The 128434-nt window shown below is 58.6% G+C and overlaps 4 protein-coding genes across 12 annotated transcripts; 2 read left to right on the top strand and 2 right to left on the bottom strand.

The window, feature by feature from the left end:
• Positions 1-7519: 7519 nt before the first annotated feature.
• On the bottom strand, positions 7520-86678 carry KCNT1 (potassium sodium-activated channel subfamily T member 1). 6 transcript variants are annotated; one of them, XM_061434019.1, is made up of 32 exons: positions 86462-86678; positions 74535-74693; positions 46886-46965; positions 46260-46359; positions 41154-41210; positions 39763-39811; positions 39615-39674; positions 39327-39401; positions 39176-39259; positions 38480-38574; positions 37305-37479; positions 27173-27343; positions 26679-26815; positions 25696-25759; positions 25477-25585; positions 24960-25068; positions 24044-24193; positions 23544-23782; positions 23067-23301; positions 21748-21853; positions 19608-19780; positions 19166-19237; positions 18925-19059; positions 18715-18826; positions 15249-15350; positions 14797-14880; positions 14443-14568; positions 14161-14181; positions 13123-13471; positions 11701-11763; positions 8608-8692; positions 7520-8474 (listed from the first exon to the last, which is right to left on the bottom strand). In XM_061434019.1, exons 1-32 carry the CDS (start codon positions 86572-86574, stop codon positions 8354-8356), a joined length of 3810 nt encoding a protein of 1269 aa, XP_061290003.1. In that variant the 5' UTR covers positions 86575-86678; the 3' UTR covers positions 7520-8353. The 6 variants fall into 6 exon arrangements, with proteins under 6 accessions (XP_061290003.1, XP_061290006.1, XP_061290005.1 ...); XM_061434022.1 differs by lacking the exons at positions 74535-74693; positions 86462-86678 and adding exons at positions 50004-50073; positions 50498-50559; XM_061434021.1 differs by lacking the exon at positions 86462-86678 and having other exon boundaries at positions 74535-74844.
• Positions 86679-90265: 3587 nt separating this feature from the next.
• Positions 90266-94701, top strand: SOHLH1 (spermatogenesis and oogenesis specific basic helix-loop-helix 1). Its single transcript, XM_061434012.1, has 8 exons — positions 90266-90425; positions 90777-90914; positions 91337-91484; positions 91943-92061; positions 92152-92249; positions 92947-93133; positions 93566-93636; positions 94232-94701. The coding sequence occupies exons 1-8, from the start codon at positions 90367-90369 to the stop codon at positions 94450-94452; spliced, it is 1041 nt and encodes a 346-aa protein (XP_061289996.1). The 5' UTR covers positions 90266-90366; the 3' UTR covers positions 94453-94701.
• A 10435-nt stretch (positions 94702-105136) lies between these two features.
• Positions 105137-109369, bottom strand: LCN9 (lipocalin 9). Of its 2 annotated transcripts, XM_061434011.1 has the most exons (7): positions 108071-109369; positions 107800-107936; positions 107441-107514; positions 107083-107193; positions 106788-106889; positions 106607-106648; positions 105140-106374 (listed from the first exon to the last, which is right to left on the bottom strand). In XM_061434011.1, exons 1-6 carry the CDS (start codon positions 108164-108166, stop codon positions 106629-106631), a joined length of 540 nt encoding a protein of 179 aa, XP_061289995.1. In that variant the 5' UTR covers positions 108167-109369; the 3' UTR covers positions 105140-106374; positions 106607-106628. The 2 variants fall into 2 exon arrangements, with proteins under 2 accessions (XP_061289994.1, XP_061289995.1); XM_061434010.1 differs by having other exon boundaries at positions 105137-106648.
• Positions 109370-109909: 540 nt separating this feature from the next.
• On the top strand, positions 109910-118414 carry GLT6D1 (glycosyltransferase 6 domain containing 1). 3 transcript variants are annotated; one of them, XM_061434004.1, is made up of 5 exons: positions 109910-110035; positions 111102-111181; positions 115662-115709; positions 116423-116560; positions 117234-118414. In XM_061434004.1, the coding sequence occupies exons 2-5, from the start codon at positions 111108-111110 to the stop codon at positions 117898-117900; spliced, it is 927 nt and encodes a 308-aa protein (XP_061289988.1). In that variant the 5' UTR covers positions 109910-110035; positions 111102-111107; the 3' UTR covers positions 117901-118414. The 3 variants fall into 3 exon arrangements, with proteins under 3 accessions (XP_061289988.1, XP_061289989.1, XP_061289990.1); XM_061434005.1 differs by having other exon boundaries at positions 110024-110105; XM_061434006.1 differs by lacking the exon at positions 109910-110035 and adding an exon at positions 110116-110259.
• Positions 118415-128434: the final 10020 nt, after the last annotated feature.

The following is a 128434-nucleotide window of genomic DNA, read 5'->3' as shown; positions in this document are numbered from 1 at the left end:
CCCTGGGTGCTCAGCTGGGCCAGCGCTCAGGACGTGGGGCCGGATGTGCCCCTTGGGCCCCCTGCACGTCGCCTCGAGGGTCAGGCATGTTCCCAAGGCGAGGATTTTCACGTCTCCGCTGTGGCGGTGAAGTCGCTGCCTCTGTCCCGGGACTGGGTCACGCCCTGCAGACCTTCTGCCCTCCGGGCAGCTGCGTGTTTGTCTTGCTTTCACTGCGGAGGGCCGGGCATCCCTTTCTTGCCCTGCAGAATTCCAGCCCACCACCTGTCCACCCGAGTGAGGAAGTTCAAGTGAGTCCTTGGCTGTGACCTGGGATCCCCACAGCCCAGGTGAAACGGGTGAGCCGCTTACTTTATCAATAAATGTGCAGGGGCGTTAATGTGTCTGTACACATGCTTGCACACGCCAGAGGAAGGCTGTCTTCCCGTGTGTCCTCTGACTTTGCATGTCACCGCAGAGCCATGTCTGATTGGGCTGTTTGGGTCCAAACTCTGTTCTCTGCTCTGGCACATAGAAAAGTAGCATAATTCCAAATTTACATCCGTGTTACACGTTTTCTTTTTTTGGTGGTGTCTTTTATTTGTTATTTTTGGCTGCACAGCTTGAGGGATCCTAGTTCCCCAACCAGGGATTGAATCCGAGCCCCTGGCAGGGGAAGCACAGAGTCCCAGCCCCCGGACCGCCAGGGAAGTCCCTAGGTTGTACATCTGTTCCTTAAAACTGTAGGTGTTACTTGGTGGGGGAAAAGTTACCTGAAATAAAGTCTCCTGTTAAGGTGAACTCGGATAACCTTTCGTAATTGATGCCGACCTACTTGGTGAAAGGCAGGTTGGCTTCTGAGAAGCGGGTGTGGGCGGCCTTGAAGCAGCTCTTCTCCCAGTTGGTGGCCTTAGTTTCTGGCGGAGGGGCGGATGGGCTGGGCTGCCGCGTCAGGGTCACGGCCAAGTCCAGCATGGGTGGGGGGCAGAGCGCCTCGTGGTGGCATCTCGCCAGGCCGGGTCTCAGGTCGGGGCTGTCCCAGGCCGCATCACACGGGCCTGGCGTTGCCAGCAGAGTCGTGCGGCTCTGTCTCTCTTTCGGGGTCTCCGTGGCAAGGCCTGAGCTGTGGATCCCATTGAGGTCTTGGGGTGTGAGGTCTCAGGGGCGGAACTTGCCCTGGGAAGAAGCTTGGCTCCTGGCTCCCTCCCCGCTTCCTGTGCTCAGCCAGCAGAGGGATCTGTGTGTTCTCTCTTCTTTAGAAAGAGCAAGTTACCGTTTTCCAAGTTACTTCCTAAATAGCGAGGAAAAGCCACTTTGGCAGGAATGAATGATAAAGTGTAGCATACCATGCAGTCTGATCTCCACGTCCTCACTCCCAGATGTAACTTGTGAGAGGTGGTTTCAGGGGAGCCCTTCTTGGCCGTGAGAGCTTGGGGTTGCTCCTTGTACAGGGAAATAGCAGCAGCACAGAACTCGACTCTCCCCTGAAAGTGAAGTCTAGACTGGTGGTGTCACGAAGCTTGGAAGCTCACACACTTGGAAGCTCACGTCTGGGTCTGTGTTTTCATCTGGTGAGTGGGAACTCCAAGTACCTTCACCGTGGGTCTCAGCTGCATTCAGCCAGGCTGCATGCTGCCTGGGGTTGGGGCTGCTGAGACGTACTGTCGGGCACTTATCTGTACGCATGTTCCGCATCTACAGCTTGAAACGCTCTGTGATGTGCCTGGTTAAATTGACAAGCGTGCCGCTGCAGGGACCGAGCTTTGAAATGGGGACTCGCGTGCCCCAGACACCGCCTGTTCTTGGCTCATCCCGGTCGGGGGCCTGTGGTGGAAGCTTGTGAGCATCCGGGAGGCGTCAGCAGCAGTGCCAGGCAGGCTGAAGCATCAGGGCTCTTTTTCCCTCAATTCTCAACTTTTTTTCTTATATTGTGCATTTTTCCTTTCAGCTGACAGTTCATTTCTTTTTTAATCTATTTAAAAAATTTTTAATTACAGGATAATTATTTTACAATGTTGTGATGATTTCTGCCAGACATCAACGTGAACCAGCCATACCTTCCTTTTTGGTTTTTTCATACATCCCTTTTTATTTTATTTCGCTCTGGCTATGTGGAGTGTGGGATCCCAGCTCCCCGGCCAGGGATCAAACTCCCCTGCAAGGGAAGAGTGGAGTCCTAACCACTAGACCACCAGGGAAGTCCCAGCACTTGAATTTAAAGGGTTTTTTTTCAACCATTTGTCTCCAGTTGAACTGATAAATCTCTCTAGTCTCTTATTTTGTAAGAAACGATTTTTTTTTTGCCTTTTTTTATTCCAGGTGTTAAATTTTCATTGTGTGCAGTACAGTCTTTGTTCTTTTTTTTTTTCTTAATTGAAGTAGAACATACCTACAGAAAAGTAACGAATTGCATGCACAGAACTTGATATAAAGTTTGAGTGTTTATTCTTATTTTAAAATGAGTGGTCCTCAGCACTTGCCACTAAAGTCATCCCTAAAGGTTTTGCTTCTCCATTACATTGTTGTCTGGTCCAGTTTTATTAGTAGGAGTTGGTCAGCTGAAGCATGAGACGATGGAAGGGCAGAACAGCTGTTTGCGGGTGGAAAGTACATCCTTATTTCCGTGTCTTTCTTCACACTGCTGTTCAGCTTGTGGGTGCTGAGATGCCTCTTCCAGGGGGTGGTCGGTGCACCGGTGGGGCATTCCCCCTGGGGCGGGTTCCACAAGTTTCCAGCATTAGGCGTCACTGGCCTCAGAGCTTAGGGCAGCTCCGCTGCTTAGGGAGAGTGTGTGCCAGGCGTCCCCTGGGCGCCCTGTCCTGGAGCCTCTAGACCGCTGACTAGAAGGACCCACGCTCACTGGTCTAAGGCGTCCGGAAGTTTAAGACACACCACTGTTCTGTGCCGCCAAGAGAAGCCCTGCCGTGTAGACTGTGTCACGTCGTCGCCTGGGAGACACCCTGGTCTCAGGCTCAGGTGTGTCCGGGGGAGGAGGCTCGGGCTGGGGTCCATGCAAGGACACCTGTAGACTGATGAATAAAACTAGATTTCTCTGCATCAAAACCTGACCAGAGGCCCAGGAGCATAAGATTACGGTCCAGTTCCTGCTGCCGAGCATAATGTGTACAAACACTGGGATAAAAAGTCAAGGGGAGCCCAGATGAAGACATCATGCTCGACAGCATCTAAACAGGAATAAACGTTCATCGTGAGAGAATGTATCCGCGTGATTCACGTGGAGAGCCGAAGAGGAAAACCAGGGGTAGAAACAAGTTGATCACACTCAGCATGTATTATTCAGGATGAAAGTGCTACAGTTAGAATTCTCATACTCTGATAATACTCAGCAGGGATTTCCAGCAGACCCCTCCTTAACAGTGAAGCTCTGGAAGTGTCCCCCGTTAGGTCAGGGTGGAGCCCAGGTCGCCGGAGGCCAGAGTCCGTAGCCAAGGTTCTCCCGGATATCTGAGTTGTCATAATAAGGCATCGGGATTAAAGGCAGGAAAAGAAACGCCCTAAAGGTCTTTATTAGCTGAGAGGTGAAGGCCCTCCTAGAAAAGCGGAGGACAGGTGGCGAGCGTTGGCACCACCAGCATGCAAGCCAGAGCGTTGCCATACCAGCAGGTGCGTCACGCAAAGGCGGTCACGGGAAGTTGGTCACTTAGAGTGTCCCCAGAGGTGTGACAGCCAGAGGTTCAGTCTCCAGCTGAGTAGATGGACCGCCACCACAGGCAAAGTCCCCAGAGGCCTTTCTAGGGGGCCTCAGCTGCTGATTCAGGGCTGGGCACTGGGGACCCAAGACCAGGAGCCCTGAACACGGTGCCTGCTGTCACCCTCTCTCCTGGGCTCGGACGGACTTCAAGGCCCCGGCAGGTGAGCAGGCCCACGGGCGCCCCAGGGGGAATGCCCCACCGGGCATCCTCCAGGCCAGAACACTGGAGTGGGTAGCCGTTCTCTTCTCCAGGGGATCTTCCCAACCCAGGAATTGGACTGGGGTCTCCTGCATTGCAGGTGACTGCTAAGTCGCTTCAGTCATGTCCGACTCTGTGCGACCCCACAGACGGCAGCCCACCAGGCTCTGCCGTCCCTGGGATTCTCCAGGCAAGAGCACTGGAGTGGGTTGCCATCTCCTTCTCCAACACGTGAAAAGTGAAAAGTGAAAGTGAAGTCGCTCAGTCATTCCTGACTCTTAGCGACCCCATGGACTGCAGCCTACCAGGCTCCTCCGTCCATGGGATTTTCCAGGCAAGAGTACTGGAGTGGGGTGCCATTGCCTTCTCCAAGATTCTTTACCAACTGAGCTATCAGGGACAAACCTAGACAGCATATCAAAAAGCAGAGACATCACTTTTCCTGACAAAGGTCCATCTAGTCAAAGCTATGGTTTTTCCTGTAGTCATGTATGGATGTGAGAGTTGGACCATAAAGAAGGCTGAGTGCTGAAGAATTAATGCTTTTGAGTTGTGCTGCAGAAGACTCTTGAGAGTCCCTTGGACTACAAGGAGATCCAACCAGTCCATCCTAAAGGAAATCAACCCTGAATATTCATTGGAAGGACTGATGCTGAAGCTCCAATACTTTGGCCACCTGATGCAAAGAGCCTACTCACTGGAAAAGACCCTGATGCAGGGAAAGGGAGCAAGAGAAGGGGTCGACAGAGGATGAGATGGTTGGATGGCATCACCGACTCAATGGACATGAGTTTGAGCGAGCTCCTGGAGACAGTGCAGGACAGGGAGGCCTGGCGTGCTGCGGTCCGTGGGGTCGAAAACGGAACAACCGCGTGGCAATGAAAGCCGGAACCCTAACCCCTAGGCCCCCAGGGAACTCCCTGGCTTTTTGTGTTTTTGACTGTTACTCTTGGTATTTGGAATATAACCCCTGCTCTTGGTGATTTTAATTGCTGTTTTCCTGGGTAGAGATGAATGCAGCACCTTTCCATGTCCTTGTTGGTCATCTTGTTTTTCTTCTGTGAAATGTCCTTCAAGTGTTCTGCTTCTTTCCCCTTAAAAGATATATTCTGTGTATTAGTTATCTTATGCCTCCAGAGCTTCTGCACTCGCTTGATGGAGCTGTGATGAGCAGAGGTTCTAGACTTCTTTGGCTCCCTGTCCATCGCAGCCCCTCTTGCTGAGGACCCAGGCTTAGCACCAGCTCTTTGGGGAGGCCCTGGGGAGGGTTCCCCTGGGAAGACCCCCAACCCACCCTGTGCAGCAGGATAGCTGGGAACCAGCCACAGGGGTTGCCTCAGCACCAAGGGGGCCGATGGGCTCCCCGTGACCCCTCCATCCAGACTCCTGGAGCTGTTGGGCTGGAGAGGGGCTATGGATGCTGAGAGCGAGTCTGCAGTCCCTGCCTGGCATCCCGGGGGCTGTGGCCTGGGTCCCTGGGACAGTTGGGGCAGCAGGAAGGCTCTCTGGGTGAGCTGTTCTCCCCTGCAGAGCCCTGGAGAGACCCTGGAGATAATGGGGGTCCCAGCCAGAGAAGGGATCTGCGGGGGCTGGGTGGTCTCCTGGAGGTGCCCAGGGCTGGAATGGAGGTCCACTGTGAACCCATGTGGTCATCTAGAACTTGGGAGGCTGGAGTTGGAGCAGTCCTGGGTAAAGATTTTTACTTACTTTCTCTGGGCATCCCTGAGTCCTCTGAGACCACCCTGCTTGGCACTCAAGCTTCCACGGACTTCACCGGGCCTGAACGTGGCCCTGGTCAGCTGGCTGCCCTGGAGAACTCCTCCCCTGGAGGCCCCAACCAAGCCTCTCAAGCCCCAGGGGGGCAAGGCTGGCAGTAGGGCAGTGGGCTGAGGTCCCGGACGGCATGCCTGTGTGCCCCTAGCCCAGCCAGCACACCTGTCTGGCACCGGGGACACAGCCCTGCCCAAGATACGGGAAGCCATAGCTCACCAATCTCACAAGAAAATGCTGCGATTCCTGAGACGCCCACCCAACAGGGGGCTCAGCTGCCAAGGATCCTGACCTGAACTTGAGCCCCCAGAGGGAGAGGCACCTTTGAGACTGTTGGTCTGGCCTGGGGTGAAGACGAGGTGCGAATGTCATGGGGGTGCCCGCTTTGTGGTCGTGTGGACTCTTGCCCGGCAGCCGAGCTCGTGTCCACGACGGGTGGGCCAGCGTCCTCCCGAGGCTGGGCCTCTGAGGGGCTGGGGGTGGGGTGGTCTCTGCCCTACTCCTGACTGTGCTGTGCACACCTTGTCCCTTTTTCTGCCCACTCTGCTTTTAATAAGCGCTTGATACGATTCCATCTCCTTTCATCTCCCAGCTACTGAACGCACTTCTTTCTGAGATTCTGGGTGGTTGCCCTGAGTCAGTTCACACCTGCTCCACGTCCATCCCTAAATGCTCAGCTCTGGGGGGAGGCGGACGGGCACCTCAGGGCCGGCGTTCCCAGGGCCACGTCACGTCACGAGCCACAACAGCCCGCTTGTCGCCGGTGTCATGGTCGTGACCAGCTTTCTACAGGAATTAAAAAAATCAGAGGTGTCTCTCTCATTTTATATGTCTGAAAACCTGTCAAAACATTGAGAAATGTCTTCTGCTTGCCGGGTCAGGATGCCTGGATCCAGTCTCAGGCCTTTGCTGAAGCCTCTGCATGTGGCAATGGGTGTGAGAGTGCATCTGGGTAGGAGCATGTCTGGCCCAGAGGAGACCCCATTCCTCACCGCCCATCCTTGCACCCACACTCAAGCAGACACCTCCAGAGATCCCAGTCGGATGCTGTCTTCCCAGTGGGGGACTGAGGGGCTGCAACCCCACCTGGATGGAGACCCTGCTCCAGAAGCCAAGAAGGTCCCCTCATTCTCCACTCCTGCAGGGGCCTCCTCCTCTCGGGGAGCTAGCACGTGGGTGCCAGGAGAGGTGGCGGGTGCGGAAGGGAACAGTCACTGGCAGGACCCTGGGAGCCACTGACACCTCGCTGGGACAGGCCCTGACCCCAGAGGCCACCCGAGCCCACATCAACAGCCTGTCACCCCGAGGGCCCCTGAGTTTCCCCTCCTCAATCAGACACCCTTCCTGATCCCCCACAGCCCACACTGTCCCAGCAGCTCCCCCCTCCCCAGGCGTGGAGACCCTCTCTAGGTGAGAGGGTCCCGGGCAGCCAGTGGGGGGTGAGCTGGACGTGCGGCCTTGACTGGAGAAGGGGAGGGTGGCCCTGAGTTACGTCGCTCCCTGGGGGCAGGCCACTCCAGCACCTGTCTGGCCTGGAGCCACACCCCCCTGGGGGCTGGGTTGGTCCTTTCCCTGCCAGACTCTTGGGGGTACTCTGTAAGAGCAAGAGCCCCCAGCTGAGAACCAACAGGGGTGTCTTTGTGCTGGGGAAGTGCACAGACCTGTCCCGGGGCTCGGCCCGGAACCCCTGCCTCCAGCTGACTTGCTTCCTGCTTTTAGGGAGGACCCGGGCCAGCCTCATTTCCTTGGGTTGGGGGCTTTCCTGTGGGGTCCCAGGGGTTGTTCCTAACCCTTGGGCGGCTGGGGCAGACCCAGGCCCAGAGCATGCAACCACGGAGAGAATGCCTCACGAGGGGACCTCCTGTCTGCAGAGTGCATCCATTTAATGGAAGTTTCCAGCACTGAGCGTGCAAACCTCTCAGCAAGTCACAAAGGAACCGAGGTAACGCCCAGAGTCCCTCCGTGATAAGAAGTCCCCGTCCTGGAGACATGGGCCGGCAGCAGCCCAGCGGCTGTGTTGTGCTTCAGATTTCTTGTTTAAAAGGGTGTCAGATGGTGCGGCTGCAAAAGTTCAGCATAAAAATACAGGAAAAGGCAGTCGTCCGAGTCTCTTCCACAAAGTCATGGGCCGCGGGATCCCCAGTGCGCAGCCGGGCCCCACCCTGACGCTTCTCCAGAGCCCATACTGCTGCAGGCAGGGGCTTGGCCAAGCTGAAAACCCTCCTGCTTTCCATTTCCTTCTCAAATGAGCGCACAGGGGACCCAGGTGAGAAGGGCGGCCCCCCCACCCTGTGGCTTGGCCAAGAGCCACAGGCTAGACTGGTCCACGGCTGAGGAAACATGGCAAGTTTGGGCTGCAGCATCCCTCTCCTATCATGGTGTGAGCCCCCGGCCCAAGCACCTGTCTGATCCACCCCAGCCTCACCCCGTGGTCCAGCCCGGCTCCTCTCCCTCTGCCGTGGCCAGATTCGGTCACGAGTTGCGGTGCGTTTGTGCAAAGGATCAGGGTTGTATAGATTCATAAAAACAGGTTAAAAAGTCTTCCCGCCAGCGTCTGGCGGTGCCCAGGGCAGCCCGAGCCTTCACCCAGCTAAGGTCCGCTCCCTCTTGACAGTCCCAGGAGCATCTCGGGGTTGGGCACCGGGCAGGGCCCCACGCACACGCATCATGGGCTTGCAGACTCTGCAAGGTGATCAGAGCTGTGTCTCGTCCCGAGTCTCAGGGTTGCAGGAGGCCAGCTTGTTGCTGCAGCTGCTCTTCCGGCTCTGGGAGCTGCTGGCCACGTGGGCCAAGGGGTCGGAGCGGATGAGATATCTGTGGGAAGGGTGGAGGGTGCTGGCCTCACGCTTTGCCCCGGAGGCCAGGCTGGACGCCCATGTGGGTGCGCAGTGCCAGTCCATGTGGTGAAGGGCAGGTGTCTACACTCGCCTGGGGATGCGGTACTTACACAATGTCGTTGGGCTCCAGCCGCGTGTCGGGCGGGGGGTTGATGAGCACATAGGAGAGGGTGTTCTGGTGGTCATTCATCTCGTCTGCGGAGGAGACAGGGCCCGGCGGGCGGTCACCCCTCAGCCCCTGCCCACCTCTGCTCCGCCGGGCCCCGAGGAGCTGGCAGCTCCAGTCAGCTGCAGAATCCTCCTGGCTGTGGGGCCGTCCCGCCCGAGCCCTGTCCTGGGGAACCCAGCCTGGCCGATCCTCCCTGATCCACGTGGGCCTCAGCCCAGCACTGCACCGGCAGGGAGCAGCCACCACCCCTGCCCGTCCCCGTAGCTTGTTGAGTCACCAGCATCTTAGGAAGTGGTGACCCTGAATGTGGAGCACACTTGTGCACACCTCCACGTGTGCACACACCAGCACACAACGACACACCTACACACACACCCAACCCAGGCTCATTCACCCCCCTCCCAGCACCCCTGCCCCATACAGGCCACCCCCAATCCCCTCCTCAGCTGTCAACCTTGGACTTGCCCTCTGTTTCCCAAAACCTGTCCGGCAGCATCAGCCCAGAGTCCGACCGGCTCACCCTGCCGGAGGTCCCCTCTGGCACGCACAGGGCCAGGCCACTGCCCACCACGGGTACAGCCAGCCCAGCGTCCGGCTCTCGGGGTGGCCCAAGGATGCGACCCACAGGGGTGTGAACTGGTTCTAGAGAAACCCTGGCCACCACATAGATGTCTCTTTGGCCAACTATGGGGTCGGGCTGGCCACTGTCCAGCAGTGACCCTGCGCTCAGTGAGTGGCAGGAGGTGGATGGCTCGTGGCCTCAGTTTACACATCTGGCGATGCCTAAAGGCACCTCCTGACCCAGGACTGGGCACTGGCGGGGGACAGCCCTGGTGCGGGGCTGGGTAGGGCCCTGGGTGACCTCTGCCCCAGCCCCTCCCGTCCCGGGAGGGCTCCCTGGCCATGGGGGTCAGGGACTCAGGGAAGGTGGGACAGCTGCTAGCGGGTCAGCAAGGGGTGCTGCGGCTGACTTCCCTGAACTGGTGAGCTCAGGGCCGAATCTGACTCTGGATTCGGAACCCCCCCATGGCAGCAGGTGGAGTCCGGCATGCTTCAGGGGACAGCTGGGGGTGGGGGTGCAGATCAAACGGGGGTCGGGGCTTACAGATATCACCTGCTCCAGGCTTGTGTCCCCACCCAGCAAGTGGATGGCCTGACCCCCACCCCTCCCACCGCACGGGGTCCCTGGCGGGCTTGGCTCATGGAGGCGGCGCATGTCCAGGGAGGGCAGCGGAGGTGCGGGCGGGAGCGGAGGTGCGGGCGGGAGCGGAGGCTTTGGTGCACCCTGTGCCCCTGAGCACAGCCAAGAACAAGGAAAACGGAGAGGCTGACAAGGGACGGGGTCGCCTGTCCATCTCACTCAGGGGCGGGGCCGCAGCGGGTGGGCGTGGCCCCTGCCTCACCGGCCCCTCCCCACCTGGCCTGGGCCCTGCCTCTGCCCGGGGTGGGCGGGCTATGGGCTGTCCCAGCCCCAGCTGGGCCCGGCTTTGTGTTTCTGGGGGTGCTGGGCTGAGAGGTGGCGGGGGGAGGCACGTGGGGTCCGGCTGTAACGCCCGGGGACTGGGTGACCCACGAGGCCCTGACCCCGACTTCCCAGAAGGGGCCACCTCATCGCGCCTGCTGTGGGGCCGGGGGCTGGCCCATGACCAAGGGGCCCCTCCATGGGGGCTCCTCCCTGGACCTGCAGACCAGTCTCTCGCCAGCCCCTGGGGGTCCACACCACTCCTCTGGAGGCCCTGCCCCAGAACTGTGAACTGGGGACAGCTGGACCACTCCCCCCAGGGGTGACTGTGTAGAAGGGGCTGTGTCTACATGTCACGGCTGGGGGCGTCTCCTCCCTCATCTGCACCCAGCTCGGGGAGGGGGCTTTGTGGTGGTGTCCCCCTGGAGGACCGCCCTGCAGCCCCCTGGGACCAGCCTCTCCTCTGGTTTTAGGTCCTGGCCCAGGCACCTCTCAACGTCCACACCCCAGGGGCAGGGGCTCAGCAAACACCATGCGGTGACCCTGTGGGTGCGGCCACCCCGCCTGCGAGCCTTGGCGAGAAGTAGGGGTGCAGCCGGCCACAGGGAGGTGGCGACCCAGCCCTCCCGCTCGGGGCAGCCCCAGGCTCGGACTCGCGCTGGCCTAGTGGGGAGTCTGCTGTGAACACGGTCGTGGGTGCAACTGAAGAAAAACGCAGGAACCCGGGGCGGGGGGTGGGGTGTGGTCAGGGCTCTGCCCCCTGGGCCGCCCCGCAGCTCCCCCACGGTGCACCCCAGAGCTTCTCAATCCTGAGTCTTGTTTGCCCCGGCTGTCCTCAGAAACTGGCCCATCTGAGCTAACACCCACCTGGGCTCAGGAGGCCTGCACAGCTCTGAGCCTGGGGAGCCCCCAGGTAAGGAAGGGGTCCCAGCAGTGAGGTCTGGGGCCTGGACTCTGCTCTGACCCCTGTTGGGGTCTGGGGGCTGCGGGGTGTCTTCTTGGAAGATACAGGGGCCCAAGCAGCACCTGAGCACCTGGATGAAAATGTGGTACATCAGGCTTTGTCTCAACTGAAGTGGTCCCCATCTCGTGAAGCCCCAGCTGGGGAGTGGAGGTCAACCGTCCACCTGGCTTGGGTGGCCCTCGAAGGCTCAGGGTGCTGCAGACCTCAAGGCCCCAGGCACCAGCTCAGGTCTCACTGTGCTCCACCATGCCGGGGGCGCGGGTACCCTGGCCTGGGGTGCTCCATGCCGGTGCTTCTTGAGAGCTGGGTGGGCTCCCAGGGGCCGGCCAGTGGCTGCCTGCGTGTCCAGAGTAGGGCTTACCTCAGACAACAAAGTGGGCAGAAGGGCTGGGGTGCAGGGGGCCGTGCTGAAGTCAGCAGTCAGTGGGGAGAAAGTTGGGTCCCTGCAGTGGGGTGGCCTGGGAGCTCGTGGGGCCCTGCCTGGAGGGACCCTCTCTCGTGTCTCGCCCTGTCTGCCTGCCTGGCCGGGGCGGGCGGCCACCGGGTGGACCATCAGGAAGGGTTGGCACGCCCCCTATGCCAGACTCCGGCCCCGGGAGCAGAATTACCTTGCAAATATCCCAGGTTTACCCGATTCATGACATCACTGGCTGTTAAATTTGCTACATCCTCTACGGAACACACAGGAAGAGGGACAGACAGAAACAGAGAGAGAGATTGAGGTCAGCGAGCAGCGCAGAGGAGGTGGCTGGCAGAGCAGGGGCGGGAGGTGCACGCAGGCCGCAGGCGGCCGTCTGTCCCAGAAACGAAGTTGGCTCTTTGTCTGCCAAGCTCTGGCGGGGAGGCCCGGGGGAGTCCCAAGGGGCAGGGGCCTGCTCTGGGGCTCAGCTGGGCTTGAGCGTCTGTCTGCCAGGGTGTTACATGGGGCCGTGAAACGGGACCCCCACTGGGAGCCTGAGCAGCCTGCACGCCACCCAGGATGGGGATGACAGCACACGCCCGGGGAAAGGGCGCAAAGTGGACAACGTACGCCGTGCGGCAGGGGTGTGGCCGGGAGGGGCTGGGCGGCTCTCCCAGAGGGCGATCTCCTTGGGCCTGGCATATAGCCAGACCCGAGAGACCCTTGGGCAGTTCTGGGTGAAGCCCAAAGCCGCTTGGTCCCACTTGGACGGGCTTGAGGGCCCCTGGCCCAGGAGGTGAGCAGCAGGTGGCGGGGTAGGGGAGTGGGTGCCCAGAAAAATATAGCCAGGCCCGAGGTGGGGTGTGGGGCAGAGTCCCCCAGAGACGGGGCCTAGCGGAGGTCAGAGCCTCCACCCAGCCTGGGGTGTGGATGAGGCCAGGCTGCAGTGGAGGGGCGGGGGGCTTGGGCCCCTTTCAGCCCCATCAACAGAGGCAGCATCTCTGGAGTGAGGGAGGGGCGGGCCAGTCTCCTCAGGCCCGGCCGGGGACCCCAGCTCCATTCACGGTCAGAGTCACAAACTTTTCCCCGAATCAAGCGACAGAGAAAATCTGCTGACGACAACAAACGCCCTGGCGACGGCGCCCTGAAGTCGCCGGAATGGGGTGGCCTTGCCCCAGGAGCAGTGGTAGAGTGTCCTGGTGCTGGGCCCCCTGACCTGCCCCGCTCCTATCCCACACAAGCTCCAGCTGCAGGGAGGGTTCGGGGAGGGGTGGCCAGGGCTCTGGGGTGTCCCCGCCACGCCCCTGTTCCTATCCTCAGAGGAACATGATGGGGTCCTGTGTTCCTGATCCCGGCAGGACCGGCCGGAGGTGGCCAATCTGCCCCCTGGCTGAGGCCGGTGCCTTTGGCTTTCATGGAGCCTGGCAAGGCTGTCCCCACCCACAGCCGCCTCCTCCAGGACGGCTGCCTACTGGCTCAGGCAATAGGCATCTTTTTTCCTACAGATGTGGAAACTGAGGCCCCAGAGCAGAGGGTGAATGAACCCTTCCTTGCCGGGCTTGGCGCTGGATCTAGGGGAGCCCCCCTCCCCACACGGGCCAGGAGAGCAGACAGACGCCCTGCCCCTTACCGTAGCCAGTGGTGGGCAGCCCCAGGTGCTTCATGCGGTTCTTGACCAGCTCTGAGAGCTCCTGCCTCTCGGAGCGCCGGTACAGGCTGAGCCGCTGTTGGCTGATCCACTCGGCTGCCGCATTCCCCGTGTGCCGGGAGCCCTTGCGGCTCAGCCTCCGCGCCCACGGGAGGCTCTTGCGCCGCAGGAGCGGGTGCTCGGCTGGGTCGCTGCCCACCGTGTGCCGGCCGTGGGTGCTGCCGCCGCTCGTGCCCACCCGTGCAACCCAGGGCCCCTTTGCCTCCCGAGTGTCCTCACAGTCCTCCACGCTCACCGAGACCTGGGACTGGCCGGGGAGGAGGGGTGAGGCCTGGGAGGGGAAGGGTGTCCCGGGACAGGGGCGGGGCGGGGGCAGGTACAGGGAAGGGGAACGGGAGCTGGGCAGAGGACTGGGGGGACCCACGGAGCAGCTAGGGTGATGGGGAGGACAGTCACAGTTCTGGGGGAACCCCAGGCCCTTCTTCTCTCAGGTGGAAGTCCCTTCCTCTCCCCAGACCCTGGCTCAGGCCCGTCCCTGACTTGCTGGTGAGAGGTGGGCCTCCCTCCACCTCTCTGGGGCAGCGTGTTCTGACTTTACCACGGTGGGGTAGGGGAGGGAACAGCCCTTCTAGGAGACTCAGTTTCCTCACCGCGGGGGCAGGAGAGAACAGGGGCAGCCCGATGGTGGGCTGGGACGTGCAGAGCCTTGCAAGGCTTGGTGGGTGACATGGGGCCTGGGGGGTGTGGAAGTGGGGACAGATGAGGGGAGGAAGGGGTACCTGCCAGGATGGGGGCTGTGCCCTGAGGGGCAGACAGCCTGGGGGTGGGGGGAGCCTGGGCTTCCCACCCCGGCCTCAGTTTCCCCATCTGCACGGGGGAGGAGAGTGATGCTAGGAGTCCTCTCTGAGCTGCACCTTGGCTGGTGCCACCTGGGGACTTGCTTCCTGACCACCCTTGCCCCCGCCAGGCCTGGGTGGGGCTGAGCTTAGGCACTCCAGTGGGCTTGAAGGGACCACTCACCTGGGCCCTGAGGTCGGGGGGCTGCAAAGGAAACCAGAGCCACCTGAGTACCTGGGGCTCCTCCTACCCTGACCACCAAGGCTGTCTGACCCCCCCGCCATCTCCCCCCCCCCCCGCCCCCCCGGCGGGCTCATAACTCGCGGGCAGGCTGCCTTGCACGGTCTGGCGGCGCACGGGCGCCCCTCGGTGCTCTCCCCTCCCCCAAAGCGCCCCAAGGAACCATGTGGGCCCCTGTGAACCTGACCCCAAAAGGGCCCAGATCTCCAGGCCCCTGCCCCGCACCTCGGTGGAGAAGACGTGGCACTGGGTCCTGTAGATGCCGATAGGGATCTCGGCGCTGGAGGAGCACAGCTTCTGGAAGAGGCGGCCGTAGGTGCGGATCCACAGGTCGTCCTCCGAGATCTTCATCTGCAACCCAGAGCCTGGGCTGGGCCGGCCTCAGCCCTCCCCGGCAGGGCGTGGCTGCCCAGCCCAGCCTGCCACAAGCCCCGCTCCTCCACCCGCCCAGGCCCGACCCACCCCGCCCCCCGACCCCATCCACCCCGCCCCCGGCCCCACCCCCGCGCCCACGCCCCTCCACCCCGCCCACGCCCCATCTGGCCCCGCCCGTCCCCCCTCTCCGGCCCAGGCACTTACCGCACAGAGGTAGCCGGAGCCCGGCGTGGTGTCCAAGCCCAGCAACAGCCTGGTGATGGGGATCATGTAGTCCTTCACGAAGGACTGGAGGAGAGGGGCCGCAGTGAGGCCGGCGTTGTGGGCAGTTCCACACCCCCTGGCGGGACATGCCCGCCGGGCACCCACAGTGTCCCCTGCACAGCGTGCCAGAAGATGGAGCTGGGCGGCCTTTCCTGGCCTTGGTAGCTCGCCTGGTCATGCGCCTTAGGCTAGAAGGGATCAGAAACCCAAAGGCTGCCAGGAATGACCCTAGGCTAGCACCCTCCTGGGAGGAAAGGATGGTGATGCTCAGGGGTGAACCCCTGTGGCTCCCGGTCAGGGACGGGGCCCAGAGCCACTCAGTCCCACTGGTCTCCTGGGGACCCAGGATGGACGTGGCTCAGGATCGGACGTCAGCCAGGCCCCAGGCTGACCTGATATAGCAGTGTGTCCAGCATGCTGATGCTGAAGACGCGGCCGGCGGCAAAGGGCAGGCGGAACATGAAGGCCAGGTTGGAGCCGTTCTCACGCTCCCTCTGCAAGACAGGGCGGCTCAGACGGGCTGGTGCCCGCGGCCACAGCCGCACGGGGCAGGCAGCCCAGGGCTTGCATGCACACGTGTGTGGGGTGAGTATATGAACACGGGCCAGCAGATGCCCCCACACAGAGGCCAAGCACCCGGCTCGTGTCCCCCAGACACAGGGGGCCGGAGCCAGGAATAAGGACTCATGGCTCTGCTGGCGAGAGCCAGGGGCCTGTGCTGGGGTTAATGCCCAGCCGCTGCCGCCCTGGGCCCTTCACTCTCATAGCAACTCGTCCTGGAGCTCATGTCCTGTGAGTGAGGTGGCGAGGACAGCAGGGCGTGCTTGTGAGCAGCGACACGTGTCACAGCTCCTGCCTCCCCTGTGAGCACAGCGACGCGAGGCCCCACCTGGATTCCTTAGACCCACAACTCAGAACCACACGGTTCTTCTCTCACGGTATCAGATTTTGTGAGTCCGATCGGATATGTGGGGCTGGAGTCACGTGTCACAGGGCTCCCGCCGGTGACCAATTCCCCCACCCCTGCCTGGCCAGGAGACTCCTTTCCTGCACCTTTCCCATTTTCTAGAAGCCAACCATGGCCCTGGGCCCTTCCTCCACTTCCAGGGCTGGCAGGCTGACCTCTGGCCTCCCTCTTGCAAGCGCCCTGGTGATGGCGTGGGGCCCTGGGGCGAACCAGGGCCTCCTCCATCTCAGCGTCCTTCACAGAATCGTGTTCCCCACTCCATGCTGGTTCTGGGACGCGAACTTTTTCGGCGCGTGTCTCCACCGCGTGAGGTTGGCCTACAACTGAGGGGTGCCTCTGAACCCAGAAAGTCATCCTTCCCTCTGGACCAGAACACGCTCCACACAGACAGAAGGTGGGACGCAGGAGCGCTCCCGGGGCCTTCTCCTGGGGCTGCTTCCTGCTGCGGCAGCTTCCTCCTGCAAACTCGGCTGGCGGCCAGCAGGGCAGACAAACACTGGGGCAGCGGGCCTCACCTCTGTCCCTCCCCAGCAGCAGGGAGCCCGAGGGTGTGCTGGCACGTGGGTGTCCAAGAGGGAAACAGTGTGTCAGTTCTGAGCGGCGTTTTGCTGTCCCGAAAGAACGAATCATGGACAAGCCCTGGAATCCAACCTGCGTGGCCTGCTGACTCCAGGCTGCACGCTCCCGCCACAGGCTATGAGGACAAGCGGGGAGACTCCCAAGATCATTAAAGCTGTCGGTTTCCCTTCACTAAGAACAGTGAATGGTTTGAGAAGCAAAGACCGAGGGCGGGTCCAGGGAGACTGTGGACGAAGGAGAGCTTGATGTTTCAGTGGCTTCATGCTGCCTGTTCTGTAGTGGCCACGGAGGGACTGGAGGCTGTAGCCCAAGCTCTGAGGTCACAGGTCACAGCGAGACATGGGAGCCCACGTGGACGAGCCCTTCTGAGAACCACGTGTCTGGAGGGAGCAGGACTGAACGGGCAGGCTGGGCCCTGGTCGACGTCACTGTCACAGGTGCCGCGGATATTGAAACGATGATGCCACCAGGAACCTGAGTCTGGGGACGGGGTGGGCAGTGGGGTGGGCAGTGGCCCAGCCTCTGGGAGACCTTCCTGAGAACCTCCAGGGAGATGCAGCCACTGCCCTCCACGCCTTCCTGAATCCCCCACCCCCACCCCCCGCCCTAGTGCCACTTCGATCTCCGGGAAGCACGTTGATCTGAATGCCAGAAGCGTTTCCGATGTTCCTGCAGTTTCCGCTCACGAAACAGGACTCCCCTCATCCAGATTGTATGTACAGCGTGATGCCACACTCCCACTCCGTCCTCTGTGGAATCTTCTGTGTGCATAGGTCGGGGGAGGCACCGGCTCTGGCCATCTCTCCAGAGGGGGTGGATCACGTGGCTCTGTGCCCCTCTGTCCTCAGCCCCCAGGCACTGCATGGGCCTGGCCCTGCCCAGGGTACCCATCGGCAGGGCCTTCAACCCTGGGCTGCAGCCTCCCCAGGTCACACGTGCTCACTTGCTAACTTCTCTCCCCATCACAAAACCAGAGCACGAGGTGGGGAGTGGGCCGCCCCTGCCCCTGCCCCTCCCTGGAGGTGATGCTGCAGGGGAAGGTGGAAGGTGTGGTCAACTGGTGATGCCTGCCACAGAGGGCAAAGTGGGGGTGGACTTGTGGTGTCTGCTGTGGAAGGCCAGTGTCTGCTGACGGATCTATTTCAAGCCCACTGGCTGAACAGGTGAGGGTGCCAGGCCCATAGGGAACTGGCGGCGAGTGAGGACCAGCGCCAGGATGTCAGCCCTGACCCCAGTTCCGTGCTGGTCATCCTGCCTGAACTGGGTCAGACTGGCCCAAGCACCTGGACACAGTCCTGGCCGGGGCCACTTCCGATGCCCACAGTCCCAGTTTGAGCAGACGGAGGATCAGCTCACGGGCTGGTAGGAAGTGGCTCTGAGTGGGCTCCAATGGGTTGTCGTGTGGGGTGCAGGCCAAGCCTCCTCCAGGGGCAGGACAGCCTGAGCTCCTCGGCTACTGACTGAGGCCTCTGGCTACCGACCCAGGGGCTCCAGGGCCACCATGGGCCTCCTGGCAAAACGTACTTCCATCGTCCACCTGGGTTCTGGGCAGGTGGAGCTCTCGCGCTGCCCCTCTGTCTGCTTTTGGGACCAGGCCTGGCCTGGTGTGCAGTCAGCCATGCAAATGCAAGCTGCCCCCCGACAAGGACCCCCGTCTGGGCTCACAGGGAATGGTCACTGCCCCCGACTTCATTAGCCGGGTCTCCTCGTAGCGGCCCACCTGTTTCCTGGTCTCACCTGGGGCCACCTGAGTGCGGCCCTGCCTTTCAGTGGAGGGCAGTGCTACACTGACCCAGACAGGGGCTGGGGAGGGCCTGGGGTCCACAAACATACCAGGGTGGCAACACTGGTCCGTGGCGGGTCCCCGTGCCCCCCGGGCCCCTGCTGACCTTGCCTATGAGCCACTGCATGACCTGAGGCAACCACTCCCCACTCTGGTCCCAGAGCCCTCGTCAGTACCAGGATGAACACGTCCCCGCGGGCGTTTGACAGAACGGACATGGCTCAGACGTGGGTGTGGTGTCAGGGCTGGTGTCACTGGGCTAGTAATTTCTGGTATAACTAGCAGCCTTGGCCAAGCACAAGGCCGGGATGGACCTTGCCGTAAGGGGACGGTGTCCCCTCCTGGCCGAGGACCCTAAAGTCTCTGGGCTGCACGCTCGAGAGCCTCACAATGGGACTAGAACCCCGCCGGAGGAGGGCAGGCACCCACACCCTCCAGGCCTGGTGCAGGCCCTCAGCTGGGCAGAGTCAGAAGGGGCACTTCATGTGGGGGTGGGAGGGGAAGGGGTGGTTCGCAAGGGGCTACTCACCTTCTCCAGTTTAGAGAGAGCCAGAGAGTAGCTGTCCTTGGCGCGAAACTGCATGAACCGCATGTTGGACGGGTGGGTGAGCTCGGTGGTGATGCTGAGACTGGGGAAGAGCCTGGGGCGGGCGGTCCTGGTCATGGACATGGGGAGGGGCTGGGGGTGGGGCCCCTGGCCACCGACGAGGGGAAGCTCAGGGTGACCCCGGCGCCTCACCGGAACATGGTCTGCACATTGACGATGGTCTTTGCGTCGGCCATGTAGTCCTCCTCAGCGCTCATGGTGCTCTCCTTGTCTGCCACCACCAGATTGTCCGCGTAGATGACGCCGCACCGCAGCAGGCTGTCCAGGCTGCGGGGACACGCCCGTGGGTGTAGCCGCCCCCTACTTGGCCCTGGACGCCCCGCCTGGGGGGAGGAGAGCGGGGCGGGGGTCCTCCTGCCGAGAGGCACCTTACTTGTCCACGGAGCCCTCCATGTAGTAGACCATGGGAAAGCAGCAGATGGCCTCCAGGAAGTGGTGGTCGGGCCTGTGGGCAGAGCAGGGCCTGCAGGCATCCACCTGGCTCCCCCACCCCCACACCAGTTCTGACCTGGGTGGAGCAGGGGCCCCAGGACCATGATGGCTTGGACCGGGGGGCCTTTAGAGGCCAACGGGGCCGCTCTTTATTGTCCCCAAGGGGAAACCAAGGCCCCAGGACAGCTGAGACTGGACCCTGAGCTCTGGGCTGGCAGGCCTCTGGGGGTAGAGGTGCTGGGGTGCACCCTGGGGGAGGTTCATGGTCATGGGGAGGATGATGGAGCAGCACCAGGGTGTGGGAAGGGGCAGGCGGGGTGGGGCCGCTCCCCTCACTCCCCACCAAAGGTGAGGGCACCCATGCCCTGCCCTCTGCCCCTCACTTGTTGTCCAGCAGCAGCACAATGGGGTTGAGCTCCCGGCGAGGCCGGTAGTAGGCGCGCAGTGGCACGATGAAGTTGTACAGCCCGTTGCCCGCCGTCTCCGCCGAGACGATGATCAGCTTGTTCTTGAAGCCATAGGCCTTGGCATCTTCGTAGCTGTTGTGCTTGCAGCCCTGGAAGGGGAGAACGCTGGAATCAACCATGGAGGGGGAGGGAGGTGCTCCAGGGAAGCCTGAGGCCAAATGGCACCTGGTGTCACCGGGGCTACAGGCCAGCCATCCACCATACCCCACAGAGCGAGCTGGGGCCCTGCGGGGGGGGGGAAGGGAGGTGTCTGTGAGCTTGTGGCCTTAGCAGATGCAGACACAGATGTGTCTGCATGGACACATTTGTATTTGTGCACATTTTGTCTTGTGTGTACACATCCTGCAGTGTGTGCATGTGTGTACACGTTTTGTATGTGTTGCACATTTCTTATGTGTATAACATTCTTTCGTGTGTGCACGCGTCTTATGTGTATACACGTTCTCTCGTGCGTATACACGTTTTTGAGTGTGCATGTTGTCATGTGTGTACACATTCTGTAGTGTGTGCATTTGTGTATGTTTTGTGTGTTCACACACACATTTTGTCACGTATACACACATTCCATAGTGTGTGCATGTGTGTACACATTTTGTATGTGTATGTACATTTCTTATGTGTATAACATTCTCTCGTGTGTACACACATATTATGTGCATACACATTCTCTCACGTGTATACACATTTTGTGTGTGCACGTTTTGTCATGTGTGTACACATTCTGTAGTGTGTGCACGTGTATACATGTTGTGTGTATACATACATTTGTCATGTGTATACACATCCCATAGTGTGTGCGCGTGTGTACACATCTTGTGTGCACATGTCCTGCCATGTGTGTAAATGCTCTGTAGCGTGTGCGTATGTATACATGTTTGTGTGTGCACGTTTTGTCACACGTGTACATTCTGTTGTGTGTGCATGTTTTGTGTGTGCACGTTTTGTCATGTGTGTATACATTCTTTCAAGTGGTGTGTACACTTTTTTTATGTGTGTGCACATTTTGTCATGTGTGTACACATTCTGTTGTGTGTGTGCCCACTTTCTAGCTCTTTGCAGAGAGGCTCAGATGCAGGGCAGCAGTGAGCACCCCAAATCCCCATCTTGTTTCTAAACGTGGTTTCCACTAACAGGAATCAGGTTTCTTGGAGCAGCAGCCAGTCCCAGGACTGGAGTAGGAACAAAAAGAGGGGGCAGGCACCATTAGTTCGGAAGCACAGACATCTTCACAGATTAGGAGACGCGTCGGAAAGACCTGGAGGCCCCATCAGCAAAACCAGGAAAGTCTGAGTGTCAAAACCAGCAGGATCCGCACAGAAAGCCGACGTGGCAGTAATGCACAGCGGGTTTACTGAGTGAAACGCTGAGTCCACACTGATGTGCACAAATGGCTAAGAAAGGGGAAGAACCTCCTCACGGGGAAAAGTGGACTCAAACATGGAAGGAACTGGAACCTGCATCCATCAACTACAGAGGAAACGCATCAGGGGGTCGGTGATGAGCAGCTTTTGTACCCGGTCCCCACGTGTCTCCCCACAGTGACGTCCTGACTGCAAAGGTGAAGCTATATTTCCTCCAGGGAGACCAGGTGTGGACCCGAACCACACGCTCTAAGGCAGCATCGCAGGGAGGCCTCCCAGAGGATGTGGCACCTCTGGGGGGACCAGCCCCTGCCCCGTGCAAAGGCTGAGTTGCCCCCCTTCAGGGACGCTCCACTGAATCGATGACTGCACTCCCCAAATACGGGAGAAACCCAGGGAAGGTGGGGGCGAGGAGCCTTGAGACGGAGGGAGGCAGGCATGACGGGCACGCAGAAGTGGGTCAGGACTGGCTCTGGCAAGAAGGGCAGCTGGACTGCGGGCTGAGGGTCTGACACACACATCCTGGTGCTGGTAAGTGGACTGTGGTCAGGAGAGGCACACCCTCGCCTCAGACACACATACGGATGCAGGAGGGAGGGAACCTGCCCCCCTCAGAGGAATAGACACCGGGGAGGGGGACTTGAGTCAGGGTGTCCTCAGGGTCCCTGCTGCCTCCCATCTTTGCTGTGACCCACCTTGTCCAGCCGCAGGCAGCAGAAGGGGGCTTTCACGGGCAGGAGATGGCACAGGGTTGGGGAGCTGCCGATGTAGGGTGAGTTAGGAGGGTAGCCCTTCACATACCTGGAGGGGTGGGAGAGACAGGAACCTCAGACATGTGCCCCGCACCCTGGGTGGCCACACGGGGGCACCAGGCCTCGCAGACCAGACTGGGCTGGGGCACTCAGAGCCTCACCACCGCCCCTCCAGCCCAGGAAGCCCCAGGACCCCTTTGTTCAACCCCTAGGCAGGAAGGAGGGCTGTGACCAGGACCTGTGTCTGTTCTCTCGAGATCGAAGGAGATTCCATGCAATGCACACACACACACACACACATGAGCTCACACAGGCCTGGGAGCCACAGAAGAGCCTTAAGGGGTTCCCCTACCCTGGAGTTCCCAGTGCCCCAACGCTGGGGCAGATGCTGGCCCTTGGTCCCTGTTCTACTGGTGGCCAGGCTGGGCTGGGTGCCCCACAGGCTGCCCCCCACCTTCCCGCTGGCCCCTCAGTGCCCAGTGCAGACATGTGGGGTGGTAGGCCACCAGGCCACCTGGAGAGGGGCTGGCCTTCTGCTCGGCCTCCAGTTGGCTTAAGGGAGGCGGCGTCAGAGGCCAGTCTGCCACCTGCTCCGAGTGTGCAGGAGCCCTGCAGAGCCCCCTAGATCTTGGACCCAGTTCCAGCAACCCATCTTTAAAGTGCGTTGACTCCACCCCAGGGACAGAGGCAGGAGCAGAGAGTGGCCACAGCACGATGACAGCCCAGCTGAGAGGGACAGGCCGTGCAGGCCTGTGACTGGCCATGGCCCTGGGGTCAGGTGCTGCCTATCTGTTTGGGACGAGGCCAAGTGGCTGAGACTCCAGGACACACTGGAGTCTTTTCCGTCTCATGATCTCAGAGGAAGATCTGGACTCAAACCCAGGGCAGCATGACAGCTCAGCATGGGCCAGCAGCCTCCGGACCTGGACGGCACCTCACCCAGGGCTCCGCAGACCGTGCTCAGAGTGCAGCCGCCTCGATCAAGTAGGCTGTGGTACTCAGGTCTGGCTGCCGGCCCAGACTGCGAGGCTGAGGAGGAGGAGGGGTGAGGGGGTACAGCACAGCCTTCCTGCCCAGGAGCTGGGTCCCCAGATTCCACTTGCCAAGCAAGGTCTCCGAAGAGGCTGTTTGGAAGCCTGGTTCAGAGCATGGGTCCAGGCCCAGTGCTGGCGGCCCCTCTTCCTGGGCACCAGGCACGCACATGCTGTGCCTCCCCTCTCCCTTGGAGCGCGCCTGTCCTCCCCCCGCCCCGAGACACTCACTCCACCACGGACAGCCCCTCATCCTCCGACGGCGTCATCTCGTCCTCTGACTGGTCACTCAGCAGGTCGCAGGGCAGCAGGGCTGAGCTGTCAGCCACCTCCAGCACTGGCGCGATGCTGGGCCGCCGGCTGCCTGAGCCGTTCTCCGTGGGGAGCGCCAGCTTGCTGCCCCCACTGCCCCCGCCACTCTGTGTGGGTCGGCACTCCGTATTCTGGAGGTCCATGGCCACTGTCCCTAGAACAGAGTGGCTGGACTTGGCTGGCAGCCCCGCCGGGACTGTCCTGGGGGTGGAGGCTCCCTCCCAGTGCTGACAGTGATGTCCCCACAGGAAGGCAGGGATGACCCCGCCGGACTGATGTGCAAACTGAGGCCCAGAGAGAGGGGGCTTGCCCAGGGTTACATGCAGGCCTGAGGACTGGGGTCTCCGGTGGGGCCCCTGCCCGCTTGCCCGGGTGGGAGCGGGTGCCCGGCCTCACCCATGGAGGCGATGATGCTGTGCACCGGCAGGCGGGATGAGCCCTCGTACAGCCCCTGCCCCGCGAAGCCCTTCCTCTTCTGCTTTTCCTCCTGCTTGAAGATGAAAGCCGAGTTCTCCTCCTTGGTGATGTTGATGTAGAAGCAGGTGTCAGAGGCCGCCAGGATGTGCCGTGGGCCCGGGTTCAGCAGGATGCTCTTGTTGTCCTCGCGCTTCAGGCCGATGAGGCACACGCCGTACCTGGGGGGACGGACGGACGGGGGTGGAGCCCAGAGCTGCCCCTCTCGGGCTCCTCGTGAGGGTCGGGACCCCGAAGACCCACCGAGGGTTGCCTCAGAGAGAGGTGCTGGGCGCAGGTCTCACGCTGAGTGGGCGTGGCGTCCGGCCCCGAGGCCCCGCCCACCCTCCCGACGGTGGGCGAGGTCCCGCCCACTTCTGCCTCCGAGTCCCCGCTCAGCGCTCCCTCCCTCCTTGGCCTGGACAGGGTGCAAGGGGCCGTACTTCTTGTGCGCGTGGAAGGCGGCGTAGGTGAAGCTCTTGCCCTCGTACTCGCGGAAGAACTTGCTGTCCCCCATCCGCACGTGGTAGACCTCGTTGCCCGAGCAGCGTCCGTACATGCGCTGCCACTGCTCTGGCGAGTCCTGGCCTTCCCTGGGGCGCGGGCAGGACGTCACCCCCACCGTTGCCCCGCCTGGCCTGGCCGCTTCCAGGCTTCCAGGGTGAGCGGAAGGCAACGTGACCCCTGACCCCGCCCCTCCCCGTCTGTGGGAGACTACACCCGGGTGTGGCCTGATGGATCCCTCCGCCAGTTTTAAAGAGCTGTGAACATAATGGTCCAGCTTTCAGGGGGGTCAAAAGGTTTCAGAGTCAAGACCGGCTTCTGTGGCCTGTGGGTCCTCCGACATCTCCTTGGTCCCTCCCTGAGGGCCGCCCAGGCCCCACAAGGAGCCAAGGCCACCCGTTGGGGTGTCTTGCTAGAGAGAAGATGGCACCCCTCCTCTGTCCCGGGCAGCCCCTCACCTCCCGCTCTACCTGGGACCCCAGCTCAGGTGCTGAACACCAACGCGCCTTCTCCCACAGGCCAAGCGTGTCCCCCAACCACCCCGCCTGCCCCTATCGCTGTTTCTAGACTCGGTGGCTCTCCTGAGCCCCCCACCCCCACTAGGCCCTCTGCTTCATGGAGGTCCCTGCCTGTGATTCCCTGCAGCCCCAAGGCCGCCCCCAGCTCCCAATCCTGGCAAGGCACCTACTGCTTCCCAGCTGGGTCCTCCCGGGTCGCCACCCACTCCCATCTCGGGCTCCTCACCCCCCCCCCGCCCCCATCACAGGCTCCTCAACACGTCCCCTGCCTCCAGTGTCTGCTCCTCTCCAGGGCAGCACGCTGCATGCCACGTGGTGGTCCCAGGGCAGAACTCACTGGCCGCGGGACGTGTGCACCAGCAGGGTGATGAGGGTGGACGTGGCTGGGCAGATGCAGTTGAGGGCTAGCATGGCATACTTGCACTCCTCCTCGCACACCACGTGCTCTGCGGGCAGGAAGGTCAGGGTCACTGAGCGCCTCTCACTGTCCCCCACAGTAGGCGCCCCCTCGTCTCCCTAGAAGGCTCCCTCCAGCGCCCCACTTTCCCGAGCCTGTTAATTCTCCTGGCTCTTCTGTGGTTGTTTCCCAGGCTTGGCGGAGAGCTCCAGGGCTGGGAGTGGGGGGAGGGAGCTGGCAACACCTTTTGCCCCCCAGGTGTCCAGCATAGATCTGTTCACCTTAGAGGTGCTCATCAGATGGTGTTCCTGCCCCTCCCCCGCCCTTGGCCCCTGCCCTCACTGACCCCCAGGCTCCCAGGTGCAGCACCTGCATGGGCTCTGCCTCAACCCCACCCCTACCCCCAGCATGCTCCCCTTGGACCACACGGGTGCCCCCCCCTCCTGGCCAAACGTACCTGCAAACTTGACATGAAACTTGTTCTCAGGCTTGAGGATCTGGACGTAGAGGGGGCAGTTCGGGGCAAAGTCCTTCACGGCCCAGGCACGCAGTATGGTCTGGTGGTCCTGAGCAGGGAGGCCACGGTCACTGCTGAGGGCAGCCAGCAGGCTGGGGGAGGGGCTCTGCCCCTCTGGCTGGCGGGCAGGCGGGGGGCCGGTGGCCGGGGGGCACTCACCGCAGCGGTGCGGTCCACCTCGTTCCGGCTGCTGAGAATAAAGCAGGCCTCCCCATTGTCCATCCTGCAAAGCACCAGGTCTGAGCACCACAGGACCGGCCTTCCCTGTCTGGGCCATCAGAACCCCGCCTCACTCTGACCAGCCCTGGACGGGCTGAGGATGGGCCCCTACACACTCAGGGTGGGGCTGAGGCATGGAAGGGGGTGCACTTCGTGGCAGAGATGCTGAACCCCGCCTGCTGTCCTGTCCCCTCCTGGGACAGGCTGCCAGAGGTCTGGGGATGGCCAGGTCTGCTCCCCTCATGCCCCGCCCCCAGCCCTTGGCTGCAGAAAGGCCGCCTGAGAGAGGGTCCACTTGCCCCAGGGCAGGGAGGCCTGGCGCCTCGCTCCCCATCACCCTGCACCCCCTGCTTGTCCCTGTGGGCCCTTGATTCCTGGGCTCAGGAGATGGGTGGATGGGGGCCCTGGCTACCCGGGCTCCTGCTGCCTTGGCCTCCATACAACCCACATTTTACCGTTTCACCACGAAGGTTACATCAGGCTCTGTAATAAAATGGTGACGAGTGGCGGGGGGATGGGAGGGCCCTCCAGGGGTGGGGGGGCCCCCTCCCGGGTGTCTCAGAATGTGCTGCAGCAGATTCTGGAAAGTTCTGTTCACAACTCAGTCTCCTTACCTCAAGTCACCCTGTCACCTCGTCTTTAGAAGAATATCCACCCACAGCCTCAGCTTCCCACCCAAGGCGCAGCAGTAGCAGCCCCCGCCTCGCCCCCAAACACAGCCAGGCAGGTGGGAGAGGAGCTGGTGGGCTTGCCCAGGAGGCTATGCGGGGGTCAGTGAGGGGCCCGTCTGGCTTGGGCGGGCAGCAGGCACAAAGCTGGAGCTGCCGCCCGGCTGATGGCCCCTCCCGGTTGGCGTAGTGCTCAGGGCCGCCGCTTAGGCTGGCCGGCGCAGGACCGCACCCTCCCCGCAACCGGGCGCTCACTTGGCCCGCATGAGGTCCTGATCCTTGAGCGCGGAGCCCTGGAGGTAGATGACCCGCTGGGACCACAGTGGGATCTGCAGGACCCTGCGAACCTGGATGTCCATCTCCGTGGGGCACAGGATGACGACGTAGTAGTCCTGCAGGTAGGGCACCGTCAGCCCCCTGGCAAGCTCGCGGGCGCCCTGCCCACCCTGCCTTCCTACTGTTTTCACCTCCGTATAGCCTCTCGGGACCCCCGGCCTTCTCTGTGACGGCAGGAAGGCAGGACGCCACAGACCCACCCCCTACAATGTGGGAGACCATCCAGACTCCACCCCACAAGCAGGGAAACAGAGGCCCAGAGAGCTCAGGGGGTTCTGGGTCCCGATGGGGCTGTGGGCGGGGCCTCACCGCAGCTGTGGGTGGGACCGTGGGCGGGGCCTTAGCGCAGCCGTGGGTGGGACCGTGGGCGGGGCCTCACCTGCAGTGGGGTGGGGCCATGCGCGGGGCCTCACCTGCAACCGTGGATGCGCGTAGAACTCGTTCAGAAAGTCCATGAGCAGGTCGATCTTGAGGGAGCTCACGCACAGGATCACATGCTTCTCCGTCTGGGCCCGGTGGCGGCTGTAGTTGCCCCCCGACTTCTGCCGCTCCATCCACAGGTAGACGAGTTCCTCAAACTGCAGGTAAAGCGTGTGAGCGCCAGGTGGCCTGGGGCTCCAGGAACTGCGACAGCACAGGGCAGGGCAAGAAGGCTGATAGCCAGCCCGTGCCGGGCATGAAGGTTGGCGACCAGAGGCAGGCCAGAGGAGGAAGGGCGAGAATGGAGCCCCGTCCTGACCATGTCTCGGAAGGCCTTGGATATTTGTGGCACAGGTAACCCAAGGGGCCAGGTGGGGGCACAGTGGATGGTCTGGCCCATGTGTGGGGTAGCAGATATGCGGCAGGTCCAGTTCCCGGCTCCAGATGGCCAACAACTGACTGTTAGTGGATGCTAAAGCACGTACTCTGGACATCCAGGTAACTACATGACCTTTGGGTCTCTGTCCACACCTGAAACACATTTGGAGAAACCTGGATGGGTCTTAGAGAATTCTCAGCCACAGAATTAGGGACCTAGACCGTGGTCCTGAGCCGAAGTCAAGGTTGTGGGTGATTCGAGGCAGCAGCCTGCATCTACCCTGGCCCACACCTCCTGATTATGAGCTTTGGGTGTTGGGAACCCTTTTTAAAAATAGGACAATGACAGAGACATAAAGGTGGGCAGGGTGAGGGGGATGCCAGGGCCCTGCAGAGCTGTCCGCGGTGCTGAACAGCCCAGGGCCTCCCTCTACAGTCTGATTCCATGTCTGTAGGTGACAGCCAGGTCCCATGAAAGTCTCTGACTGTTTTCATCCCAAGCACTGAGGTTGTTCATTTTTCTCACATGATTTAAAATCAGTGCCAGTGGCCACCTCCACTCATGCTCACCTGCTCTGGTTGATGTACTATATCTAGGTTAAGATCATTTCATTGAATTTATTGAGTATGTATTAGGTTCTAGTAACAAGACCCCGTGGCCTTGAAGCACAGAACTGGGTCCTGCTGGGAGGGGCCAGAGACCCCAGGGTGATCCCTGATACCTGTGCAGAGTCGGGGCTCTGATGGCAGACACTTGGGTTCCAGCCCTGAGAGAGTCATTTCCTAGGCAGGTTGATAGGGAGTCTAGGGGTCCCCAAGGAGAGAGGGGTCTGGAATTCTCAAGGAGGAAGAAAGGACAAACTTTTTTTTCTTTCTCCACATTCCTTAGGATTATATAACAATAATGTATCCTGCCTAAGGACAGTCTTTGGATTAAACCTTCTGTTATCTTAAAATGTAAATTATGGGAGTAGACCTGGTCTTTACAAGGATGTATCCTGCCTGAGGACAGTATTATCTTAAAATGTAAATTATGGGAGTAGGTCTGATGAGGTCTTTACAACCTCCAGACATTCTTTGGATTATATAACTTCATCGTTAACACTAGCAAGCGGGTATTCTTTCTGCCCCCTTCTGATGCCTATGTCAGAAGCTTTCTCTATCTCCTTTATACTTTAATAAAACTTTATTACACAAAAGCTCTGAGCGATGAAGCCTCGTCTCTGGCCCCGGATTGAATTCTTCTCCTCCGGGGGCCAAGAATCCCGGTGTCTTTGTGTGATTCAACAACAACCTTTCATCTTGGGGGCTCGTCCGGGATCCTTCAGGACAAGGTGAGGATGCTTGGAGCTTTAGTTCTTTGTTCTCTTAGCGAACACGTTTTCTGCTGTGCTTTACTAACTCTACGGTGTGCTTGTGTGAATGAATGGCATGCCCTGTGTGAAGCAAGTAAGGAGCCCTGCTCTGCGGTTCCACGGTGATCTCACACAGCTTATGGCAGAAACCTGTCGGGGTGTTATACCGACCTGCCAATGCCAAGAGGCACCCAATGTCTCCTTCTGGAACCGACCAGAAATGGGCAAAGCGTGTGGACGGAACCCTCCTTTCTCGGTCAAACTTTTCAGTCTCTTTGACCATTTAATAACTCCTTGGGAATTAGAAGTACTAACTTAATCTATCAGATCATAGACTTTCAAGGGACTTGTGATCTATACTGTTATTGTGTACTGCCGCTTAGGTCCCAAACTTGGATTGGTAGTCAAGAAAGCGCCTAGCCTCGCTAGGAATCGAAAGTTCGGAAGCTAGATGGAGCTCTAGCTCCCAGAACATCTCTGAGGTTAAAGGTTACTCAGATTGGGACTGCAATGGGTTTTTTTTTCTTTGGTAATGCCGGCTCTTAGTGGATCAGAGGAGGCTGTTATACTGGTGTGGTGATGCTTGGAAATAACACCTCAGTTTTATGTTCGCATTGGTCTTATTGTGGTCAGGAAATACTCAGGGTTCTGCACAGGCACTCAGGTGATGAATGTTTGCCCTAGTAGTCTTAGCTTGGGAGGCATTCCGGAAGGTTACTCTGATTCACCCCGGGTGACATCAGAGGCAAGCAAGGTTAAGGGTGAAGAGCTGGACGTCAAGTAGGGATGCTATCAAGTCTACCCCTGGTACATCCCCACCCCATCTCGGTGGTAGAACCGGGAGGGACGAGTACGGCGCCTGCGTCGGTAAGGGACAGACTAAGTCTGACCAGGAAGGAAAAGCTTTTGGTGTAACGTCTGTCCACACCCCCATCTAGAGCAGGGAGGGACGCCTCCGGTAAAAAAAAATGGCGCTGGTCGCTTTTTTTCTCTCTTACAGATGGGAGCTAACAATTCCAGCCTCACTCCTTTGAACTGTATCCTGAAAAACTGGGATAGATTTGATCCCCAGGGCTTAAAGAAGACACACCTGGTCTTCCTATGTGATACTGCATGGCCACGGTATCCATTGGAGGATGGCGAACGGTTGCCAGTTGGAGGGTTTCTTAAGTATAATACTGTTCTACAATTAGACCGGTTCTGTAAGGAACAAGGGAAATGGGTAGAAGTAGCATATGTGTTGCCCTTTTTCTCTCTGCGAAATATGCCAGACTTCTGTCCTAAGGGTATAGATTTGGGCGTGAAACCTTCAGCTCCCTCCTTTACATCTCCTGTCTCAGTATGACCTCAGACTACTCTGGTTTCAGTAGAAACTCAGACCATTGAAGTAAAAGATGAGATGGAGGACAGGAGACAAAGAGTAGAGGAAAAACAGGTTTCTCCAATCTATCCCTGGGATCATATGCACAGAGCAGCCAGAGAGACTGAGGAACAGCCACACAAGCTGTTGCCTCTTTATGAAACACCCACCGGGAGAAATAATCAGTCTGTGAGAGTTAATAAGCCTTTCTCTTATCAAGAAATACAAAGAATCAAGGAGGATCTGGGAGACTATTTAGAGGACCCAGAAAAATATATTAGACCCTTTAAAGGTGTTACTCTGCTTTATGACCTCACTTGGAAGGATGTGATGTATATCTTGGGACAAACGCTGACTCCTGAGTCAAAGACTCGAGTTTTGGGAAAAGCGGTTGCTTATGGAGATGAGTGGCTTGGTAATGAATCAGTAGGGAAGAGGGAGAACGAGATAGCGGCCCTCCCCACTGGGAATCAGGCGGTCCCAACTATAGAACCAGACTGGGACTACAACACAGCTAAAGGAAGATGGGATCAGAGTCATTTTGTTAGGTGTATTCTTGAGGGACTTAGGCAGGCGCGTTCTAAGCCTTTAAACTATGGCAAATTGGCAGACATAGAACAGGAGGAGAAGGAAGCTCCTGGTAAATTCCTAGATAGACTGAGAGAAGGCCTTCGCAGATTCACTGAGATTGATCCCGAAAGTGAAGAGGGAAAAGTGATCTTAAAGGATAGATTTCTCACTCGGTTGGCTCCAGATATCCGCCGTAAGCTATTAAAAAGGGCGTATGGACCAAATCAGTCTTTAGATACTCTGTTACAACTGGCTCAGACAGTCTATTATGGTAGGGAATATGAGGAAAAGAAAGAAAGGCAAAAAAAGACAAAGGAAAAGGCGGAAGCCTTCACCATGGCTATGAAAAACTTTCTTAAACAGCCTGAGAAAAATGCCCAGAGGGGCCCAGGTGAAAAGGGATGGGCTTGCTACTGCTGTGGAAAGGAGGGGCACCTCAAGCGGGATTGCCCTCAGACATCTAAGCCGCCCCCGGCTCCATGTCCGGTCTGCAAAGGACCACACTGGAAGAGAGACTGCCCCCAGAGGCGTAGGTCTCCAGGGTCAGACTCTCAAGACAATCAGGACTGAAGGTGCCCGGGGGTCCCCACAAAAGCTCCCGTCCTAATTACACCTGAGGAACCCCGGGTATTAATAATTGTGGGGGGCCAATCTGTCAATTTCCTTTTAGATACTGGGGCAACTTATTCTGTGCTTACTGAAGCCCCTGGCCCACTTTCTTCCCGATCCGCTTCCGTAATGGGATTGTCTGGACGAGCCTAAAGGTATTATTTCAGTTATTCTTTATCTTGCAACTGGGATTCTGTGCTGTTTTCACACGAGTTTCTGATTGTGCCAGAATCTCCCTCACCCCTTTTGGGGAGGGATATACTGAGCAAGGTCCATGCCTCTGTTTTCATGAATATGGAGCCCTCCCTTTCTCTCCCTTTAGTTGAACAAAATGTAAATCCTAGAGTATGGGCTGATGGAAAATCTGTGGGTCGAGCACAAAATGCTATTCCTGTAGTTGTTGAGCTCAAAGACCCACACGTATTTCCACATAAGAAGCAGTATCCACTGAAACCTGAAGTTAAGGAAAGGTTAAAACCCATCATCGAAAATTTAAAGGACCAGGGACTATTAATTCCCTGTAACAGTCCTTACAACACTCCTATTTTGGGTATAAAGAAATCGAATGGTAAATGGAGACTAGTTCAAGATTTACGAATAATAAATGAGGCTGTAGTTCCTTTACACCCCGTGGTGCCTAATCCTTATACTCTATTGTCTGAAATTCCTGAACGGGCCAAATATTTCTCAGTAATTGATTTAAAGGATGCTTTCTATTCAGTGCCTTTGGCGGAAGAAAGTCAATTTCTATTTGCCTTTGAAGACCCTACACAATCAGCTTCTCAGTTAACCTGGACAGTTTTGCCCCAGGAATTTCGTGACAGTCCTCACCTATTTGGACAGTTTGTCACGGGATCTGCAAAATTTTAATAGCTCTGAAGCCGTGGTGTTACAATATGTAGATGATATTTTGCTCTGTGCTGAGACAGAGGAAGCTTGTTCGCAAGCCTCAGAAGATTTCTTAAACTTTCTGGCAGGCTGTAGTTACAAGGCATCAAGAGAAAAGGCTCAGCTTTGTCAATAGTCGGTTAGATATCTGGGCCTAATCATATCAGAAGGGACTAGGGCCATAGGCCCTGAGAGAATTAAACCTATACTAAATCACCCACTTGGAGAAGGCAATGGCACCCCACTCCAGTACTCTTGCCTGGAAAATCCCATGGATGGAGGAGCCTGGTAGGCTGCAGTCCATGGGGTCGCTCAGGGTCGGACACGACTGAGCAACTTCACTTTCACTTTTCACGTTCATGCATTGGAGAAGGAAATGGCAACCAACTCCAGTGTTCTTGCCTGGAGAATCCCAGGGACAGCAGAGCCTGGTGGGCTGCTGTCTATGGGGTCACACAGAGTCGGACATGACTGAAGTGACTTAGCAGCAGCAGCAAATCACCCCCTACCTATGACTTTAAGACAATTGAGAGGATTTTTGGGAATTACAGGTTATTGTCGCATTTGGATTCCAGGTTACAGGGAACTTGCCCAGCCTTTGTATAAACTTATAGCTGAAACTCAGCAGGCCCAAACCGACAAACTGGTTTGGTCTCCAGAAACTCAAAAGGCTTTTAAGGTTCTTCAGACTGCTCTCCTGCAAGCTCTCCAGCTCTGAGCTTGCCCACAGGGTCAGAATTTAATTTGTTTGTCACTGAAAGAAAAGGTGTGGCATTGGGAGTTTTGACACAACCCCTAGGGCCTCACCAGCAACCTATTGCTTATCTAAGCAGAGAATTAGATGTAGTTTCACGTGGGTGGCCCCACTGCCTAAGAGTAATTGGAGCAGCAGCTTTATTAGCACCTGAAGCTTTAAAAATAATTAATGGATGAAACCTTACTGTACTGACTTCTCATGATGTGAGTGGAATCTTAAATTCTAAGGTTAATATTTGGATGACAGACAGTAGGCTTCTTAAGTATCAGTCATTGTTGTTAGAAGGACCAGAAACTAAGCTTAAAGTTTGTGGAAATTTAAATCCTGGCACTTTCCTTCCTGAGAAGGAAAATGAAAACACCTGATCACGATTGTTCTCAATTCCTAACTTTAAACTATGCAGCTCGGGAGGATCTAAAGGATACCCCATTTGACAATCGTGACATGGAAATATTTACAGATGGCAGTTCTTTTGTTCGGGATGGAAAGCGTAAAGCAGGTTACGTCATGGTGACTGCTGAACAGGTTTTGGAAGCAAAATCTCTCTCCCAGGGAACCAGTGCTCAGTTATCGGAGCTTGTGGCCCTGACCCGAGCTCTAGAGTTAAGCAAAGGGCAGCAGATGGGCCTGATAATCTATGTGAGTCTACTTCTGCTGACTCCAAAAATCCTGAGTCTGCCGTTGGATCCTCAAGACAATGTCTTCCTGTCCTGGGCTCACTCCTATGCTGCATTCCACAATCGGTCTAACTGCTGGGTCTGCGGAGCGCTCCCCTCTTCATCAGTGGAAGGCTTCCTGTGGTGGACATCCCCACTTCAAGAAAAAGACTTTCTCCAAGTCTGTGAATACCTTCGACAACAATCACATGCGATGCCCCTTCTTCATCTGATGACATCTACCAACCCTAAAATGGACTGGTGCAACACTTTGTACTCTAACTATGGACATAATGTGACTTTTAATTTTGATTATACATTGTCTCGGTTCAATGACTATTTTGCTACATATAAGGCAAATAGGTCTAGATCTAATGGTTTTTTACCTGACGTTTATCAAATATGGGATGAGGTTATATGGCTAACTCCTGAAAAAGGACGTTTAATATCTACTGCCTCTATATGCTGGGAACAAACAGAGCCATCCCCAAAAGTTAGCCAACAACTTAATTACAATGATTGGAAACAAGTGGGATATTTGTCTCAGGAAACATGCAATGTAATCATTCCCGTGTTTTCCAATCCCAGTTCAGGTTCTCCCTTTGTCTGGCCAGGCACGAATTGGGACTGGATATCTCAGTCGCGCTGGCTTGCTCCAAACGGGACTTATTGGATATGTGGCTCTTCCCTATGGGCATGGCTCCCCCTGGTTGGATAGGGAGATGCACCCTGGGTCTAGCCTTTACTCACGGCTTTATATTTTCAGAGCTTCCAGAAAAGCCTGCTAATTTACCCCACCTTAGAACTCGGTGGGCAAGGTCTGTATTTCATTGGTATGATTATTTGGCTGCAGCGTTTGTTCCCTCTTTGGGAACTACAGATGTTATGTTACGAGTGGATGCTTTGACTAATTTTACTCAACAGGCATTACAGGATTCTCAAAAGGCTATTTCAGCTCTTAATGCTGAACAAGCACAAATTAGAAAGGTGGTTTTACAAAACAGATTGGCTCTAGATATTCTGACAGCTGCACAAGGAGGAACTTGTGCCATTGTTCATACCCAATGCTGTACATATATACCTGATATGAGCACGAGTGTTACTCATTTTACTAACCACATGAACAAGATGTTTAGGGCCATGGACACTCCTGAAGCCTCAATTGCCTCACTTTGGGAGACATTAACTAGTTCCCCATGGTGGACAACTATCTTAATTACAATAATTCTGGTTGTTTTGTTCTTGCTGTTTGCTCCCTGCACCTGTAATTGTATCACTGGATTTGTTTCTAGCCGCATGAAAGCTTTTAAGTTACAAATGGTTGCTCAAACTCCTGCTACTGCTGTAGCTTCCTCCAGCTACTATTTGGGGCCCCTGGATCAGATATCCTCAATATGAGGATTAGGAGAATATGTTGCCTCACCAATTTAGGGACAACGCCCCTTGTCAGCTCGGAAGCAGTTATGGAACGAGAATGACGCCCCTTTTCCCTAGGCAACATAATTCTCCTAAAAGAAAAGGGGGAATGAGAGAGTCATTTCCTAGGCAGGTTGATAGGGAGTCTAGGGGTCCCCAAGGAGAGAGGGGTCTAGAATTCTCAAGGAGGAAGAAAGGACAATTTTTTTTTCTTTCTCCACATTCCTTAGGATTATATAACAATAATGTATCCTGCCTAAGGACAGTCTTTGGATTAAACCTTCTGTTATCTTAAAATGTAAATTATGGGAGTAGACCTGGTCTTTACAAGGATGTATCCTGCCTGAGGACAGTATTATCTTAAAATGTAAATTATGGGAGTAGGTCTGATGAGGTCTTTACAACCTCCAGACATTCTTTGGATTATATAACTTCATTGTTAACACTAGCAAGCGGGTATTCTTTCTGCCCCCTTCTGATGCCTATGTCAGAAGCTTTCTCTATCTCCTTTATACTTTAATAAAACTTTATTACACAAAAGCTCTGAGCGATCAAGCCTCGTCTCTGGCCCCGGATTGAATTCTTCTCCTCTGGGGGCCAAGAATCCCAGTGTCTTCGCGTGATTCGACAACAACCTTTCAGCCCCACATGGCACAGGTGCGCAGCTCATCTGCAAAACGGCCCGACAGTGCCTGCCTCCCAGGGCTGCAGCGAGGGGCAAGTGGCCTAGTTGTAGAGGATCCAACAATGACCCCTGAAATCCTGTCCACCCAGAACCTCCGAATGTGACCTTATGTGGAAATAGGGTCTTTGCAGAGGTAATGCATTAAGATGAGATCAGACAGAATTAGTGAAGTGAAAGTTACTCAGTCGTGTCCAACTCTCTGCAATCCCATGGACTATAAATCCATGGAATTGTCCAGGCCAGAATACTGGAGTGGGTAGCTTTTCCCTTCTCCCAACCCAGGAATCGAACTGGGGTCTCCTGCATTGCAGGGGGATTCTTGACCACTGAGCCACTGGAGAAGCCCACAAGAGATTAGATTCCTCTGGTTCAAGCCCCACCCTTCATTTGTGGGGTGCTTTGTTCTAACAGCTACAGGAAGCACCGCGTGACAACTCAGCCCCGAGTGGGGAGGGTGTTGTCGGCTGTTGTCACTGTTATTCTGGGAGGGACATTTACTGGTGGGCGTTGTTCTCACTGTCATCACCTCTAGGGACACTAACTGTGAATGTGGTATAAGGAAGAATGAAGGACAGGGGCTTCCCTGATGACCCAGTGGCTAGGACTCCAAGCTCCCAGTGCAGGGGGCCTGGGTTTGATCCCTGGTCAGGGAACTAGATCCCGCATGCCACAACTGAAGATCTGCATGTCACAGTGAAGACTGAAGAGCCCACGTGCTGCAGCTAAGACCCGGTGCAAAGAAAGAAATAGTAAATTAAAAACAGAAGAATGCCGGATGGTAACCGGGACCATCCTTTTTCATCACTGATAGAGGGCGACACTGGCTTTCCTGGCAGGTACACTGTGCTCTGGATTGGGGCAAGTGGGGAAGGGAGGGTGTCAGCTGGGGCTGGGGTCCTGAGCTATTGGGTGGGGGTGGGAATGGGGGTGAGGAGCTCAAGGTCAGCAGAGGGCCCCCTGGGTGGACTGGGCCCTGTTATAGCCACAGTTAGGTGTCTCCCCTGCCCTCATCCCCCCAAACCCCAACTGTCCACCACGAGGTCTGGCTTCCTACAGCCTGTCCTGATCCTTCCCTGGACCTTCTCCTGCCCTCTAAAGGGCTGCAGGGGGCAGTGCCAACAGCTGCCTGGCCCCACTCTGGGCCTCTACCTTTTATCTAAACACAGGTGGAGTCCCGCACTGTCCCCATTGTGCTCAGCTGGCAGATCGGCCTTGGTGACAAGTGACAGGAAGCAGCTGCTGCCGCACCGGCTGAGGACTCCTGATCCCCAGCCTGCGGGAGACCCTGGCAGCCCCTCCCGCTCCGCACTCGGCAAAGGTCCTGGGGAGCCGTCTGAGAGTGCCACTCCCCGCCCTGTCCTGACGCAGCAGCCTCACTGATTACAGACCCCACCAGGAAGCCACGTCCCCCGCCCTCGTCGGCTCTGCTCCTGGGCAGGGCTCACCTGCAGCGGGAGCACCACCAGGGCCACGCAGATCATGATGACCACCAGCAGCTGGGACGGCCAGATCTTGGGCGTCACGTCCCCATAGCCCACGGTGGAGAAGGTGACGATGCAGAAGTAGAAGGACGTCAGGAGGGACAGGTTGTCGCCTGCACGCTCCAGGTGCTGGATGCCGCAGGTCCTAGAGCCGGGGAGGGGTGGCGGTGGGGCCTCAGCCACCCGGCTCCCAGAGTGAGGCTCTGCCTGCCTGCGGCTCCTTGTCATTCGTCACCCACACAGCCCCCAGCCTGGGCCTGAGTCCAGCTGGGCACTTCCCGACCCTGGCCTACAGAGCTGGCACACCCAGCACGTCCCTCCTACCTGACCTTCCTTTCTGGCCCCGAGGCTCCTTTGAGGCCCTTGGAAAATTGGCCACGAGCGTGGACATAGTACTGCGTGGGCTCAGTGTGAGCTTGAGATCCGATGGTGCGGATGTGGCCACCCAGGCTGTGAGCCCCACCTGCCGCCCACCTCAGAGGCTCATCCTCACCCAGGGGTCAGACGGCATGGGGCACACGCAGCCCCTGCCCAGCACAGAGCTGGAGAGTCCTCCTTGCTACTCCTGTGGCCCCACGTCCTGTCCCCAGGCTGGGAGGTGCTGCTGGCAGGGCCTGGGGGGCCCACAGTGCACACGCGGGGCAGCATGCAGGGGCCCTCCCCAGAGTAGACGCTCTGGCTGCGGCAGGGGCGGGCTGAGTCACCCTGCAGTTTCCCACCCTGCAGACACCCCAGCCTGCTCCACTCGAGTCTGTGTGTTTTTTTTTCGTGGTGGGGAGGGAGGGTAGGAGGCACATGGCCTTGGGGCCTCCCCTGTCCTGGCCTGGGGCAGGCATGCAGGGGGACGGGGTCTCCCCTTCAGGCCCTCCACCTCTCACTCTGGTGACTCCCAGACCTTATTCTCAGCTGGGCCTTGAGCCCAGGGTCCCCACCCGGCCGAGAGCCGTGCCCCTCCCCACGCTGTGTCCTGGACCCCGGAGGAGCTGGACTTGGGCAGCTCTGGTCTGGAACATGGGCCCTGAGCTGCCTCCTGGCCCTCTGTCCCAGTCGGGCTGCCTCCCGCCACCCTGAGGCCCGCCTGGCCTGTTGGATGCGAGGGCCCGGCTCTACCTGGGATGGGCGGGTGGCCGCCGGCAGGGACTCACCCCGTGAAGACCAGGCACAGCAAGGTGCAGAAGAGGATGAGGACCTGATTGAACATGGCCGACTGCGAGCGCAGGATGGCACGGTGGAAGTCGTTCTGTGGGATGGGACACGGTGTCATCAGCAGCTTAGCCTGGGTGGAACGGAGCCCAGGGCCCTTCCCGCCGCCCCGGACACACACAGGTGAGCGAGCAGGGGAAGGACTCCACCTGACCTCAGCTCTCTCGCTCCCCGCCATGTATAGGCCAGAGGCCATGACCTCAGCCCTGAGCCCTCCCTTTGCAGCTGGGATGGGGGTGAGCCAAGGCCTGGGCCGGTGGGTGTGTGGCGGGGGGCGCCCCGGGTGGAAACGGTCCTTGCGCAGCACAGGGCTGCCCGTGACCCTGGGTCTTGGGGCCTACCCCCTCTCACGTGCGTGTTCACCCGCTTCCTCCCCCAGCCATGATTCCGGGGTCAGGGACAGGCCTGGGTGACTGTCCCCGGGGCATCAGGGATGAGGCTCCGGCCGGCCAGGAAGGAGGTGTGAGGGCATCTTGTGGTGACAGGCACATGTGTCTGCCGGCCACCGGCCTGGGCACCAAGGGAGTGGGCCAGCTCCCCTGGGCCAGGACCAGGGCATGGCAAGTGGTGCCCTGGGGTCCTGGGGAACCTCACAGAGGTGAGGCAGTGGTGGGGGTGGGGGGCAGGGGATGGCTTACGATCATGTTCTCCAGAGCGTGCTTGGCCAGCCAGCAGTTCAGAAACACGGGGATGAACAGGTTCCGCAGCGGCGGCCAGAATATCTGCGGAGGAGACGGGTCAGGGGGCAGGGGTCTCGGCGGCCCCTGCCTCGGCCAGCGGCTCACCCACCGTGATGATGAAGGGCAGCGTGTTGATCATCTCCAGGATGAAGGACACGCGGAAGATCTGCTCCCAGATGTTGCCCTGGGGAGCCAAGGGGGTGGGCTTCAGAGCGGGTGGAGGGGAGGGGGCACCGGGTGGGGCGGGGGCTGAGGAGACAGACAAACTGAGCCAGTGGGAGGTCAGGGGATGAGACCGAGGGCTGAGGGAAGGGGTGCAAGGGGCTAGGGGAGGGGGCTGGCAGAGGGTGTCAGTGGTGGGGCCCTCCGGGGCAGGTCCAGGCCTGGGGGCACTCACTTTGTAGCTGAGGTAAATGAGAAGCATGGTCTCCAGGAAGCTGATGATGGCCACGATGACCTGGGGTAGGGTGGGAACGGAGCCTCTGAGCAGGGCCAGGGAGGCAGCAGGGCCCACCCAGAGCCATGCCCCACCGCGCCCCACTCACCTGAATAGCCCACAGAGCCACCTTCCTCTCCACCCACAGGATGGGGGCCCTGGGGAGAAAGGGAGGTGAGCGCCAGGCTGGGGGTCCCCAGCCATATGGGCCTCTGCCGATCCCAGGCTGTTCCTTAAGTTGGACAGTGGGCAGCAGCCTTGCCCTCGAGGGGCTGAGAGCAGGAGGGGAGGGGGGCTTCCTCCAGAAAGGAGGCCTTGGGGAGGGGCCTGTGAGACCAGGGGCTGAGCAAGGCTGCTCTGGGGACAGGCCTGGCAGCCCCAGGTGGCCACTGTTTCTCGTCAGGTTCCTGTGCCTCTGCACGGGGGCTGTGCTGGTCGTCCATGCTCTTGGGTTTCCTGACCTCAGATCCTTGCTTGACTATAACCCACGTGGCTCCCTTGAGGAGAGTGACATGGGGGAGGGGGCGTCCCTGCCCAGACGCAGCCTCTGGACAAAGGTTGGGGTGAGACCAGCAGGAGGGGCCAGATGGCCGAGCTCCGCGCTGACCCTGCCCAACCTCCCCAGGCCCAGATGGCCAAGGCCTGACCCTCGGGGGCCCTTGCTGCAGCCGGGGTGTCAGGTAGTCACTTTCTCCACCGAGGGACAGAGACTGAAATCCCCAGGCCTTCCTTTGGGCAGGAGTTGGGCTGGGCTCAGAAGCTGTCCTGCCCCCACTGGGCCAGAAAGGAAGGGCTTCCAGGGCCAGGTGTGAAGGGAGGGGCTGGCGTGTCCCTACGTGTCCCTGGGATCCTAACCCTCTTGCCTCCCAGGGACAGGTGACCGGGCTGGGAACAGTGGCCAGGGCCTGGCAGATGCATCCTGCTGCTGTGGAGGGCCAGGACTAACCTGCAAGGCTGGGCCGGGGTGCCAGGGGAGGGGTGTGGGTGAGGGAAGTAAGGCTGAGAGCAGGGCTGTGGGTTTGGGGAGGCTGGAAGGGAGAAGCCTCCATCAGGGAGGCGGCCAAGGTCCTGGAGCTCATCCTAGCCTCCGGCCCAGGTGCCTCTGCTGCTCTGGGGTCACTTCTCACTGCCTGACTGCAGCACCTGCTCTCTTTGGCCAAAGGCTCATGAATTGCAGAGGCAGCGGCCGACCCTCTGGCAGGTCCCCCCTATCTGTCTCCTCTCCCCCAGGGCCCCTGGGGCTGGAGAACATCACAGAAGGGCGCTGGGCCAAGCCGGCTCCTGGTGACACCTGCTGCCACCCTTAGGTTGCTCCCAGGGTTTCAGGGGCTGTACCCTGCGGGGCCACCCCAGAGTTGTTCCTGCTCAGCCAGGTCCTGTGGATCCCAGGAGGCTCTCTGGCTGTGACTGGACATCTGTCCTGCGGGCCCAGGCAGTGTCACTCTCTGGCCACCCCACCCTGCCCCGGACCTCTGAGTGGGAGCTGGGAGGCACACTCACCAGTTGATCTCGGAGGACGACTCATTGAAGGTGTAATTCTGCTTCGGGCAGCCCCAGCTGTGGAGAGATAAAGCTGGCCGCCGCAGCCCCTCCCAGCACCGCCCCCGAAGGGACTGGACCCTTCCAGGACTGCCACGGGCTCAGGGCGTGTTGGGGGGCACTCTCCCCAACCTAGGGCCAGGCCCCACATCTCAGATGGGCATCTGAATTCTAACACTCAGGGACGAGGAAGCCTGCTCCCACTCCGCAGAGGCTGTATGGAGGGTCTCTGAGGAGGGGGGTCTCTGAGGAGGAGGGGCAGGGGAGGGGTCTCTGAGGAGGGGCAGGGGGAGGGTCTCTGGGGAGGAGGGTCTTCGAGGAGGAGGGGCATGGGGGGCGGGGGAGGGTCTCTGAGGAGGAGGAGCAGGGGGAGGGGAAGGGGGAGGCTATCTGAGGAGGAGGCTCTCTGAGGAGGAGGGCAGGGATCAAGACCATCCCCAAGGGAAAGAAATGCAAAAAGGCAAAATGGTTGTCTGGAGAGGCCTTACAAATAGCTAAGAAGAGACGTGAAAGGCAAAGGAGAAATGGAAAGATATACCCATTTGATGCAGAGTTCCAAAAACAAAAAGGAGAGATAAGAAAGCCTTTTTCAGAGATCAATGCAAAGAAACAGAAGAAAACAATAGAATGGGAAAGACTAGAGATATCTTCAAGAAAATTAGAGATACCAAGGGAACATTTCGCAGAAGGCAATGGCACCCACTCCAGTACTCTTGCCTGGAAAATCCCATGGACAGAGGAGCCTGGTGGGCTGCAGTCCATGAGGTCGCTAGGAGTCAGACATGACTGAGCAACTTCAGTTTGACTTTTCACTTTCATGCATTGGAGAAGGAAATGGCAACCCACTCCAGTATTCTTGCCTGGAAAATCCCAGGGATGGGGAGCCTGGTGGGCTGCCGTCTATGGGGTCGCACAGAGTCAGACACGACTGAAGCGACTTAGCAGCAGCAGCAACAGCAAGGGAAGATTTCATGCAAAGATGGGCTCAATAAAGGACAAAAATGGTATGGACTTAACAGAAGCAGAAGATATTAAGAAGAGGTGGCAAGAATACACAGAAGAACTGTACAAAAAGATCTTCATGACCCAGATAATCATGATGGTGTGATCACTCACCTAGAGCCAGATATCAGAATGAGAAGTCAAGTGGGCCTTAGGAACATCACTACAAACAAAGCTAGTGGAGATGATGGAATTCTAGTTGAGCTATTTCAAATCCTGAAAGATGATGCTGTGAAAGTGCTGCACTCAATATGTCAGCAAATTTGGAAAACAGCAGAGGCCACAGGACTGGAAAAGGTCAGTTTTCATTCCAATCGCAAAGAAAGGCAATGCCAAAGGATGTTCAAACTACCGCACAATTGCACTCATCTCACATGCTAGCAAAGTAATGCTCAAAATTCTCCAAGCCAGGCTTCAACAGTACGTGAACCGTGAACTTCCAGATGTTCAAGCTGGATTTAGAAAAGGCAGAAGAACCAGAGATCAAATTGCCAACATCCACTGGATCGTTGAAAAAGCGAGAGAATTCCAGGAAAACATCTACTTCTGCTTTATTGGCTATGCCAAAGCCTTTGACTGTGTGGATCCCAACAAACTCTGGAAAATTCTGAAAGAGATGGGAATACCTGACCAATTGACCTGCCTCTTGAGAAACCTGTATGCAGGTCAGGAAGCAATAGTTAGAACTGGACATGGAACAACAGTCTGGTTCCATATAGGGAAAGGAGTATGTCAAGGCTGTGTATTGTCACCCTGTTTATTTAACTTATATGCAGAGTACATCATGAGAAATGCTGGGCTGGATGAAGCACAAGCTGGAATCAAGATCGCTGGGAGAAACATCAATAACTTCACATATGCAGATGACACCATCCTTACGGCAGAAAGCGAACTGAAAAGTCTATTAATGAAAGTGAAATAGGAAAGCAAAAAAGTTGGCTTAAAACTCAACATTCAGAAAACTAAGATCATGGCATCCGGTCCCATCACTTCATGGCAAATAGATGGGGAAACAGTGGAAACAGTGTCAGACTTTAATTTTGGGGGCTCCAAAATCACTGCAGATGGTGACTGCAGCCATGAAATTAAAAGACGCTTGCTCCTTGGAAGAAAAGTTATGATCAACCTAGACGGCATATTAAAAAGCAAAGACATTACTGTGCCAACAAAAGTCCATCTGGTCAAAGCTATGGTTTTTCCAGTAGTCATGTATGGATGTGAGAGTTGAAATACAAAGAAGGCTGAGCGCCAGAGAATTGATGCTTTTGAACTGTGGTGTTGGAGAAGACTCTTGAGAGTCCCTTGGACTGCAAGGAGAGCCAACCAGTCCATCCTAAAGGAAATCAGTCCTGAATATTCATTGGAAGGACTGATGCTGAAGCTGAAACTCTAATACTTCGGCCACCTCATTCGAAGAACTGACTGATTAGAAAAGACCCTGATGCTGGGAAAGACTGAAGGCAGGAGGAGAAGGGGACGACAAAGGATGAGGTGGTTGGATGGCATCACTGACTCAATGAACATAAGTTTGAGTAAACTCCGGGAGTTGGCGATGGACAGGGAGGCCTGGCGTGCTGCAGTACAGGAGGGTGTCCTGGAGTCAGTCTGAGAGGCTGAACTGAACTGAACTGAGGAGGAGGGTCTCTGAGGGGGCGCGTCTCTGAGGGGGAGGGTCTCTGAGGGGGCGGGCCTCTGAGGAGGAGGGCTTCTGAGGGGGTGGGCCTCTGAGGGTGTGGGTCTCTGAGGGGGCACGTCTCTGAAGAGGAGGTCTCTGAGGGGGTGGGCCTCTGAGGGGGAGGGCTTCTGAGGGGGCGGGTCTCTGAGGAGGAGGGGGGAGGGGCAGGGGGAGGGGCCAGCCGGGTAGGCGAACACCAGCGGGGAGCCCGGGAGGGGGCTGGGGGCTCCACCTGGGCTGCCGGCAGGGGAAGGGCTGTGCGTGGCCAGAGATGGACCTGGAGCCCTCAGGGCCTCCTGGAGGCCAGAGCTGCCGAAACGAGGCTGGACAGTGTGTGTGTGACACGGAGAGAAAAGCATGCTCCTGCTCAGTGTGCTGACTCTAAGAAGCAGGTTCCCCAAGTCACTCCTGAGAAGGAGCTTCCCCAAGCCACCTGGACGCCCTCCACTGGGAAGGGGGCAGGGGCCTGGCTGCCATGCTAGTTCCGCCCCAGATTACAGCCGAAGCCAGGGTCGCCGAGCTGTGGGACCTGACTCTCAGGGAGTCCCATGGTGGCAGGTGGCTCCCTCCTTTTTTCTCAATTGGCCCACTTCCTCCTGCACCTGAGCCTGTTGTTGCAAACTTAATACCTATAGGAGTCATGAGCCACCCTTCCATTCATCCACCACCCACCCACCCATCTATCCTATCCATCTGACCCGTCCATCCACATCCAGTGTCCTTACATCACCCACCATCCATCCTTCTATCCACTCATCCATCCAGCCTCCATCCATCCACCATCATCAGTCCACCCCCTCCCCATCCATCCGTCCGTCCATCTTCCATCCATCCACCCTCCACCACCCATCCATCCACCATCATCCATCCACCCCCTCCCCATCCATCCACTCTACCCATGTCTCTCCCAGCCCCCATCCATCCATTTGCTCTCCCACCCACCCACCACGTGCCAGGTGCTGTGCAATGAATACAACAGACCTGGTCTCCCTGGGGATGTAAAGCCAGGTGCCTCGATGTCTCTGGAGGTGGGAGAAGGTGAGATGAACACAGAAGAGTGCTCTCAAAGTCAGTTAGAGCCCTTCTCAAACCACCACAGTGCGACCTGCCCTCCCACACTCAGGAGCAGGTGAAGGAGTCTGGCCTGGCGACCCGCCCCACTGCACGTGGGGGTGGGGAAGATGCAAGCTTGCACAGCGACCTTTCACCCCTGCCTCCTTCCCAACTCAGCCAGCAGGAGCCCAGTGGCCAGGCCCTATCCTCCAGTGAGGAGGGGAAGGATCTGCTCTGAGGAGCTGGGGCGACAAGTGAAGGACACATCCTGACTGCTGGGCCCTTGGCCTCTGGACGCCCACCCTTAGTGTGAGTGGCGGGACATTTGAGGAAGTCCCCTGCCCACAAGCCCAGAGACTGAGCAGAAGAGAAACATATAAGAAAGGAAAGGGTTTTGGACAAACCCCAGAGATGCCGACGGCAGGACACCTGCAGTGGGGCTGACGCCTGAAGATGAAGAGTTCTTGGAAATCACAAAATACGGGAGCAGAAGTGAAAACCTCAGCTAGAGGGCTGGAGAGGAAGCTGAGGAAACCCCCAGAAAGAGGAGAAACAGGAGAGAGGACCATTCCAGAACCTTCTGGAACCCCAATCTGGGTATGAAGGAGTCAAGAGAGGCTCCCAGGGCAGATGGGGACCCAGTTGCAGATGAGCCCAGCCCTGCATGCCCCCAGCTCAGTGTCCACCAGGACCAACGTGGTGCTGAGAAGGCATCACGCCAGGCGTCCCTGAGACGTGACAGACATGGGCACAGAGAGCCAGCCCCACCAGCTTCCAGGGCAGAAAACTGCTTCCCATCAGCAGCGCGAGCAGGAGCGCGGGGCCCTCTGGACAACATGAGGCAGGAAGTACCTCGTCCAGCTGTGGGCTCTTGGGCATCCGCTCAGGAGGCGCGGGCACTGTGCCCATGGCCTTTCTGGGAAGCCCCGCAGCAGGTGTTCCATGTAAATAAGGGAGAGGCCCCAGGGCTGGGAGAGGCAGGGGAACCAGGGGATTCCAGAGAAAGGGGCTCACCTCCTCTCCCCCTGAGGCCTGCTACCCCCACCCACCCAGGAGGAGCTGGGGGAGCCAGAGTCCCTCACCGAGACCCCCGGGCGCCACTGGGCAGGCAGGGAGGGGGCATCCCAGACCCTCTGGGAGAGTTCCGTCCGGGTGCAGCTGCAAGTGCAGCCACCGTCCACAGCAAGGACACCCAGTGTCAGTGCCAGCCTGAGGGCTGTGTCCCAGCCACGGCTCTGGTGGGGGGGGGGGGTCCCACACACAGAACCCTGTGCAAACCCCATCAGCCTCTGTCACAGCACCAGGAAGGCCCAGCCCCTGGCCCACAGGTCACCCACCATCCGATCCCCAGGGCTGGGTCGTCCAGCAGGACGCGGACAATGTACAGCAGGCAGGTCAGCAGCTTCAGGGAGAAGTTGAACAGCCGGATCCGCAGGCCTGTGGGTGGGGGTAGGTGGGGGAGGCAGTGGTCAGGGCTCCTGGAGCGGCTGGGACCAACACTGACCAGGTGGCTCTGCGTTGGGGGGTCTCTGCCAGGCCGGCCTCCGAGAGGCTCCATGCCCTCCCACCTCATGGACGAGGAGCAGAATGGCCCTGAGCTGCTGGCCCTGGGGGCGGGCCTGGATCTTGGGGGAGGAACCTACAGATCGATGGACCAGAACCCACAAGCACCACCTCTGCACCCCATCCTGCATCCCAGGTGGCCAGGTTCCTGCTGGGAAGGCAGGTGGAGGGAGCCCACAGGGCAAAGGAGAGGGCCACACAGTGGTGCCAGGGAGCGGGGGGCTGAGCTGGTGGCCTTGGTGGCCGTGGCTAGCCCTGCCTCCAGGAGGGGCGCACCCCCCCAGGGTCCCAGCATCTTCCACCCTGGAAGGTGGCAAGGAGCTGAGACAAGGAGCACGCCCATCGCCCCGCCCGCTCCAACAGAGCCTCTCTGCCCTGCCCCTCTACAGACCCCACTCACTGGATCTTTGGTTTTTGATGAAGAACAGCTTAAGCCTCTCCTTGAAGGTGTTCTCGTTGACGTAGAACTCCACCTGGACCCTGGGGGGTAGGAAGGCGTGGGCTTGGGGCTGGGGGCTCCAGCCCAAAGCCCCACATCCCCACGTGCCCCCAGCAGATCTGCTGGCTGGCTGCCTCCCTCCCAGTGCCTGGGGCCCTCCAGGCCCTGCAGATGCGCACACTCATGGCCCCCAGCCTGGGCCATCATGGCAGCTGCCAGGACTATAGGTGGCCTGAGTGGCCAGCCCTTGGCTCAAAACACACCATATGCTTTGCAGAGAATGTTCCAGAAGCTGACGGCCAGGTGCTTTTCTGGGGGCCCCTGGTGGCTTGTGCCTCGAAGCCTGCTGTAGCCTGTGGGATGGTCAGGGCTGGCAGTGGGGCCCCTCCAGCCGTGGCTGTTGCCCCACACAGTCCTCAGACACCCTGAGCCCCTGGGTGGGTGCCCAGCCTCCGGGGAACAGACCGCACAGACTGGCAGGAGCAGCCTGTTGAATGAGGAGGCAGGTGGGGCTTGGGAGGACGGGCCGCTGCCCACACCTTAGGCGCAGGCCCGCTGTGGCCTGCCAGGGTGTCATGTTCCACCACAGGGAGAACTCCGGTGTTGGCAGCAGGCAGGACAGCCACGGCCCTGCTGCCAGGTTCTTGCGCAGGAAGGGTCTAGCATTGCCTTCCTCCCGGAAGTGGGTCTGGGGCTGGGACTGCCTTGCTCTGGGCTGGCACCTGCTGGCCCCCACACGGCCTCCATTCCAGGCTGCCTCAGCCGCAATGGAGGCTGGTCTCCGGACCCCAGAGTGGCCCGCGGGCATCATTGCCATTCCCCGACCCCTGACCAGACAGAGGCACTGGTAGCCTGGGATTTGGGGTGAGGCTTTGGGCCTGAAAGGCCTGGTCCAAGTTACCCAGGCGAGCTAAGCCACCCCCGGAGATGTTGTGGAGGTGGGACAAGGCCGTTCAGGTGAGGCAGCGGCTCACCCACGGCTCTGTGTGATGGTCATGACACACACAGAGAGAGGAGGCAGGGACATCCAGCACCCTGAAGGCAGAGTTGTGCGGCCCAAGGAATCCTGGAGGGCTGCGTGGAGGAGGTGGCGGTGGAGCAGCTGGGAGGCACGACAGTGGTCCACTCAGAGGTGAGGCGCACGCTGGCCCCAGTCCCTGCTCCCCATCCCCGCCCCCATTCAGAGCCGAGGCTCTGAACATCCTCCCCCTCTGACCAGGCTCCAGCTCTGATCAACGCAGAAATTAATGCCGCTGTCACCTTGAAAGTTTTGTGACACCGCTCTGCCAGGGGCTGGCGACCCCATCATCTTCGAGAAGTGTTTAAAATATTCATCGCTCCCCAAAGCCTGTTCGACCCAAAGCATGTGAAACAGACCTAACGTGCCGGCAGCAGCCGTCTGCACCCGCCCAGGTGATGGACCCGAGGGAGGGGCCGTGGGCAGAACCCCAGCACCTTCCTGATCTTTGCAGAGTGGGGGGCCCCGGCCTGACCACAGCGGCCGCCCCTGGTCACAGGGCTCAGGGCCCAGGGAGAGTGACGGTGGTGTGGGCCCCCCACCCTCAGGTCCGGATGCAGTGTGGTCAGCGGGGCAGCAGGACAGGCCTCCCGCAGAGCAGGGTCCAAGCCCAGAGCACCCGCTGCACACTGTGCACCCCGGCACATTTCTGTTAGCCCTCCGTGAGAGGGGATGGGCCCGTACCGCCAGTGCGCCCGATGATACACCCCACCCCGGCACACTCCACTGCTCCCCAGCACCCCTCTGTGTACCCCACTGTCCGCCGTACCCAAGCACTCTCACTGTACATCACAGCCCAGAGTACTCCTCATGAATGTGAGTCACTCAGTTGTATCCGACTCTTTCCAACCCCATGGACCATAGCCCACCAGGCTCCTCTGTCCGAGGGATTCTCCAGGCAAGAATACTGGAGTGGGTTGCCACGCCCTCCTCCAGGGGATCGTCCTGACCCAGGGATCAAACCTGGGTCTCCTGCATTGCCGGCAGATTCTTTACCATCTGAGCCACCGGGGAAGCCCGCATGGGTCCTAGTATATCCCTGAGCACACCACTGTACCCTGTGTTCCCCAGTGTAGACTACACCCCAGCACAACCCACTGTACATGGCCCCCTAGTACGCCCAGTGCGCCCCAGCACACTGCACTGCACCTCTGCACGCCTCGCTGTACACTGTACTCCAGTACATCTCTGCACACCCCACTGCACCCCAGTGTACCCCACTAGACCTGAACCCCAGCCCCCTCTGTAGGTGCTGCCTGGGGCCAGGTCAGTGGAGCTCCCAAGGGTCCCTGGGGGGAGCTGGTCAAAAGCCTTCTCTGTGAAGGAGGGGCTCAGACAACCCGAGCTGGGCCGGGGTCAGGTCAGGGGCAGCCACCCCTGAGTGGTGCCCACATGTTCCGAGGGACCACATGCCCCCTCACTCTCCTGCCTGCACAGCGAAGCCTCAAGGAGGGGTCCCCACCCCTCGTGCCCTCCACTTGGGCACCCCTCCCCTGAAAGTCCCTGCCCAGACCCAGGGGTCAGGATGGCTGACCTGGGACCAGTTACTCCTAGTAATTAGTGGCCTAGGAATTGCTCCTAGTAACTGATGTGGACAAGAAACCCACATCACCTGTCAGTCCCCACGCCCAGGCAGCTATGGACACCCAGACAGGTCTGGCCTGGGAAGTTGAGCCTGGGTGCTGGGGAAATCCACAGAGCCGCCTCCACTTTTTTTTTCTTTTTTTGGCTGCACCGTGTGGCATGGGGGATCTTCCCTGAGCAGGGATCAAACCTGTGCCCTCTACACTAGAAGCATGCATCTTAGCCACTGGACTGCCAGGGAAGTATGTTGCCTCCACGAGCTGTGGCTGCCCACTTCTCCCACCACAGAATGCAAGTTGCAAGCTTTCCCTTTAACCTAAAGTTTAAGGCGGTGGGTGTAATTCAGCTGAGGGTGTGCTCTTGGCTCAGCAAGGCTCCTGAAGGAAATGGCCACCAGGGGGGCATGGACCATCTGGTCCGACAGAGCCCTGCTCCTCACCTGCCTGGCCCCACCTGTCTGAGCCTCAGCTGCCTCACCTGGGGAACAGGCAGTGACAGGAACCGCCTGCCCCGGGCATCCTGAGGGTGCCTGGCAGTGCTGCTGCATCTGTGGAGAAATCAAAACAATCTCCTCTGTACCTCAGGTTCTCCCTTGAAGAGTCAGGCTCTGCTGTGCTGTGCTTAGTCACTCAGTCATGTCCCACTCTTTGTGACCCCATGGACTGTAGCCCGCCGGGCTCCTCTGTCCATGGGATTCTCTAGGCAAGAATACTGGAGTGGGTTGCCATGCCCTCCTCCAGGGGATCTTCCCCACCCAAGGACTGAACCTAGGTCTCCTGCATTACAGGCAGATTCTTTACCATCTGAGCCACCAGGGAAGCCCCAAAATCAAGCTAATTGTTGGTTTTCAGAGGAGGATTAAGTGAGAGAGGACGCCCGCCCTTGGCCCTGCCCTGCCACCCTCTCTCAGTGGTGCCAGCAATCAGGGGTGGTTTTACTGAGTCCGACTCTGGCCGATACCCATCACTTACGTCACCCAGAGAAGATGGCGCTGTGCTGTAAGCCCACGTGTGTGGCCGCAGGTGGCACGTGGTGGATGCCCACCAGCTGTGGCTCGAGGCTTCTTGGTGGCCCCATGGTGGAGCTGGCTGCCAAGCCCGTGGGATGCTGCTCTGAGGAGCAGGGGAGGGCTGGGTGGGGGCCAGGAGCTGGGACACCACCAAGAGCTCACATGGCGACGGCCCTGCTAACAAGCTCAAGAGCCCTGGGCAGGGGCAGACGAGGCGTCCACCCCCTACACGCCTGCTCCTGTTCAGCCACTCATTCCTTCAGTGGGCGGCCGGCGGGGAGGGCTGCGCACAGCAGAGGGGCCACTGCTGCTTAGCCCAGGGCGGAGGAAGGTGTCAAGCTCTGGGCAGGCCTAGTCATGGGGCCCTGAGGCTTCCGGGACCCTGGCCTCAGAAGGGCCCTGGGGCACCCCCGGGGTTAGGCCACGAGCCCCAGGCCAAACCCACACCCGTCCGGGACAGTCCTCAGCCCTGGTCTGTCTGTCCTGCTCGGAGTGAGCAGCTCTCTGACTGTGAGGACAGGGACTCAGGCTGGGCAGCTCAAGAGCCATGCCCCCAGCCCCTCACCGGGCCTCTCAGGGGGCTCCTGCGAGCCTCGTGCCCACACGCATGGAAACGGAAGCCCACCCAGGCTGGGTGCTGGCTCACGTCATGCAGAGGGTTGAAAGACATGGGCCTCTGGGCTCCCCCTGGAGCCCAGGGCTCTCGAGTTTCGGGTCCAGCAGTCAGCTCTGGCCCATCCCCACGCGGCTTGCATTCGAGTGGCCCAGGCCCAGGCCCACGGCTGGTGTGCAGGGTCTTGTCCACACTGGATGGACTGGAGGGGGCCCCCTTGTGCCAGCAAAGTGGCTCGAACCCCACCCACCCCACCCCACACCCGGACGGGTCCTGCCAGGCGCGGCAGGTGGAGGACACTGCAGCCCCCCCGAGTTAACCGGGGGGCTGACTGGTGGGCTGACTGGCAGGCTGGGGAGCGGCCTTCCAGGGATTCCTGGCAGGCAGTTCCGGCACAGATGGCCTGTGCCGGGAAACTGCAAACGCAGGGCCAGGCAGCCAGCCCTGGTGGGAGGGTGGCCAGACACCAGGCACATGGCCGCGGGCAGGCCCACCCGCCTGGCTGTGACAGCCGCGCACTCACATGGGGCCGAGGTCCGGTGGTCTCCTTCCTAGGGGCCTGCTGCAGGCTGGTGGCTGTCTGCAGGTGCCTGGGAGCTCCAGGCAGGAGGCTGAGGAGCCCGCGGGCAAGACGGAAGAGCAGAGCCCAGGCCCAAGCACCAACTCTGAGGCCAGCTATTCTGAGACTGAGCAGAACCTGTGACCCGCCCAGGGGCCCGGGCGGGACAGACACGTGGCCTGCTCTGCTCCAGGTCCTGGGCTGGATCGGCAAGGAGCTGAGCTAGTCTGGTTTGGGGGCGGGGCCCTTGAGCTGACGGTGGCACTGGGACCGTTCTGCCTCCGCCACACCCAGCCCCGTTGCAGATTCACCCGTGGGGGCGTCGGGGGGGACACGGGCCTCTGCTGTAGCCCCCCCAACCCTCACTGCACAGGCTGGGGCACAGGCCAGCCTGCGGCCACAGGCCTCCTCTCTGCCAGTTGCCCCTCCTGGGGTCTGGGATGCTAAGGAAAGCAAAGGCTCCAAGCTGCCAGGCAGGGTGGGCAGCAACCTCTCAAAGCAACAGTGTTGTCCTGGGCCTCTCCAGTACTGGTCTGGCATCTTGGCTGGGTCAGGTCCCCGGCAAGCCTCCTTGGGCCTCCGAGGGCCCAGGGACATTTGATCTGCTGGTGACCATGCAGCTCTGGGGCAGAGGACCACAGCCTCAGCCCCTCGGGTGGCTGCAACTGTCCATTCCCCCCTCACCCTGCCAACAGCCTGAGACCCGCCCCCGGGGAGCCAGCAGAGGCACTGTCCCCCTCTCTGGTTACACATTGCACCACGGCTGGGGGACGGAGGCCCAGGGCTGGCCTGGGTAATGATGCCCGAGCCTCAGGCTGCAGAAGGCACCGTGGAGAGGCCCGGAGTGAGTGCTGGTGGCCACTGCCAACGGTGTTAATTAACGAAAGAATAATCAGGCCCCACGTGGTGGCCAATCTGGACTCCGTGGGCGTGAGCAGGTGAGGGGTTCCTTCCCAGGAATACGCCCAGCGGGGGTGCTGAGGGGCTTGGGTCCCCTGACCTCAAAGTGTCCTCTGCGGCCCTAACTGAAGCCAGGAAAAGCCTGGAGGGGCTCATGGTGGAGCAGCTGGGCCAGGCGCCTGGGGTCCTGGATCTGCACAGGTGGCCGCAGTGGGCTGAAGCCTGCGTCCCCAGCGGTCACCTGCTGACCCTACACCAGTACCATAGTGGGGTCCTCATCCCCCGCTGTCGTCACCACTGTGGGGCCGTGGGGTATCTGGCTCTGGACACCCCATTTCCCACTCCCAGGCTCCTTCCCAGAGAGCCACACCCCGTTCTGCCCCCAGCCTCAGCCCCACTCAAGGTCCAGCAGCCCCGGCCATGCTCTGCTCTGGCCTGGGTGCAGGACAGATGGTGTTGGGCGCGGCGGACCCTCCCCCTGGGCAGTCATGGCCCAAGCACCTTCCCCCAGGGTCTGCTCGGGGCCAGGAGGACACTGTGAACCAAGCACTTACTGAGACACAGAGGAGTCCAGGCTGAACTCTTCCACATGAAGCCTGAGGGCGGAATGGAGCGGACACATCAACACAGACAGCGGACGGATGGACAGATGGGAGAGCCTGGGCTCCCGGACACAGAGGGAGGACTCGGGCAGGGGCCGAGGGGAGCAGGGCATGCCCATGCGCACACCCCCTGGTGGGGCCTGGCCCGCAGATGCCCCAGAAGCAGCACAGCGCCAGCGGCAGTGTGGGTACATGCACCCCGTGCCCACCCCGGTGGGACAGGGTGACGATTCCAGCAGATGGCACGCAGGACGGGCCCCCGCCTGCAGCCAAGCGAGTGGCTGGACAGCAGGTTCAGGAGCGCCCACAGCTCTGCTCTGCACTGAGACTGCCCCAGGCCTCGTGTGACCCCAGGGTCCAGGAAGGAGCAGGTGAGCCCCCCTCGACACCCAGGAAGCTGATGGCAGCGAGAGGCACCCCACACACAGGGGCCACCAGCTGGACATGACAGTTGGGCTCCTTGTCGTCAAGCCTGCCCACCTCTCCTTGATGCCCCTGCCCTCTACAGGCCCTGGTGCCACCCCACTGCCCTGCCCCCTCGGCTTCCTGGTGACAAGACAGTTTGATGCTTCTTAGGGACCCCCAGGGGCACCCCCTCTCCTGGGCCAGCAACACACACCTGCTGCCCTTGAGGCTGCCTTGGCCTAGGGTTCTTCCAGACTGGCTGCAGCCAGAGAACACCAAGGTGGGTGTGGCCTGCGCTAACTGGAGACTGGAAGGGAGAAGCTGGTGGGAGCATCAGGGACTGGTGGGGGGCGGGGCACAGAGGGTCTGCTCTTTGCTGGTGTCCCTCCCGTCTGGCCCAGCGTCTCCAGCTTCATGGGGCCTCTCCTTCAATCCTTAAAGCAAACATCTTCTAGAAGAGGAAACCAAGGTTCAGAGAGGACCGCTGCCTTCCCAAGGCCACAGGCAGGGAGGAGGGAGCCAGCCTGCTTTGCCTTGTGTAGGGCCCTCTGGGTGGGGCCCCAGCCTACAGCTCCGGGTGCCCCGTGGGTGGGCCAGGTGCTGGCTGGGCCTGCAGAGAGCAGGGGGCCTGGGCTTCACTGGGTCTGGGGTCTCTGGAAGCTTCTGGCAGGTTCTGCGTGTTTATCCGGCTCAGATCCCCTCTGGCCCAGGCACTGCCTGAGTGCTGAGTTGGGTGACAGCTGCTCCCCCGGGGGCGGGAGCCTGGCAGGGCCACAGCCTGTTCCAGCGTCAGGTCAGGGCGGACCAGGAACTCGCTGGAAGCAGGTTGAGGAGAAGGGACGGGAAAGAGGCTGGATTCCTGGCCAGGGGGTGGGGGGCACATGAAGATGTGGATCTGCAGGGGAGGAGGGGGCCCCCGAGTGAGGACTCCTGGGAAAAATCCGGGGGCAGGGGGCGTTGGGAGACTTGGGCGGGCGAGCAGGAGGCCGGCCACAGGCGAGGGATCTGGGAGGAACAGCAGGAGAGCAGGGTGGCACCAATCTCAGAGCACAAGGGGCAGGCAGGCTCAGCCCCCAGAGCAGAGTGCACCGCCGGTCCTGGGCTGGCCAAGCCGCTGTTTCCTGCAGCCCTCGCTCTCCCTGCCTGCCATGGCCGCCACCGTCCACAGAAGCCCCCAGGGCCCTGCACGCAGAGGTGGGCCCGGAGCCCCCAGGCCTGTCCTTGGTGGGAGCCAGGCTCAGAGGGGCCGTCCTGAGTTTGGCGCGGGCCGGCGGGGGTTGGGGGGGCCCGGGCGTACAGTTGCCCCCAGAGGCCACTCACTGCAGCTGCCACCCGCCCAGGGTCTCCAGCTGATTCTGATCCCGCCCAGGCCCTGCACCACCTGCTCGGGCTCTGCCTGACTCCACCCCACGCCCCAAGACCCCACCCCTCCTCCCTGCCTTTCACGAAGAGCCCCTGGGCTAGAGTTTCGCCTTTGTCTCCAACCCTTCCTTCCGCCCAGCTCTGAGCGAGCGCCTTCCTTGGCTGCCCCTCCTGGTAAGGGTCCTGGGTTGGCGAGCCCTGCCCCTGAAACTACCCTGGGGAAGGCGCAGACAACCCCAAGGTCCTGCTCACAGGCCTCCCCTGCTGGCGGCCCCTCACTCCTTGCCCAGGTCCTCCTGTGCCTCCCCTGCCTTCCCCTCCCTGGACCCTCTTGCCTTCTTTCTGCCCTGGGGCTCCCTTGACCTCTGCGAGCAGCCTCCAGTGGGAGCTCAGAGCTCATCCTGGCCTCCGCTGCCCACTCCTCCCCTTGTCCGTGTTCCCCTCTCCACGGCGTCCAGGAGAAGGACGGCAGGGTGGTAGGGGCAGGCGGTGGGGGACGATCTGGGTAGGGCGTTGGGAGCCAGCCCTCCCTGTGGCTCAGTCCCCTGGGGGCGGTGGAGACCCCTGCCTCTGCCGTGCTACCTCCCCCGCAGTGGTGAGGCCTCCAGGAGGCTCTGGGCCTCCCTAGGCTGGGCCGAGGCCTGGCTGGCTCCAGACACTGCACGCAGGTTGGGGCAGAAGCTACAGCCACAGGCTCCTCCAGCAGAGGGCACCCACCTGCCTGCTCTGGTCTTTGCAGAACTGAAACCCTGCAAGTCCTCGTCTGCTCCGGAACCTGCCATGGCTCCCCACTGCTCCTGTCTGGAGCAAACTCCACAGCGTGCACCTAATGCTCCCAGAGATGAGCTGCAGGCACCAGCCCCTCGTGCTGCTGGGCTGGCTGTGCAGCTGCTCTGAGGACCCTGCCCCTCAGAGGCAGCTTGGGGACCGAGTCAGGCTGTTCACACGAAGGGTCTGTGCAGGACTGGGGGCGGCAGGGGTGGGAGTGGGGGGAGGGCTTCCTGGAGGAGGTGTCCCTGCCACCGCAGCTCCCGTGCTGCACTGCGGGTTCAGATGCAGCTTGGACAGGACCTGCCATCCCTGTGTCCCTGCAGGAACAGGGACAGCAGGAAGCCAATCATTTGCAGGGGCCAGGCTGCCGGTAACCAAAGCCTCTGGACTCACTGCTCCCTACAGCCTCCAGGAAGGGAATGGAGAAGAGAGGAATCTGGTCTCCAGGGCCTTGGCCAGCACTCGCCTCCCTCCTGCCCAGGGGCTGCCCATTAGCTGTGTGAGTCCACCAGGAGTGCCCGTTAGAGCACTTAGTCTCCTGCCTTAGCAGTCTCCTCCGGCAAATGGGAATGACCGTGGGGCAGCTGCCCCCTAGGGGCGTGTCAAGGAGCAGGAGATGGGGTGCGAGAGTGTGGAGGGTCCAGAGGGCCTGTGGTCAGTGGGGAGGGGCAGGGAGGCTCCCCAGGCACCGTGGTCTGCCATCTGCCTGGCTGAGTCTCTGCCAACGCCTCACCCCAACCCTGACATGGCACCACACCCCAGCCCCCCAGGCTTTGGCCTTGGCTGTCTCCTCTGCCAGGAAGCCCCTGCCCATCTCCCGGTGCTCTGCCTGCAGGGCCAGCGCCCCAGGAAGCCCCCCTTCTCCTTGTCCCAGCCCAGCCCACACAGGTTTTCGTGCCCACGACGTGTGCCCACATTAGGGGGGTCTGATTCATCTCAGTTTCCCCCGCAGCATCTAGAAGGGCTCCCGGCACAGGAAAGATGCTGGCTGAGAGTTAGTGCTGCAGACTGAGCCTCAGTGTCCTCATCAGTGAAATGGGGGTGTCATGCTGTGCCCGTGCTCAAGGAGGGGCCGGAGGGGGTCGGCAGGACCCTGCCGGGCAGGGAGAACCAGCCTCCTGCACCTCTACTGCCATGGGCTCCAGGCACCAGCCCCAGGGAGACTAAGCCCCCAGCCTGCGCCCCAGCTCCCATCTGCTCTGCGGCCGCCCTGGGCCTCACACTGCTTACCTCTGGAGTGGGACACAGATGCTGGCCCTGCCTCACCCCAAGTGGCTGCTGGGGACCGACATGAGTGTAGCCTCCAGCGGGACAGGGCTTGGGCAGGGGTCAGCAGGTCCCCACCTCCTTTCTCTCCTCCGATTCCAGCTGCAGGCCCACTGTGCTCAGCCTCTCAGAGCAGGAGGGAGCAGGGGTCCCACAGGCGGACGGGAGACACAGCGGGCGGGGCGCTTGGGAGGGGGTCCCCAGGGGAGACCCCGGCCGTCCCTCCCCTCCCCAGGGCTGCAGGCAACGCGGCAGGTGCAGCGGAGCGGAGCCCGTGCGGGATGCGAGCGCAGAGAGCAAAGCCCCTCCCGGCGGCGCCCCGCGCCCCCGCCCCTACCTCTGGCCCACGTCGCTGCCCACGGAGCCCCCGCCGCGGGCCGGCAGCAGCGGGCTGAGCCCGTGCGGCTCCTCGGGGGCCGAGGCGCCGGCTGGGGTGCCCCCCGGGCCCGCCTTGCCCTCGGACGGCGAGCGCGGCAGCTTGGCCCGCGCCATCCTGCCGGAGCGCACGGCGGCGGCGGCGGCGGCGGCGGGAGGCGGGGGCGGAGCGGGCGCTACCATCTCCGCGCGCCGCCCCGCGCTCCCCGCGCCGCCGCCGCAGTGGAACGGCCGAGGGGGGGCTGGGATGCTGGGGGACAGTCGGGCTCCCTCCCGCCGCGACCGGGGGGCGCCCAGGCTCGGCCCCCTGCCCATCCCCGGAGCGCAGAGGGCGCCCCACATGGGAGCGGGGGTCTCGGCGCCCCGGGCCGCGAGAGGTCTGCCTTCCCATGGAAGGAGTAGTAATAGTCACGCTGGCCCGCACGGCGCGGGGGGAGGGGAAGGGGAGGACTAGTAGCGCGGTGGCAGCTGGTGGCTCTTGGCCGGTCACCTCCGCAGGCGGGGACCCCAGGCGGCCTGTGGGTCCTGGGGACCCGCCACGCGCACCTCCCAGATCCCACCCCTGCCGCCCAGGTCGGGTGGGCCCAGCCCCACGGTCGAGGTTGGGGGGGACGCCGCTGTCTCCCTTCCCGCAGGCACTCAGGGGCGGTCCTTGCCCCCCACCTCCTCCCCCAAAGTGTCCAGGGAGTCCACGAGGTCCTCCTTTACCTGTACCCGCACTCGAGGCTCCATTCGGGGCGGGACATAGGATCCCGGACGCGGAGGAGGCAGCTAACAGTCCCGGAGCTCGGTCTGCGCCCGACCCCTTCCCTGCCTGGTGAGCTCGGACCATCTCACGGAATAGACAGCTTGAGGAAGTGTGCAGATTTCTGTCCGTTTGCAAAGAAGGGAAACCGAGGCGCTGAGGGAGGAAGTGGCTTCGATGGGAGACCAGACAGGAAGGCAGGGAGAGGCCTCCCAGCTGACAGAGCCTCTTCTCCCTGTTGCCACATTATGTGGCTTTTCTGCCCAATTCCTTCTATTTTTGCAGACCAGGGAGGCCCGGGACTGAGGGGCAGGGGGTAGAGGTGACTTGCCCCGGTGTTGGTGCTGGGAGGACCCAGGCTGTGGGCTGGCTGCCCTGGAGCCCAGCTGGGTGCAGGGCGCTCAGAGAACAGCTGTGCAGGTTGCCCCTGGGGGGCTCCAGGCCCTCCTGTCTGGTCCAAGCCCTGATGCCAGACTGGAGGCTCCAACTTGGCCAGCTGGCCTGCCTCTATTGCTTCACCCGTCTTGTGGCCCAGCAAACCACCATGGCCCTGCGCGGACAGAAGGTCTGTGAGAGGAAGGTGGGCCTCTGTGCACCCAGCTCCTGGCCTGGCCTCCCCCCAGACAGTGCTGAGTCAGGATGAAGCCATTGGGTGGTTTCAGCAACACTTATATTTGCGCTTCCCCGACCACCTTCCACATCCTGTCCGGTCTCCTGTCCCGAACCTTCCCCGCCAACACAGGAGGTGGCAGGGGGATAAACTGGTGTCAGCCACTCTTTGCCCCTCCTGTGGAGGGGGTGACATGGGAGTGGCTGCAAAGAGGGAGGGCTTGAAGCACCTCCGGCCTGCTGGTGAGCGAGACACCGCAGCGCCTGTAAAACAGGGCCAGTAGGGTCGAGGGCACGGGCAGCACCCTCTCTGGGGCCCCGCTGAGCCTCTCTGCCTGTGTGTCCATGTGAGCCGGGCTGGGACCTGGGGCCCTTTGCTGCAGTGCTTTCTCCTGGACACACCTCTCCTTCAGCAACAAAATACAAAGAGACTAAATGAGACTAAAAACAACCGCGTGCATGCTCAGGTGGGGCAAATTATGGACAAAAGATAAAGACCAAAAACCCAACGGCCACATCTGAAGAGCCGGGAGCAAAAACAGGGTGTCAGGAGCAATGCCTCTGTACTCAACACCACCAAAAAGGGGTGGGGCCGTCTAAACCATCACCTCCGGCACATCCTGGACACACGCCTGCCCTCAGCCCATATCACGATCCCTGAGGCGCACTAAGTCGTTTCGGTCGTGTCCGACTCTTTGCAACCCATGGACTGCAGGCTGCTAGGGTCCTCTGTCCGTGGGATCCTCCAGGCAAGAATACTGGAGTGGGTTGCCATTTCCTTCTCCAGGGGATCTTCCCGACCCAGGGATCTAACCCGTCTCTTAACGTCTCCTGCATTGGCAGGCGGGTTCTTTACCACTAGCGCCACCTGGTGAACCCAAATCAGAAGGGAAATGACTGATCATGGAATAACTGAGAGAGGGATGGCCCTGCTGGCACAGAGGTAGACGCGGAGCAGAATGTCCAGGAGCTGCAAACACCCGAAGAACTGCTCATGCCCCGGTAGGGGCCCCGGCCCGTTTGAAGCATTTAAAACAAATTTAGGAAATAGAAACAGAATGGTGAAAGGACTCCTCACGGAGTTCCAGGACAAAAGCGCTGCACCCAGCATCAATCCCACCAATCTACTGGGCTTAGAGGATGAAGACAGAATTCTTCAGGCAATAAGAGAGACAAAGCAAATCAGGGGAAGGGAAGAGCACGCTGGCTTCAGGGGCTGGGGGAGGGGGTGGGGAGTGAGTTTGATGGGGATGCGTTCAGTCGGGGAAGATGAAAGCGGTGGATGGTGGTGTCAGCTGCCCATTAAGAATATGCTTAGTTTGCATTCCCACCAACAGTTTAAGAGGGTTCCCTTTTCTCCACACCCTCTCCAGCATTTATTGCTTGTAGACTTTTGGATCGCAGCCATTCTGATCATATATGAAACGAGTCGCCAGTCCAGGTTTGATGCAGGATACTGGATGCTTGGGGCTGGTGCACTGGGACGACCCAGAGGGATGGTATGGGGAGGGAGGAGGGAGGAGGGTTCAGGATGGGAAACACATGTATACCTGTGGCGGATTCATTTTGATATATGGCAAAACCAATAAATATTGTAAAGTTAAAAAATAAAATTAAATTAAAAAAAAAGAATATGCTTAGTGTATTTAAAAACAAAGACTGGAATGAGAGGCAAAGAAGGGATACTGCACAATGATCCAGGGATCCCTGCAAGAAGACTGTGTAACAATTGTAAATGTATGTGCACCCAATGTCTGTGCGGGATCAGTCGTGTCCATGACCCCATGGACTGTAGCCCGCCAGGCTTCTCTGTCCACAGGATTCTCCAGGCAAGAATACTGGAGTGGGTTGCCATGCCCTCCTCTAGGGGGATCTTCCCCACCCAGGGATCGAACCCACATCTTCTCTGTTGGCAGGTAGATTCTTTACCACTGAGCCACCAGGGAATCCCTAAATCAACTATACTTTGATTCAAAAAATCTAGAAAGACTATTCTATCACAGACTGTACACTCAAAAATGATTAAGGTGGTGAATTTTACATCATGTGTGTTTTTTATTTATTTACTTTTGGCTTGCTGGGTCTGTCGATGTGCACAGGCTTTCTCTGCACTCTCTAGTTGAAATGCACAGGCTTCTCATTGCGATGGCTTCTCTTGTGAAGCATATGTGTTTTACACAATTTTTAAAAAATTGTGAAAAAAAGAAGTACAAAATCCAGTTGGATGGGCTCCCACTAGCCCAAGAAGGGACAACTGAATATTAGATGGGACGAAGATGGGACTCCCCTGGCAGTCCAGTGGTGAAGACTTTGCTTTCCAGTGCCGAGGGTGTGGGCTCGATCCCTGGTTGAGGAGCTAGGGTCCCACACGCCTCACAGCCAGAAACCCAAAACCAAACCAAAACAGAAGGAAGATGAGCACACGGTGTGTGGGTCTCCTCTTGCTTCTGTAACAAGTACTACAAATACAGTGGTTTGAAACTTGTCGTCTTCAACAGTTCTGGAATTCTGGGTCCTAAAGTCTACACTCGGGCAGGGGCTGGTTCCCTTTGGAGACTTTGGGGAGATGCTTCTGTGTCTTTTCCAGCTTCCAGAGGCCCCGGCGTCCCCTCTCTGGGGCCCCGTCCTCACGTGGCTCTGGCCCCTGCCTCATCCTTCCGTCTCCCTCTCTGACTCTGGCCTTCCTCCTCCCTCTTCTGAAAAGCCCTGTGACCCCACAGCGTTCCCCAGGTGACCCAGGATTACCGCCTCATCTCAAGATTCTTTTTTTTCAAGATTCTTAACTTTGGACTTCCACGGGTTTGGAGTCCATGGGTTGGGACTCCAACTGCCAAAGCAGAGGACACGGGTTCAATCCCTGGTCCAGGGAGATTCCACACGCCGTGGAGCAACCAAGCCTGTGCACCGCAATTACTGAGCCTGTGCTCTGCAGCAAGAAAGGCCACCGCAGTGAAGAGTAGCCCCCGCCGCTGCAATTCGAGAAAGCCCATGTGCAGCAACCAAGACCCAATACAGCCAAAAGTAAATAAAACAAATAAGTAATAACTTTAAAATGTTAATCTCTTTCTTCTAAGGTAAGTACTTTTTTTTTTTAAGATCCTTGCTGCTGCTGCTGCTGCATCGCTTCAGTCGTATCCGACTCTGTGTGACCCCATAGATGGCAGCCCACCAGGCTCCACCATCCCTGGGATTCTCCAGGCAAGAACACTGGAGTGGATTGCCATTGCCTTCTCCAGTGCATGAAAGTGAAAAGTGAAAGTGAAGTCACTCAGTCGTGTCTGACTCTTAGCAACCCCATGGACTGCAGCCTACCAGGTTCCTCCGTCCATGGGATTTTCCAGGCAAGAGTACTGGAGTGGGGTGCCATTGCCTTTCAGCATATTTTCAAAGCCCCTCTTGTCACTTAAGAAACTCAAAGGTCACACCCAGAAGGAAGAATCCAGAAAAAACACCCTCAGCTGTCATCCTGTGAAGCTACTATAATACACTTTGAAAACTAGTAATTAAAGGGAAAGGATTGAGCGGTTTTCCTGCTTTTTTCAGCAGGAATTATGTTTCAGGGCTTACAACCGGCTCCCATTGATGCAGGAAATGCTATGCTAAGTCACTTTAGTTGTGTCCGACTCTGTGCGATCCCATAGACGGCAGCCCACCAGGCTCCCCCATCCCTGGGATTCTCCAGGCAAGAACACTGGAGTGGGCTGCCATTTCCTTCTCCAATGCATGAAAGTGAAAAGTGAAAGTGAAACCACCAGTTAAAGAAGCATGTGGCTTATACTCAAGGAGGGTGGAGCAGAACAGGAAAGGAGCTTGGCCAAGCCTCCATGGAATGTGGGGCTCAGGGAGGCTGTCCCGGGGGGCTGCCCTCCTCAGCTTCGAGGTAGAGGGGGAGTGCCTGGTCACATGTTGACGGATCACTGTGCCTAACTGCTCAGTGCAAGGGCTGGGCTGTCATCACTAGCCAGTGTCCATCTGGCCATCTCTAACGGAGGGACAACCAGGACATGGCAACGTGGGGACCACAGTGGCACTTAAAACCTTTTGCCTGAAACATCCGAGTTCCATCCACCAGGCCTTCAGAACCAACATCCAGTTTATGAGAAATACTAGGAGAGGCAGCCAGACACATAGACAGCAGAACCTTCTGCAGGGCGGGAGGCCTGGTGCATCAGCCACTTGTGCTGTGCGACAAATCACCACCAACTTCGCAGCTTAAAGCAACACATCTGTTATCTTTCGCCATCCATTAGAAGGCTGGGCATGGCTTAGCTTGGTGTCCTGCTTAGGGTTCCATGTGCCTGAAACCAGCATCAGCAAGGCTGGCCTTCCACCTTGAGCCCTGGGGGAAATCCACCTTAAGGCTCATCCAGTTGGTGGGATTGATTTCCTGGTGGTTGTAGGACTGAGTTTCCCTTTTCCTGTTGTCTGTTGGTGGCTCAGCTCCTAAAGTCTTCCTGCATCCCTTGGCCTCTCCATCTTTAAAGCTGGCAATTGTGGCTTAGATACTCCTAGGCCTCAAATCTTTTCTTCCACTTCTGGCCAGAGAAAACACCCTACTCTCAAAGGCCCACTGTGCTTAGAAAGGGCCCACCCTCCTGTTCATTACCTCAGCCGACTGATCAGTAACCTTACTTATAATGCAAAATTGCCATGGGTATGAGCTTCCAGGAGAAATATCAACAACCTCAGATACGCAGATGATACCACTCTAATGGCAGAAGGTGAAGAGGAACTAAAGAGCCTCTTAATGAGGGTGAAAAAAGAGAGTGAAAGGCTGGCTTAAAACTCAGCATTCAGAAAACTAAGGTCATGGCATCCAGTCCCATCACTTCATGGCAAACAGATGCGGAAAAAGTAAAAGCAGTGACAGATTTTATTTTTTTTGGGGGGGGGGCTCCCAAATCACTATGGACGGTGGCTGCAGCCATGAAATTAAAAGACGCTTGCTCGTTGGAAGGAAAGCTATGACAAACCTAGACAGCATGTTAAAAAGCAGAGACATCACTTTCCTGACAAAGGCCTGTATAGTGAAAGCTATGGTTTTTCCAGAAGTCATGTATGGATGTGTGAGTTGGACCATACAGAAGGCTGAGGGCCAAAGAATTGATGCTTTCCAATTGTGGTGCTGGAGAAGACTCTTGAGAGTCCCTTGGACAGCAAGGAGATCAAACCAGTCAATCCTCAAGGAAATCAACCCTGAATATTCATTGGAAGGACTGATGGTGAAGCTCCAATACTCTGGCTACCTGATGCGAAGAGCTGACTCATTGGAAAAGATCCTGATGCTGGGAAAGACTGAAGGAAAAGGAGAGAAGGGGGTGGCAGAGGATGAGAAGGTTGGATGGCATCACCAACTCAATGGACATGAATTTGAGCAAACTCTGGGAGATAGTGAAGGACAGGGAGGCCTGGTGTGCTGCAGTCCATGGTGTCACAAAGAGTCAGTGAGCGACTGGACTATAGCATGAGCTTCCTAGGGCTGTGTGGCCCAGTCTGGATGGCGTGAACAGCAGAAATTCATTCTCTCCCAGTTCTGGAGGCTGAGATCAAGGTGTTAGCAGGGCCTGCTTCTGAGGCCATGAGGCAGGATCTTTCCACGTCTGTCTCCAAATTTCCCTTTTTAAAAAGGACATCAGTTGGACCTTCTCTGGTGGTCCAGTGGCTAAGACGCTGAACTCCCAATGCAGGGGCCCTGGGTTCAATCCCTGGTCGGGGAACTAGGCCTTACGTGCTGCAACTAAATACCCCACATGCTGCCAGAAGACAGAAGATCCTGTGTGCCACAACCCAGACCCAGCGCAGCCAAATAAACAAAAGTAAACACTAAAATAGACACTGATCAGGTTGGATTAGGGCCCACCCTAATGACCTGCTCATCAATTATCTGTAAAGATCCTACTTCCAAATAAGGAGACATCTCACCATCCTCATGGGCTTGGGGATTACGGTGGGGGACCTAGGCGGGCATACCTGGTAGGAGCCATCCTGGATTAAAAGGAGTTAGCGAACCCTGATAACCAGATGCAACACAATATTCCTGGATGGAGCAAACCAGCTGTGAAGGTCAGGTTGGGGCCACCAGGGCAGTGTCCTCCCCAAGCCAGGTATATGCTGCCCTTCCCTGGACTCTGCCATGGCTGCAGACCCAGAGCTGGGAGACTTCTCCCCTGTTCACAAGCCCGCTGATCACCTCACAGGCACCACTTGGAGGTCCCTGGCTTCTCAGGGAAGATGCTTCCTCTCCTGCTGCCCTCTCCAGCCCAAACATGAGTCTCAGAAGTTAAAGTGAAGTGTTCGTCATTCAGTCCTATCTGACTCTTTTGTGACCTCATGGACTGTAGCCTACTAGGTCCTCTATCCATGGGACTCTCCAGGCAAGAATACTGGAGTGGGTGTCCATTCCCTTCTCCAGAGGATCTTCCCAACCCAGGGATCGAACCTGCATCTCCTGCATTGCAGGCAGATTCTTTACTGTCTGAGCCACCAGAGAAGCCCTGGTCTCGGGAGATGCCCCATAAATGCCACATGAGATCTGTGCTTCCCAAGGGAGTCTCCCTTCCTAACAGTGGCCTGGGGACTGGCCTGGCCACTGGGCTGGGGTAGGGGGTGGGAGAGGCTTCCCCAGACTGCTCAGCAGGTGGTACTTTTCTGTCCTAGAGAAAAACGAGGTGACTTCTCCTCGACATTCACAGTCCCCCAAATGCCTGAGATTTCCTGGTGTGTGTATCTTGGGGCAGCTGGAACAAGGGACCACGATTGAGGGACTTAACACAGAAATTTGTTCTCAGTCCTGGAGCCCAGAGGTCCAAAGTCAGCATCACTGGGCTGAAGTCAGTGTCACAGGGCCATGCTCCCTCCAGAGGCTCCACGGGAGGGCGCTTCCTGCCTCCTCTAACTCCTGGAGGCCCCTGGAGGTCTGGCTTGTGGCCGTCACCTGTCTCTGCTCTGTTCTCACATAGCTTCTCCTGTGTGTGTGTGTGTGTGTCTCTTCTTAAAAGGACACCAGGCAGTGGATGTAGGGCCCACCCTAAATCTGAAATCATCCCATCTCAAGATCTTTACCTTAATTACAGCCGCAAAGACGCTATTTCCAAATAAGGTCACATTCCCAGGTGCCAGTGGACAGGAACTTGGGGGACACCATTCAAAGCACTGCAGGCCCCCTCCTGAGATTCTGCCTCTCAGCTGGAGACTTTGAGCTGGGCTTCTTCCTGCAGGATCTTCCTCCACTCACCAGGGGCCTGCACCTCGTGGGTGTCGGGGAGGCGAGAGAGGCAGGCTTTCCCTCCAGGGGTCCTGGGATGCCCCAGGGCTTAAGGAATTTGAGATCGAGGCACACCTTAACCCCTGGAGAGGGTACCGGCCATCTATTTCATAGTGTCCACTTTGTTCCCCAAGCCTGTTGTGGATGGAATGTGTATGTGTCCCCCCCACAAACTCACACTGAAGCCCCAACCCCCAGAGAGATGGCATTCAGAGGTGATGAGAGTTATTAATAGATGAGGTCCTGAGGGTGGGGCCCCGAGATGGGGTTAGTGCCCCCATGAGAGAACCTGTTCACTGTCTCTCATGAGGACAGGCAGGACAGTATCTGCACAACAGGAAGAGGCCCCATCAGGAACGCCCTCCCCACCTCCCCAGGTTGGCATCTGATCTCAGACTTCCAGCTGCAGAACTGTGAGCAGTAACTGTCCGCTGGTGAGGTGCCCGGGTAGGGGTGTCTGTCACTCAGCTGGAGCTGCCTGAGCCGCAGCCTGGGCACTCCCACCTCCCTTTGTTACTCAGAGTGCACGGCAGTGGCACGTGGTGGGCAGCATATCAGGAGTCTGATAAACTGCAGTTTGAGACCGAAACCGATCATGGTTTCCGAGACCCTGGGCGATGCTGGCTGTCCTCTCACTGGGCATCTGTGTCCTGCTTTGCACTAATTGGCAGGAATTTAGTTTTGAGCCGTGCACACACGTGCCCAGGATGCAGGCTTAGAGGCAAAGAGATGCTCTGGGATGTGCACGGCCAGAGGGTGGGATGTGGACAAGGCTCCTGGGGACACCTGATTTGCCATCTCAAGATTCTCCCCCAGGATCCCTGGGGCGTGGGCAAGGGGAGGCCGGGCCCCACCTCATCACAGAACTGTTGACACCTTCACTGATGTTCTCTTAATCCCTGATCACCAAGAGCGGGACTGTCTTAAAAGTGGAGACCCAGGTCCAGGAGCCCTGCTGAACGCTCTCAGTGCCCACGGCTGGGTGAGATGACCACACTGCTGCTCACATGTGCGTGCATTCCCCGTCACCCTCCCTTGTTCCTTTCTCCTCCATCTCGTCCTACCTATCCTGCCCACTCCTGGCCTCCCAAGTCTGGGGGTGACCCAAGCTCCCCACCCCCACCTACAGGGAGGGAGTTAGGGTAGCAGGGGAGTGTGACCTGTCCTGGGAGCCCCGGCTGCCCCCCTGTCCACCTCCCAGGACCCTGCTCCCTGGCACAGACCCCAGGTGGCAATGGGGCACAGAGTCAGACCTGGCCCTAGTTCCCCGGTGGAGTGGGGGGGATATAAGCAAACGAGCCCCAGACCTGGAAAATGCCAGAAAAATCAGGATACTGCCTTGGGACACAGCACACAGACTCAGTCAGGACCCGGCACCACCCGGGCCTGTCCTGGATCTAATCACAGAGGAAACGTGAGTCCCAGAGAGACAGGGACATCGGGGAGCAGCCTGGTGGTGTCCAGGGTCAGCTCCTAGCTCCATGCGCCCAGCACCCTGGCCACTGTTTGTTCATGGTTGAAGGACCCTTGGCCTCGGGTGGGAAAGGCCTGAGTGGGCACAGTCATTTCAGGCCTGGGCGTGGGGGGAAGTTGGGAGTGTTGGGGGCCCGCTGGAGAGGCTGCTGTGAGGGCGGCAGCTGTCCAGGGAGCTGGAGTGGCGCCCCAGGGGTGACCGACTTACGCAGGGAGCAGGTCAGGCCTTGGGCCTGAACACCCAGGGCTGCTCTAGCCTGGGGAGGGCCTGTGGTGGGGAGGTGGGGGTTTTGGCTTTAGATCTACACTCTGGGGTGCTGGACATGTCTCCACTAGCACCTGCCAGTCCTGTTCCGCATGGAGCTGAAGGTGGCAGGGGACCCCCAACCTGCCTGGCCCTACCAGCCTGGGTCACAGCCATTTCCCAGGCCAGCCGTGTCCTCCGAGGCCTTCAGGTCTGCGATGGATACGGGGCCGTGGCCAGGGCAGGGCAAGGCCAGGGCGGGGCCGGGATCCCACCTTACTCCGTCCTGATCACACCTGAGTGCAAGGAAGGCTCAGGGAGTTTAACCCCAGGAGCCTGAGCTCAGCCCCGAGCAGGGAGAACCCTGGGCTCCTGGGTGGCTGGGTCTGCTCCAGTGCCAGCCTGCTTCAGCCTGGCCAGCATGGGGGTGGTCACCCTGCATGGTGACAGCACCCTCCTGGTGCAAGGCTCAGGCCCAGAGGGACTGTGGGCCCCAGGCCCTGGTCCTCACCTCGGGTCAGGCCCAGCAGTGACTCCCTCCTCCCCTTCCTCTCTGTGACCCCTCCAGTCGTCCACCCCAGGGGCCAGAGGCTGCACAGGCAGGTCACAGGATGCTCAGAGGTCAACATCGTCCCTCATGGCCCCCACCTCCTCCCTGAACAGTCCCTGCCCCCGAGCAGTGAGACCCCTACAAGTGCTTGCCCTCTCGGGTCCTCAGGGTCCTGGGCCCTGCAGGAGCCAGCAGAGAATGGTGTCCCTCCCCTCTGAATTCTTTACTCAGATGGTAAAGAATCCACCTGCAACTCAGATGGTAAAGAATCCACCTGCAACTCAGGAGACCTGGGTTGAGAAGATCCCCTGGAGAACAGAATGGCAGCCCACTCCAATTTTCTTGCCTGGAGAATCCCCATGGACAGAGGAGCCTGACAGGCTACAGTCCATGGGGTCACAAAGAGTTGGATATAACTCAGCGACTAAGCACAGCACCCCCTCAATCCTGCTGCTCCCAGGCCACTCCCACCCCCACCCTCTCCAGGGAGCCACTGGGGTGGGGGTCACACCTCCTCTCTGGAGCTGGGTGCTCTCTTGGAACACCAAGTTGAATTAGTTCCAGGCGCTGGTCTAGGGGCTGGCCTGTGCCCAGCTGTGACTCGCTGGGCCTCGCAACCCTGGCCTCCTGGGCAGAGTCCACCACCTGCTGTCCTAAACACAGGGCCTGTCCCTGAATCCCTGCACTGCCCTAGGCACCTACCCCCGGGGAATGCACCACCCAGAAAGGCTCTGGTTCTGACACAAGCCCGCTTGGAAAGGTCTTAGGGGTCTTTCAGGCTCAAGGACCCCAGGGACCCCAGGCGGACCTCGTGGATCTGGGGCGAGGGGAGAGCCGGGGGCAGGTGGACCTTGGCTTCACCAGATCCCCTGTCAAAGCCCAGCCCTTGCATCTCTCCTGAGGAACCTGGGGTCCGGTGGGGTCCTGTCCAGGCCCTCAAGGCAGGGGCTACCCCAGGGTCCCCAGAGCACCCCTGAAGGACAGGTGACGGTGCCCCAACCCCTCCCAAAGCTGCCCGTGCAGAAACTAGCTGTGTGACTTTGGGGAGCCCGCGGCCGGCCCAGCCCAGACTCCCGGCTAACTGTCCTGGAGGGTCTCAGAGAGCCAAGGAGGGGCTGGGGGACCCTGGAGAAGCAGAGCACCCGGCAGAGCTCCCTCCCAAAGAAAGCGGGGCGGTGGGGGCGGGGCTGGCTGTTCCTGTCTGCAGGCTGGGGCTGAGTTGGAGCAGGGAAACAGGCGGGATGGTGGAGGGACGATGGGGAGGTGGGAGTGGAGGACGGGACACATGTGGTGGTGATCAGGACACGGGGTGGGGGGCAGACCCAGGTAGAGCTGAATGGTGCAGGCGAAGGTGCCCCTCCTGCACTTCAGCACCCAAGGCTGCTTCTAAAGTTCCCCCACCCCTACCCCGGTCATGCCCGGCTCGCAGCAGTCTACAGCCCCGCCGGAGACTGCTGTTTTAGCAACTGCAGGTGAGGGCTCGGAGGGCAGGCTGCTCCTTGAGACCCCCGTCCCCACCTTGACTCCCCTGCACGGGGTTTCCCAGGCAGGCAGCTAGTGGTAAAGAACCCACCTGCCAATGCACGAGACATTAAGAGGTGTGGGTTCAATTCCTGGGTTAGGAAGATGCCCTAGAGAAGAAAATGGCAACCCACTTCAGTATTCTTGCTGGAGAATCCCATGGACAGAGGAGCCTGGGCTACAGTCCATGGGGTTGCAGAGAGTCAGACACGACTGAAGCAACTTAGCACACGGAGGCCTGGCAGGACCTTCCTCTACTGGAGGGGCCTGGCTTTGCCCCTCAGCACCCCGCCCCCGGAACCCAGGCTGCGGGTCCACTTCTGCTCAGCTGAGGGGGAGGGGCGGAGGGGGCGCCCCTCTCGCAGAGACCCCAACTCTGAGCCCTGCCTTCCCCTCCCTGCAGCCAGCCTGGGGGCCACAGCTGCCAGTGGTGGCCCCTGCAGGATGGGGCGGGGGTCGGTCCGCAGGTCTCCCCCAGGCTCCCCGCAGGGCGGGCCAGTCTCTTGCATGCTTCGGCTTGTGTGAAACAACAGAGTGTTGCTCAACCTCACAGGGGCGGTCAGGCTGTTGTCGGAGGAGCTTAGGGAAACACGGGGCCAGCCCTTCCAGGCAGTGCTCTGACCCCTTGAGGCCCGGTCTCCTCACCTCCTTGCAGGAGGCCGGCACCCACCCAGGGGGAGGTGCACACCCCCGCCGTCCCCCACTAGATGTCTGGGAGCAACGGGGGCGTGGACCCTGACAGAGCCTCCCATGGTGGTGAGGGGTCCCCGTAGGCCAGGCCGGGTCCCAGCTGGACAGGCAGCTGGCGACGGCACGCAGGCCAGGAGCCCACCCGGCCGCCCCAGCTCAGCTGCGGTTCTGCCCACCCCAGCCCTTTGTGGATTCTGCCGCTTGCTGGAGATGAGCCTGCGGTGTGACAGCCCTGTTTGGCCCCTGCCCCCTACAGGGCATGTCCCTGAGCTGGGGGAGGGCGCTGGTACCTTGCGTCCATGTTACAGACCAGGAGGGGGCAGGACGCTGCCAGTGGCCCAAGCCCCGCCTGAAAAGCGCTTTTCCAATCTCTGCACTGTTGCCCTTTCCAGGCCAGGCTGTCGTCAGCCCTCTGAGGAAGAGGGACAGGGGCAGGGGCAGGCGGGCTGGGAAGGCGCGCCACCTGGCCAGGCCTACAGGCCCTGAGCCGCGCAGGAGGCCCTCAGACCCCTGAGTCCGGCCTTCAGGACCAGGCGCCCCAGGTGCTCAGGAGGGGACCCGGAGCTGCCCCTTGGCTCCTGGGATGAAGGCGCAGTGAGCTGTCCCAGGACAGGGCAGGGAGCCCCAAGCTCCAGGCCTTGGAGGGTCCAGGTGCCCTTCTGCCCAGAGCCCTGCTCCCCAGGAGTCCTGAGATCTGGCTTAGAGGCCATGAGGAAGGTCCCCTGGGAACCTGGCTGCCCCCGGAAGGCGTGCCAGTCCTGGCTCTGCTCACCTCCTTGGTTGCCCCTCCCCACCAGGAGAGGCGGGGGGTCGCGGGGGTGCAGCTCCTTCGCCCACATGGGCTGAGCCCCTCCTCCCCGCCAAGGCCGCAGCGTGTGAGGCTCTGGTGACTCACGGCTGTGGCTTTATTCCCCTGGAGAACAGGAAGCCCACAGCCCTGCCCGCCCACTCACAGCCTGCCAGGAGTCGGGCAGCAGCGCCCCCGCTCAGCCCGCAGAGGCTGCCCTGGGCCAAGTGAGTGGGGCCTGGAGAGGAGCCAGGCAGCAGGGACCCAGGGGCATGCCAGGGGGCAGGGAGCCCTGCACTGAGCCCCGCTGCACCCTGCCCTGCGCCCCCGCCTGTGGTGCAGGGAGGGCACAGCTCACCTCCCCAGACCCACGACGCGTACCCCCCCCCCCACCTCCCTGGCAGTGCTGACTCACCTGCAGCCTTCACCCTCCTCCTGCAGCCCCAGGAGCCTGTCCTAGGCCCACCCCGTGCCCTGGGGAGCTGTTCCTGGGGCACATGGATGCCTGCCTGAGCCCCCTAGCACCTGATGAGTGCACCTGGCCCAGCTGGAGAGACAGGCTGGCCTTCTTGGCCTTCAGCCTCTCAGACCCAGTGCCTGCTCCCTTCTCCCCCACCCAGGACACACCTTACCACCTCTCCACACACCTGCAGGGGCCCCCGCAGGTCAGGTCCTCCACTCTGGGACCAGTGATGGGGGTGGGGGCCACAGGCACCGAGCAGGAGAGGGAGCTGAGGGAGGGAGGGGTCTCCACACACGTGGTCTTCAAGATGGGGGGCTCAGGTGATCTCAGGACCCCCAGGAACCCCAAGCTGGTTTCCGGCACTGCCTGCCCCCATGAGACCTGTGAGCACAAGGGGTTCATGAGAGGCAAGACCCGTAGCTGCCTTTGGGCAAAGGTTTGAGAGAGAGAAACTCCTCCAGGGCCAGGAGAAGGGGGGGCTCCCTGAGCTGTCTGCTCGGAGGACTGGCCCCTTCCAGTTCCCCCACTGACTCACGCCCCTGCCCCTCAAGGCTGGTACTCGGTGAGGACAGCACCATGCCTCAACCCCCTCCAGCCCCCATGGGGAACAGGAGCAGAATCACCTTGTGCAAACCAGCAGCCCCTGCCCCTCCTGTGGGCCCCCTGGCTGTTGCAAGGGCCAGCCAACTGCACCCAGGCCCTGTGCTCCTCTGTGGGGTGGGCAAGGGGCCCTTCCCCCAACAGCCTGGCAGAGGCCATGCTCCCCCTCTTTCTCGGTGACACCCCCAGGGCCAGCCAGTCCTGCAGACACCAGTGCAAGGTCTCCATGCCCACCCGGGGACCACAGGGGTCTTTCCCATGCAGGATTCACACACATACACACGACGTGTGTATATATGTGCACACACAGCGGGTCTCCAAACACCATGTGCACACAAGCAGGAGGTCCCTGGGCCCAGCACACAGGAGGACTTCACCCTGAGAACAAGGCCAAGGAGGACGGAGACTGGGGTTTTGCCAGGAGTCAGGGGGTGGGACTGCCCATGGGGACCAGGTTCCCCCCTGGGGTGATGGAATGCTCTGGAAGTACATACTGGTGATGATATAAAGTTACCAAACTTCACTCTATATTTTAGGTTTTGTGTATTTTATCACGATTAAAAAACCCCCCAAGTTGTAGGGTCCAGAACACAGTGGGGGTCTCAGTGCCAGCCTCCCAGGTCCCAGGGGACAGGGATAGTTTCCTCCAGGCAGACACAAGCCACCCTCGGCTGAAGGCGAGGACCTGCCATCCACTCCTGAAATCCGAGGGATGCGTCACTGCAATTACGTCAGCTGCAGTCACTGGCATTTCTGGAGCATTCGGAGGCCCCAGGCCCACTCAGGAGATGGATGTCGTTTCCTGCCCGACATGGAAAGAACCTCCGGGGCTGCTGTTTTAGAGAAATAACAGTCCCAGTGGAGCAGGCAGGGAGGGGCTGGTGCTGACTCAGGAAGGTGCTGAGCTTGCATTCAGCTTAGGGAAGCCCCCAGCCCTGCCCTCCTCCACCTCTGCCCACACAGGGAGCTAAGTGAACTCTTCACCTGGGCATGTGATCCACCTGGGGTGGATTTACCTATCATTTCTGCACTCAGTCTGACAAGACAAAACTACATGGCCTTAAGAAGCCCCTCTGCTGGGCTCACATCCACTGGTCTAAGTGGGTGAAGTCCTTGGGTTCCAGCTCTCCTCCCGATTCTACCCAGGGAATGCAAGCGAATGCCATCTGAGGTCTGGAAGGATGTTCTGTTGCCAGCAGGCAGAGCAGATTTCAAACTCATTTTCCACATGCCTCATGCATAGTCCTTACGTCCTGGCCTCATTCACAAGCCTGATTTCTCTCCCAGCTGCAGTTTCAGCAGTGGATTATTCTGAAAGCCCCATCTTTGTCCTGACAATTTTCAACCTCATGGACTTTGTGTGCTAACTCGAATCACTGCACCGTGAGGGGAACACTGCAGATTCACGACCCCGGTTCAGGGCTGGGTGGGGAAGGAGACCCGCAGATACCAGGCCACCGCCCCCAACACACTACAAGGGAAGCGGTTCCGTCCGAAGTCCCTCAGGCTCCAGTGTGAGTCCCTGCAGGCATAGAAGCACCTCCCTTGAGGCTGACAGAGCTAAAGTGCTGGGTGTTTACTGAGACAGCTATTTGAGGAAAAGGCAGAGAAAAGCAACATTTCTCCCAGCTTCCTGCCAGCCCCCTCAGCACATGAATTATTTCCAAGGGCTTAGTTTGCTGGTCCTTTGCCGAAAGACTCAAGTTTATTTTGCTTTTTGCTACCTCCCCCCTACCCCGCCCCAGGATAATCTGAGGCTAGGGTATGTTGTCAACCTTGGTAAGTGACCACGGCATGAGCTTGAAGGACATATATCCCCCGATTAATAATAAATGACCAGAGCCAGCGTCTGGAGGACGCCAGTCCTCAGCCAGCCCGCGGGGCTCCAAGACGGAGCGCTTCCGGCCCTGGCTTGTGCCCAAAGTCAGCAGAGCTGCTAGAGAGGCTGGGGGCCTGTGGGCAGACCCGGGGAGGGAAGCCTGAGAATCGGTCTCTGGGGCGACTGCCCAGCACAGAGCATCCCGTCCCACCTTCCAGGACCCTCCCAGGAAGATGCTTCCCACCTCCCCCACCCACCCAACCCAAACTTCTCCGGTCCCGGAAGCCCGGGAAAGTTGAAGGGCGCGGGTCGCGGGCGCACCAGCGGCCTTCAGCACCGCGGACAGCTCCGCGCGCCGACCCCACCCCCCGCCCTCCCTACCTGTCGTCGTTCTGGAAGGACTGGTCGCCCAGCAGCAGGTCCCGGAAGCGGTACCGCGGAGGCAAGGGCAGCACCTCCGAGTCCAGGTCGCTCATCTTGAGGCCGGCGGTGTCCAGCCGCGCGCCGTCCCCGCGGCCGCCGTCCTCGGCGCCGGGCTGCCTGCGGGCACACGCCAGCGCCCCCTCAGCCCGCGCCCGCGCCCGCCCGCGCCCAGCGCCCCCGGCCCTCCTGGCCCGCACGGCCCCGCCTCCCTCGGCCCGCCCTGCCCTCGCAGCGCCCCCCATCCCCACGAGCCTGGCCGTGCAGCACAGCCCGGGCCACTGCACCTCTGCCCCTGCAGGGCTGTGAAGCCCACTGCAAAGCACCTTCAGGGTGTGGGGGAGGTTCACCACCGCCCACATCAGAGGCGGGCACTTACCCCACCCCTGGACTTCCACCAGGGCCACGGAAGCCCTCCCGGCAACCCCCACATAGACTGCCTACTCAGCCTTCCTCAGGATCCAGAACACTCATCTCCCCGTCAAAGACCCCCACTTCCAGACCCTCAGGCTGCTGGGCTCGGGCCAGGGGTGGTGGGGTGCATATGACAAGGAGGCTTAAGAAGAGGCCCTTGTCTGCGGTCTCCATGGGGCCAAGAGGCTCAGGTGGGATCAGAACCTGGGAGGGGGTGGCAGTGGGGACGGCAGGATCCCTCTGGGCCCCCAACTGCCCTTTGCCCAGTATCGCCAGGACTCTGGGGCCAGAAGCCCCTGTCCCCACCTGGCAGGACAGAGCAGAGGAATGGGATCAGACCAGGTAAACTGCGAGGGCCCTTGGTGGTCTGCAGTCTTCTGGGGCCCATTTGTCTCCTGGGGCACCTGCCCCTTCCCGCCCCCACCCCACATCCAGGTGAATTTTGGCTGTGGTCGCCCTCAAGCACCAAGGCTCCCAGTTCCTAACCTCCTGGGGCGACAACCTCAGCAGGACCTCTCTGCCCGCCACACAGAGGCTTGCTCGCCAGCCCCCACGCCCCATCATCACCCAGTGGGTGCTGCACACAGCAAGGCAGCTGCATAGCATTAACTGAATGCCCTGGGGAACCTTATGTCCACGGCGCAGGCGGGCAGGGGAGGCGCGGCCACCACTGCAGGTGGGAGGCTAGGGCAGACCCCTAGCTCCTGCCAGGTGAGCCCAGCCCCAGGCCACCCCTTGGTGGTGCCCTCAGCCCGCAGTGGGGAGGTGGAATTCTCTCCCTGCAGGCTCCACCCTCTGGGCTGAGCCCTCACCCAGCTCTTCTAAGAGTCAAGACCCCCGGAGGGGGGGCAGTATATCAGCTGGGACCCTTTGGTGGTGGACCCGTGATTGGGCCTCTTGGCACCTTCAGAGGCACTTCCGCAACGGCAGACCAGCTGGAGGGCATGGGGTGGTGGGTTCTCTGCCCTGTGAGGCCCGTCCCTGCCAAGGGGCAGGAGTTGGAGGGAGGAGTCTGGCTCTGCCCCTGGGCAGGTGCAGTGCTCCACTGACCATACTCATTCCCAAACTGAAAACTCATGGACAAGCTGTGTGAGAGGCTGGGAGGCCAGGCCACTCACCTGGAGCACGAGGTCCACGTTGTGGGGGCGGGGGGGGTTGGCGGCAGGCACTCTGGTCCCCTCCTCTCCCTCCTCAAGGCAGGAAGGGCAGGCACATTCCCTGGGAACCCCACTGAGCCCCTCGCCCACGCGTCCCGACCCCTGGACAAGCAGCAGGTAGGCGTCAGCCCCTCATCCCACGGCTTCAGGAGCTGCTCAAGGGCCATCCCGGGCCCAGGCTGCGAGTGGCCTTGTGGACCCAGCATGCCTGTGTGCTGTTCTCCAGGTCACAGGGTCAACCCCGAGGATCTGGCAGTGTTTGTAAAACAACATTTTCCTAATCGCATCAGCGTGGCTGCATGTTTTTCCTTAGTCACAAGCTGGTGGGGCCGTGGGGAGGCGCAGGCAGGCAGGGGAGCCAGGTGGCAGGAGGTTGGGCTTGTGTTTTCTTGCTCTTGCCCCCTTCTTGCCGACCGCCCCTTTCAACGGCAGAACCCCAGAGCTCCCCGGGCATGGCCGCCTTTGACCCCTTCTCCTCCGGGGGTGACCGGGAATGCGGCCCCTCCTCCCTCGTGGTGCGGCCGGAACACCGGAGCCTGGAGGGAGCACACAGCGGGGAGCAGACGCCCCACAGGCCTCGCAGTGTCCTGCCTCATTGCCCCAGCAGAGCCGAAAGCCCACACGAGCCTGAGTGATTGTTGTGCTGGCCGAGGGCCAGGCCCCAGGGCTCCTGGAACGGTGCCCCTGGTAGGAGGGACATGGCCGGGCAGCTGCTCCCCATGTCCAGGGGCCTGCTCAAGGCCTGTCTCTAAGCCTGAAGGCTTGTGTCACTGAGAGCTTCCAGGCAAGTGGGACTTGGGGGTCCTGTCCCCGCCCATGCCTGCCCCCACCACAGCTGGGATGGTCCAGGTGGGGCGAGGGCGGGCCACCTGTGTCTCCTCGTCGTCCCTTTCCTCTCCTCCTCACAGAGTGACTGAGGGGCGGAGGACCTGGGGAGGAAGTCCAGGATCCCCAAACCACGCCCGGTGTCTTTTCTGTCTGATGGCTACACAGAACGCAAGGCTTCCATGGCATAAAGAAGGCATCCAGTTCCCTGGCCCTCAACTGCCCTCAGGACAAGATGAGGAACTTCATCGCAGGACTCACTGACCCCCACCCCCCGGAGCCAGGGCAGAGCACCCCCCTCCCAGACAAGGCCTTGGGGGACTCTCAAGTCCCCTCGACATGAACCTGCCAGGCCCAGGAAGCTGCCCAGGGTCCTGATGACTGAGCAGGGCTCAGTCCTGCCCCTTTAGTCCATGGTGGGTGGCCCCAGGGAAGTCACCTGACCCCTCTGAGCCTCAGTTTCCTCTTTCGTAAATGAATATTCTGAAGCCTTCTACCGTTATGAGGCGATGGCTGAGATGGAATGAGACAGCAAGTTTGAGGTGGTCAGTGTGTGTAATCCATGTCAGTTTTTAATTTGGGGCTGGTGAGCCAGTTGTTTGGCCAAATTCCTGTGGACAAAGGCCCTGACCCCAAGCGTCAGGTTCCTAGGATGGCCAGCTCCCCATCCCCATCTCCCCAGTTCAGCAGGAGGCCCCTTTGGGGGCCTTTTGGGATGTTGACCAGGGAGGCCAAGGCGATAGGAAGCTCACTCCCAGCATATACAGAGCAGGAAGTCACCTCCCAGTTTGGGGCACATGAGCTCGGGCACCCTGACCCTTTGGCCCCAGGGGACAGACAGCCTGGGCCACAGCACTGCACGCTGTGGAAGAGGCCCAGCAGGTGGGGGTGGGGAGGCCAGGTGCACCTGAGGCAGAGCCCTGCTGTTTCCCACCAGGGCTTTCCAGGGGATAGTGGTGGTAAAGAACCCGCCCGCCAACGCAGGAGATACAGGAGACGCAGGTTTGATCCCTGGGCTGGGAAGATCCCCTGTCGGAGGGCATGGCAACCCACTCCAGTATTCTTGCCTGGAGAATCCCATGCACAGAGGAGCCTGGAGGGCTACAGTCCATGGGGTCACAAAGAGTCAGACACAACTTAAGCAGCTTGGCATGCACACACTACCCACAGGTGGCCAAGGGGCATCCCTCTGAGGGGCAGGACTTCCACTTCTCTCCCCTCCCAAATTCCCCTTCCCCCACCCTGGTTGGTCAAGAAGTAAGCACGACTGAGGAGGGTAAAGTGGTCAAAAACCTCCTTCTCCCACCAAAGGCACCAGGCCCTGGTGGTTGCCTAAGTTTGCCACCTCAGCCAAACCATGCCAAAGTACAGAAAGAAACAGAAATGATTTTGTTCATTTCCCTAAGCGGACCCAATCCCATCACCAAAGTCAGGTGCAGACAACACAAGGTATTGATACAAACGAGGAGACCTCCCTGAAGGCTCTAAGTGCAAAAATCCTAAGTAAACTGTTAGTAAGTGGAATCCAGGAGTGCATTACAACACCATACCACCAGCATCCAGGAGGATTTACCCAAGTGTGATGTACTTCACAACGCCAAGGAATTAAAGGGGAAAATCTATATGATTTTGTGAGCGACTACAGAAAAAGGATCTGTTAAGACCCCAAATCTGTTAGTAAAATTAGATATAGAGGGAAATGTTCTTAATTTGATTAGCAAAACCAACAGTGGAATCCTGGGGGCATTCCCACTCCAGGGGGAACACAAGACTGTCCGCTGCAACAGGCCCAACGGGCCTTCTGGGTGCCCACCCAGGAGGGAGACGAAGGGAGGTGTGAGAGGAGGAAGACGGGGGCTCTTTCTCTCGTCAGCAGCAGCATCCCCATTTGCTTCAAAACCCCAAGAGTCAACTGAAACCGATCAGAACAAATGAGAGCTTCTAACGAGGCCGCCAAACCAGAGAACGCCGAAGGTACGAATCGAGGGCAGGAGCAACGAGGCGGCCGCAGCATCACGAGAGGGAGCTCCTGCCCCATTCTCCCTGGGCCTACAGGGTCTCTCGGAGAGGCCGCCCACCGCTCCCCGGCACCGGCTAACGGTGGGAGGAGGTCGCGCTCCCAGCCCTCGACGGTCCCTTACCCAGATGAGGGCGCAAAGTCAATCAGCACACAGCCATTTCGAGTCTGACAAACCGTTTCCAAGATTTACACTGAAGAATAAATACACAAGACCGGCCAGGACGGGTGTGAGAGCAAAACAGAGAAGGGGCGGGCCTTGCCAGCTGTCAGGGCTAATTTATAGCCTCAGCAGAGGGACCGGCTGGAGCTTGGCACGACAGAAGACACAGAGGAGGGGAATTCAGGACGAGAGGAAGGCGATCTCGGGAGGGAAGCGGCCACTTTGGGCTGGGGTTGGAACGAGGGCCACTCATGGAATGCTCACGGCGTCCTGGGTGGTGGGGTTGGCGTCCCCTCATTTTGCTGATGGGGAAACAGAGACACAGAGAAGTGAAGGAACTCAGCTATCCAGGCAGGCCCAGCCCCGGAGCCCAGAGACCCTCAGGGGCGATGCCATCCGGCCAGCCATCAGCTATAAGAAAAAATCCACTTTTCAGCCCCAAACCGAGGAGGAGACCAGAAGAGAACACAGAGCAGGGATGTCTGCGGTGGAGAAGGCCTATCGTTTAGCAGAACAGATGTATACATGCTACGTGGGAACAAGACACTTCCGTTTCGCAGGGAAGAGCAGCGACAGAAATCAGGTCAGTGCCCGGATGCCCGGAAGTCGCCCAGGAAAGACAGACGGGCAAGAGGAGGCAAAGGACAGAGAGGTGGCCACTCAGGAGACGCCACAGAAGTCCAGCTCTACACGCGTGAAGGGCTTCCTGCCTTCCTGGTCATTAGGAGACTGCCGGGAGCAGGAGCTCCGCCCCTGGCAAAGGTCATGAGGAAGGCGGCTCGGCATACGCAAAGGCGGGATCGAGCCTCAGGAGTCCCCCTGGATATTCTCGAGCATCTACCCCCCAAACCAGAGTCTGCCTACTTTCTGCTTTGTGCTCTCACCTACACCTCTGACTTTACGGCTGGGGGGGGGGGGGGCTGTCCCCCACTACGTCTCTCCAAAAAAAGAGTTAACTTACAGCTCCAGTTAATAATTCCTGGGTGTGACAGTGTTTAACCTACAAACTCCTTTGGAAGTCCTCTAGCCTGCCTGAATAGGTTTTTCCGGCCACATGTGATTGTTCAGAGCCTCCCAACTGTGAGAGGCAGGAGATGTTCTACACTGTCTACACACAGATTCCTTTGAGCAGTTAAAAGATTGATTGGAAATCGTATTGGTGAAGGGATTTTCACTTTTTGGGCCAATGTTTGCTGCCAGGTCTCCATATCCCTTACCTGCTGTGTCCCTGGCAGTGTGTGTAACCTTGGACCCTTGAGTTAATTCTTTTCTTGATTGAGCCCACCTCACCTTTGCCCTACAGGAATGCAGCTTTGTCCAATGCTTTTTTGGAGGCTGGCGCCTGACTTTAGAGTAATCACCTTTAGAGAAAAATAAGTTTCTTAAAATGTTAACAGGCCTCCGGGCCAGAAGATGATGCAAATCACCTAAACTTTTGCATAGGATAAGTTTGCAGGAAGAAAGCCTGGCTTATTGCATGACTCTACCCCTTCCCCCATTATCCTCTATGCATAACTTAAGGTATAAAAACTACTTTGGAAAATAAAGTGCGGGCCTGGTTCACCGAAACTTGGTCTCCCCATGTCGTTCTTTCTCTCACCTTCTGGCTGAATTATTCAGCCTCTTTTCTCCACTGAATTTCCTCACTGAGCTATCCTTATTTAACCACTCTTTATATCCTTAATTAACGTTTAATTAAGCAATTGTTTCCTGATCTTCGCCGACGCCGTCCCCGCTTCAAATTCCCTGGATCCCCCGGGGCTGGACCCCAGCAGGAGACAGACCAGCGAGTACCATAACAGGGCCAGGGGGACTCCAACTCCAAGCCTCCGCCCCGGACCCTTCATCTACCCCAGGGACACTGGGCCCCCACCCCGCCTCAGGATGACACCTTGGACGGCCCGGACGTTCGCGACAGAAGACATATCGCCCTGTGAACACAGTCCGCTCCAAGAGAACCCCAGGGAGACAGGCTTGCTCTGCAGGCCTGGCTCACACCACATGTGTAGGCTGTCCCCACCACATGGGGACAGTTCCAGGGAGCTGGGGCGGGGCAGGGATTCAGGCCTGCGCCTCATCCTTGGTGCTGCACCAGGAGACATACTGAGCGGGACTCAAGTTTATTGGACCTGAGAAAAGCTAGAGACCACCTGCCTCCCCCACACGTCACTGGGTTGGAGCCGCAGCCCCCGGGTGGGTCTCTGGGGAGGAGGGGCATACGACCTCCTGGGACAATGTCCCTCCCACCCAGGCTCCTGTAGGCAGGAGTCCAGACGGCTTGGAATGCTCAGGTCGACCCACAGTGTGACTGACGGATGCCCCACTGGCTCAAGGATGTGGTCCTTCTTCTAAGATGCATCCTTCAACCCTGGAGAGCCACGACCGACAGGGATGGCGGATGTGTGCGTGTGCAGAGGTGTGCATGGACCGGTGTGTGCACGCAGATGTGCAGATGAACACACAATGTGCATGTGCACACACACACGTGTGTGTGTACCCCACGTTCACACTGCCCAGCACCCAGGAGAGTCCTCAGACCCTGCAGCACCACCAGGGAGGTGGAGGGCAGTCAAGCACTGGGCTCGGTGCCCAGGGAAGCAGAAAGCCGCCGCCACTCTCTGCTGACCACGACAGAAAAGCTAAGTGCTTCCTCTGTCCTGTAATTAAAAAGCCAGAGCTGCTCAAGCTGCCCAGCAGCTGCTGGTGGTTGTGGGGGGAGGGGGGGCGGTCTCCGGGAAATATCCACCCTCTCACTAGGGGAGGGGGCTTCGAGTCAACGCTGAGGATGGCCAATCACCACCCACTCTGAGGGATATCAGAATCCAAAGTTGAAAGCTCAAAACGCATCGTTGAGCCGAGTTCAAGCTCTGGAGCCACCAAAGAGACTCCTCCTAGCAGCTTCTCCCGTGCGCCAAGCAAGCCCAGGGGACACGAGGAGGGGCCTGGCATCCCTGTAGACACGGGGCCTCGGGCATGTCCATCACCTCCCCGCTCCCTGGCCTTCCCCAAGCCTCGGGCCCACCCTCAGGACACGGGGAAGCAGAAGCCATGGGGACTGCAGCGCCCACCCCGCCCGGCCGCCCACCTGAACTGGGGCCTGCCTCTGTGGAGGGCCCCTGCTGCAAGTCCCCTGAGTGGTCGCAGTGTGCCCAGGCCCCTCGGGGCCAGGCAGTGAGTGCACATCCAGATCACAGGCCCAGCACTCGCCACCTGGCTGCCTGTCCCCTGGCTGGATGTAGGGTGGCTGCTGGTGGGGGCGGATGTTGGGGGGACCACAGACAGGCCTGGGCTGAGCGGGTGGGGCCCACCTGCAGGTGGAAAGCTGCCCTGCCTTCCCCATTCCCACGGCTGCAGAAGGCACCGCTGTGTTCCTGCTGAGCCCTAGGCCCCACGGCTGGCATGGCCTGCAGGGGCGCCTGGGCCTCGTCTGGGGGCTGGGGCCCAGATAGGGACACCCTGCCCACACAGTACATCTCATAACACAGGGCCCTCTCCTTAGAGCCCCGAGTCCCTGAGAATCTGATCCCTGCTGGCTTCCTTGCCCCCCTCCTCCAACCTGCCAACATGTTGGGGTCCCCCTCCCCACACCCTAGGGGCTCCCGTGTCTGCCAGACGGGGTTAAATTCTGCATTCACCCGGCAGCCGGGGCCTCTTCCTCTGGTTTGAGACTCTGAGCTTTTCCCAAGATCAGACACCTGCCAAGAGGCGTCCAGCAGCGGCCTCCGGCCCGGAATCCGGGTCTCTGTGAAGGCGGCTGAAGGCCCAGGCGGGGCCTGTCTTGGGGTGGAGGCAGGAGAGGGGTTTCTGGTCACGTCATTGTCAACATGCGGGCAGCATCCAGGCCCGCAAGGCTGGCACCGCAGGGTGGCTTCCGGGCCTCATTGGCCCATGAAGGACAAGCTGACCACAGCCAGAGAGACTGCAGGAGGAACCTAGGAACACACCCCTCCGTGGGAAGTCCAAAGCACAGGGCAGACCTCCTGGGACAGGCCGTCCCAGGAACCGCAGTCCGGAGCAGGCCTTCTATCTCAAGTTTGAACTTGCTGGCAGCTGGTACGGGCCAGACGTGCCCATCTCCCGGCTCCGCAGGAGGAAGAGGTTTTGGCAAATGTGGCTGGCCCACCCGAGCACACAGCCTGGGAGAGTCCCCACGACTCCTTTATAAACACCCATGTCATCAGGCGCTGCTCCTGGGCCACACTGCCTGCAGGCTCCACCCAGAGACTCCACGCACCCGGGAACAGCCGGCGAAGCCCCACGGCCGCGGAGATGGAACAAGAAACCTCAGGGGAGAGGTCACAGTTCAGTCACGAGACCCTCTGAGAAAAGGGGAAGTTGTGCTAACAAGGCTGGACTCCCGCCGCGCAGGGTAACTCAGGGTTAGTCAGACTCCCAGACGGGCCTCCCTGGTAGCTCAGTCGGTAAAGAATCCGCCTGCAATGCAGGAGACCCTGGTTCGATTCCTGGGTCGGGAAGATACCCTGGAGAAGGGAAAGGCTACCCACTCCAGTATTTTGGCCTGGACAATTCCATGGAGTGTATAGTCCATGGACTCACAAAGAGTCGGACACGACTGAGTGACTTTCACTCTCAGACAGGCCGGGACACCCACGTGGACAGTGGTCAGAGCCAGGCGTGAGGACACGGTGACACCCGCAGCCGCACCTGGACACAAGCAGAGTCCTGTGCAGGTACCACCCTCCCATCCCCGTCTCACTCACCTCTGCCCACCCGAGCTGCAGCCAAAGGCAGACCCCCGAGTTCCCTCCAGCCCCTACACCAGGAAGCCGGCTCTGGCTGGACAGGGCTGCGTTGGACCTCAGGCCTTTTCCCACAGAATCTCGGCCACTTCTGGCTGCCCTGCAGGCACGCCTCCCTAATATGGACCTCCAGCCAGACATGGACCCTGGCGGGATGCCAGCCCTGGATCCGTGCCCTCTGCATCAGGGCCCAGAGGGTCCCACATTGGCCCTGGGGGGAGTTCAGTCAGGAAACCCTCCAAGGAGAGGGGAACTTGTGCTAACAAGGCTTGACCCCTGCCGTGCCAGGGTAACTCAGGGTTAGTCAGGCTCTCAGACAGGCTGGGACACCCACACGGACGGTGGGCAGAGCCGGGCATAAGGACACAGGTGACAGAGACCGGCACCTGGACACAAGCAGCGCCCTAAGGCTGCTGGCAAGAGGCGGGCACCAGCCAGCTCTGGGGCATCTGGGGGTGCCCTAGCCACTCCCTCTCCCACCTGCAGGGCAGAGATGTCAGGACCTGGGGATGGAGCAGGGCTGGAAGGACAGTGCCCAGGGACCGTGGGGGACAGCCGAGGCAGGGGACCCCTGGGCACAGAGGGGAGGCCCCGGGGTTCAGACAGGGAACCAGGCACCAGGGCCAAGACGCCTGCGGCCTGGAGTCCTCCTGGGACCCCCCATACCAGGCCTCACAGCCTGGGGGCAGCCCGGGGACCAGGCAGGGCCGGGGGTCAGATGGGGGTGGAATGCCCCCCACTCCCCACCTGCACCCTCCCCCACCTCCTCTCTCAGAGCTGAAGCCCGTCTCCCTGAGTTGCTGGCCTTGGCCACAGGCCCCACTGAAGCCCAGCCAGGTTTCCCCCTCACCCGGCCTGACCTTCCCTGCAGGGGTCCCCACCTGGCCTGCCTGACGTGCCCTCGGCCCTGGCAGCCACCCCAGATGCCTGCAGCACAACTGGGAATCCTGCAGGGACAGAGGCCAGCTCTGGCCAGGGGAAGGGCACTGTCCAGGGGGAGATGGAGGCATCCAGGGGACTAAGCCCACCCAGCCTAGACCTCAGGACACAGAGCCCCCGCTTCGTCTGGAGCAGGCCGTCCAGGACAGCGGGAGGAGTGGGACATTGGTCACCAGGAAGATGGATGACACCCTTCCAAGCAGGGAGATGGGCAGAGGGGCAGTCAGACCGTGATGGTGCAAGACCCTCTTGGGGTCACCTACTCTGAGCTTGATGGATGTTACCTGGTTGACCCTCAGAGCGACCCAGGGGAGGTCCAGACTGTGCCTACTTCATGGGGTTAATTTTGCTTCCCAAGGACTTCACCGGGCGGCCTGCTCTCAGAGCACTGGCCTCAGGCTGTGCCCCCAGGACCCCACAGGTGCCAGGCTGGTGTTGTCCCTGCCGAGGGACCACCCTGACCCTGGACATGTGGCCAGAAGCCTCCGCTCCCGACCCTGGTCACTCAGCACACACGGCCCTCCCTTCAAGACCATCCGCTCCATTCCTTACTTGACAAGTGGGGAAACTGAGTCCCACAGAAAATGGCCACAGGGCTTGGCCTTGAACCAGGTGTCCACCCCTTCTCTGGCCTTAGAACGGCGGACCGAGTGGGGGCCAGAGGCCAGGGTGTTGCTGAGCTAGGGAGGCTCGCGCTGGGCAGTGGCTGTGGCTGACCTGGAGTCTGGCTCCTGGCCAAGGGTGAGGAGTACCTGTGAGTGCCGACCCTCTGGGGGCTGGTGGGGTCGGGGGAGGGTCCCAGGAAAGGGCCCTGGGGCAAAGCCCCTTGGGATGGTCACTGCTCTGCCCTTCCGGGGCCCCCGCCAGCGCTGTGCCCTTGGTGCTGGTCAGCAGGGGCCACGTGGCACCATGGATGTACAGGGAAGGTCACCTCCCGGCCACCTGGAAGGCTCTGCTAGTCGGCCCTCTCCTCACACGTGGACAGAGAAGTGACTGGCCGGCGAGCACCACGGGACCAGACCCCACCCCTGCCCTTCGTCTGACAGCCCGCCTGCACCCCACACCCCACGCCCCACACGGGGCTCTTCCTAGGAGGAGCTGCCCCTGGGAAGCGGGGAAACCCCACTCCCCCCCAGAGCCTTGCTGGCCTGGGCCAGGCCGTCCCACAGGCTCCTTCCCCAGGCCAGACCAGAGAGGGGGCTGGGAGGCCGGCACAGTGCCCGGCCCCTCTGGCACAGAGGGCATCCCAGCTTCCTGCCTGCAGGGTCTGCGCCTCCCAGTGCCTGGGAGATGTATGTAAGCCTGGCCACGCCGTGGCCACCCTCCATCAACGGTGCAGACAGACAGACAGTCTGGGCACCTGCTGGTGATCTGAGTGTAAGTGCCCAGCGTGCTGCCACCCGGCCTTGAGGGGCAGCCCTCTCCCCCACGCTCCCCAGGCTCCGTAGGGACGTAAGCTCACCGTGGTGGTGGAGGTTGGGGGGAAGGATGGGGGTAGAGGGGCAGGCGGCTAGGGAAGTGGGGATTCTGAGGATGAGGGGTCCTGGGAGGGTGGCATGAACTCCATCTGGGGTCCCTCCGCATGGGGGGCGGGGGGGCCCGGCAGACCGTACCTGGGGGCGCACTGGCCGTCGTCGAACACGAAGGTCCGGTTGGTGTGGCCCCCGCCTTGCACCCCGCTGTAGACATCTCCTGGACCCCTGCGCACCCCGTCGTGAAGCGGCATTGGGCTGGCGGCGGCTGCGACTGGGAGGCAAGGGACACACCGGGAGCGACAGGAGACTTCTTCCCCTCCACCCCCTTCCCAGCGCTGAGCCCTGAAACACTTCTCTGATTTCGGTGGGGGTGGGAAAAAAAAAAATCCTGTTCCAGGGATGGTTTCGGCGCCGGTGCGGGGGCGCCCCCTGCTGGCCATGCCGGGAACCGCGCGAGGGACGGGGCTGTGGTCCCTGCGCGTCCCATCTGCGGAACAGCCTAATCCTGAGACCCTGAGCCCCTGAGATCCGGGGCACAGGCTCTTCAAATGCTAAAAAAAACCCCAAAATCCCAAAGACCACCCCCCCGGGGGGCAGGGTTCCACGGTGGGAGGTGCTCCCAGGGGGCTGGGGGCCTCTGCGCGCTTCATGGGTGAGGGTGCCTGCGCAGCTGACCCTGCCCGCCTCTGGGGCGGGAGGGGCGGCCGGTCAGCATCTGACCCGCCCCCATCTCTCCTGCGCCCCCCTCCCCGCCCTCCCCCAGCCCTCCACGGCACCGGTCACTCCTGCAGACACCCGCCCACAGACCCCGTGTGTCCATCCGCATCAGCCTCACCCCTGGGAGGCCCCTGGGCCTGGAGAGGGAAGGGAGGTCAGAGCGCTGGAGGCGGGAGTGAGCGACCCGCCCCCACCCCACCAGGCCTACACACTGAGCCCCGCCCCCACCCCACCAGGCCTACACAGTGAGCCCCAGCCCCACCCCGAGCATCTTGCAAACAGGCAGAGAGGCTGGGCTGGACCCTGCTGCAGCTCCACCACCCAAGGGAAGATGCTCAGGAAGCAGAGGGATTGACTGGTGACACCCACCACAGGCTAACACGGACATCCTGGCTCAGGGTCCCTCCCCGCACCCCATGCAGAGTCCTACAGGTAGAGCCCCCGGGTCTGTCCCCACCCTCAGTGAATGAACCAGGAGCATGGAGAGAAGCAAAGGCAGAAAAACAGACACAGGGGCAAGAGAGCAGCCTCTGAAAAGAGGGCGAGGGGCTGGGGCGCCAGATGGGGCAGGGGCCACTGAGCCAGCACCACCCAGGCAGCTCTTCTCAAGGCCCTGGGCACCAACCCACCCCCCTGGGGAGGTCAGGGTAGGGGCTGCCAGGGCGGGGCTGGACCCGCTGATTGGGAGGGCGCATGGCAGGTACTTTGCGGTCCTGACGCCTGCATTGCTCCTGAGGTCCCATCTCTGTTTACTCCCAGGAGATGGCAAGCTCAACATCATGGTTTTCCTGGAGGGGGCACTCCGTGAAGGCATGGATCGCCCCAAAGTCCTCCGGAGGGCAGCGTGGACCCCCAACCGGCTCACCAGCAGTCTTGCACCCTGGGGGCTTTCTCTGCTCCCTCCTGAGCGGTCCCACCCACCCCTGCCCCACCCCCGCCCCACCCCCAGCAGGACTCCCGCCAGTGTGTGTCCATCTTACAGACCCCTTGGAGGTGCCCTGCTGGTTGGTCAATGAGATGACTAGCCGGCTCTGTCAGTGATGGGAAACAGACAAGCCTGGTAACATTCCTGACATCATCAAGGAAAACAAAACACAGCTTCCCTCTGCCATGGAGGAGCCAAGCCCCAAAACACCGGCCTGTCCATCCATCCCCAGCCGGGAGCAGGGAGCCCACCTGCCCCCGGCCCCCCTGGCCCAGGGACCCCTGCACACTCTCAGCCAATGTTCTCCGTGGGGTCTATTCCAGCACCGCCCTCCCTTGGGCACCAGGAACACTCCCAGGGCACGGAGCCTGGCTTCTCCTTACACCTCTGATAAACCCCGGACCCTAGGTGCTAGCAGAACTGACCGTCCCCAGCCTTTCTTGGGTTCAGCCCAGAAGCCGGGCTGTGGGCTGGGCGTAACCGGGTCTCCCTGCTCCCAGACTTGACATCAGATCCACACACCTTCTTAGCATCGCCGTCGACTGTGACTTGGGTCCCCTGCTCAGCGCCCGCTTCATCCCAGGCCCTGGCCTCCTCCCTCTTCTCCTGCATGGCCTGACACCGCAGGCCCTGGGTATGGCCCCCACCCGTCCTCCAGCGTCTGACCTGTGGCCTGGCCTGCGCTGACCGGCCCCTCCTCCGTGCTGCCTTCAGGCTGTGGAGCTGATCAGGGCTGGAGAGTCAGGCCCAAGCCATCAGCTCTCAGGACCTCCAGGGCCACATTTCAGCCATCTCTGGGCGTCCCCACGGTCCACAGTCCACCTGAGGACGCCCTCCTGTAGCCCCCAGCCCCTCCTCAGTTGCAGACAGGTTTCTCGCTTTCCTGGGACAGAGGCTCTGCTCTGGCCCCTGGCCCTGTCCCAGGACGACCACCTGGGGTGGACTCCACTCACCGCAGGGACACCTGCCCCAGCTCCCTTCTGCTTCCCCTCGTGGGAGATGAGGTCTCCCCGACCGTGGCCTCCCCCAGGAAGGGCCCCGCACGTCCCCAGCAGCCCCCTTCAGCATGAGCTCTGACATCCTCCCGACTGAAATAAGGACTTAGTACCCTCTTCTCCTGCTACAAGTCTGCCTCCTTGAAAGAGGCGGCGTCTCCACTTTCCCCTCCCTCCCTCCCTTCTTCCGTCATCCCTCCACCGGACTTAGTGGGCCGCACGCCCAGCACTGGGCCAGCCCCCGGAGATCCAGCAAGGAGCACAGGCCTGGAGACCCAGCCACTCACACTTGAGCGTCAGGAGTGGGCAAAGGGAGGTTTGCCCGCACCAACCTGCTGGAGACAGCGGCTCCGTGCAGCGAGGCCTGAGCCAAGGGCCCTGTCAGGGCAGGAAAATCAGAGGGCAGGTAGAGGGCAGGCGGGTGGGCCACGGCCTAGGGGGAAGGGGCAGGAAGGCCAGCCAGCCTTCCAGTAAGCCAGAAGCTAGGGAGGGCAGAGAGAGGGTGGGTGGGATCAGAGGCAGGCCTGGGAGGTGTGGGGATGCCCCTGGCTCCTAGGTCAGTGGTGGCACTGGCTTAGGCAGAACCCCCCTGGACAAGGATGAGATTTGGGGTAGGGGCACCTGCAGGCCCTCAGAGGCGGGTGAAGGCTCTCTGCCCATCCTTAACCAGCCGAAGTCCCGCGATCTCTGCTGACCAGCCTCCCAGCTCCTCTTGCATGTAGCTCCCCCAGCCTCTCACCCCCGCCTCCAAGGGGGCCCACAAGGATCCTAAAACCTTCCTCTAATCCCCCCGGCCCTGTAGTTCCCTCCTCCGCTCTCAGGTAAGACCAACGCTTCCTGCCACAGAGGCGGTCCTCCCTGCCCACCAGGCCCACTTGCCAGCCCAGGAACCCACCTGGGCTCCTTCCCTGAGAAGCTTTGCGCAGTTCGGTCCTCACCCTGATGGATCCCGTCCGGCCCCTCCCTCCACCCTCAGTCCTTGCCCCCTGCCCCCCACCCTCAGTTGTGAGATCCTTCAGGGGAGCGCCCCAGCTCGGGACTGGCACCTGAGGGTGCCCACGGTGGGCAGGTGAGAGGAGACCCCCCACTCCAGTGGGAAGCTGGGCTGCCCAGCTGGAAGCGGTGGGGGAGGACTGTCCATCTTGGGCACTAACCCAGGTGTGCCTTTCTGGCAATTTCTCCAACAGAGGGACCTCACCGCAGGAAGCGGGGCAGAAGTAGGGCAGCGGGGTGGAGGTGGCGCAGAGCACGCGGGGGCGGGGCAGGCTCCGTCCGGGCGGGAAGCACGTGGGGGCGGGTAGAACGCACGTGAGGGGGCGTGGCTGGGAGGACGGCGTGCGTGGGGCGGGGCGCACGTGGCAGAGTCCAGGGCCTTGCGGCTCTCTTCCGCAGCTGTGCGCGCGCTCATGGCGTCCCGGGCTCCTGAGCCCCGCGCTGGGGTTCCGCGAGTTTCCCGGGGATGCAGGTGAGAACTGGGGAGCGGTTGCTGGAGGGGGTCAGCTGGGACGCCCTTGCCCAGGGATGCTTGGGCGGGTGGGGGGCGGGTGGTGGTCCGGGCCCGACTCTTCTTTCCAATTGAAATGAAACTGAGTCCTAGCCCCACACAGCAGGGCCCGCTTGGGGCCCACCCCGACCCCCGGGTCTTTGAAGGTTGCGGGGGGAAGACAGAGGGGTGCCAAGAGGCAGGACCTACAGGGCCGTGTTCTAGGCCCTTGTCCTGAGGCCACCCCCTCTAAGACGTTCATCACCGCTTCTGGGCGCTAGGGGCGTTTTCTGGGGTCACAGAGCCCCGCGCTCGTGTCTTTTCTCGCGGCAGTGGCCCTTTCCCATCGAGCACCCAGGTCTGCTGCGAGGACCACCCTGGCCAGGGTTCGGGCCAGACCAAGGGGCCTGCGGTGGCGGAGGGTCCCGGCTCCCACCTGCCACGGAACGTGCTCAGCGAGAGGGAGCGCAGGTGGGGGCCGTCGTGGCGGCCGCGCGGTGGGGGCGGGGGTCCGAGGAGGTCAGGTCTGCGCCCGCCGCCTAGTTTCAGACAGCTGTTTGGTAAGGGCACGCTGTAGCGAGTTCTCAAGGTAAATATAGCCCTCGTGCTGGGGGAGGGCCACCAGTGCAGCCCTTTCTTTGACGTGAAGTTCAGGACCACTCGAGGTTGTACATTTGGGGCCGGTCCCCGCTCCAGGCAGGGGTGGTGGTCTAGGCTTGGTGGTGGCCTGTGGCAGACGCCCTGCTAAGCCTGCAGCTGGGGTCCAGGGCCCCTGGGGCCAGGGCAGTGCTCTGACCTGGTTCCTGAAGGGCTCAAGGCTTTCTGGGGCTGTCCTCTCGTTTCCTGGCCAAGCCAGACAACCCTACAGTCGGGGGTCCCTTCTCTGCGAGCAGGAAGCGGATCTCCTTGAGCTGTGAGCACCTGCGGGGTCTGCTGCCGCGGTTTGACGGCCGGCGGGAGGACATGGCCTCGGTCCTGGAGATGGCAGTGCAGTTCCTCCAGCTGGCAGGCACCCTGGTGCCCGGCTGGGAGCAGCAGGCTGTGAGTCGTCCTGTGACCACTGGGTTAGCCCTCTGCGGAGGAGCCATGGGCATCTCCCTGCTCCCAGTCCCCCTCTGTCCCCCGGCAGCTCCGACCACTGGGCGGCCTGGCTTCCCTGGCGTCCCCGCCCCGCATGCCCAGGGCTGCTGTTTCCCGTAGACACACCTCCGTTTGCGTATCACACCTCCTCTGGGAACCCAGGGGATGAACTGTGGTTTCCACTTACATCCCTTGCCATTGCCCATGGTGCCAAAGCTGGCATAGGTAAAAGTACCCCCCTCCCCCGGCGGGGCACCAACTTCAGCCTCCCTCGCCCCAGTCCGGAGCACAGGGTCTGCGCTCAGGGTGGATCTCCGGGACCCCAGGCGGGCTGTCCAGGGCCGACCGCAGCCTGCCTTGCGTGCGTGGTTTCCGGTTGACAGTCTCGGCTGCATTTCTGCTGTCTGTCTCCGCTTCAGGCTCTCACTTCCTCCAAGGAGCCGTGGCTCGCATGGCAGACGGATGTCCTGCAGCTGGCCCTGGCGAGTCAGGCCCCGGCGGGCGCCCCGGACGCCGGCGTGGGAACATCCAGTGTGATGTCAGTGTCCCCGTGGGGCCGGGGGCCATGGTGGGGGGGGTGCGTGCAGACCACTCAGAGGCTCTCCTTTTGTCTTTGCACACCACGCAGTCATCAGGCCCCCCCGAGCTGTGAGGCTGCGGCTGTGGACGAGGGTGAGGCCCTGTCGGGGGTGGCCGACATGCTGGACAGGCCACCAGCGCTGCCTGGTGAGTGTGAGTGGGTCCCCGTCCTCCCCTCGTGCTGTCCACAGCCAGGCGCATGAGGCCGCCACGATGACCATGTCCCCCTTGTGCTGGACACCCAGCTGTGGGTGGCTCCCCGGACCATGACTGCCGCTCCCGAGTGCCGCAGGAGGCGAGACTGTGCGTGCCCACCCAGGCGGGGAGGGGTCCTGCTGTGGTCAGGGCCGGCAGGAGAGCTGGTGGTGGTTTAGTCGCTGAGTCGTGTCCAACTCTCACGACGCCATGGACTGTAGCCCTCCAGGCTCCTCTGTCCGTAGGATTCTCCAGACGAGAATACTGGAGTGGGTTACCGTTTTCTTCTCCAAGCAGAGCTGGGCCTCCAGGGAAAGTCGAGAGCTGTACATGGGGTGTGGGGATGGAGGAGTCACACAGCAGGGTAGACGGGTCCTGGAGATAGAGGAGGCGGTGGAGCGTGAGGGTCCTGGGGTCTGAGCCGCACCTGTTTGGCCTGAGGCCGAGCGGCCACGTCCTGCAGGCGGCCTCCCTGGCCTCAGGTGTGGGGTGCTTCACCTCTGGACCCTTACCTTCTCTTGGTTGCCTGTTGGCACCAGGTTCCCGAGCCTCAGGCATTCCCTGTGCGGGACGCAATGGGCAGGGGCTGCGGTCTTCGTTGGGGGGGCGGGGCTCATTCTTCTTTACCCACTCCTTGCTTCCCTCGTAGAGTCGCCCAGCCTCGTCCCCCAGTCCCCAGGCCCGAGACCCCCCAAGGTCCTGAGGCCGTCCCCTCTGTGGCCGGTCCGCTCGCAGCAGTCCCCTTCCCCACTGGTGAGTGAGGAGCCCCGGAGCTGCCTGGGCCAGGCGGGGCCCCCCACTACGAGGGCTGACAAGGCCCTGATGCCGGACTCCAGGTGGGTGCCCGGGTGCGTGTGCATGAGCTGCCAAGGCCTCCTCCCAGACCCCCGCCCCCGGCCCCAGCTGCCCGGACCCGCTGCCCAGGAGGTCTCTGCCCGTCCCGTCCTTGCTGTGCCCGGGTGGCCAGACTCTGCCGTGTGGCTTTGTAGTCTGTGTGTGTTGGGAAACACTACTGTCTCCCTAATTGTCGTCTGTTTTGGCTGATGGTAAATGAGTTTGTGTTTTGTGAGTTCCACCAGCTGGGGCGTGGGCTGAGAGCTCTCGGGGGGCTGGAGAGGAGCTGGCAGCGGGCTGGGTGGGCAGGGTCCGGCGGGAGGGAGCAGCCCATCAGTAAGCTGCCTTTCCGGGCCCACGCCCTCCTCTCGAGGTGCAAGGCCCAGGGTCCACCTGGGACGACCGGGGTGGGGCTTCCTTCTCGTCCTGTCCAGGTCTGTGTCGGGATGTGACGTGGCAGATGGTGCGTCCGTTCTGCTGAGCCCTGGGCCTGACTGGTGGTTGGGTGAGTGGACCGCTTTCCTACCACCCCCAACCTGGAGCCTGGGTTGGTCCTCAGGCAGGGCTGGGGACAGGCAGCTGGGACCGTGGGGAGATGGGCCCCAGCTTGCCGTGTGACGCCAAGGTTCCAGTGTCTGCATCTGAGTTCTCGTTCCCTTCTCTGCTGGTGTTTTTGGGGACCCCTGGGTCGGTGGGGGGGATGGCAGGTGAGGTGCATGCTGATCGGCGGTGGGCATCTGTGGGTGAGAGTGTGTGAGTGCTGGGTGTCAGTGGCTGCAAGTCGGCTTCAGAGCTTTCCCCCAAGAACTCGTGCCCACAGAGGCACGTGGGTGCGGGGTGAGTCGAGCGTGTGCAGGATCTGGCGTGGAGGGGGTGCACCTCCCTGGTTCTGGCCCTCCCAGGGGTCTTGAGCAGGGCCAGCAGGAGTGGGCCCACCCACCTGGTCAGGGGCCCTTCTGAGGATGAGCAGGGGACTTCTTGGTGGGGTGGGACAGATGGGGGGGGGGAAGGGTGTCATTTTCTCTACGCTGACCCTACCCTGCCCACCATGGGTCCTGGGGTCCTTGTCTGCTCTGCTGACACGTCCCATCTGCTTCCAGGGTCCCTGGAGGGCAGAGGCAGCGGCGCCCCTTCTCGGGTAGCCACCAGGAACAGCCCGCTGGACAGGCTCGAGCCGGGCTTCCTGGGAGACCCCGAGTCTGGCCCCCAGGAGGAGTCCCCGGACGGGCCCCTGGAGCCGTGGGGCTCGGATGGGAGCTGCCCCAGCCCAGTCCTGCGGGATGAGGTGGACAGCATCTTCCCCGACTTCTTCGCCTGCTGAGACCAGGGGAACGGGACCTTTTCGGCAGCACGTGCCACACACTCAGGCGGGGTTTTATTCTGGGTTTGGGCTGCAGCTGTGGTCTAATTCCAGCGAAGGCTGGTGGGGAGCGGAGGCTGAGTATTAAAGAGGAGAGCGATTTTCCTGGAGGAAGCAAAACTTGTGTAGCTTTTGTGCAGTTGATGCGATTCACTGGGCACATGGCACCAGTTCCGTTCACAGTGCGGGCGCCTGCCTGGGTTTGTTTCTGTGAGGTTCCCGGCCTGTGCGATCTCTAAATAACGGCGCTGGGGCTGGCGGGGGCAGGGGCTCCCTGGACTGAGACTCCTGTGTCCTGGGCCTGCTCCCCGAGAGGTGGGTGTGGGACTCTCTGCCCCTGCAATACTGGTCCCAGGAGCTCCAGAGACATCCATCGGGGAGGCCTGTCTCTAGGCCAGGAGGTGCCGGGGTAGGACGGACCTCTGTCTTTGAGGTGGGGGCCTCGGTGCTCCCCTCATGGGGCCTGTTGGGGGTCCGGGGCAGAGGCTGCCTGGATTTTAACGCTTGGACTCCTAGCTGTTCCCGTCCGCCCCGGGATCTGGGAAGCACTGGGTTCCTGGGAGGAGTGCCCCTCCACTCTGATATGGCAGGGTGACCCTGTCTGAGTCCCGCTACCTTTCAGCCACTGTGAAGGTGGTGCCAATCTTTGAGCCAGGCTGGTCAGGGGCTCACTCCTCTCTGGCCTCTGTGTGTCCCTTTCTGGAGACTCCAGGTTCTGGGCCCACCTGGAGGAACCCTGTCTGAGCTCTGGGCAGCCTTAACCCAACACCCCAGGAGGGAGGCAGGGGGACGGGACGGGCTCAGCTCTTTCAGAAGCCTGCCTGAGGCCCCAGGGGGACAGGTGGACGCACCCTGACCCTTAGACGTCTTACTTGGACGCTTAGAAGGTGAGGGATAGGACCCTGCCGCAGGTGGTAGGCTTGTGCTGCCTCGATCCCATGGCTGGGCACGGGGGCTGGACCCGGTGCTAGAAATGGTCCTGGGCCAGGGTTGACAGCGGTGCCTGGGCTGTTGTGGGAGGAGCGTGGCAGGAAGGGCAGCGCCCGCCAGATCTGCACCCGCCCTGGGCCCTGGGGCTGCACACACAAAGCTGCTGTGTTGAACGCTTTAGACGACCCACCACCCCACCCCGGGCTGGTGGCTGGGACCTGGCCTCTCTCGCTGCAGCTGCCTGGGGGGAGTGGAGAGAAAGCCCCGCCACGGAGGGGAGAACCCAGGCTGTTGCCTGGCCTGGTCAAGACCGCTGGAGCCGAGGAGCTGGGGTCCACGAAACTGCTTGCTTTCCGCCCCCTCCACTTCTCTGGCCCTCGCTGAACCAAATCAGCGAGGCTGATTGCGTATCTTGTTGGCTGCAATTGTGTGTCTGGGGGTGAGTTTAGAAAATCAGCCAGCCGGTGATGACTGGCTAATTCTGTGAGTTGGGGAGGCCTCAGCACAATCCCCCATCTCTCAAGGTGATCCACTCTCCTTCCCCCGACCCCAGGGGGTCCTGCTTGCCTGGCCCCAGGACACAGCAGGCTCTGCCAGGCCCAGCGGGACCCCGGCACCCTGGGGCTGCACCATCTCCCAGGCCCACCCATCCCTCAGCTCGGGCCAGTGCGGCCAGGCCTCGGTGGCAGGCAGCTGGCTGTCCTGGAGCTGACCAGCCGTCGGCCAGCACCCTCGGTCCAGCTTGCCTCCCCCGCCCCTCTGTGCTGCCCACCCTGCTCCTTGAACTTGGCGGCCACCATAGATCACTACTCGCTGGTGTCATGGTCGAGGTGCCCAGTGCCACCCAGGACTCACGCCGTCTCTGGTCACAGGTCCTGCCCTGGAGCATGGCCTGCTTGGAGGCTCTCCGCAGAGCTAGGAGGGGGCGGGTTCTGCTGCCCTTCAGGGGCTGGAAGGCTCCACTTACTGGGGAGGGGGCTGTGGTCCCAGGGTCCTTTGCCCTCCACTAGGCTGTGACCTCCTCTTGGCAAGGACACATCCATCCGTGAGGAGGGAACCCTCAAACTCACACTCCAGCGAACACAGGGGGCCCAGCAGCTCTCCTGTTGGGGCACTCTCTTAGGTTGAATGACCAAGTCCAGTGGGGACCAGTGTGCGTGAGGGAGGCTTAAAGAGGCTGCCGATGGGGGAAGCTGGGAGTGGTCGGTGACTGCCGGGAGCCCAAGTCACGGTCCACGTGTGGGGCGTCGGGGCTGAGCCCGCTTGGGCCTGTGGAGTGCGGTGCTGTGAGGGGGGCCTGAGCCAGCACGCCGGCACCGGAGGGGCCGCGGAGGGGCCGGAGTGCCGTGTGCTGGGCTCACTGCATCCCTGCCTGTTTTCCCAGATGTGGGGTGAGGCTTGGCGGGTCACGCGAGGTCGCGCCCGGAGTGCTGGTGGTGGGTTGGGTCCGGTTGTGGCCCCCTCCTCCGGCGCTGCCCTCCCTGTCCTCCCCAGGCCCCAGGGTGTTCTCCGCAGGTGGCCAGGGCTCAGCTGGCCGCCTCTGTGTTTCCAGTTCAGGCAGGTCTCCTGATGAGGCCACGTGCTTCCAGATGTCAGCTTCTGACCGCTCCACATCACGTCGCCCAGGGCCCCGGGCAGGCCCCTTGGCAGGCTCACAACAGCTTCCTGAGATGCAAATTTTCCGCAGGAACAAAAGCTCTTGTGGAGGCCGCCTCCTGAAACAGACCTGTCTGAGGCCCCTGCACCCCTGTGTCCTTGCCCACGTGGCAGACAGCTTTCTCTTTGTCCCAGGGCCTCGGTGACCTCAGCCACATGCGGGCATTCATGTCAAGAGTGCCCAACTTGCTCAGCCACCACAGAGACCACGGAAGCCAGGGTAGCCCTGAAAATGCCAGCCCGTGGGTAGCTGTTTAATACCACAGCCAGCTCTGCAGCAGCACGGGAGCCGCCCCTGGACAGGTGGTCAGAAGGAGACCAGCCTGTCCGGGGGCTGGCCGCGGGCCTTCCACGGGTGTTTGTCCAAGTGACCCTGCAGGCCCCCAGCCTGGCGGCCCTGAGGTCCAAACCCAGGGCTCCCTCAGCCTCCACCTTGCAGGTTGGCAGGATGGAGACTCAGGTGTCCTGCATGCGTCTCATCCAGCCGTGCGTGCTGGCCCCAGGCTGCCCGCTGGCCCTGGCCCGTGCGTGAGGCTGGTCTTGTGTCTGCAGGCATCTCCGCTCTAGTGGGCTGTTTCCGGAGGGCTGGTCCGCCCGCGTTGCTCACGTCCTCCCAGTAGGAGCCTTTGGTTGCCTCGGACCTTGCTGTGTCCTCCAGTGGTGTGGGTGTGAGTGTGGCAAGCGTGCAGGTGGCCGAGCCACTGACCCAGTGGACCTTAGACCAGGAAGTGAAGACCTGGCTTTTGCATAGAGACTCCTGTCACCAGGATGCATATGGCTTCCCGGGGTCCCCGGCGCGGCTGTTGGAATGGCTCTCATACGTGGTGGAGTCTCTCATACTTTGATTTTACATGTATTTGAAATCCACAAAAGCAGTATCACAGGGCATATCTTTTTGTGTCCAGTTATTCTGTGTGGAATATTATGTTTGTAAGACTCATCCACTTTACTTTTAAATTCATTTCCATTATGATACGACATACCTAATGTAGAGTTTACTGTCTCAACCACTTTTTAAATATGTATATGTATTTTTAAATTGGAGGATAATTGCTTTACAATGAAGCTTGCAGATCTAGGGTATCAGGCACACTCACATCATTGTATAACCACCACCACATCCATCTCCCAGAACTTTCTTAGCTCCCCAGAACTTTCTTATCTCCTCAGACTGACCCTGTGTCCCCACAAAAAACTGTCTCTTCTCTCTTCCCCCAGCCGCTGGGCTCCACCGTCTACACTCGTCTCTATGGATTTGTCTCCTCTAGGGACCTCTTGGACTGCAAGGAATTCCAACCAGTCCATCCGAAAGGAAATCAGTCCTGAGTATTCATTGCAAGCACTGATGCTGAAACTGAAACTCCAATACTTTGGCCACCTGATGCTCATTTGAAAAGACCCTGATGCTGGGAGAGATTAAAGGCAGGAGGAGAAGAGAATGACAGAGGATGAGATGGTTGGATATCATTACCAACTCGATGGACATGAGTTTGGGTGAACTCCGGTGATGTTGGTGATGGACAGGGAGGCCTGGCATGCTGCAGTCCATGGGGTTTCAAAGAGTTGGACACGACTGAGCGACTGAACTGAACTGAGGGACCTCTTACAGGCCCTGGTGGTTCAGACGGTAAAGAAGCCTGTGTCAGAGTTTCTCACTTTTTATGTCTGAATGATATTCCATTGTGAATATTTTATGAACGAATATTGTTACGTGCAACATGGGTTCACCTGTCTGTCTGTGGCCATCTGGGTTGTTGCAGCCTTTTGGTTGACGTGACCAGTGCTGCTATGAACCTGGGTGGGCAAATATCTTTTTGGGTTCCTGCTTTCCATTATTTGGGGTGTGTGCTTAGATATGTAATAGCTGGATCAATTAAAAGCTCTTGTGTTTATTTGTGAAACTGCCATACTGCGCCCCGTGGCGGCTGCACTGGTTTTCACTTCCACTGACGTGAGGGTTCTAGTTTTCTCCACGTTGTCGTCAATGCTTGTTTTTATAACAGCCACCCTAATGGGTGTGAAGTGATAGCTTGATTTCAATTTCCATAATGATTATTGATCTTGACCCTTTTTTTTAAAGTACTTATTGGCCATTTGTATGTCTTCTTGGGGAAAATGTCTATTCAAGTCCTTTGCCCATTGTTAAATGTTGCTGTTGCTGTTCAGATCAGATCAGATCAGTCGCTCAGTCATGTCTGACTCTTTGCGACCCCATGAATCGCAGCACGCCAGGCCTCCCTGTCCATCACCAACTCCCAGAGTTCACTCAGACTCACATCCATCGAGTCAGTGATGCCATCCAGCCATCTCATCCTCTGTCGGCCCCTTCTCCTCCTGCCCCCAATCCCTCCCAGCATCGGAGTCTTTTCCAATGAGTCAACTCTTCACAAGAGGTGGCCAAAGTACTGGAGTTTCAGCTTTAGCATCATTCCTTCCAAAGAACACCCAGGGCTGATCTCCTTCAGAATGGACTGGTTGGATCTCCTTGCAGTCCAAGGGACTCTCAAGAGTCTTCTCCAACACCACAGTTCAAAAGCATCAATTCTTCGGCGCTCAGCCTTCTTCACAGTCCAACTCTCACATCCATACATGACCACAGGAAAAACCATAGCCTTGACTAGACGGACCTTTGTTGGCAAAGTAATGTCTCTGCTTTTGAATATGCTGTCTAGGTTGGTCATAACTTTCCTTCCAAGGAGTAAGCGTCTTTTGCTGAGTTGGAAAAGACCTTTATGTATTCTGGATATTGGTCTCTTATCAGATACAGAATTTGCGAAAGTTGTCTCCCATTCTGTGTTTCCTTGTTAACATAGTTCAGTTTTTTTTTTTTTTCTATCATCTGTGCTTTTGGTTTCATATTCAAGAAACCCGTGACCCGCAGTTACGAAGCTCTCCCCGCATCTTAGCACCCAGTGTGCAGCGATGTGAACGTGCTTGATGCCACGGAGCCATCCCGTTAGAAGTGGTGGACGTGGTAAGAGGTTTACAGTTTAGCTCTTCGATTTGAGTTAACTTTTGTACGTATGTAGGGTAAGGGTCCACCTTTATCCTTTTGCATGTGGAGATCCAGTTTTCCCAACACTGTTTGGTGAAATGACTGTTCTTTCCCTGTTGAGTGGTCTTGGCACCCTGGTCAAAACACATTTGACCATAGAAGTGAGGGTTTGATTCTGACCCCTCTGCTCTGCCGCATTACTCTGTAGTCTGTCTTTGTGCAGTGCCACACTCTTTTGATGACTGTAACTTTGTAGTAGGTTTTGAAACAAGGAAGTGTGAGTCTTCCACTTTGCCCTGCTTTCCAAGGTGGTTTTGGCTATTTGGCATCCCTGGAGTTCCCATAAGAATTTTTAAATGGGCTTTTCTATTTCTTGGGATCTATATGGGTTTTATAATGGGTTTTTCTATTTCTGAAAAAAAGAAAAAGAAACTTTAGGATTTTGATAGGGGTTGCAATGAACTGTTGAAGGCTTGGGCGGTACTGACATCTTCACAATGTGAAGTCTTCCAATCCTCAAACCTAGCACGTGTTTCCATTTGTTTGCATCTTGAATTTCTTTCAGCATTGTTTTTCAGTGTCCTAGTCTTTGCCTCCTTGGTTAAGTTTATTTCTAAGTGTTTCACTCTTCTTGATGCTATTGTAAATGGAATTGTCTTCACAATTTCGTTTGCAAATTTTCTTTATTGTCCGTGTACAGAAACAGCGGATTTTTATGTGCTGACCTTGTGTCCTGCAAGTTTGCTGAATTCTTTTCTTAGTACTCAATTCTTTTTTGGTAGGATCTTTAAGGCTTTTCTGCACATAAGATTGTGTTATCTGCAAACAGGTAATTTTATGTCTTCCTTTCCAGTGTGGGTGGCGTTCGTGGGCACACCCACGTTCCTCTTCGTCACACAGAGCTGTGGTCAGGCCATCCTCACTGCTGAGCAGCGGTCCTGTGCTGTTGCTCGGATCATCTTGCTGTCAGTGGACATTTGGGTTCCTTGTGGCCTTTGACTCTCGCCCGTAGAAGTCCTCTGGTGTTGTTCAGTCGCTCAGTCGTGTCCAGCTCTTTGCAGCCCCACAGACTGCAGCATGCCAGGCTTCCCTGTCTTTCACCATCTTCCCGAGTTTGCTCAAATTAATATCCACTGAGTCAGTGATGCCATCTAACCATCTCATCCTCTGTCACCGCCTTCTCCTCCCGCCCTCAATCTGGAAGTCCTTTAGTGACTTACAACTCCATTTATTTGTGGACCAAAACTGAATATTTAGTGTTGCATACTAAACAAACATTCAATACTAAAGGAATGACTAGGTAGTTAATTAAATATTTAAACAGTAGAATCGCTGGATCCTGAGCAGGTGTGCTTCTATTAAAAACTACAAAAGCTTTTCCCAGAGTGGCTGTACCATTTGGTATCCCCACCGACAGCACTCCAGAATGCTCATTTTGCATCCTTGCGGAGACGGGGTGAGTCAGCCCTTAATTTTAGCTGTTCCAGTGGGTGTGACGTCGGAGGACACCTTGGCTTGGGTTAACCTCTCTGGTGACTAGTGATGGCAGGCACCTTCTCACGGGCTTGTTGGCCATTCGTCTGTCTCCTGTTGTGAAGTGTCTGTTCCCACCTGCTGCCCGATTTCAAACTGGGCAGTTTGTTTTTCGCTGTTGGCTTTGTAGCAAGGCCTTCAGAGAGGCCTCTGGAGCCTCACTCCTGGATTCCAGCTTGCGGCCCTGGGGGACGGGCGAGAGCTGACGGCCTCCATCGCGGGGCCCTGTTCCTTGGAGAAGTGGACACTTCCTGGGTTAGAACTCTGGCTCAGGGTCTGTTTACCCCATCGGCACTTTCCAGGGACGGTTTCTCATCCTCCGTCCTCCGTCATCTCGGAGGAAAAGCGAAGCCAGAGTTTCCTGCGTGATGCTACCTTTGAGTTTCAGGGGGCCTGACAGTGGTTTGCATTGCTTGGAGTTTGTCGAGTGTCTAGAATCCAAACATTGTCCTTTATCAAGTTTGGGTTTTTGTTTCTCCGTTATTTCTTTAAAGTGTTCTGGTCATTTCTTTGGGGGTGTGTGTGTGTTGGCCTGTGTCGCTCCCTTCTCTCCACGAGGCTCCAGTTCAGTGCGCATCAGGCCTTTGGATCCTGCTTATGGTTGCTGACATGCTCTTCATTTTTTGAAAAAAGATTTCTCTGGCTGTGCTGGGTCTTAGTTGCAGCATGCGGAATCTTTAGTTCTGAGCGTGTGAACTCTTTGCTGTGGCGTGGGACGTCTAGATTCCTGACCAGGGATCGAACCTAGGCCTTTCCAACTTGGCCCTCTTTCTAGCAGCCGTGTCTGCAGGGCGGTGTCTGGAGCTCAGGCGTGGCCTGGGGCGGCTGGCCTCTATTTCCTGGCCTCCTCTCCCCCATCACGGGGCTTTGCGATGCTTTCCGTGCCCTCAGGCCCACCCATGTGGGGCCCGGCCCTCCGCACCCTGCTCCTGCTCAGCCAGAGGCCCCGTCGGGCCGGCTCCGGGTCTGGACAAAGCCCACCGGAGGGTCCTTCCTCCTGCCCTCTGCCGCCCGAGGCTGAGAGAGAAGGCCGCTCCCTTCCGGAGAGGAAAGGTGTGGGGGATCGGGGATGAAAGAGCTGCATGCCTGGGTGCCTCTTGCCCGGCTGGGCGGGAGGGCTCAGCCGTCCTTCCTTCCTGTCCTCCCCCAGCCAGCCGTGTGGTCTGACCCACCGCACTCCACCAGCCCCCCGGGGCTGCCTCCGCCCTGGAGTCTGCCCACACCCGCACTGGACTGGCAGAGTCCCGACCAGGAGTAACTCATGCGGCTTAGTGGGCGTGTGTCCTGGGGACCCCTGCTCACAAGTCCAGAAAGCTCAGGACATCAATGCCCCCTGCCTCTGCCGGACCCAGCCTCCAAAACTGCCGCTGGCATCCTGTCCAACGCTCTGGGTGCTTGACTCTGGCCCAGCTGCCTTGGCAATGGGCACCTTCAGGTGGGGCCACATAGGGCCGGATGGGGGGTTGTCAGGGCTACCATTGTCCTTCTCTCCTGGAAACAAAGTCTTTCACATCATAGCAGGTAAAACGAATACAGATGCTGAGAAGAACATTCCTGTTTAAGACCCCACTGGCACTCTGGGGCAACTGGATGTCTTTTCTACCTACTGTCCTCAAGCCTCTTCATACTGTTCAAGGGGACGACAGAGGATGGGATGGTTGGATGGCATCACCGACTCGATGGACATGAGTGTGAGCAAGCTCCGGGAGATGGTGATGGACAGAAAGCCTGGCGTGCTGCAGTCCATGGGGTCGCAAAGACTCAGACACGACCGAGCGACTGAATTGAACCATCGTCAAGCAACTTAGTTTTTAAAAAATTGCAGTATAGTGTATTTATAGTGTTTCAGGTGGACAGCAATGTGATTCAGTTATATATTTTTTTTTCAGTTTTTTTCATTATAGGTTTTTATAAGGTATCGAATATAGTTTCCTCTGCTATACAGTAGGTCCTGGTTATTATCTGTCTTATATATGCAGCCAATATAAGTCAGTCGTGTCTGACTCTTTATGACCCCATGGACCGTAGCCCACCAGACTCTTCTGTCCATGGGATTCTCCAAGCAAGAATGCTGGAGTGGGTTGTCATGCCCTCCTCCAGGGGATCTTCCCAACCCAGGGATCGAACCCATGTCTCTTATATATAGTTGTTGGAGGAGGAAATGGCGACCCAATCCAGTGTTCTCGCCCAGAATTCCCCATGGACAGAGGAGCCTGGTGGACTACAGACCGTGGAGTCTGTAGAATTGGACACGACTTAGCCACTGAACAGCAACATGTATAGCTGTGTGTATATTTTAATCCCAAACTGCTAAATTATGTACCCCACTTTCCCCTTCGGTAACCACAAGTTTGTTTTCTATGTCTGTGAGTCTATTTCTCTTTGGTAAATAAGTTCATTTATTTTTTTAGATTCCACAAGAGACACCACATGATATTTATCTTTTTCTTACTTCACTTAGTATGATCATCTCTAGCTCCATCCATCTTGCTGCAAATGGCATTATGTCATTCTTTTTAATGGCTAAATAAGTGTTCCCTTGTATGTGTGTGCGTCTTATTTATCCCCGCAGGGGGACATTTAGGTCGCCTCTGTGCGTTGGCTGCTGTAAAGAGTGAGGCGGTGAACGCTGGGGTACGTGTATCTTTACAAGTTAGAGTTTCCTCCGGATATTCACCCCTGTGCTCTGACTGTGGACTGTGGGCTCCAACTTCGCTGCCCGCTGCACCTGTTTCCTTCCACCTGGGAGTCTCTGGGTTTGCATTGGGCAGTGGGCAGCCCCAGTCCCACACAGAGCTCCAGAGCCTGGCTCAGACAGCCAGCAGCTTGGGGACACCCTGCTCTGGGCTCAGCTCCCCTCTGAGCCTCCTTCTGGAGCAGATGCTGCTTCCCTGTGGTCCAGAGTCATGAGCCCCCACCCAAGCGTCCCTCTGGGCTGCCCCAGTTCTCCCCAGACACCAGCTTTCCACACCAGCAGGCCCCAGCCACGTGGGCAGCTTCCTACGTGTCCCTTGCCATGGCCCAGCAGGCTGGAGTGGGGTTCCAGATAGGGAGCTGGGGGCCGGGCCCATGAGAGTGTGCTCTTCCCCAGGCTCCAGGCCATCCAGATGGAGTCTCCTTGTCCTGCATTTGGCTCCTTAGGAAGGGACTCAAAGCTCTTCATCCCCGCCGCCTGGGGCCCTGTTCCCAGGGCAGCTGACTCAGCAACTGAACAGACAGTGGTCCTGGGCGGGGTGGGTTTCCTGGTCCTCCACGCAGCCCTGGCCCCCATCCGCAAGGTTTCCAGGGCAGCAGGCTGTGCGCCCCTGCAGGGGGAGGGATGGGACCAACTCCTCCTCACCCTGGGGTGGTGCCCCCTGACCCGCCTTGCAGCTCCCCCTTGAGCTGCACTGCAGGCAGGTAGGGGTTTGGCAAGCACACGGGGGTGGTCTGGTCCCTATTCAGAGGGCAGGCTGGGGAGGCGGAGGGAACCCTGGGGTGGGGGCAGGGGCCTTGGGGGGTGGTGGGGGCTGGGCCCCGGTGAAGCCAGGACTGGTGGGAAGCGCCCCATGCCCTGGGGAGGGGGAGGAGCCTAGTAACATTTTCTGGGAAGGAAGGACCAACGCTCTCTCTTTTTAACCTTTTATTTTGCAGCACTGGGGATTCACAGGCAGGTGTGCAGAGAGCTCCCAGTCCCCCTCATCTCCTCTCCTGATGCCGACCTTCTTCAGGGCCATGGGGCAGCACGCTGCCCCCACCCGTGCTGGGGTGGGTACCACCCATCCTTGCAGATTCTCTGTCCTTCCTGCCCGGCAGCCGTGTCCGCCACTGCCCAGAGCCTCCGGCCCCGTGAGAGCCCTGCCCTCCTCCAGGGCCCCCCCGCCGCTGCCCCCTGAGATGGCTGCGGTTTTGTCCCTGGAAACCGAGCCCTGGAGGTTGGCTGCTTTCACTCGACCTGACTCCCTGGAGGCCCGTCGTCTGCGTGGTCTCTGGTGTGAGGCTCGACCACACTTTGTTCGGCTGCTGGCCCACGGGGAGCCCCGGGCTGTCACAGCTGGGGGACGCTGGGCAGAGCTGCCCAGAGGTCGTGGTGTGGGCATGATCTCATGTCTCTCGGGTGGATGCCCAGTGGACAGTCAACTTTTAACCCACGAAGCAACTGTGGGCTGCTCAGGACCTCCCAGTGAACTCACCAAGAGGTGGGGTGAGGGCAGGGGTCGCTGGTATCAGAGGGAAGGGAGTAGAGAGGCGCATGGGCTGGTTGACGACCTTGGGGACCCCTCCCCCCAAACCTCGCAGACCCTCATCAGAGGGGCCTGCAGGCCCCTGCTTCTCAGAAGAGACGCTCTGGCGGGCCAGTCCCTGCAGGAGGACAGGGTGAGCTTACAGGGGCCAGGCCGTTTCCTGCGAGGGGAGGTCAGCTGGAGGAGGAGCCTTTGTGTGGTGGACAGTCCCCCCCACCCCAACAAGACGTCTGCCCTCAGATCTCAGTGTCCAGAACCTGGGAATGGGATCTTGTTTAGGGAAAGCTCACTGCAGAAGGGATAAGGGTGAGGATCTTGAGATGAGGTTGTCCTGGAGAAGGCCGGTGGTCCTCGCTCCAACAACGTGTCCTCAAAAGAGACAGAAGGAGAGAGACACGGACCCAGAGGAGGAGCAGTGTGACCAGGAGCTGAGACTGCGTGATGCGGCCACGGGCCCAGGGAGCTGGGAGACGCAGGAGGGGCCTTGGAGCCTCCAGAGGGAGCTCAGCCTTGCTCAAGCCTGGATTTCAGACTCTGGGCTCAGAACTGCAAGAAGACGAGCTGCTGCTCTTTGGGGCCTGGTTTGCGGTCCAGCGTTACAGCCACCCCAGACCCGGAGGCAGGCATGTTTGCCCAGCCCCCACCACCCCAGGAGGCTCCCCATTTTGGGGGCAGGATGAACCTCGCATGCAGGGTGAGGGATGGGCTTGGAGAGGGGCCCCCACAGTCCCTCCGGCTTCTTCTGCCGCCCGGCCAGCCCCCAGCTGAGCTCACGCACCAGAAGGCCTGGATGGGCGCCTCTACCTCGTGTAACAGGGATCTGGGAAGACAGTCAGGTTCTCAGACAGGGACTGCCTGAGGTCCCTGCCCCACCCCAGGCCCTGGGCTCCGTCCCCACCCCCATCCCCTTGAGTGCCTCGCTGGCCCAGGCTGCTGGCGTGGAAGGCAGTGACGCCTACCCTGGTTGCTGAAGGGGATAATCTTTTCTGGGCCAAGTCCGTGTGATCTGCAGGCTTTGTGGAATCTGTCCAGGAAGCTGGATTTCAGCTCTGGGAACCGTCCTGTGGACACAACAGTTTGGGGCCGTGTGGGGAGGGGAGGCGAGGGGAAGGAGTGGCAGGTGTGGGGCACCTGGATGAGGTGGGCACCCGCCACATCATGCCACGGGCTGCGGGCACCTCAGGGCGTGGCCAGACCCGCACCTCCCCGGGGATGGGGCCGCGGGAAGCAAGGAGGGGCCCCAGGACACGGTACCGTAAAGTGCCAGCACTTGCGTGGCCGTCCCATTCCTGAAGTTCCGCATGTGCAAGATGACGTAACGCTGGTAGTCGGCCTCCAGGATCCGCAGGCTGTTCTCCCCCAGGTCTGCACAGAAGCTCTGCTCAGAGCCTGCAGCCCCTGGGGCCCGTGCCACAGACTCTCGAGGGTGCAGGGGCCGGCGGGGGCCCCTGGTGCTCCAGAGCTCCCCATGCACGCGCCCCCACTTGCCCTCCCGCCGCCCTTTACAGGCCAGGCCCACCCTCCTCGCTTTGGGGTCGGCTGTCAGGGGGTCCCATAAACCCCTAAATCGGGGCTCACCGGGAGTGGGGCTGTCAGACAAGGGTCCACTTACAGTTGATGGTATATTCCCCGCTCTTGCCTGTTTTGCCGCAGACCACGGCCACATCCGTGCACTCTGCATGCAACCTGGAGCCCAGGGGTGATGCTCACAGCGCAGCCCCACCCGACCGCGTGTGACCAGCGCCCCCCACTCCTCCCCACACCTTCACCACGTCCCCTGAACCCCTGCCCCAGCCTTAGCACTCTGCTGCCCCCTACCCGGTGCCCCCTGCCCCACATACAGCGCCCCCTCACCCCCAGCTTGGTCAGACGCCAATCCACATGGGTCGGGCCTGGGGTGAGACTGCAGGGGGGCAGGGTGGATGGGGGCCTCCGTGCTCCCCAATTCCGGAGGATGGGGACAACACTCACATGAAGTGGAAACTGAGCTTGAGACCACCGTCCTCCACGACCTGAATGCCCTCTATGAAGATCCTCAGGTCTCCATCTTCCTCTATCCGCTTCCTGTTGTCTGCAGCCATGGAGATGGAGTACCAGGTCCCAGAGACCTGGAGGGCAGAGGTCGCGGTGGGTGCGGGCATCCTCACGTCTTGGTGCCTGCTCCCTCCCGGGGCCAGGTCCTGGGCATGCAGCTCCCACCTAGCATCCAGACCCCCGGGGAGGGCCCGGACCGCAGCCCCACCTTGGAAATATCATAGTTCCTCTGCACAATGCGCCGGGGGTTGAAATCCTGGGCGCAGACCAGGCCCAGCCCCAGACTCAGCAGGAGCAGCGCCATGCCCTCCAGTGGGTGGGCGCCTGGCCTGCCTGCTGCTCGCTGCCTTTATTCCCCTCCCTGTGCCTTGGTTTCCGGCCCCAGCTCTTCTGCATCCTCTGCACGGGCCTCCGCTTACTGGGAACTTGGCCAAAAGCCGCCACGGCCGCCCCCGTCCTCCGCAGGCAACGACTGGCTCTGGCTGCTGCCCAGATGGGGGCCTGGCTGGGTCTGAAGTCGCAAAGGGAAGTGGGGACAGGCTGGTGTCTTGGCCTGAAGCCACGCCGGCCACAGAGGCGGGTGGCACCAGGGCCTATCTGAGCCTTCAGATGCGAGCGGCAGAGGATGGCGCCCCTTCCAGCCCAGCCTGCCTGGGTGCTCTGATTTCAGAGCGCTGAGGGGTCCTGGCAGCCACGCGTGCAGGTCAGGGTCCTAAGCTTCGATGGACAGCTCCTCATTCCCCTGGTGCATCCGGGCACAAGGTGGCTGGTGGTCAGGGTGCAGGCTGAGCTGGACCAACTGGGGCATCAGATGCTAAGTCCTATTTTAGAGAACAGACACGGTTTATGTGTTGATAGAATATTTTTTTTTATTGGGCACCTACTGTGTCCAGGCTCTAGGGTTAGAGTGAAGCACCCAGTCTCAGGAGGTGCCTCTGGTCCACGAGCCAGATTCCTGGAGGCTGGGCCGGGAGGCACTTTTTCACAGAAGTGCTCTCTGCACACCGACAGCCCCCGGGATCTGATTGGAAGGTCACAGACTCTGTCATGGAGGATGGCTGTGACCACAACACAGCTCTGACATGCCTTCCGGGGTCAAGGCGTCTGTGACCCCACGGGACAAGTTGAGGGGTCGGTGCTTTGGCGCTGGGGCCCTGTGACTCTGTCTAGGGTGACGCCTGCTTGAAGGGCCCTCCAGGCCTGCTGGAAGGGGCTGGATTCTTGAGCCCGGGAGAGGAGTGTCTACGGCCTGTCCCCACCACCCTCGCCCCCGTGCCTGCCGGGGTCACCTTCCCATCGAGACGCAGCCATGGATGTTAGGCTCCAGGAATGATGACAGACATGGACACGCAAGTACATACATGCAAACATGCACGTGTCAAAGCGTACCCATGCACACTCACATGTGTGCACACGGCCCCATCCCACACCCCAGATGCTTTAACGCATCTGACAGATCTTGTAACTTGAAGGTGTTATTTCTATAATCAGAAAGATGTACTTAAAAAATGTGCTGAAAAGCAGAAGGAGGGGTTTGCTCTCCTCGGGGAGTCCACGGCCTGGAGATGACGGAGGAGAGGGCCACCCTTCTCTGTCACAACCGTGCACAAACTACTTAAAACTCCTCTGTAAGGTCAGTCTCTAGGAAGCAGGGAGGGATGACAGAGGAAGTGAGATGCAAGAGAGAATTTAAAATAAGAAACTCTCCGATGGTCCCATGGTCAGAACCTGCCTTGCCAGGCAGGGGACGTGGGTTTGATCCCTGGCTGGGGAACTAAGATCCCACCTGCCCTGGAGCAGCTAAGCTTGTGCACTGCAGCTACTGAGCCCGTATGACAGACACAGCTAAGGAGTCCGCACACCGCAGAGAAAGATTCCACACGAGCAACGAAGATCTAGCGTGCCACAAGTAAGACACGATGCAACTAAATAAATAAATATTAAAAAAAAATACCCTTTAGTTTTTCAAACAGTACAAAGTCCTATCATCTGGCAACCATGAGGAGCCCCGGGCGGCGTCATTGTGACCCGGACTTTCTGGGGCTTACATCATCAAAGGGGGTGCTGACATCACCACCCACAGAAGGCTCAATGCCACACGAGCCCACCTCGGTGTCTGCCTGGGACTCTACAAAGAGAGACCCAAAGAGATGCTTGAAAAGCATCCAAGCTGGTGAGCTGCCTTGGCGCCTGCCTCAGGAGTGTTGTCGCTGAGACGCTCTGCTGGAGACTCCCCTGCCGTGGTACCCTGCCCCGTGGCATTGCTTGGGTTCACGGGGGCGGGGGTGGGGGAGGCAGTGCCCCCTTGTTGGGCAGTGGAAGCCTGGCCGGTGTCCAGCTGGAGTACGACGTGACCAGCCTTTGCTGGCTTTCAAAGTAGGAGATCAAAAGAAATAGGTAGAGTACGTTTCGTCAGACATTTGCGCTTAGCTCAGCAAATCCACGTAATCGCTATCAATTTACTGATGAGATAAAATTCTTTCCTTCGTCTTTAAGGCCTAGTCTGTGTTGAGCACTTGCTGCACATCCCAACTCAGACCAGCCACACTTCACGTGCTTGACGGCCACACGTGGCTACTCCTGGTCCGTGCAAGCTAAGGCCGCGTGCTGGTCAACTGGGTGCTGGCAGCGAAACCTCAGCGTCTCCATTCTGCTCAGTGCATAGCCCACAGCCCTGCAGACATGCGCACAGCGACCCCGCATAGAACACGTGACATAAGCCCCGGCGTTGGCTAGAGCCAAAGTCTCCATGTTAGCACCTGACGCCTTTCGTTCAGGTCGTAATCCCCGTTCCAGCGACTGCCTGGAGAAAGCTCACGCGTGCTTAGCCTGCTGTAGTCCTGGGGCAAATGGTGCATCTTACTGTCGCTGGGGGAGAAAGAGGAAAAGGTTAACTCTGGGGGCAGACTGCGTCCTCGTCACGACCTCATTTTGCTGTCCCTGGTCTCAAGTGGAGGGTCTGTCGCATGTCTTCCATGAAGCCAAGGTGGACATTGATAAGGCCCAGGGGTATCCAAGACGGCACTCAGTCCCCAGAGGAGTGGCCAGCACCCCAAGGAGACCCTAGTGGAGCAGAGGTGTCCCCGTCTCCCCGCCCTCTCCCCAGGGCTGAGCATCCTGGGGCCAGACGCCTGGGTTGGCGCCCCAGTGTGTCTGAATGAGTCCACGAGTCCGTCATCGGGAGGCGGCAGAAGTTTTCAACTCTGTTTAAAACTGACTTCTCTCTCCTTCTCCTCTAGGAGACGATGAACTGTAAAAGGAAAATGCTGCTGTTGATTCTGGGTCTTTCATTGCTCCTGTTGTTTGATCATTATTCCAGGTAAATAGAAGATCTCAGGGAATCGACGCCTGCAGTGCTTGGCAGAGCTGCTCGAAACCTCCCGAGTTTTGTCCAAAGCTGTTAATAACACTTTCGAAATGAATCAGATGTTACCTCCCCTCTCTGTGGGACCAAGCCAAGCATACTTTCATTCTTTCATTTTTAAACATCCAGCACGTAGTGATCAAGCCCTGGCTGGGCCCCAGGCTCTGTCCTAGGTGCTCAAGGAGCCATGGTAATAGGGGGAGAAGGTCGCAGGGGGAGAAGGCAGAGCAAACAGAGCAGAGCATCGGGGATAACTTTAGAGGCTATTTATTTGTTTGGTCACGCTGGGTCTCAGTTGCTGCACTCAGGGTCTTCGATCGTCACTGTGGCATGCGGGATCTTTAGTTGCGACATGCAAACCCTTAGTTTTGGCAAGTGGGATCTAGTTCCCTGACCTGGGGTCAAACCCAGGCCCCCTGAACTGGAACCGCAGAGCCCTAGCCACTGGGCCACCAGGGAAGTCCCTGGGATAGCCTATTTTACATAAATAAGGTCACCAAGAAAAACTAAAATGAAGTCATCGCACCGAGGTGCTATTTCAGACAAATTACAAGTGGTCCCAAAGTTCCATGTTGTTCGGACATAAACAGGACAGCAGTGACCTGCCCTGGCAGCCTGTGTGAGCCAGGGATGCATCTGTGCCAGCTCAGTTTCTCATGGAGAAAAATGCAAGTTCTTCCTTCATTTGTGCCCATGTCTCGTGGGCTCCTTCATGAGCAGTGCAAACTTCCCAGATGCCATTTGAAAAGCAGTCTTATCATGAGAGACAATGTCTTTAAAAACAAAACCTTTGCAAAACGCAGATCTGATAAAAAGGCTTGTATCCAAAATATGCAAAGAACTCTTAAAACTCAACAAGGAAAAGAAAAACTTTATTAAATGGGCAAAATCTCACCCAAGAAGACATAAAGAGGCAAGTAGGCATCCAAAAAGATGCTGGACATCATTTGTCATTAGATAATTGGGCTTCCCTGGTAGCTCAGCTGGTGAAGAATTTGCCTGCAATGCATGAGACCCTGGTTCGATCCTGGGTCAGGCAGATCCCCTGCCTGGAGAAGGGATAGGCTACCCACTTCAGTATTCTTGGGCTTCCCTGGTGGCTCAACTGGTAAAGAATCTGCCTGCAATGTGGGAGATCTGAGTTCGATCCCTGGGTTGGGAAGATCCCCTGGAGAAGGGAATGGCTATCCACTCCAGTATTCTGGCCTGGAGAATTCCATGGACTGTTTAGTCTATGGGGTCACACAGAGTCGGACACAACTGAACAATTTTCACTTTCAATTGCAAATTAAGACACCAACCAGGCACCATGACACGTCTGTTAGCACAGCCCTATGGTATAGCCACATTGAAGACAGCGTGATGGTTTCTTACAAAGCTAAATATGGTCTTTCCGGTGATCCAGCTTGGGTGTTCTTAAGTATCATTAATCCAAGTAATTTGAAAGCGTATGTTCACAAACAGCCCACATAAGGTTATATAGCAGCTTTATCCACAATGTCTAAAATCTGGAAGCAATCAAGATGTCCTGCAGTAGATGAAAGGGTAAATAAACTGCGGTGCATCCAGATAAATGGATATGATTCAACGATGAAAAGAAACAAGCTATCAAGCCAGGAAAAGATACAGAGGAAGTATCAGTACACATTGGTAAGGGAAAGAAGCCAGAAGCCAATCTGAAAAGACTACCTACTGTATGATTCCAGCCACGTGAAATTCTGGAAAAGGCAAAACTGCAGAGACAGTAAAGGGATCAGGGGTCTCGGGGTTTGGGGAGGAGTGGCTGGACGAGCACCGAAGGTCTGGGGCAGTGGAACTGCTTACGGTGGGCCTGTGACACTACACCTGTTTCAAAACCCTTAGAATTTTCTAATGAAGAGTGAATTTTAACCTAGACAAATTCAACTCTCATTTAGGAAGTCGAGGGAATCCCAGGAAGGATTGCTGTATGTGACCAAAGTCATCGAACTGTATCAAACATGCCAGAAGTAAGCTCCCTGAGGGCTGAGGAAGGTGCTGAGAGAAGTCACCTTGGAAACCAGTGGAGTCTGTGCTTTGTTGTTTCTCAGCCCATGGACTGCAGCACGCCAGGCTTCCCTGTCCTTCACCAACTCCTGGAATCTGCTTAAATTCATGTCCATTGAGTTGGTGATGCCATCCAAGCATCTTATCCTCGGTTGCCCCCTTATCATCCTGCCATCAATCTTTTCCAGCATCAGGATCTTTTCCAATGAGTCGGCTCAGCTCTTTGGAGTCTGCAAACATAAGGGGAAGACAGCCACGCAGGGGACTGTCTCTAGTGGATAACATCAGTTCCCCACAGGAGGGCAGGATGGCAGCTCTGATGCCAGCATGCATGCATCTGGGGACGGAACAGTTGAGTGAGTGGACGGTGAGTGACCATGCATGGGTAATCCAGGGACAGTTAGGTGATACCTGCGGTGATGCATTAAAGCTGGAGACACCAGTCTGCACTGACCTGTAGCTTCATGGAGCAGGGGAGAGTTACCTGGGGAAGTATTTCCAGATACATGCCTCTGTGCCAGTTGGGACAACTACACACATGCCTTCCCTGCTTGCCCAGCTGAGAGGACCTAGAAACGAGGAGCCCGCAGGAGCAGCGAGCACTCCCAGCCCCAGACCTTGGTTTCTAATATTATTCTACAAAACAAAGCAAAACCCCAAGCCAGGCTTCCTTGGAGACGTGGCTGTTTCTAGGACGGGAGACAGAATGTATACAGGATGAGCCTGGAGCAAAGGGACAAAAGAGCCTGTGAAAGAGCTTCCAGTGGATAAAGTGGGAAGAATCTGAGCAAGAAAAGAAAGTTGTATTGGGTTATATCCCAAAGCATAAAGCAGATCTTCCTGAGTGCACATTGATATAAATAAAGGACTGAATCAACAAGAACATAGATGACAGAGAAGAGACAACACCCCATTCATAAGAATCCCGAGTAATCAATGGAGACACTGCCCCGCAGGAGGCGGAATGTGTGGGCTGCCATAGCGATTCCCTATAAAGATTACAGTGTGGATTTTAAGTGAAGTCGCTCAGTCGTGTCCGACTCTTTGCAACCCTGTGGACCAGGCTCCTCCGTCCATGGAATTTTCCAGGCAAGAGTACTGGAGTGGGTTGCCATTTCCTTTTCCAGAGGATCTTCCCAACACAGGGATGGAACCTGCATCTCTTCTGTCTCTTGAATTGGCAGATGGGTTGTTTACCACTAGTGCTAACTGGGAAGCCAAAGAAGGCTTCGTGAATGTGAACGTGAAGTCGCTCAGTCGTGTCCGACTCGTTGTGACCCCATGGACTGTAGCCTACGAGGCTCCTCAGCCCATGGGATTTTCCAGGCAAGAATACTGGAGTGGGTTGCCATTTCCTTCTCCAGGAGATCTTCCCGACCCAGGGACTGAACCCGGGTTTCCCACATTGTAGGCAGATGCTTTACCGTCTGAGCCACCAGGGAAGTCCTCAAAGAAGGCTTAGCGTTGAAGAAGTGATATCTTTGAACTGTGGTGCTGGAGAAGACTCTTGAGAGTCCCTTGGACTGCAAAAAGATCCAACCAGTCCATCCTAAAGGAAATCAACCCTGAATATTCAATGGAAGGATTGATGCTGAAGCTGAAGCTCCAATACTTTGGCCACCTGATGCGAAGAGCTGACTCATTGGAAAAGACCCTGATGCTGGGAAAGACTAAAGACAGGGGGAGAAGGGGAGTACAGAGGATGAGATGATTGGATGGCATCACCGATTCGAAGGACATGAATTTGAGCAAGCTCTGGGTGTTGGTGATGGACAGGGGAGCCTGCCTGCTATAGTCCATGGGGTTGCAAGAGTTGGACATGACTGAGTGACTTTTTCTTTTCTGCCCTCTGTCAGTGCATTAGCTGTGTGTACCATGGGTATAAGTGCAAGAACTCTGGTGTTGATCCAGGAAGAGGCAGGACGCCGGATGGTGGCCCCGCACCACTTGCTTCACTGGGCAGCCGACCTGGAGACAGTGGTGGGTGGGGCGCCTCCAGTAGACAGCGGGGGAAGGGCTGCCTTCTGTCTGGACACAGCTCTAACCTGCTGCTAGTTTTGCCAACTACACGCTCCTCCCTGCCTTCCTCCCTGGCCGTCATCTCCTTCCCCTGCACATCTCTCCCTTCCAAACCCAGGAAGATGTCTCCTCCCCAGCTGGCTGTCTCTGGTCCCAAATCAGGGCTGGACGTGCCGCGTTCAGCACTACACTCCAAGCTCTGTGGCTCCCCTTGGCACCGAACCCTGGGGCCTCTTTAGAGCCATCCCTCTGCCCCAGGTGCCGGGGGTGGGGTCCGGGGCTGCGGGCCCACTGCTGTAGGGCCAGCACCTAACAGCACTTCATGGGCTCTGCAGACACTTGTTGAATGAATGCTTGACTCATAATAACTTGGTTTTCCCTTCACATCCAGGAAAAATCAAGAAGAAGAACTTGAGCTCTCAGACTGGTTCAAGCCCAGGTAAAGATGAAAATGTCTGCCTGTGAACACATCCACACACACACCCATGCACACATGCACAACACAGGCACACACTTGCACACACGCTCACAGACACAGACCCAGACACACAGGAACTCAATCTGCAGTAACTAGGTCTTTTCTTTTTCCCCAATCACCAAATTACAGCCATCCTGGGAGGTCCCAGTCGCTGGAGTTCATGCTGACCCGCTCCACTTGTTGGAAGCTTCCTGATTTATTGAAAATTCGATGAGCGGCTTCTCCTGATTTTGGCCTCAGCTCTCAGGGAAGAGTCCTGTCCCCTGTTGTGATTCTGGGGTACCTTGCTTCCTGATTACCTGTCATCATCCATTAGCCAATTCCCTCCTGGTTTTAGATTGTTTACCTTGCAGCTCTTGCCAGGAACGCTCCAGTGACTAACTTTGTACATATTAATACACGTTCTGACATTGTCTGGTGAGTTCATCTGTGGGGTAGATTCCCAAAAGAGTCATTAAGTCAAACAAGGCAGATACTTAAGTTTTTGTTTACATTATGCCTCTTTAAAGATTGAAAAAAATTGTCCACGACATGCTCACGACCCAGACCGCAGGAGCCATGGCGTCCGGCACGCAGAAAGGGGCTCCACAAGTCTTACCTGTTATCGCTGGTGTGGCCTCTGCTGCTGTCCTTGTAAAGGTACCCGTTCCACCGGTTTCTCTTTTGTTCAACAGAGGACGCCCCGATGTGATCACGACCACGAGCTGGCTTGCTCCCGTTGTCTGGGAAGGCACTTTCAGCAGAAAGATGCTGGAAAAACACTACAGAAGGCAGAATTTCACAACGGGCTTGGCCGTCTTTGCTACTGGCAGGTAGGGGTCGCCAAGCCTGCGCCACACTTTATTTTGGAAAAATGCACACCTCTGTCCACGGACCTCCCACCTCCAAAGGGCCACTCATCGGCCTCTGTAACCACTGTTTGTGGATGGCCTGTGAAAAGCAGGACATTGTTTTTCTCTCCTTCCTTGTTGTTATTCTTGTTCAGTCGCCGAGTCCCGCCTGAGTCTTTGCAACCCCATGGACTGTAGCCTGCCCGGCTGCTCTGTCCATAGGATTTCCCAGGCAAGAATACTGCAGTGGGTTGCCATTTCCTTCTCCGGGGAATCTTCCCAACTAGGGATCGAACCTGAGTCTCCTGCATTGCAGGCAGATTCTTTACTGCGGGAGCCCCCTGTGAAGTCCTTCTCCTCCCTTAGCTGGATCATTAATACAACTTAGCTGTCTTTCCACTAACACCCAGTTAGCTCTCACACTCTTTTTTTTCCAACAGTCATTCCAAAACTTCAGAGGCTTTTCTCAGACTCCCCAGCCCACTACCTCCCCCTTCTGTAACCATTGCAGCTGAAATACAGGCCCGACCTCCTGCCTTCCTCCCTGGGAATTCTGCAGTGTCGACCTGGCGCCTCCCATGTGGATAGTGTTTGGTGATGCCCTTCCGAAAACGTTTAGGGAGGCGAGCGTCCTCCTCTGCACTGTGTTTCGCAGGCTTGCAGATCCGTACCTGGAGCTGTTCTTGAACTCGGCAAATAAGTACTTCCTGACCGGCTACAGAGTGATCTTCTACATTATGATGGACACCTTCATCAAGCTGCCCCAGATCAAGTGGGAGCCCCTCCGACAGTTCAAAGTGTTCATCGTCACTGAGAGCAGATGGTGGGACAACGACATCGTGCGCATGAAGAGCTTGGCCAAGCACATTATCTGGGACATCCAGGGCGAGGTCGACTTCCTTTTCAGCATGACCGTCACCCAGATCTTCCAGAACAATGTGGGCGTGGAGGTCCTGGGCGAGTTGGTGGCTCAGCTCCATGGCTGGTGGTACTTCAAGGACCGTGCGAGTTTCCCCTACGAGAGGAGGCCCAAGTCGGCAGCTTACATCCCATTTGGCCAGGGCGATTTCTACTACGATGGTGCATTTGTGGGCGGCACACCCCAGGAGGTCCTGAACCTCGCGGAGGAGTACCTGAATGGCGTCATCCACGACCTCGGACTCAGGTTGAACAGCTCCTACGAAAAACACCTCAACAAATACTTTTTCCTCCGGAAGCCCACCAAGCTCTTATCCCCAGAGTACAACTGGGACGCTGACTTCTACCCGCCACCCCAGGTACAGTACGTCAAGGTGGCCCAGCAGTCCAAAAGGAGACACTGACTCCCCGGGACCGCAGGCCCCACCAGCAATGGTTCCCCCTGGTAGGTGGGATGTCTTCATATGTCCTAGGTTTGAGAGACACAGATGTTTATACTCACCCACAAGACATTTTTCTCCCTGCAATTTTGGGCCATCCAATTTGGCCACTGCAGGATAAAGAATAAAAGGCTGCTTATTGAATGTTTAACATATGGTGATGTTAATATCTATACACTGTAGATAACCTGGACATAATTGGAGGCATAAAATGAATTTTTTTTTAATGCAGAAAAGCTCTAGTTCAGAAAAAAATATATATATATATATACATGGACACAGAAGGGCAAAGGATGATGTGTAGAGGAGAAAATGAAACTTCATGGCTTGCAAGTCCATCAAGGGGGTTGCTTTTCAGGCTGAGGAGGCACATTGCTGTGTTTAAGCACCTGGAACCGTCTCACCCTATCTAGCTTGTGACTAGACATGTATGAACTAGAGACTTCCTACCAAATACATATCTTTCTTTTATTGTTTACACAGAGAAGTGTCAAGTTCATTTCTAAAATCTCTCGGCATTTTACTTATTTTTGAGAAGACAGGGGCTGAGCACAGGGGTGGAGGCAGATGTCTGCCAGGTGCAGGGAGGGTACCACTGGCCCGAGTCCTCGGGCAGCTGCAGGGCAGCGGGGAGATGCGACTCTGTGGCACTCCCTTTGCACATTCGAAAGGGCTCGACGTGGGCAGCTCGGAGCGCCATGAGCCTCAGGATGGGAAACCAGCCCCCATGGGTGGTGGGAATGGGGGCTGATGTGGCTAGCAGAGGTTTGTTCCTGGCAGTGAGTGTGAGGGCCGGAGAATCCCGTATCCTAAGGAGGCAGCCGTCTTCCTCCTCCTTCTCTTGGCTGCACTGCGAGGCACGTGGGATTTTAGGCTCCCAACCAGGGGTTAAACCTGCACCTTCTGCGTGGGAAGTGCGGCGTCTCGACCTCAGATGGCCAGGGGCATGCCCACAGCCATTCTTCTTAATGAACCCTCTTTCCTGGGAGAGGACGCAGGCTGCGTAAGTGTGAAGGCCAGTATTGTCCTCCCCCAAATTCTTACATGGAGTCCTAGTCCCCAGGACCTCAGACCATAACCAATACGGAGAAAAGGCCTTTACAGAGATGACTGAAGCAAAATGAGGTCACTAGGGAAGGTCCTCGTCCAGTAGGACCAGTGACCCCACTGGAAGGGGATTGGGGCACTGACGTGCCCAGGACAGAGGGAAGGTGAAGCGAGGACACGCCCGGGAGAGAGGCCTCCTCCACCTCGGACGTCCAGCCCTCAGAGCTGGGAGAAGGGCTCTTCTGTCCTTTAAGCCCCCAGTCTGTGGCAAAGTAACACAGTGCACGATCCAAAAGTCATCACGACTGAAACACTAAAACTGTCAGAAGACTGACACTTCCTGGAGTGGAAGCCAGAGGCCACGGAAAGATAGGCGAGAGGAGCGAGAGGAGCACACTCGCTGATGTCCAGCCCTGGAGTGAGAAGCCCTGTCCGGGCCCGTGGTATGTCTACAACCCCGCCCTGGACGCCACTCATCAGGAAGGTTTCCCTAAAGAACACATGTCAAGGTTAGCTCATCCCATAGGGCTTCCCTCGTGGTGCAGTGGTAAAGAGTCCGCCTGCCAGTGCAGGAGAAGTTTGATCCCTGGTTGGGGAAGATCCCCTGAAGGAGAGCATGGTAACCCACTCCAGCATTCTTGCCTGGAGAATCCCACGGACAGAGGAGCCTGGAGGGCTACCGTCCATCGTTCGAAAAGACTTGGACACGACTTAGCAACTCGACAACAATGACAAGCTCCTTCTACCTTTTCTGTCTCAGTTGTCGCCTGTGGCTAAATCATGATGCTGTTTCCAGTGACTCATCCTTTCTTATACCACAGAGCAGCTCTTGATTAAAAAAAAATCTATAAAATTACTTCAAAACAGAGTATGATATTCCATTAGCCACAAGCCCTACCTCACAAAGATCACTATCGGCTCTCCTAGGTCATACCTAGAGAGGGGAGGGTGTGATTTAGCTACTGTGCTGAAACCAACAAACAGACAAAAACTAACTTTTTTTCCCCCCTAACAATTTATGGAGAAGGCTAGGGGGGTTTACTGAGAAGGGTTCTAAACTTCTACCTTGAAAGATATTGTGGAATCAATATGAAAGCACTGTGAATTCCTTGGTAATGAAAGATTTTTAATGCCTAGAATTTCCAGGTTCAAGAACAAACTTGTTTAAAGGACTCATGCAAACAGGTCACCCCTGAATGACATTTTCCATTTCCATCCCCCCAGAAAAAGTATGTTTCCCCACATGGTGGGTGCTGAGTTAAATTTTTAAAAAATTTTGCTAATTTGATAAGCAAACATAGAATCTTTTTCTTTGATTGCTTGGGACATCAAAGCCTATTTTATTTTATTTTTTTAGTTTTTAAGGTATAGTTGCTTTATTTTAAAAATTAAAAAAAATTTTTTTGGGGGTTATACCACAAGGCATGTTGGGGTCTCATTTCCCCAGCCAGGTATCGAACCCGAGCCCTCTGCAGGGAGCTTGGCGCCTTAGCCCCGGGACCACTAGGGGGCACTGTCAAACCTCATTTTAAACTATAGTTATGAGCCGTTAAGCTGAGTGCCGAAGCATTGATGCTTTTGAACTGTGGTGTTGGAGAAGACTCTTGAGAGTCCCTTGGACTGCAAGGAGATCCAACCAGTCCATTCTGAAGGAGATCAGCCCTGGGATTTTTTTGGAGGGAATGATGCTGAAGCTGAAACTCCAGTACTTTGGCCACCTCATGTGAAGAGTTGACTCATTGGAAAAGACTCTGATGCTGGGAGGGATTGGGGGCAGGAGGAGAAGGGGCCGACAGAGGATGAGATGGCTGGATGGCATCACCGACTCGATGGATGTGAGTTTGAGCGAACTCTGGGAGTTGGTGATGGACAGGGAGGCCTGGCGTGCTGCAATTCATGGGGTCACAAAGAGTCAGACACGACTGAGTGACTGAACTGAACTGAACTGAACTGAATGAGCCATTTGACCTGCAGGAGGAAATGGCAACCCACTCCAGTATTCTTACCTGGAGAATCCTGTGGACAGAGGAGCCTGGTGGGCTGGAATCCATGGGGTTTCAAAGAGTTGGACACGACCGAGGCGACTTAGCACACGTCAGTCATTTGATTCGTGCGTGTACAAATGACCAATTTCTGTCTGGCTCACTTTTCTAACATGGTGTTCCTTTTTCGCTTTCAGTGAGTTTGTAATGTGATGTAAACCCTTTGTCAAATGTGCTGAAAATACTCATTTCAAGTTGTCGTTCCTGTTTCAGTTTTGTCGATGGTGGTTTTGGGGTTCCAAAGTTTGTTTTCATAATTATATTGATATTTGTATCCATAGGGTAGGTATCTCATCCCTTAGTTATAGATAATATAGAGCTTTCAAGATTTCTTTTCATTCAGAATTAATTTTAAGATAATGTGCAGAGTTAGATATATAACCTTATTTTTTTCCCTCAAGATATCTTGGTCATTTCTCCCACACTTCTTGTTGAATGGAGTCTTCCTGCCAATGTAGGAGAAGCAGGAGGTGAGGGTTGGATCCCTGAGTCAGGAAGATCTCCTGGAGTAGGAAATGGCAATGTGCTCCAGTATTTTTGCCTGGAAAATCCCAGAGGCACCTGGTGGGTTACAGTAGTCCATGGGGTGGCAAAGAGTCAGACACCACTGAGTGACTGAGTCAAGCGTGCGTGCACACACACACACACACACACGTGTTGAACAAATAATACTTTTTAAGATGGGCCACTTGTATAACATATTAAGTTACTGTACTGACTTGTGTTCATTTATTGACTTTATGTCCAGTTTTACTGGTTCTTCTTCCTGTCTCCCAGCTAAAGCCATGCATTTTCGGTCATTTTAGTTCCCTATTAGTTATGATTGAATGGTAGATCAACTTGCATTACTCTTCTATCTAAAATATTTCAAAACGTTTATTCCTTCCTGTGGCTTTTAGATTCAGGTATACAATTCGAGGGAAATATCCCACTGAAATATTGATTAAATTGCTTGAACTGATAGGTTAGCTTAAACTTATTAAATATTTATGACATTGAAGACTTTGCAAGAATATCAAGCTTGTATTTATTCAGGTCATTTTTCTCAATGTCCCAGCGTGAGAATTTTTTTAGCATGATTTTAACGTGCCGCCTGTCTTTTTCTTGCTGGATTGCTGGTCCATAAGAAAGTTACCATGCTCTGAGCACCTGTTCACCACCCTACCCCTTGCATGAAAGGCAGGTGAGGTCTGCACAGGTGGCCGGCGGACCCCCTGCGGCAGTGCTGTCCTAGCGCAGTGACCGTGGTGGGAGCCGCCCTCCTGAGGTGTGACCTCCCAGGAGGCCTTGCTGTTGCCGAGGGCGTGTCTGAGGCAGGATCCGGCCACGCCTGCCTCCGGCATTTCCATGAGGTTAGTGTTGAGGTCCTGACCCGGCTTCCTAGGAGCTGGCCTTGCAGGCAGGTGGCCGCTGGCTCGCCTGGGATGAGGAGGGACATTCTGTCTGGGTGCTTGGAGAGGGGAGGGCGAGGCGGCCTCGGCTCCCTTCTCCAGCAGATTCACAGGCCTGGGCTCACCTGACTCTTCTGGGAGCCTGGGCTGGCACTGTGGTCACTCAGCACCCCTCTGGGCTGGGCAGGGACGGGGGTGCGGGCTCCTGGAGTCCGGAGCCCGACGGAAGTGCAGGCCGGACGGCCAGTGCCAGCCCTGCCCCGCCCAGGGTCACTTGAAGGATCCAGATGGTGGCTCCATTCGCCGGACAGCAATGCTGTGTCTACTTCGGTGGGGACTTGGGGGCTGCCTGCCACCCCTCCCAACACCCAGAGTGTTTTCAAGCCTGTGGACCAGGCTGGGAGAGGCTGCAGCCTCTGAGCTGTTGGTTGGCAGGACCTGGTGGCCCGTGGCAAGGGAGGGGTGGGCTTGGGGTCGGGGAGGTTCCTGGGGGTGCAGAGGGGTTCAGAAAGCCCCTCGGCCAGCCCGGGTGTGGGGGAGGGGAGGGGGGGCGAGGACAGTGGGCAGGAGGGACCCGGCAGGAAGATCTGGGCTGTGGGGGCCGAGCTAGGCTTCGTGGGGAGCCACGGGGCTATGGAGGGTTGAGAACAAGGTCAGACTCTAGGGCCTCCGTCCGTTTGTTCTGAAGACCACCCGTCAATCAAGCCCAGGGCACACAGCCACCGCGACCACCTTGTCTTCTGATGTCCAGCCCCAGGTCCAGCCACGGCCCCCTGCCCCGAGATGACCCACAAGACTCCACGACCCCACCTACTGCTCGCCTCTCCCTCCCCTTCCCATCTGCGCCTGCACGCTCCCTCCTCCAGGCAGCCTCCCTGGCCGAGCTCCCCTGCTCTGGGGTCCCCCTTCCCAATAAATTAGAGACTGAGCCTCAGTGGCCCCGGGTAATCCGCACAAGGGCCGAGGAATGTCTGTCTTTTTCCACCTGCATCCTGAACTCCCAGAGTGGGGCTGGCCCTCCTGCTTGTTGATCGACTAAATGATGTGCAGGGGAGGGGTACAGGGGAGAGGCTGGCTCCCACTGCCTCCCCCGGGCTGTGTGACCTTGGCCTTGTTTCTGAACCTCTCTGAGCCTCGGAGTCCAAGCCTGCAGGATGGACATGGATATCTGCCCACCCACCATGTTGCAGGGCCTTTGTGAGGTCTGGCAGATAAGAGATTCGTGTCGGTGCCCAATAGAGGCAGGCCATGTTTCCAGCTGCTCTTGTCCTGCTAGTGGGAGAGGACCTCCCCGCTTCCTCCTGTCCCTGCTCTTGGGGGCACAGGGGAGGTGGCTGGAGGGCAGCACTCACCGTCCAGGTGGAAGGCGGGGGCTTCCTGCGGCTAGAACCTGGAGATGTACTCAAGATACTGCCCCAGCCACTCAAGGTCCCTGGCGTTGTGCTGGCTGAATTCAGAGGGGCCAGTGCTTGGAGGCGGGGAACTGGGGGCCTTTCTCAGACGAGAGTCCTCCTCTCGGCTCCCTGCCAGGCCCTGTGGTTGCTGCCATGGCCGCGGCCCTGTCCCCTTGCCTGAGTGTTGCCTCTAAAGCAGGTCTTCTCTCTGCACGGCTGGCACAGGGTCTGTCAGGGCTGGCCCCTCCAGGCCACTCCGGAGTGCATCAGGCCTCCTTGGAAGGTTACATCAGGCCTGGGCCCCTCTGGTGAGGACCCCGGAGGGTCCCCCACGCCTGGCCAGTTTTCAGCTCAGCCAGGCCCCTGCCCAGCACAGCCTGGCCCCCTGCCCAGCACAGCCCACACCCTACTCCATCCCCAGGGCCCTGTCTTCCCTCCGAGGCGCTTCCACCTTCTAAGCCCAATGTGACTCCATGGTGTCCATGTGCGGGGCTGCTCTGTCCTGCGCAGGGCAGCGGGCTGCAAGATGTTGTCCTTCAGCCCTGACCCGGGGCAGCCGGCACCTACCCAGGAGTGCCCCCAGGCTGGTGGTCCCGCCGCTTCCTGGCCATGGCTGTAGGCGATGAGGCTGCTGTAGTGGGGGCTGACGGAGCGCAGGAGCCTGGGGCTGCCTCCCTGTACTGCGGGGACCCTCAGCAGGTGCCCAGCTGGTTCTGCCCCGTGGACCGTGAGATGCCACCCTGAGGACATCTCTTCCTGCCCCTAGGGCCAGCCCTGGGCATGGCGGCCCCTGCTCCCCACCCCACCCCCCTGCAGGATCCAGGCCAGAGTGGTGGGCTACTCACTCAGGCCTTGGGACTGGCCTCGGGGCCCCGTGGGATGGACAGTGACCTTCAGTCCTTTGCTCACCCCCTCTCTGGGAAAGACAAGAGACCTTACCTGGAGTCACCCTCCCGGCCTGGTGCCGGCCTATGTTCTGGGGTTCCTGCATCCCCCAGGTTCTCGGACCCCCGGGCTTTGGAGGTCTCCCAGCCAGAGAAGGGGGCTGGCCCACGGCTGCCGGCACGGGGCGTGAGGGGCTTTGGCCCCCACTCCGTCCTTGGCTGGCAGTTCCAGGTCTTGGGGTGGGGGCTGGGGCCTGGCTGTGCCCGGTCACCTGGGCTTTGAGCTGACCTTAGGCTGCCCGCTCTGTGCCCCCCTACCCAGGGGCCTTCAGTTTCTTGTGGGGGGCGGGGCTGTGTGCCGACAGACTCGGGGACTGCAGGGGGTCCGCGTGGTGTCTATGGTGTGACTGTCATCCAGGCCGTGGTACATCCTTGCGGTCAGCACAGATCCTGGCCCCTGAGATCGGTCTCCCCAGTTGACCCGCCAGGGCTGGAAACACAGCCCACCCAGGGCTCCCCGGCCACAGGGGCATGGGGCGGGGGTGGGGGTTGTGGGCTGCCCCGCAGGAGGGGGCTGTGTGTGCGTTTCCCACTGGCCCCTCCTCATAAAGCTTTGGAGGTTTTAAAGTTTGGCCTTTGACTTTGAACCACTTGTCCCTCTGGTTCTGATCTCTGGCCTGTCCCTTGGGAGGCCCCGAGAGCTACAGGGAACACGCTCATGTCCAGAGCAAGACGAGCTCTGTGTCCTCGTCTCGGGTCCAGATGGCATGGAGAGCGAGAGCGAGTCTTGGGGGTCAGCTGGGGAGACCAGGTGTGCGTGGCTGGCGGCCAGCTGGTTGGTCAGACAGCGACCTCCCGCCTGCCGGGGTGTGGGCACAGGGCGGGTGAGGCTCCTTGGCCACGTGGCGCCCCCAGTCTTGGCTCTTGGAGTCCAGTCTCAGGGGCCAAGTGCTCAGACTTTCCCCTGTGAGCGCGGCCGTGGATCGAGCTCAGCCAGTGGATCTGCTGGGCTCTTTAATAGGAAGCAACACCCAAGACTTAAATCCTTTCTGAAAAAGATGCACAAGCTGAAAATTTAAAGAACTCTGATGAAAGAGCGAATACATCGCTAAAGAATGGCCTCTCTGAAGGCCAAAGGGAGGGGCCCCAGGCCGGAAACAGCTAGATCTGGAAAGTAGGGGGAATAGGGGCTTTCATCCAGGCGTGGGTGGGCAGGGGTGCTCTCCAGACCCCCTCCCTTCCTTCCTCCCTCCCCCTCCTCCCTCCTCAATCTGTCCCTGCTCATGCAAGTCAGAGACACCCATGAGATTCTGAGCTGGGCACCCCACCCACATGGCTCACAGGTGGCGGTCACCGTGTTTGGCCAGCCTTAGCAGACCCAGGACAGTCACGAGGCTAAGGCATCAGAGGCTAAGTGAGAAAGGGCTATAGCTGACGTGTCCAGTTAACGAGGGGCTGGCACGTCCTGGAGAGCGGCCTTGCCCCACCGCAGGTGACTGACAGGATGCTAACCCTATTCACCTGTAACGGTTAAGAGGCTCTGAGTCCTCCTACATTTGCAGTTTTCTAGGTTTACTGTGGTGTTGGAGAAGACTCCTGAGAGTCCCTTGGACTGCAAGGAGATCCAACCAGTCCATTCTGAAGGAGATCAGCCCTGGGTGTTCTTTGGAAGGAGTGATGCTGAAGCTGAAACTCCAGTACTTTGGCCACCTCATGAGAAGAGCTGACTCATTGGAAAAGACTCTGATGCTGGGAGGGATTGGGGGCAGGAGAAGGGGACGACAGAGGATGAGATGGCTGGATGGCATCACCGACTCAACGGACGTGAGTCTGAGTGAACTCTGGGAGTTGGTGATGGACAGGGAGGCCTGGTGTGCTGCAATTCATCGGGTCGCAAAGAGTCGGACACGACTGAGAGACTGAACTGAGGTTAAGATGCAGGCAGGCAGGGGGCTTCCCTGGTGGTCCAGTGGTTAAGAATCTGCCTTCCAGGCTAGGGGATGGGGTTTGATCCCTGGTCAGGGAACAAAGATCCCACATCTAAGCCTGCACGACGCAGCTACTGAGCTCATGCATTCTAGAGACTGCGCTCCGCAATGAGAGAAGTTCTCATACTGCAACTAGAGAGAAAGCCTGCGTGCTGAACTGCAACGAAGAGCCAGCACAGCCAAAAAATGAGAACAAAATACATATATACACATGAAAGAAAGACGCAGGTGGTAGAAGCAGGATGGCTGAGCCTCTGGGATGAAACTTCCCACCAAGGTTTATGTCCAGTTTGGACCAATTAATTCCAGGCTGCGGTCAGATAATACTAAGTGCTCTCAGATGCCACCGAGCGGCTGTCCTGGGGACATGTAGGAGTGTCTTCCCTCTTGAGGGGCAAATAGGCATTAAATCCAGATTCAAAGCAAGAAAACCTTCGAGAGCTGTGTGTCTTTAGGTTCAAAAGGACCGGCTCAGTCTGGTGAACCTCAGTGTCCTGTGGGTGTCCTGAGAAGTCATTGATCTCTCTCTTTGATCAGGACGATGGGAAGACTGTGAGCACCCTGGAGGCGGGGCCGCCCCCGTGTGTCTGGTGACTCGTGGGTGAAGGCCGGCGTCCTGAAGCCCCTGAGGCCTGGGGAGGAGGCTGTCCGTCGCTCTGGAGGTTCGGAAATTACAGCAGTGAAGTCACAAAATAGACCTCAGTTTTTTTTTAAGATAATGAGCCGTGAAAAGCAGCACTACGTGGCTGTCTGCAGGAGTGTGGGTCACCGGGGAGTTCTGAAGCGGGAGGGTGTTCCCAGGTCACTGTCCCCCCACCACCTCCTGCAGGCCAGGAAGCTCAGAGGCATAGGGGCTTTTTCTTGGAGCAGCTTTGGTAATTAAGTGGGACACAGACAGTAACACAGGCTTCCCTGGTGGTGCAGTGGTAAAGAATCTGCCTGCCAATGCAGGAGACATGGGTTTGATCCCTGGGTCGGGAGGATCCCCTGGAGGAGGAAATGGCTACCCACTCCAGTATTCTTGCCTGGAGAATTCTGTGGACAGAAGGAGCCTGGAGGGCTACAGTCCATGGGTCACAGAGTCAGATATGACTGAGTGTGACTGAGCATTCACGTATATATATAAATATGAGTATACACTATGTTATGCGTAAATTATTCTTATTATCTAAAAAATCCCCACGTTGCTGTATACCTCTTTTCCATTCAGTTCAGTTCAGTTCAGTCGCTCAGTCGTGTCCGACTCTTTGTGACCCCATGGACCGCAGCATGCCAGGCCTCTCTGTCCATCACCAACTCCTGGAGTCCACCCAAACCCATGTCCATTTTGTCGGTGATGCCATCCAACCATCTCATCCTCTGTCATCCCCTTCTCCTCCTGCCCTCAATCTTTCCCAGTATCAGGGTCTTTTCAAATGAGTCAGCTCTCCGCATCATGTGGCCAAAGTATTGGAGTTTCAGCTTCAACATCAGTCCCTCCAATGAACACCCAGGACTGATCTCCTTTAGGATGGACTGGCTGGATCTCCTTGCTGTGTGTGCAGAACAAGTCCCCTTCCAACCGTGACCTCTTTTGCCCAGCTCCTGTATCTTGGGGAAATCTCTTTATTTCATTTTAGCACAGAAAAGATCAGTGCGTTTTGAGTACATGAAGTTTGATACCGACTGTAGTGGCTGGATTCATAAAAAGGCATAATTTGATCCATGAGCAACTTGAGTTTTCATATCAATATTTATTAGACTAAGAGACAG

The sequence above is a fragment of the Bos javanicus genome, chromosome 11 (genome assembly GCF_032452875.1).
Source record: "Bos javanicus breed banteng chromosome 11, ARS-OSU_banteng_1.0, whole genome shotgun sequence".
NCBI lineage: Eukaryota > Metazoa > Chordata > Mammalia > Artiodactyla > Bovidae > Bos > Bos javanicus.
This window is presented reverse-complemented; position numbering and strand designations above follow the sequence as displayed.

Excerpts from the sequence above, each read along its gene's own strand:
- KCNT1 (XM_061434020.1), bottom strand. The coding sequence starts at position 57,730 with ATGTGGGGCGCCCTCTGCGCTCCGGGGATGGGCAGGGGGCCGAGCCTG. Across the intron at positions 13,472-14,160 it reads CCCCCGACCTCAGGGCCCAG|GCCTCACCCCTCCTCCCCGG; the intron begins GTGAGTGGTCCC and ends TTCCCCTCCCAG. Across the intron at positions 8,693-11,700 it reads AAACCTGGGATATTTGCAAG|ACGAGATGAATGACCACCAG; the intron begins GTAATTCTGCTC and ends TCTCCTCCGCAG.
- SOHLH1 (XM_061434012.1), top strand. The coding sequence starts at position 90,367 with ATGGCGTCCCGGGCTCCTGAGCCCCGCGCTGGGGTTCCGCGAGTTTCC. Across the intron at positions 90,426-90,776 it reads CGAGTTTCCCGGGGATGCAG|TGGCCCTTTCCCATCGAGCA; the intron begins GTGAGAACTGGG and ends TTCTCGCGGCAG. Across the intron at positions 93,134-93,565 it reads GCCCTGATGCCGGACTCCAG|GTCTGTGTCGGGATGTGACG; the intron begins GTGGGTGCCCGG and ends CGTCCTGTCCAG.
- LCN9 (XM_061434010.1), bottom strand. The coding sequence starts at position 108,166 with ATGGCGCTGCTCCTGCTGAGTCTGGGGCTGGGCCTGGTCTGCGCCCAG. Across the intron at positions 107,937-108,070 it reads GGAACTATGATATTTCCAAG|GTCTCTGGGACCTGGTACTC; the intron begins GTGGGGCTGCGG and ends TCTGCCCTCCAG. Across the intron at positions 107,515-107,799 it reads AAGCTCAGTTTCCACTTCAT|GTTGCATGCAGAGTGCACGG; the intron begins GTGAGTGTTGTC and ends CCTGGGCTCCAG.
- GLT6D1 (XM_061434004.1), top strand. The coding sequence starts at position 111,108 with ATGAACTGTAAAAGGAAAATGCTGCTGTTGATTCTGGGTCTTTCATTG. Across the intron at positions 115,710-116,422 it reads TCAGACTGGTTCAAGCCCAG|AGGACGCCCCGATGTGATCA; the intron begins GTAAAGATGAAA and ends TTTGTTCAACAG. Across the intron at positions 116,561-117,233 it reads GCCGTCTTTGCTACTGGCAG|GCTTGCAGATCCGTACCTGG; the intron begins GTAGGGGTCGCC and ends TGTGTTTCGCAG.